The 141526-nt window shown below is 47.0% G+C and overlaps 6 protein-coding genes and 1 long non-coding RNA gene across 12 annotated transcripts; 3 read left to right on the top strand and 4 right to left on the bottom strand.

The window, feature by feature from the left end:
• Positions 1 to 30285: 30285 nt before the first annotated feature.
• Positions 30286 to 31254, bottom strand: LOC104971855 (basic salivary proline-rich protein 4). The gene is made up of 2 exons (XM_010803840.1): positions 31186 to 31254; positions 30286 to 31134 (listed from the first exon to the last, which is right to left on the bottom strand). Exons 1-2 carry the CDS (start codon positions 31252 to 31254, stop codon positions 30286 to 30288), a joined length of 918 nt encoding a protein of 305 aa, XP_010802142.1.
• Positions 30540 to 39923, top strand: ZC3H12A (zinc finger CCCH-type containing 12A). The gene is made up of 6 exons (NM_001102187.1): positions 30540 to 30574; positions 31419 to 31893; positions 36003 to 36142; positions 37088 to 37322; positions 37822 to 37928; positions 38304 to 39923. The coding sequence occupies exons 2-6, from the start codon at positions 31499 to 31501 to the stop codon at positions 39176 to 39178; spliced, it is 1752 nt and encodes a 583-aa protein (NP_001095657.1). The 5' UTR covers positions 30540 to 30574; positions 31419 to 31498; the 3' UTR covers positions 39179 to 39923.
• Positions 39924 to 48348: 8425 nt separating this feature from the next.
• MEAF6 (MYST/Esa1 associated factor 6) lies at positions 48349 to 74832 on the bottom strand. 4 transcript variants are annotated; one of them, NM_001024572.3, is made up of 8 exons: positions 74717 to 74832; positions 73417 to 73532; positions 69888 to 69975; positions 69655 to 69700; positions 55146 to 55338; positions 51279 to 51308; positions 50459 to 50492; positions 48349 to 49960 (listed from the first exon to the last, which is right to left on the bottom strand). In NM_001024572.3, exons 1-8 carry the CDS (start codon positions 74804 to 74806, stop codon positions 49952 to 49954), a joined length of 606 nt encoding a protein of 201 aa, NP_001019743.2. In that variant the 5' UTR covers positions 74807 to 74832; the 3' UTR covers positions 48349 to 49951. The 4 variants fall into 4 exon arrangements, with proteins under 4 accessions (NP_001019743.2, XP_024845411.1, XP_005204893.1 ...); XM_024989643.2 differs by lacking the exon at positions 74717 to 74832 and adding an exon at positions 74277 to 74397; XM_005204836.5 differs by lacking the exon at positions 51279 to 51308 and having other exon boundaries at positions 74717 to 74826.
• LOC132344943 (uncharacterized) lies at positions 73560 to 90075 on the top strand. Its single transcript, XR_009494030.1, has 3 exons — positions 73560 to 73991; positions 89567 to 89615; positions 89990 to 90075. It is a non-coding gene; the product is annotated as an uncharacterized lncRNA (long non-coding RNA).
• Positions 87382 to 104786, bottom strand: SNIP1 (Smad nuclear interacting protein 1). 2 transcript variants are annotated; one of them, XM_059884592.1, is made up of 5 exons: positions 104572 to 104786; positions 103539 to 103775; positions 101452 to 101554; positions 90002 to 90606; positions 87382 to 88867 (listed from the first exon to the last, which is right to left on the bottom strand). In XM_059884592.1, exons 2-5 carry the CDS (start codon positions 103763 to 103765, stop codon positions 88603 to 88605), a joined length of 1200 nt encoding a protein of 399 aa, XP_059740575.1. In that variant the 5' UTR covers positions 103766 to 103775; positions 104572 to 104786; the 3' UTR covers positions 87382 to 88602. The 2 variants fall into 2 exon arrangements, with proteins under 2 accessions (XP_059740575.1, NP_001192853.1); NM_001205924.1 differs by lacking the exon at positions 104572 to 104786 and having other exon boundaries at positions 88417 to 88867; positions 103539 to 103765.
• A 137-nt stretch (positions 104787 to 104923) lies between these two features.
• Positions 104924 to 112393, top strand: DNALI1 (dynein axonemal light intermediate chain 1). Its single transcript, NM_001191299.2, has 6 exons — positions 104924 to 105043; positions 105561 to 105706; positions 107925 to 108094; positions 109206 to 109384; positions 109722 to 109886; positions 111789 to 112393. Exons 1-6 carry the CDS (start codon positions 104963 to 104965, stop codon positions 111822 to 111824), a joined length of 777 nt encoding a protein of 258 aa, NP_001178228.2. The 5' UTR covers positions 104924 to 104962; the 3' UTR covers positions 111825 to 112393.
• A 1164-nt stretch (positions 112394 to 113557) lies between these two features.
• On the bottom strand, positions 113558 to 137800 carry GNL2 (G protein nucleolar 2). Of its 2 annotated transcripts, NM_001045967.2 has the most exon segments (16): positions 113558 to 113749; positions 114429 to 114514; positions 115644 to 115729; positions 116059 to 116516; positions 119427 to 119540; positions 119758 to 119916; positions 120693 to 120797; positions 121544 to 121672; positions 124863 to 124976; positions 125512 to 125670; positions 126581 to 126647; positions 129690 to 129874; positions 132900 to 133039; positions 134613 to 134707; positions 135887 to 135971; positions 137661 to 137800. In NM_001045967.2, coding segments are annotated over 16 exon segments (2199 nt in total). In that variant the 5' UTR covers positions 137725 to 137800; the 3' UTR covers positions 113558 to 113596.
• Between the last annotated feature and the right edge of the window lie 3726 nt (positions 137801 to 141526).

Raw genomic sequence — 141526 nt, 5'->3', positions numbered from 1 at the left:
CAGCCCCTCCTAATTACCATGATTAGCACTAAGCAAGCTGCCACATTTTATGATTCTCCAAAACAAAAAAATAATTAAAGCAATTACTGTCATTAACATGCTGCCCTCTTCACCACCTTCTCCGAGAGTGAGCAGTGAACAAGCCCCAGGGAATCATGATTGGGTGCCTTTCCCCCACTATTTTGCATCCCCCACCACCACCTGCCCCCTCCAGAAGCACCAGCCTGGACAGCTCCAATCCCCAGTAAGGCTGGAAGGCCTCAAGGAAGGGAACCCCCAGCATGACCAGGGAAGCTGGAGCCAGGCCTCCAGGAAACTGCAGAGAGGGTGACACCCCGGGTCAGGAGCGCACCAGGCCCAGTCACCCAGGACCTGCCCCTCTGCCACTCCTCAGTGCTGGGCCGCCCCCTCACCACCCTACAGGCAGTACTTCCCCCAAGCCCTGGTGTCTCTCTGGCTCCCAAAACTCCCATCACAGCCCAGGCCGATGTTCCACCACTCCCCAGCTGAGTGACGTGGTCACCCAAACCCCAGAGCTTCCATTTCCTTGTCTGCAAAACAGACTACCTTGGGGACTTCCCTAGTGGTCCAGTAGTTGGGAATCTCCCTCGCAACATAGGGGACGCAGTTCAATCCCTGGTTGGGAAACGAACATCCCACAAGTCATGGAGCAACTGGGCCCACAAGCCACAACCAGAGAGTCCATGTACCCCAACAAAAGATCCTGCATGATGCAATGAAGATCCCATGTGCTGCAACTAAGACCTGACACAGCCAAATAAATAAATACATTCTTTTAAAAATGGGCTGTCTTCGCTTGCATGCTAAGTAGCTTCAGTCGTGTCTGATTCTTTATGACTCCATGTAGCCTACCAGGCTCCTCTGTCCATGGGATTCTCCAAGCAAGAATATTGGAATGGATTGCCATTTGCTTCTCCTGGAGATCTTCCTGACCCAGGGATAGAACCCAGGTTTCTTATGTCTCCTACGTTGGCAGGTGAGTTCTTTATCACTAGCACCCCCTGGGAAGTCCTACTCAGCTTGGACTTCTATAACAAAATACCACAGACTGGTAGATTCAATAACAGACAGGACTAGAGGATGGAAGTCCAAGATCAGGATGCTGACAGACTCAACTCCCAGTGAGAGGCCTCTTCCTGATTGTCACCTCTCACAAGTGCTCACATGCCTTTTCTTGGTTCATAAACAAGGGGTTGGGGGAAGGAGGGAGAGGGAAAGAGAAAGGAAGCAAATTCTCTTTTATATCTGCTTACAAGGGCACGAATCCTACCCTTGGGGCCCCACCCTCACATCCTCAGCCAAACCTAATTACCTCCCAAAGGCCCCATTCCAAATACCACCACACTGGGGGTGAAAGCTTCAACATGTGGGTTTGGGGTGGGGAAGACACAATTCAATTGACAACATGAGCTTTGAAATGTCTGTGGAGCAATCACTTCCTTATGGATGCGTTTGAAGATTGACTGATCAACAGGAAGCACCTTGAGCCAAGCCTGGCACACAGTAGGTCCTCAGTCACTGGTGGCTCTCTTCAGTGCTCCCCTGAAGCAAAGCATGATGGAGGTAGGGCAGAAGGATTTGCTGAGGAGGCTGGGAGGGGGCCAGGCTCCAGGCTACGATGATTTTGTAAACCACAATGCCTATGACCCAGGATTATGGCCATGGCCTCCTAGCTGTCTCCCTGCTCCTGACCCTTCCCCTTCCCCTTCAATTCATTCTCAACACATAAACCAAAGCAAATCTTTTAAAATACGCCAGGATTTTCCTGGTAGTCCAGTGGCTAAGACTCTGAGGAGGGGACCCAGGTTCGATCCTTGGTCAAGGAACTAGATCCCACATGCTGCAACTAAAAAAAAAAAAATCCCACCTGCCACAACTAAAACCCAAAGCAGCAAAATTAAATAAAAATGAATTTTTTAAAAAAGAGAATCCAATGCTAAAACAGGCTAGCTGACTCTAGTTCACTGTGCTCTAATTTATTTTCCCTGTAATAGATTACAGAACTGGCTACCAGTTCCTCCCACCCCTGTCCACATGCTCCTCTGCAGCCTGACTGTGCTGATCCTTCCACTGAGAAGTTTGGTCTTTCTCACTCTTCCTTGAAGCTGGCCTTAACCATGTGACTTGCTTTGGCCAATGGGCCAATAGTAAGCATGGTACAAGCAGAGATTTGGGAAGTGCTGGTGCACAGGGGCCCTGTCTTCCTCCTGCCAGGAATGCTTCCACTTCCATAGGAAAAACCCTGAGCCAGCCTCCTGGAGGACGAGAGCACATGGACACAGGCCCCAGGCATGGCAGCTGAGGCCCCAGACAAACAAGCAAGGCTGTTCTAGCCCACTCAGCCCTACCTAGGCTGACCACACCAGAACTGTCCAGCCAATTCACAGAATTATAAAAACTGATGTCATTAAAAAAAAAGAAGAGTAAACTCTAATGTAAACTATGGTCTCTGGGTGATAATGGCATGTCACTGTAGGCTCAATGATTGTAACCAATGTCGCACTCCATTGGAGGATGTTGAAAATGCGGGATGCTTACATGTGTGGGGACAGGAGATAAAAGAGAAATTTCTGTACCTTCCTCTCAATTTTGCTGAGAACCTAAAACTGCTCCAAAAAATAAAGTCTTTACATTGCCAAAGTAATAAATACTTGGGAAAAAAAACAGGGACTGTCCTGGTGGTCCAGTGGCTAAGAATGCGCCTTCCAGTGCAGGGGACATAGGTTCAACCCCTGGTCAGAGAACTAAGATCCCACCTGTCATGGGACAGCTAAGCCCACAAGCCACAACTAGAGAAACACACGCACTGCGACCGCCGAGCCCACGCGATCTAGAGCCTGTGCTTCGTAACGAGAGGAGCCTGCACACTGCAACAAAGAGCCGAGCCAGTGCGGTCAAAAAAGTAAGCAAGAAAACACACAAGTCAGATCAAGTCACTTCTCTGCTCAGAATCCTGCAGTGAATCTCCATCTCACTAAGGGTAAAAAGCAAAGTCCTCATGATGGTCTCCAAGGCCACTCCTGCTCCCATGCCCCTCACTCACTCTGACCTCAGACATATCCTAAATGCTTCTGCCGCAGGGCTGGGCCATCTACCTGGAACTCTTCCTCCAGGGACAACTCACCTCCTTCAAGACTTGACTCAACGTCTGCCCAGTGAGGCGGCTCTCACTCAGCACCCCACCACCACTCCCAATCCCCTTATCCCATTTTATTCTTTCATCCTCCCATCATGCTTAACAACATACTTTGTGACTTACTGATTTACTGTGGCCGTTGTTTAGCCCCCAGAAGGGCAAGGATTGTTGTCTATCTTGTTTTGATGTTTTCCCAGGACCTAGCTCAATGCCTGGCACATGGTAGGCACTCAGTAAATATTTGTCTAATTTAATTGAGGAATTGTCATCCTAGTCAAAGCTTATTATTTCCTCTGGACGAACTAGTGGCACCCATGGCGGAATCTGAACCAACAGAGACACTGGCATAGCCACAGAGGAGCAAGGTCCTTCACACTGTGCAGAACAAATCTTCAACAGTGACACCATGTGGTAGGAATGAGAAACAGCAGAAGGGGGCCTTGTTTCTTCTGGGAGGGGTCCTGGAGGCAGAACTGACCTCATTTTGACTGCATCAGCCACAGAGACTCCTGGGCACTTGAAACACAGGAGAGAATCTCAATCAGATCTTCTTCTAATACCCAGTGACAGTCAAGCAATTATTTTAAAACTGAAAGTTTTCACTGTACATCTATTAGGAGGGCTATTACATAAATCAGCAACAAAATTTAAGTGTTGGCAAGGATGTAGAGAAATTGAAATCCTTGTGCATTGCTAGTGGGAAGGTACAGTGCAGCTGCTGTGGAAGACGGTGTAGTGGTTCCTCAAAAATTTAAACACGGAATTATGATGTGATCCAACCATCCCTTCCCTAGGAATGTACCCCAAAGAATTGATAGCAGGGATTTAAACAGATATTTAGGTACCCATGTTCACAGCAATACTATTCACAATAGCCAAAAGGTATAAGGAACCCAACTGTCCATTGATGGATGAAAGAATAAGCAAAATATGGTATATACAGCCTTAAAAAGTAACAAAGTCCTGATATATTGCTACAATAGGGATGAACTTTGAACTTAACCCAAGTGAAATAAATTAGTCACTAAAGATCTTTAGCGCATTGTTCCACTTATATAAGGTATCTGGAGTTTTCGAATTCAGAGAGACGTAAAGTAGAATGGTTGTGGCCAGGAAGTAGAAGGAAGGGGTAATGGGGCTCTGGGGTTTACTGGGTACAGAGTTTGAGTTTGGGATGATGAAAAAGTTTTAGAGGTGGAAAGTGTTGATGGTTGTACAACAGTGTGAATGTACTTAATGCCACTGGCCTATACACTTTAAAAATACAGAAATGGTCACTTTTATTTTATGTATATGTGTATTTTACCACAATAAAAAAAATTTTTTTAAGCAGGAAGAAGACTCCAGAAAATAAAAAGGTTGGTGTAACTCTGAGCCCAAGTAGAGGTGCTTCAAAGTGTGGCACAGGGATGGGCACAGACAATCTTCCTGACCCCACATGGAGCCCACCAAGCCATTTGCAACATCTGACCTTTCTCTTATTTGTCCCCCTTCACCATATTGAAAGTTGGGTTCATATTTCTTTTCAGGGTCCTTCTATAATGACTCTGAGCCCTGAACACTCAAACTCAATTATGCAAAGTATATTCTTCTATGAGATTCCCTTCCGCTAATCCTATTCAAAACTTGGAAATTGGTGAAAAGATAGCTGAGTTCTCGCCCCATCCTGTGATTTGGCCAACAAGCTGGTCTAGAGTCAGCTGACTCTCTGGGGCCTGCAGCTTTGTTTGACATTCTAATTACTATTGATCAGGGCACACACTCTGTAAAGTTAGATGCTCACTTGTAGAAAACCGATAAGGTGCAAATGATTTCCATCCAGAAGAGAAAATAACCCCAAAGGTTATGGTTGTGTTCCCTTACAGGAATTTAACCAATTTTGTATCTAGTCATCATATTCCATCATCACTTTTCATATCCTCCTTTGAATATGAGTTTCTCATATCCTCCTTTGAATCAGCTTTGCTCAATTCTCATTGAGTTAAATAATATTTTGATTGTGTTCACTATATATTGCCTGAGAATTATATTTATGACATTTTAAGTGTACCTAGACACCTGGGGAAGGTAGATAGGTGCTGAGGTGTTCCACGCACACTCCTGGGGGGTTGCTTGTCACCTCACCTTTTCCTGGCTCCCCCCCTCTTTTTTCTCCCCTTCTTCTCCTCCTCCCCCTTTTTTCTCTGTCTGTCTCTCTCCCTCTCTCTCCCCATCCCTTTCTCGCCTCCTCCCTCTCCCTCTCCCTCTCTCTACCTGAAAATCCCTGTTCCCCTCTGCTCCTATCCCAGGCAATAAAATCAAGTCACCTCTAGAGCAAACTGCTTAAATGCAGTCATTACAGAACAGAATATTTACCATCTCAGTTTGCCTTCCTGCACCTAGATTTCCTTCTTCCAGGCCTCTTTCTAGAAAAACCGGTGGTTACTTGCCTTACTTGTATAATGGACCCATCCTAGTGATGTTCTTTAAAAGGATGGGGGGAGGGGTCTAGTTCAAGGTCAAGTGTGTCTCCACCTCTAGAAACCAACGTTATTTCCAGAAACCAACTATCCCCAAGTGAGCTTCCTCATGAAATTACAAAAAAGTAAAAACCCTCTTCTCCAGATAATCTGCTACATTATTTTTAAACTGTTATCGTTGTTATAGAAAAGAGCTTGCTTCTTATTTTTCTTATTTTGATTCCAATATCTCACAAAACTCTTTTATTTGCCATAGTTAATTGTTTTGCGTTAATTTTACTGGGTTTTCTAGCGATCAAATTGGGTCTTTGGCAAATGATGTTAATTTTCCCATAGCTGAATTTTGTAATCATGCTTCCTGTCTCATCACATTGGCTGTAACATGTGTTCTTTGCTATGATTAAAGGTTTTGAGCAGCTATCAAGAAAAATGTACTGGCAAGCAAAAAGGCTAGTGACTAACTGGCTAAACAACAACAAAAACCACAGTGGCAGGAATTTAAATGTGAGGTGATGGGACAAGGCCTGGACGAGTATCATGCCTGCAAAAGGGAGAGAATTTAGATGCTGAGACAGAAATGAAGGCAGAAACTGAACACGACTCCAGGTCTGCATGCCTGAAGCCCAGGGGTCCACCTGAGTGACCAGGTATGGTGGGTGCCCATTCCACCTTCTCATGTCCCACAGTGATTGTTTTAAGGATGGACACTTGATCCAAACCTCTGCCAAAGAGGCCCTGGCATTCCCTGCCCCCATGACCCAAGTTAGTCCAAACAGACATGATGCTCAGGAAATTTGTTGGATGGTTGGCCAAAAGGATGCCTCTCTCTCTCCCAAGATTTGGAGGAAGAGACCTAGAAACTACCAGTACCCAACACGGAAAAACAGGCCTCAGCATCAGGATTAAAAAACCCTGAATCAAACTCATCTTGAGGTTCATGATACCTTTGGACTTTCACATCACATAAAAAATTACCCATTCCTTTCACTGGGTGAACTGGTTTGCTCTGGGTCTTCTGTTGTTGTTTAGTCATTAAGTTGCATCCAACTCTTTTGCAACCCCTTGGAATGTAGCCTGCCAGGCTCCTCTGTCCTAGGGATTCTCCGACAAGAATACTGGAGTGGGTTGCCATTTCCTTCTCCAGAGGATCTTCCTGACCCAGGGATCAAACCTGCATCTCCTGACTTGACAGGCAGATTCTTTACCACTGAGCCATCAGGGAAGCCTTGCTTGTTAACTTGCAAGAGTTACAAAGAGTTACATTGTTAACTCTGAGTATAAAGAGTTATACTCTGTTAACTTGTTAATATAAAGAGTTCCAACTGATCTACCAGGAAATTGACAATATTTTTAATAGCTACTATAACTCTCTTACAGTGTATTCATCTGAAAAGAGGTGTGAGGGAGAAAAGTAATTAGAGTTCTCAGTTTACAAACATTGCCTAAAATGTGAATTCAAGAGAGAAATTAGCAGATACTTTAATTGTCTACTCCATCTCCACATTCTCACACTTAATCTACCTACTCTCTAAATATATTAATTAACATTTTCACAAATACTTTCCAGTTTACCATGCAACTTCACACACTCCGAGTCATTTGGTTCCCATGATAAAGAAGAAAGCTGGGTGGTAACGACAAGGCCTCATTTTGTGTAGCATTCGATAGTTTGCAAGGCCCTCTCTCTTACTTTAGGGTTTCTCTGGTGGCTCAGATGGTAAAGAATCTGCCTGCAATGCAGGAGACCCAGGTTCCACCCCTGGAAGGTTACCTGGAGAAGGGATAGGCTACCTGCTAGAACAGAGGAGACTGGCAAGCTATAGTCCACAGGGTTGCAAAGAGTTGGACACAGCTGAACGACGAACACTTTCACTTTCTCTCTTACTTTATTTTGTTTGATACTTGTGTGCCTAGCTCTTGCAAGTTCTTGACTCCGGGGAAACTGGTATATTTGTAGTTCTCTTAGCCCACAGAAAACTGTTCCACATTTCTATGTCTTCCCCAGTGTCACTCAGTCAATTCGATCCTTCCCACCTTGTTCAGTAGGTGAACTCCTATTCATACCTAAAAGCCCATTTCAGATAGGGCACACAGCCTCACTCTCCCCAGGAAGACGGCAGGTGCTGTGGCCCTCAAGAAGTGTGTTGCCTTTGCCAGATTGGTCAAGATCAGCCAGCTGCTAATTGGGATAGAATGGGGGTTCTGGTCAACTGCTTTGTGGTTTGCGATAAACTTCATCCATCCCCAAAGGAAAGGCATCAGCCTCTCCCCCAGCCCCTGGGCCATAGGAACTCCCTGCAGTCTTGGCCAGATTTACTCTCTTTGTTTTATGGAGGGAAAAGGGTCAGTGTCACCCTTAGCCTCAGGCTGTTTGTATTGGCTTTACACGACTGACCTTCAGGCCAACCCAGTCTTTAGGCCTTCAGACAGCCTTCAAAGAGACTTACAAATAAACCTCAGACTTCTCAGATTGGTCTCAAAGGGACCCTCACCTGGATCCTCAGACTGGCCTTAGCGGGACCCTTCAATGGGCACAGATCAGAACAACACAGACCTGCATAAGGAAGCCACTTCCTCCAACCTCAGTGCTTAGTTGCCCAGTCATGTCCAAGTCTTTGTGACCCCATGGACTGTAGCCCACCAGGCTCCTCTGTCCATGGGAATTCTCCAGGCAAGAATACTGGAGTGGGTCGCCATGCCCTCCTCCAGGGGCTCTTCCCAACCCAGGGATTGAACCCAGGTCTCCACACTACAAACAGATTCTTTACCATCTGAGCCACCAGGAAAGAAAGAAAATGAAGTCGCTCACTTTGCGACTCTTTGCGACCCCATGGACTCTAGCCTACCAGGCTTCTCTGTCCATGGGATTTTCCAGGCAAGAATACTGGAGTGGGTTGCCATTTCCACCAGGAAAGTCCATGAATACTAGAGTGGATAGCCTATCCCTTCTTCAGGGGAATCTTCTGACCCAGGAATTGAACTAGGGTCTCCTGCCTTGCAGGAGGAGAGGTTCCTTCAAAGACACTCTCCCAAGAGCCAACACCCAGCCCCCACTGTCCACATGCCTGCTGGAAGTCTGTCTGGGACCTGCAGAACTCTGTCTGGGAGAGCATTTGTGGGTCCAAAGGCCTAATTGGGGAAGACTAAGGATGCTGGTGGTAGCCATAGCAACCAGCTACATGTCCTGGCTCAGAGCAGGTGGGACAGTCAGCTTTCCCCACCTTATCACCACTCTGGGGATTCTAGTAACCAGAATGACTCTATCCACAGAATTGGGGATCAGAGGGCAGAAAGGGTGGGGAGAAAGATGTCCTAGGGTAGGACAGAAGGAGTCTCTGGGGAGGAGGGGGATGGGGGGGCAGGAAATGGAAATGAAGGGAACAGGAGAGGTGGCCCAGGCCCTTTCTCTGAAGCTATGAGGCTGGTTTTCCCCAGGGGCCCCTGGGGGCTATGGCATCAAGGCCAGGAATTTACAGAATTGGGTTGTAAATGTCAGTGTGAAATCTACCTCTTGTGTCTGCAGCACAGTCAGGTCCATGCCTGGGGGGTGGGCTGGCAATGCCACACTGAATACCCCCAGTTTCTCCACCTGTTCCTCTCCCAGGGCTCCCCAGTTCAGAGGAGGGCCCCACCAGCCCCTTGACTCCCCAGCCTGAGGTCCTCAGCTCAACCTGAACCAACGCCAACCCAACCAGCCTGGACTTTTCCTTTCCCTCCCATCAGCCTCCGGAATCAGTCTCCCAGAAACCACCTCTGAGCTTTTGGAACCTGCAAGGGTTCCCCACTGCCCACGAGGTAAAGTCAAAGCTCCAACTCTTCACACCCTGGCTGCCTGTGACCTCCCCAGAGTCCTCTGCTTGCACACACCTTACTTTCTGGCCAGATTCAGCCGTGCCCAGCTCTCACTCCCAGACCTTTGGTCCTGCCACACCCCCAGCCTGCTGTCTTTGGTCTGGAGCGATTCATTCCATTCATGCCTTTGCTGGTATCATAAAGCCATTCTCCCTTGGTAGTGCCATCACAACGCCCCCTCCTGCCTAGGATCCCGTGGCATTTTCACCATTTCTAACAACAACAACAACAAAAAGAGTCCTGTGCGGGGCGATAAGGACTCTGAGTGATTCACTGTTGAGTTCCATTAATAGTGTTTGCCCGAATGAAGTCATCCATGCCGTCATTGTGTGTTCCTGGAGCGCCTACACCACTCCTGGCAGTCTGGGCCCTGGGGCACAGCTGTGGATGAAGACAGGACTGGACTCATGCTGTCCCCAGGGCGTTAATTCTCGAGTGGCCTTTTCGGACACCTTAACTACTTTCAAGGACACCTGTCCAGACTTGGTGTCCAAGACGCCAGGAACCCAAAGCAGCCATTCCCCAGTCCCGTCTGCTCATCCGCACACTCGCCGGCCATGTGAATGTACAGAGCAGGTGTGCACACAGGCACGCAGGTGTGGGGTGCCGGGGGCAGGGGCTGGGGGCTGGGGGCTGCACGTAGACGTGTGCAGGGCCATCCAGGGAGCACAGGGGTCCTGGGGGGCCACCGCCCTCCATGCGGCCTCTCAGCACGTCTCCCCCAGCCCCCACCCCCATGGTTCCCAGCACACCGTGCTCCTGCTGCTTAATTTTGCTGAACACCGAGTCCCAACCCCGTGTTAATTGGTTTTACTCCAGCCTTTTGTGCCTCTCATTAAGTGAGGAAATGCCACCCATAAAATTTTAATTTTAAAAGCCAACTTGTTTGTTTTATATTGAAATTCCCCAGGCAGCTCCAGCAGAGGGAAACAGACACATTTTCATTTCATTAAAGCAACTTGAGTGAAGATAAAAAAGAAGCTGAAAAATTAGATTTAAAAACAGAGCAAGAAACATTTAAAGAAAATGAATGAAAATGAGCCACGGCGGAGGGCGGTGGAGATCAGGCTCCACCTCTGCCCACCTTCTCCCTCTGCAGGGAGAAGGGGGAGCAGAAGGAAGAATCAGTGAACACCTTTTTGCTGACACCCCCAGAAGGCTGGACCATGGACTCTCCCCCTCCTGAAAATTGTAAAGTGTTGCTCCCTGTCTGATGAGTACCATTAGGAGGTCAGTGACATCTGCTTCAGCCACCAACACAGAATTTCCAAGTTCTAAACCTAGAGGAAGCAGGCTGGAGGGACTCCACCACTGGGCCAGCAGCTTCCTCTTCCTCAGGGACAAACTGCATAATGATTAAGCCAACTGGGTGGCCCTGGCACACCAACTATGCAATGGAGGGCAAGTGGCCTCAGTTTTCTCATCTGTAAAATGGGAATCATACTTAGTTCATAGGGTGGTTGTGAGGATTAAACAGGCTCATACACTGAGAACACTTGAAACAGAGTCTGGGTATGCAGTAAGTGCTTATTTAATGTTAGCTGTGGGACTTCCCTGATGGTCCAGTAGTTAAAACTCCATGCTTGCACTGCAGAGGGCACAGGTTCAAACCCTGTTTGGGGAAATAGGATCCTGCCTGCCATGAGATGCAGCCAAAAAATGTCAGCTTTTACTATACCCATCCTGCCACGATGCTTCCATTCCCAGTGGACCGTCCTTGTCTACACATCCCCCCATCACTCAAAGGTCCTTTTAATGATGTCCTTGAGCTAAAGACAGCTTAGGGAGATGGGGGGTGGTGGGAGAGCTCTGATGAAAGATGGACGAACACCCATTCCCTGCCAATTCTTGTGGGCCAAATCAATTCATTAAAATGTTATTATCAATAGAATCTTCTCAAAGTAAGCCAGACTCCTCGGGTTCAAATCCCAGCTCCACCACTTACCAGTTGTTTGTTTGGGGGCAAGAGTCTTCTGGGCCTCAGTCTCTCAATTAATAAAATGGGAACAATAAGTGGATCAGCCACATGTTTTCATGGAGATCTAATAAAATAAGCTCTAAGGAGCACCCAGGGAATGGTCGCTGTTCTGCTTCAGGTCTAGAGGTCTGAGGCTGTGAAGACGAAGAAGAGGCTGGGCAGGTGGTACCATAGTGACCTCAGGTCCCTGTTCAACGTTGTTGCCATGAAATCTCTATTAACAGCACTCCCGTTCATTCTCAAAAGTGTTCTAATCTGGATGACTAATTATGTGATCATCCTACTCCAAACCCCCCACTCCAGTGAGGGGGCCTTGGAGCTTGCCCCCGGGGTTTTGGGAAACAGGTCATGATTCTTGACCTGTTTTCTGCCTGACCACAGAATCCTACCCCTAAGCCCTAACCTCACGCTTGGCTCAGGCTGCTGCTGCTGCTGCTAAATCGCTTCAGTCGTGTCCTGAAGAAGCTCATTACCTCAATAAGTGTGATAAAGAGACGGGGTGGGGAGAGGCCTGGGAAAGGCCAACAGTGCCCGGAAGGTACTGGGAATGGAGTCTGGGATTCCAGGCCTCCTCTCTGCCGCTGGGGCAATTTACGCAACTCCTGATCCTCAACTTCCTCTTCTCTCCGGGGAAGGTGGGGGAGGAGGGATTAGCCACAGCACTATCTCTACCAACGGCTGCAGAGATCAGATCAAACCCAGGACTGGATGTGAAACCGTTTTGCAAACGGTAAAGTATTGCTCACGGTGTGATGAGAACCATCGGGAGGTCACTGACATCTGATTAAGCCACCGAAGTAGAGTCTCCTGGTTCTCTTCCTGGAGGTGACCAGAGATGGGGACACAGAGGGTCACAGAGGGGCACAGGCAGGGAAGGGGGTGGTCAGGCCGGTGCCTCCACACACAGAGGTGCTGTAACTCACAGCCCCTGCCCTGCAGACCCTGATCCACCTCCCACAGGCCCCCAACACCTGCACAGGGCCCTCCAGCCCCCTCAGAGACCCACTCCCCAGGCAGCAGCAACGGCTGGCCCCCAAGCTCCATCTTCCCATCAGCAGAAGTCACTTTCTCAGAAAAGCTCAGAGAGAACATCTAAGTGGCTGCAAAGCAACATCCTTTTTATTCTAGGCAGAATTGTTCCAGTATTTCCCAAATTGTACACCAAGAAACACTCTCCCCACCTCAGGATTTAATGACAGTTCCGAGAGTGCGACCAAGTGGGTGAGGCTCCAGAGCAGCTCTATTTTATATTTTCTTTCCAAGGTTTTGCTTGCACAAGAATTTCCATTGTTAAAATACTTTTTCTGCTCCTGCTCTTCTCTTCTGTCCTTCCTGAACCTTTAGGTCCTAAAACCATCAGCGGCAGCAGAGCAGGGCAGACTCCAGCGTAAGGATGGGGAAACATGGTGGACGAGAAGGGGTGTCACAGCAGAGTGAGGAGGGGTCCATGTAGGAGGGGCAGCTTCAGAGCCTCAACTGGTGGGGGAGAGCATCTGTCACAGAGGGACAGCCTGGCCTTGAGTGTTGAGGGTGTCAGAGGCTAAGCAGGGTGAGGAAGGGAGGGGTCAGTCATGTGGAGGGGATGGGCCCAGGGTGGGAAATGAGAGGCCAAGCTGGATGAGGAGGGGGCCAGGCTGGGCGCCTAAGGTGACGTGAGGACGGGCTCTAATGGAGGGAGAGGGTAACCCTGCCTGGGAAATCAGACTCTGAAACAGGGCCCTTCAGAAAGAGAACGGACCTTCAGAAAGATCACTACCTCTCAAGCCTCTTCTTCTGCCTGCTCAAATCTAGTCTAAAGCCAAGGAGGAACTGGGGCCCTTCCCAAATCAAATATTCACTGAGCACCAGCCATGCGCTGGGCAGCATGCTGGGTGCTGGGGAGAGAGCCGGGATGGAGCACAACAGCCCAGGGGGGAGGACAGCCTGGAGCCGCCATCGCCATCGTAGGAGAGGAGTGATGGGAGCACGAGGGGGACTGGGGTGGGGGTCAGGAGCGGGCAGTGGGACCTCTCCTGGAACTGTCTGGGGAAGAGGCAAGTTGAGTGGTGAAGGAAGATAACTTTGTCAAGTGGGGTGACTCTAAACCTTGATTTCTCCCCCAGCCCATTCTCACCTACCCAGGTCCATCCTATCCCCAAGGCTGAGAATCACCAAGGACCTCATTAGAGGCCTTTCTACTCTGGGCCCCCAAGGACTTCACCCTAGGCACAGGCCCCTCAGACAGACAGGGAGCTTCAGGGGCGCCACCTACTTTTGTCTGGACCCCACTTCACCTGGGGGCTTGCCTCCATGGTAAGGTCCACCCCACCCACTCCTGCTTCTAATTCTGACGTTCAACATCTCTCATCATTGTGACATTCTGCCTGGGGTTTAACGAGCCCCTCTTGCTTTCTTTATGAAGAAAAATGCCTCACTGAAGACCTTCCCCAATACCGCTGAGGCACTGATAAAATCTGTCCCGGGAGACAGGGGAGAAGCGGACCAGGTCAGTGAGTTGGGGGCTGCACCAAATCCCTCCCTCAGGCACAGGCTCCCTTCCTAGTCCTTTTTTTTTTTTCTTTTTCTCAGAAGCCCTAAGCTACAATCCTTCCTTTGGGGTCCCTCCGTCCTTCCCACAGCCCAGCTGAGATCTTCACTCATGCACCGCCCCCTCACCATCCGCCCCCAATACCCCCACCCCTCGTACCCACCCCCGCACCTTCGCACCCGCCCAGCACGGTAGTCCTTAGCCTGACTCCCCAAAAGTCTTTTTCAGCAGAGACATGCTGGCAGGGTCCTACTCCAGGTGGTTCCTTCCATTTGGGCCTCAAGGTGGTGTCCAGCCTAGCCGGCAACAGGACTATTGAGCTCCCTATGACCTTTCTTCCTGCAAACGGCCCCCGCGGGAGAAGTCGAGGCTGGACCCCAGAAAGGACTTCCTTTGATTAAAATGTGGCAATGACGTCTTCCGTGCACCGCCCCCCGGCCGTTACCGGGAGGGGGCGCCACAGCCCGGCCCACGGGCCTTCTAATTAGAAATCCGGCTGTGTTAGCCGAGGAGCCCCGAGGGTCTGGCGGGCCCCGGGGGGCTCTGGGGCGCGCGGACCTAGAGAAAGCTGCTGTAGGAGCCAGAACCACCTGGTCGGAGGCGACACACCCGCGCAGAGCGGCCGGGACGCGGGAAAGGGAGTGGCGACGGGTTCTGCCTAGTCATCGCCTGCGAAGGCTCGCGTCACCTCTGATGTCAGGGCTTCCAGGGGCTTCTTTCCAGTTCTAGGCTCCAGGAAAGAGCGTCGCAGGGCGCAGAGGTTACACAACTTCTCCCCAGGTCGCGTCGGAAGGACCCGCAGAGCCGGGATTCAAACCCACATCGGCGGGCATGTGTCCGCCTGGGTGGTCCATAGGTGACCCGGCCCCGCCTAGCATCCTTCCCAAACTTACAGCACAGCCCGCGCCGGCCTTGACCTGACTTCCTTCTTTCTAGCCTCTCAAATGATCTTTCATGGTAATATATCCTTGGCAGATTTTTTTTTTTTTTTTTTAAAGAGAGCCTCCTGAAATCACAAATGTTTTTAAATGAATTCAGGTCCCAAATTCCCGGAGTAGGGTGGGGAGGTAGAAGATGATGGAGAGGCTTTCAGTGTGAAAGTTAGTCAAGGGCGCGGGGGCCCTCCTGGACCTCCCGAGCTGGCGCTGCGGAGACACGAGGGCTCCCCGCGCGCCTCCGCAAGTGTCTCCTTTTGAAAAAGCACCGATCCTTATGCTCTGAGTGTTTTGAGTCCGATCCATTATGAGAAAAATCTCCTTTTGAGGATGGACATATTCAAATCCAGATGTTGTCCTCGCAGAACAAAAAGCTCCCTCCAAACTCTCTTTATGATGAAATAGTTTCTCATCCTTTGAAGGGATAACATCTCTTGATAAGTGGAATTTTTTTTCCCCTAGCCAAGAACCTTCTGTTTCTGAATATGTTAAAAGCCGATTTAATAGCCTGTCTCGCTTCCGTTTCTGATGCCAAGATGGCAGCAACAGGGTAGACTGTCACCTGCTGCTGGATTCAATACTTTTGAGTATGGCTTCACTAAGAAAGCTGGATTTTTTTTTTGTACACATCATTTATTTAGATAGATTTCTGTAAAGTCAAGACATGCATTCTAATAGGGCAAATGTAAGATGAAATACAGATTGTCAGAACAACTTCCCAAAGTGTACACTTCATTTTGCTGATTCAAAAAAGCTTGAATAACAACTTTTCAGAAAGAAGGATGCATTATGCATGAAGCGTACACACTGATTTAAGACAGTCCCAGTTTCTGAAATATTCATTTCATAAAGTACACCTTAAAATAGGGGAAATATGGATTACATATTTGTTGACTATAATATGTGTGTATATAGCCAACAAAGGGTGGTTTTATCAGTACGGCCTAGTATTTTTGCTGAAACTGGGAGCTTGAAGCAGGAATCCTTTCCTCACTCCACTTGCATACTACCAGTGGTGGGGTGCTCACTACCTCAAAACACAATCATTTTCACTGAGGGACAGTTCTGTCAGAGTTGGTTCTCAGTGCTTTGTCATCTCCACGTTCTGCCCTTGGAGCCAGGCAGGGTTACTATTGCTCCCACCTCTGCCCCTCCGAGTCTCTTCTTCAAAGTCATTATCTCCCATTCCTCACTATCCTTTGCTCTTGCTGTCCAGTCGCTAAGTCATGTCCAGCACTTTTGTGACTCCATGGACTGTAGCCCACCAGGCTCTTCTGTCCATGGGATTTCCCAGGCAAGAATATTGGGATGGGTTGCCATTTCCTTCTCCATGGGCTTTTCCCGACACAGGGATCGAATCCATGTCTCCTGCACTCCCAGGCAGACTCTTTACCACTGAGCTACCTGGCAGTTCAGTTCAGTTCAGTTCAGTCGCTCAGTCGTGTCCGACTCTTTGCGACCCCATGAATCGCAGCACGCCAGGCCTCCCTGTCCATCACCAACTCTTGGAGTTCACTCAGACTCACGTCCATCGAGTCGGTGATGCCATCCAGCCATCTCATCCTCTGTCATCCCCTTCTCCTCCTGCCCCCAATCCCTCCCAGCATCAGAGTCTTTTCCAATGAGTCAACTCTTCGCATGAGGTGGCCAAAGTACTGGAGTTTCAGCTTTAGCATCATTCCTTCCAAAGAAATCCCAGGCTGAGCTACCTGGCAAGCCCCTCGCTATCTTTGCCCCTCCACAAACTGGACTCTGGTCTCTCCTGTACCCTCAAAAGTACAGCAACCAGAATTGAACCCAACCTTCCAGTTGTCACCTTTCTCATCCTCAATCTATACCACCAGAGATGCTGCCTGAGATCACATTAGATCGGGGGCAGCCATCTTAACATGGGATTGTGCTGAAACTTCAGCCAAAACCTTTTCATGCACAATCTTTTCATTTTACATCCGCCCCTATTCCATTTTACTTCAGGGGGTTTAGTCTATCCTTTCACCTGCTTTAGGTGCTTTTGAACCCCGCTGCTGCTGCTGCTGTCGCTTCAGTCATGTCTGACTCTGTGCGACCCCATAGACGGCAGCCCACCAGGCTCCCCCGTCCCTGGGATTCTCCAGGCAAGAACACTGGAGTGGGTTGCCATTTCCTTCTCCAATGCATGAAAGTGAAAAGTGAAAGTGAAGTCGCTCAGTCGTGTCCGACTCTTCTCCACCCCATGGACTGCAGCCCACCAGGCTCCTCCGTCCATGGGATTTTCCAGACAAGAGTACTGAAGTGGGGTGCCATTGCCTTCTCCATTTGAACCCTAGTATGGGTCATTTAAAATACCAGCCACTGGAACTTCTTTGGTGATCCAGTGGCTAAGACTCTGCACTCCCAATACAGGGGGCCCACTTTCTATCTTTGTCGGGGAACTGGATCCCATGTGCCACAACTAAGATCCAGTGCAGTCAAATAAATAATGTTAAAAAACAAACAAACAAACAAACCCAGCTCCCGGACCTAGTTTTAAGGCATTTGCAAATCAAATAAGCATGCTTTCTGCACCATCACCCCCACTGTTTACAGAATGCTGCACGGTGACCTCACCCAGCCAGCCAGTGGCTCTGGGACTCAGTTGCCTCGTCTACTAAAGAAAAGTGAAGAGGCGATCCTAGCACTAGAGTCTCTGTACAGTGTGGGAGACGCTATGCCAAGCCTTTCACCTTAATTAACCTCAATGTTGATGACTCACCAATTCTGTGAGGGAAACATAATCATCCTCCCCATTCTGCAGATGAGAAAAACAAGGCTTTTCCGGATTTGAACCTGGTTTTGTCTGGGACCCAGTCCAGTGCTTTCAGCCCCAGTGGTTCATTGCCTCTTCAGAGAGCTGCATCTTTGATATGGTGCAGAATAGACCCATTTCGGCCCCCAACAGCAGTCCTCTTATATGTTATTAAACAGCACTCCTAGGGCACCCCTCCAAGATCCCCACGTCCCGTGCATGGATCAGAAGCAATATAGAGTTGAAAGTTGAAGGGGAATTCAGCAAGGAATAGCAGATGCTTCAGTTAGGACATGTGTGTGTGTCTATGAGTCTGTAAGGGTGTCTGTGGAGGTATCTGTGTGGGTACCGATGATCAAAGACAAATGATGGTTACAGAAAAATAGGCCCCTGCCCCCTCTCTTTCAATATGCCTTCAGAGTGAGGTGGAGTAAAAGCTTCAAGAATGACTGAAATGAAGGTGTTTGCCAGCTTGGTGGAATCGGGATGCTTGGTGTCAGAACTTCAGGCAGGTTTTTGTAAGTAAATAAAGCGATGCTTCTTACACACCTGAGTTAGTCTGGGAGTCAGGCCCACCATGCCCCAGAACCAGAGCCACATGGCCTCATTCCATATTCCCAACAGCCCTTGAAAAAGATGCTATTTTCAGAGGTCTGCTGTGAAGCTAAAAGGTTTTAACCTGCAAGTGAGAGGCTCCCCCCAGAACCTACAGGGACAGTGCTTCACTTCACATTTGTAGTTTTTAAGAGGCGCCCCTGCCTAAACTGCAGGAACTTCAGGCCCTACCGAACCTTCTCTTTTTGTTTTCCCCATTTTGTAGATGAAGAAAAATGTGGCACAGAGATGTCAAGCAAGTTACCCAAGGTGTCAGGGCCGGAAGTCAGTGCAGTGAGTCAGGATTTAAACTCTTAACCCCCTCAGATGAATCAACGAGGGCTTGAGTTTTCCCAGGGGATTCATGTCTTTAAAGGCAATACTAGGTTCTGTTTCAATCTTTGTATTTTAATCAACTAAGGAATAGTTTTTAAGGACTTCCATGGTGACTCAGGGGCTAAGACATCATGCTTCTAATGCAGGGGTCCAGGTTCAACCTCTGGTCAGGGAACTAGATCCTGCATGCTGAAACTAAGGCGCGGTGCAGCCAAATAAACATTAAAAGAAAGAAAGAAACAGTTTGTATTGTTTAAAGGGAATGGCTTGAGAGACAAGAGGGCTTGTCAAATAGTGATTTGCAGTTATTCAGTCCTCTTACCACTTGGCTGAACACAGACAGCTCCTCATGTAGCTTTGCCTATGAAACAATTTTAAATTGTTTTTATTACAATAAAAAATTTATAGACTATACCCATGAGAGAAATCACTGTTTAAAGACAAAAATCCTAATACAAGTTAATACGGGAAAAATATTAATGAAAATATTTCTGGGACCAGTGGTTAACATTCCAAGCTCCCAATAGGGAGCATGGGTTCCCTGGTCAGGGAACTAGATCCCACATGCCTGCAACTAAAGATCTCGCATGCCACAACTAAAGACCCTGGCATAAAAGATAAATAAATGAAAAAGAAAATATTTCTGCAAATTCCTCCTATGTACACAATGCTTACATCTGATCACAATTCTCATCTGTTATTTGATAAATACTGTTGGGACCACTAAGTATCCATCATGATAACTAAATTGGGCCCCTACCTTACACCTGCACCAAAACTAATTCCAAAACATTTTTTTAAACTATATATGTGGGAATTTCCTGGCAGTCTAGTGGGTAGAACTACACACTTCTTCTGATGGAGGTCCGAGTTCGATCTCTGGTTAGGGAAATAAGATCCTGCAAGATGCACCACTTGGCTAAAATAAATTTAAAAAAATAAAAATTTTAAATAAAAGTATATATATATATATATATATATATATATATATATATATATATATATAAATGTGTTACAAAAATGGGCAAATTTGTGTCATAATCCTAGAGTGGAAAACGCCTTCTTAGGTATCACAGAAAACCCCTAAACCATAAAAGAAAATGATCTGTTTCTCTACATAAAATTGAAAAAGTTTTCCTGAGTTAAGGAAAAAAGAGCCACATATACAAAGTCAAATGATAATTGACTAATAGGAAAGGAAAATATTTGAAATCTATTACAAAGAGCTAATTTTCCTTATCTATAAAGCGCTCCTACGAATCAATAAGGATAAAAGACCAATAATTCAAGAGAAAAATGGGCAAAGGATGTAAACGACTGGGCACCCCTCAAAGTGCAAATCCGCCTTAAATGTAAGAAAAGAGAACCTTCGTCTTCACTTACAAATAAGTGAAACACCAGGAGGTACTATTTGGCATCTACTCGGCTAGCAAAGATCAAATGTCTGGTGACCACGGTGGGGCAAGGATATGGTGACGCGGGCCATTTTCATCCTTGCCGGCGGGAGGGTAATGGTACAGTATATATGAAGAGCAACTTCGCAGTATTTCTCTAAAGGTCAGTGCTCACACACCCTTTGTTATGGGCTGAGTTGTGTCCCCCACCGCCATATTTACATGCTGAAGTCCTAATCCTCAGTACCTCAGAATATGACACTGTTTGGAAACTGGGACACTACAGATGGAATTAAGATGAGATCATACCAGGTGGAGGAGGCTTCTCATCCAATATGACTGTTGCTGCTGCTGCTAAGTCACTTCAGTCGTGTCTGACTCTGTGCGACCCCATAGACGGCAGCCCACCAGGCTCCCCCGTCCCTGGGATTCTCCAGGCAAGAACACTGGAGTGGGTTGCCATTTCCTTCTCCAATGCATGAAAGTGAAAAGTGAAAGTGAAGTCGCTCAGTCGTGTCCGACTCTTCGCGACCCCATGCACTGCAGCCTACCAGGCTCCTCCGTCCATGGGATTTTCTAGGCAAGAATACGGAGTGGGGTGTAAAAAGGAGAGATTTGGACACAGACATACGCACACAAGAAGAATGCCATGTGAACATCAAGGCAGAAGTGAGGTGATGCAGCTACAAGCCAAGGGACACCAAAAAGTGTCAGCAAACCACCAGGAACCACAGGAGAGACCTGGAACAGACGTTCCCCGACAGCTCTCAGAAGGAGTCACCCCGGCCCTACCTGATCTCAAACATCCTGCCTCCCGAACTGTGAAATAATAAATTTCTCCTGCTTAACTACTCAGTTTGTAGTACTTTGTTACAGGAGCCTAGCAAACTAAAGCACTCATTTTATTATTTTATTTTATTTTCTCTACTTATTTTTGGCTCCCCTGGGTCTTCGTTGCTGTATGCGGGCTTTCTCTAGTTGCGGAAAGTGGAGGCTGCACTCTAGTTTCAGTGCTCCAGCTTCTCATTGCGGTGGCTTCTCTTCTTGAGCATAGTTCTTGGGCAGGCGGGCTTCGGTAGTTGGCATCTCTTGGGCTTAGTTGTCCTGAGGCATTTGGGAGCTTCCCAGTGAAAGTGAAAATGAAGTTGCTCAGTCATGTCCGACTCTCTGTGACCCATGAACTGTAGCCTACCAGGCTCCGCCGTCCATAGAATTTTCCAGGCAAAAGGACTGGAGTGGGTTGCCATTTCCTTCTCCAGGGGATCTTCCCGACCCAGGGATCGAACCCGGGTCTCTCTCATTGCAGGTGGGCGCTTTACCGTCTGAGCTACCAGGTAGCTGGGAGCCGTCCAGACCAGAGGTCAAACCCGTGTACCCGGCACTCGCAGGCAGATTCTTAGCCACTGGGCCACCAGGGAAGTCCCTAAGACAGTCTTTGACCCAGTCAGATGAATTCATCCTGCTTTATATTTGCACAGTTGCAAAGTGGTAAGCAGATGACGGTCTACCTGCAGTGCTGTTTGTATAGCTAAAGGTCGGAAACAACTTAAATGTCTATCAGTCACATATAGTCAAATAAAGGACGGCACATTCTTACAATGGAAGGTTCTTCAGCTGAAAATTTTTTAGTAATGAGGTGGCATAACACATACTGATTGGAATTATCTCAAGTAAAAAAAAAAAACAAAAAAAAACAAGGTGCAGTTGGTTATAGAGAGGGCCTCCTCTGTATAAAAATAAAGAGAAAGTAGAAGGTGTGTGAGCAAATATATGCTTGTAGCTGCACAGATTCTATCTGGAAAGATACATAAGGAATTGCTACCTTCAGTTGTTCCTAGAGAATGGAATCACTTTAAGGACCATGGAAAGGAGATTTGGGTTCTACTCAAAACACGCCTGTACCAGGACTTCCCTGGTGCTCCAGCTGCAAAGACTCCAAATTCTCAATGCAGGGGGGGAGGGTTTGATCCCTGGCTGGGAACTAGGTCCCACATGCCGCAACTAAAGATCCCGCATGAGCAACGAGAGATTCTGCATGCCTCAACTAAGACCCAGCACAACCAAAATAAATAAACATGTTATTTTAAAAAAGTAAATGTCTCATTAAAAAAAAAGCACACCTGTACGTTTTGAATCTTTTACACTGTTTGTGTAACACCTGTTCAAACAAACAAAATAATCTATGTACAACATCAAGATGCCTCTAGTACTTCAAAAACCACAGGAAAAAGAGAAAATATAGCCATTTTAGCTTTTCATCTTTCAAAATAACAGCTATTCGTACCTGAAATGGTTTATTTGAGGAGATGATATTTTCTCTCTTATCTCTTCATTTGGAAACAATGCATAAAATGTGTTTTGAAAATAACCAGATAGATCACAAAAAATAAAGCACAAGATGCAAAAATTTTAAATTCCTCTGTATTGAAAACAAATATATTTTTTAATTCATAGCATGTAGTTAAATTTCAATATATAATGACAATTTCAGCATACATTCAGTCTCCAAACCAAGGCTAACAAGATATTTTCAATTCATTTGTCTGTAAATCTCAATTTTTCCCCATAAAATTAATTTAAATTCTATTAAACTGTTGGCATCATTTATGAAATAGGAAAGGATCCAAAGTAGCCTTTAAAATAACAAATCTTGTTAAATATCAACTTTCTAATACAATCTTTGGAATCAGATTGATCTAAAATAAATTTTCTCAAAATATCTTTTCATATTGCAGAAAAATGAAATTATCTTCTTTATTCAAAAAAGGGTTTGTGAGGTCATTGATCACTATGAAAACAATTTGAGTTCAAAAATGTTGAGAAGTGTAACCTGGGCTCATTGTGTATGGTTGTGTAAGCTGCGAACTGTACAACACCAGGGGATGCCATTCAGATCATAATTCAAATTGTGCAGTGCACTGCTTGCGTAACTGGGCATATCAATCCTGTGGCTACTGAAAATGATGGGGACCATGGAAGGCTTTTGAGGAAGGAGTTGTAGGTGTCAGAGCTGTGGTCACATAGATTGGGAGGCCAGAAACTCATGCATGCAACCTTGCATCTCTCCAGACTAGCCTCCCCTTTGGAAGCTCTGGCAACAGAAATAACCGAAGTTTTCTCTGAGCCTCAGAGGCTTGGTTTTCCTAAGGTTGGGCGGGGAGGACCATCTGCCTGGGTTGAGAATCACCTCCTTCAAATATACAACTCAAAGTCCTCTTTAATCACTTTGCAGCTTAGAAGTAAGGCCAGAAGAAGGGGCCCCTCCATGCCCTTCATTTTACTCCTACCCTAAAGGAGGCAGAGGTGACTAGCACAAGGGGACAGGTGGAAGCAGCTGAACCTGAGTGACATTCAGGACATTTGGCTTCTGGGACTAGTTCTACCCCTGCCTTTCTGTGTGATCTTGGCAAATCTTTAAGCTTCTGGGCTTCTGCCTCCTTATTTACAAAATGAAGAGGATTGCTGCCATTCTTTCTCTGCCTTTTGGAAAAACAGAAAAAAAAGGAAAAACATAAAGTCATGATTTCACAGGAAATGCACAGAAATTCAAGCATTCCAATTATTATCATTAAACATCAAGAATGAGTCTGGAGGCTCTACCGAGCAGCTATAAAACCTCAAGCAAATCTCATGACCTCCCTGGGCCTTCGTTTTACCATGTGCCAAGGAAATCAACCCTGAATATTCATTGGAAGGACTGATGCTGAAGCTGAAGTTCCAACACTTTGGCCACCTGACTCAAAGGGCCGACTCATTGGAAAAGACCCTGATGGTGGGAAAGATTAATGGTAAGATGAGAAGGGGATAACAAAGGATGAGATGGTTGGATGGCATCACTGATTCAATAGACATGAGTTTGAGCAAACTCCAGGAGATGGTGAAGGACAGGGAAGCCTGGCACACGTGCCACAGTTCATGGGGTCACAAAGTCTCAGACACAACTGAGCAACTGAACAACAAATGGCAGAGCTTGAATTAGATCAGCAGTTTGCTGACCTTTTCACCAGTGTTTTATTATTTCCAAACCACCCCCACAGACCTCATACTTAGTAAGATTTTATCCCCTAAGCTGTATTTGAAGTGAAGTGAAGTGAGCCACACAGTCCTGTCCAATTCTTTGCAATCCCATTGACTATACAGTCCATGGATGGAATACTGGAGTGGATAGCCTTTCCCTTCTCCAGGGGATCTTCCCAACCCAGGGATCGAACCCAAGTCTCCCGCATTGCAGGAGGATTCTTTACCAGCTGAGCCATAAGGAAAGCCCAAGAATACTGGAGTGGGTAGCCTATTCCTTCTCCAGCAGATCTTCCCGACTCAAGAATCGAACCAAGGTCTCCTGCATTCCAGGCAGATTCTTTGCCAACTGAGCTATCAGGGAAATCCCAAGCTGTATTTAGATAATTATTACATACTTAAGGGCTATTAGGCAATTATTGTTATCATCATAAAGGATATTTTTGGTTGTGATTGACAGAATTTATGGACTTACACAGATGAAAAGTCTAGAACTTGTAATAGCTTCAGGCAAGGCTTGATCCAGCAGCTATTACTAAGGACCAATGTTCTTGCAGTCTCTTGTCTCTGCCTCCTCTGAAGTGTCACAAGGTGGCTTCCAGAAACTCTTGGGACTACTTGCTTTTATCATGTGTGACTGGTAAGAAACAGAGCTTGCTGCCCAGTTAACACGAAGAAAAGACACAGGATTGAGACTCATTATCCTGTCAAATTGGCCTGATTTGGGTCACGTAACCTTTCCTGACCAATTACCATAGTCTGGAGGATAAGATACATTGATTTGCTTAAGCCAGTTAGGACCTGCTGCTGGAATGGGGCCTTTTATTTGTTTTTAATCATTTTTTATTAAGCTTTTTATTTTGTTTTGGAGTATGGTCAATTAACAATGTTGTGATAGTTTTAGGTGGACAGCAAAAGGATTCAGCCACACATGTACATGTCTCCATTCTCTCCCAAACTCTCCTCCCATCTAGGCTGCCACATAACATTGATCAGAGTTTGCTGTGTTATATAGTAGGTCTTTGTTAGTTATCTGGAATGGGGTCATTTCTAACCAGATCACATGGCTGGGAAATTCCCAGCACTATTAGGAAGGGGGAATTGGGCAAAGTGTGCTGGAGAGACAGCAGCCAGTTTCCTGTGGCATGTTTATAAACCAGCGATATCTCAAACCGCCCATCAGAACCTCTGACCAGCATGTGACCTGCACATTAGTGACCTCCAGGGCCTTATGAACTGGTCTCAATGACAACCCCATAAGTGGGTGCCCACACTGGCCACGTGAACAGACGTCAACCTAACTGTGGTTAGACCTGGCCCAAATGCAAATTCATCTCTGAAACTTCTAGTTCTCTACTCCCACCCAGACCTTCAGAGATGGCTCAGCTGGAGGCCCAGGCGAACGCCGGACTCCCCAGTTCCCAGCCTATGCCTGCTCTTTTCAGACACAAGGGGACATCCGTGACCTGGACTTGACAAAGAGGATGAAACAGTGATGCCCACAGCATCATGCCCGGAAGTACCCCGGTTGCCTGGCTCACTGACTCACTCCAGGTTTACCAACATCTGTGCCAGGACCTGTCCCAGGGACCTGTCAGCGGGGTGGGAGGCAGTGGCGCCCCAGAGTATTACAGTTCGGTGTACAAACCCAGTGAGGTGGACAGCAAAGGACAGGAACAGGCCCTCCCCAGCCCAGGCCTCAGGGCATTAATGTCCACCCAGCAGGGTAAGCACCAGGACCCCTCAGACTAGCCAGGACTCTGCTCTGGTAGCTTCAAGGATACCACCAAGGTTGTGCCCCCCAGGAAAGACTCGGGAGGGTTCAACCACAGGACTGGAGACCCAAGCCTCTGCACACCGTCAGGGCCTTACAGGATTCTCTCTGGCCCCTTCCCTGCAGTGGCTCTGGTGTCGGGGAGGAGTGGGCAGCGGGGAGGGGTGACAAGCCAGATCACGATTTTTGCCCACCTTCAGCTCGGTCTCTTTCTGGAACTTCAAAACCAGGGGGGATTCACTGGCTAAGGGAGCACATGTTGAGGCCAAAGGGGTCCCCTGCAACAGCTCTCTCCAACAGACACCTGAACAAGACCACTCCTTTGAACAAGACATTGCCCTTATCGGGTCCTTAAGTCACCAGGACTTCTGAGCACCTGTATAGGTCTGACCTCCACTGTGTCTGGCAAAGGGGCCCAGGGATGCCTGGAATGGAGAAAGCCTGGCTAGTGCCTTTCTCAGCTTTGCCGAAATTAACCTGCCATGTGGCCAGATGCAAATCTCTTTCCTGCTTTGTCTTTCCATCTATAAAACCAAGATTCTGGGCTAACCAGTCTCTTTGGGGCTTTCCAGCTCTAACAGTCCAGAATGTGAGCATTCAAGGTTCAGAAAAGAGGGAGCAGGGGTGGCTGAAGTGGGGGAAGAGGGGTGGCAGGGGAACCACCACCCCTGGAGGTCTGGCCAGGGCCTCATAGACTTTGGAGGCTATCTCCAAATAATAATATTCAACCACAGGAGAGACAGACAGACAGACAGACACCAAAGGAAGTGAACAAAGCCTTCTGAACTTCTTACCAAAACAGACCACCTACAGTATCCATGAAATTAGGGGGTTTTTTTTAATAAATTTTTAATTTGAGATTTAATTTTCAATTTACAGAAGAACTGCAAAGATAGTACACAGAGTTCCCTCATCTCACACCATTGTGGTACATTTGTCAAAGCCAGAAAAAAAAAAAACCAACATCAGTACATCTCTAAAATCCAGACCCTGGGACTTCCCTTGTAGTCCAGTGGTTGACACTCCGCACTTCCAGTGCAAGGGCTATGAGTTCAATCCCTAGTCAGGAAAATGAGATGCTGCATGCCAGGTGGCACAGACAAAACAAAAATGTCCAGACCTTATTTGGATTCTACCAGCTTTTCCACTACTGCACTCCTTGTTCCAGGATCTGACCAGGAGCCATACTGCATCCATCTGGTGTGTCTCCTTGTGTTCTCTGGTCTGTGCCTGTTTCTGTCTCTCCGTGCTTTTTGAGATCTTTTTCAGTTTTGAGGAGTCCTGGTCAAGTATTTTGCATAATGTCCTTCAATCAGCGTTTGAGGACTTCCTTGGTGGTACACTGGTTAAGAATCTGCCTGCCAGTGCAGGAGACGTAAGAGACACAGGTTCAATCCCTGGATTGGGAAGATCCCCTGGAGAAGGGCATGACAACCCACTCCAGTATTCTTGCTTGGAGAATCCCATGGACAGAGGAGCCTGGCAGGCTACAGTCCATAGAGTTGCCAAGAGTGGGACATGACTGAAGCAACTGAGCTCGCACGCACCTCATCACGTACTGATGGGGGCACATGATAGGGTGGTAACTTCGATCACTCGGTCAAGGTGGTATCTGCCAGGTGTCTCCACTGTAAACTTACTATTGTTTCCTTTCCCTGCTCTATTATTTAGAAGTCACTAAGTCCAGTGTGGGGCTTCCCAGGTGGAGCTAGTGGTAAAGAACCCTCCTGTCAATGCAAGAGACATAAGAGATGCAGGTTGGATCCCTGCGTTGGGAAGATTCCCTGGAGGAGGGCATGACAACCCACTCCAGTATTCTAGCCTGGAGAATCCCTTGGACAGAGGAACCCAGTGGGCTACAGTCCATAGGGTCACCAAGAGTCAGACATGACTGAATCGACTTAGCACACACGCGTGCAAGCCCAGTGTACATTCAAGCGAAGAGGAAGGGATAATTAACGAGGAGGAGTGAGAACCTCCACATGTTATTTGGAAGAGTTGTCTCTCCTCCTCCAGCTAGTTATTTATCCAATAATTTATTTCTATCAGTGCCAGCTCAGGGACATGGATTTTTATACTCTGGGTTACAACCAAACACTCAGTTACCCATTTTATTGCTCTAATTGTTGCAGCTTTGGCCATTGGGAGCTTCAGGCTCCTGAGGCCCTGTGACACACCCCTATCCTTTTGAGTTTGGACCACTTCCTAACTCTGGCACCACAGGACGCTCCAAGCTCACTTTTTTCCCTGTCCCAGCCCCAAAATCAGCCATTTCTCCAAGGAAATAATACATTTTTAAAAACAAATCCTCCAAATGTCTTGTCAGTAGTTCAAATACATTGCACTGAATTTGAATAGGTGATGAAAGAGTTAATTTGTTCAATTAAATGTTAAAACATACTTCAATTTTTATAGCTCTAGTGTGACAAGTCTTTTTAAAGTATATTAGGAGCCTCAAAACACTGGCTCTTTCTGCATTTCCAGGAGGCCCTGTGGAACTGAACCTCTGCAGCCCATGGCCAAGGCTTGGGGGCAGCCTGCCCACCCTTCCTAGAGCAGTGATCTAGCTCCTGTGTCATTCCCAGACTGAGCTGCCCAGTGAGCTTCCAAGAAAAAAAAAAAAAAAAAAAATTTGGTCCAGTCTCTCTTCTTCATCTCGGGTGGGCTCAGTTGCTCAGTCGTGTCCGACTCCTTGTGACCTCATGGACTGTAGCCCACCAGGCTCCTCTGTCCGTGGGATTTCCCTGGCAAGAATATTGGAGTGGGTTGCCATTTCCTCCTTCAGGGGATCTCCCAAAACCAGGGATCCAAACCTCAGACTCCTGTGTCTCCCGCATTGCAGGCAGGTTCTTTACCCGCTGAGCCATTGTGGGGGAAAGTTTCCAAAGGCCAAAGTAATTCCTGGGACCTTTCCCTCTCCAGCCTCTCCTCGTCCCCTACCCATGGGTGACCAGTCCTGAACCTCTGCAGACCCCACCCAGGCTGGCCAGGTGGCAGGAGAGCAGGAAGGCTCCAGGAAGGAAGTTGGCAAACAGGTGTGCAAAGAATGGTTGGGGGAGGGAGAAAGGCTGGGCACATTAGATCCAGAGGGCTCCTGGGGATTGAGGCCATTCCAGCTACAATTGGAGCAGGGTTTCCCCAGGAGCAGTCCTGGGTTCTGCAGAACAGATTCAGCTTCTTGGGAAAGAGCTGCCTTCATGAGCCGGAAGAGAGCGAGACTGCGGCTCACTCTGGGAGGACACAGAGCTGTGTGACTCATCGCCGCCCAGTGCTGCCGGCTCCCTCTGGCACAGTGCTGAGGAGCACGGGGCCCAGGAGTACAGGCGGAGTCCCATCTCAGTCCTGGCCCGGAAGGCGGTCCCTGGCCAGCGATTGCAATCCAACACGTAGGGACACAGGCAGGGTGCTGTGGGGGCACCGAGGAGGAAGCAACTCAGCACCAAAGGAGTCTGGGCAGGCCTCACAGAGGAGGTGACATCATCAAAAAGAGGAATTGAATTGGTCAGGCAGCAGCAGGGAGGGAAGAAGGGGAGGGCGCTGCTGGCCGAGATAGGAGATGCAAAGGCACGGAAGTGTCTGCACAGCGTTGGCACAGTGCCCACCACCCAGTGAGTACTCCATAAATGCCAAGCATTATCGCTGTGGTTGGCTTATCTTCATTATGGTTATTAACCTGGACTCATTACTTAATATTTTTACTACCATAAAGGAGTTACTACAATGAATAAATGTCTAACTATACTGCACTTTTCCCTGAAGTTTTCTCAACTATAAAAGGGGCTGTTGTGAAGATCAGGTCTATAGCACACAGAGCACTGGGCAGGAGTGGTGGTGAGCAACATCGGAGGCGGCTGCATTTTCTCCCTCTCCTGGAGGCCAGCCCCTGGGGTTGCTGTGCCTGGGAGGCACAGAAGAAGAGGTATTTGGGGGGGTTTTAAAGATGACCAGTCAACAAAGCAGGGACTTGGCTAGGTGGAGTCACTGGGGGTTTCAAAAGTGACAAAGGTGGCTGGAATAGGAGCTCCTGGCCCTGGATGCAAGTCTTTCCAGCTGGGACAAGGCAGGTTGTACCTGCCTTTCTATTCTGACAAGGTCCTGATTTCAGAAAAAAAACTGTACCTGGCCCTGGGTGGGGCCCCCGTTGTGCGTGTACCTGTTCCAGTCACGCTGTACCTGTTGAGTGTTCCTGATTCTCAATGTGAAAAGTTACTTGCCTGGGTGTACCCTGTCTTGATAACTATGGCTCTGCCTCCAACCGTGTGTGAACCAAACTGTATACCTAATTCACTCGATCGTCCCGGACTGTACCTTCTGCACACTTGGACGCGGACCTGTGCCTGTGTAGCAGTACAGTTGGTCCGCCGATGACTGACTCGATGTGCGTATCTGCTTTAGCCTGGGCTTACCTCCCGCCTTGCGAGCCGTGCACTCCTGCCCTACAGATCTCCCCACCGCCAGGGCCCAGAGGTTCAGAGGATGGGGCTGCTGCCCGCGCCCCCTACCCCCATTCCAGGCCGGGCCGGCTACTCTGGGGCAGCGGGGGCGGGGCCGGAGGCCAGGACGGGGCGGGGCGGCGCGGCGCGGGGGCGGAGCAGGAAGGGGCGGTGGCCGCTCCGCCCCTCGCCGCCCAAGCCGGCTCTCGGCTCTCGCCTCCCCTGCCAGGCTTCCGCGTCACGGTCCCGGGCGCCACCTGCCCGCCCACTCGCCCCGTATAAAGTCGCCGGCGGCCTGGCCCCCGGGACTCGGCCCCATGGAGACGCCGCCGGCCGCTGCTGGCGTACGGCAGGGTGAGGCGCTCGCGGCTGGGAAGGGGAGCAGGCCTCCGGGGCGGGAGGAGGAGGGGGTGGGAAGGGCTGGAGCTGAGACCGACCGGAGCGGGAGGGACGTGGGGCCAGTCCACTCCGGCCTTGCCGATCCCCGGGGCCTCCTCTAACTTTGCCCAAGTCGGAGGATCCTGGGAGACCGAGGTCCGGAGTGGGAATCGGGCGAGAGCGAGGTTCTGGGCCGGGACACCCTCCGCGTCACCGAGCCCGGAGGCCAACCAGAGTTTCCCAGCAACTTTTCTCGCCGGTGGGTCTCCCTGGAAACTTCCCCTCCCCCGGTCCGGGAGTCCGGCCACGGGCCCCGCGCCTCCCGGCCTGGGCTTCGAGCAGTGGGCAGACGGACGCGAGGAGGCGATGGCTTCAACGGGGAAGCCCCCGCCACCCGCTTCCAGCGCACTTCCAACCCAGTGGGTTTCCACCTGAGAGCCCCGCCCCGTTTGCTGTGGGGGCGCGGCCGGGTCCTCGGAGGCCTCCCACGATTTCTGGATCCCCTGGTTGGCGGGTGGGGGGGTGAGGGGTGGTTGCTGGGGATGGGGTGGGAGGAGGAGTAAGACTGCCCAAGTTCAAATCCTTGCGTCACCAGCTAACAGCTGGATGACCTTGGGCAAGTTCTTAATGTCTGTAGCTGAACTTTCCTCCTTCATAAGATGGGAGTGATGCTCTCTAGCTGGGAAGGAGGATAATAGAGGGAACAGGCCAAGATGGCTTTGGATACTGCCACCCATATTGTTGGATGGAGAGGGAGGGACAGGAGATGGGGTGAGCAGGAAATCCAGTCCCATCCCTAACCCTCCTGGTTGTCCTACAGGAGCTATGAAAAGTGCCTTCCACCAATCTGAGCTGTGAGTGGCCAGTGAAGAGAGGCCCAGGCAGGAAGCCAGTCCCACCATGAGCCTGTGGGAACTTGAAGACCGCCGAAGCTGCCAGGGGACCCCCAGGCCGGCCCAGGAGCCCACGGCCGAGGAGGCAACGACTGCAGAGTTGCAGATGAAGGTTGACTTCTTCCGGAAGCTGGGCTACTCATCTGCTGAGATCCACAGTGTCCTGCAGAAGCTGGGCATCCAGGCAGACACCAACACAGTGCTGGGGGAGCTGGTTAAACATGGGTCAGCGGCCGAGCGGGAGCGCCAGGCATCGCCGGACCCCTGCCCTCAGCTGCCTCTGGTCCCCCGGGGTGGGGGCACCCCCAAGGCTCCCACCGTGGAGACTTATCCACCCGAGGAAGACAAGGAGGGCAGTGACCTGAGACCCATAGTCATCGATGGGAGCAACGTGGCCATGAGGTACATGTCGCTTTTGTGTTCAAGACCCTGGCCTCTGGCTGGGATTGGTGGCCACGTCTCTACACCTCTTGTAGAGAGGACTTCAGGAAGGAGTTTGGTCTCTTCTCTAGACTGGTCTAGAGGAAGGGAAAGCCCTCTATGGAGGTCCTACTGTGTGCCAGGAGTCTCCCTTAATCCTCGCAGCTTCTTGGAAGTGGGTTTTAGGGCTGTTTGAGGGGGCTCAAAGAAGTACTCTGGGGCCCACTTCTCGTAAATGCCAGAGCAAGGATTCGAACTCAGGTCCCTCTGACTCTAAAGCTGCCTTATGCTCTCCATGAGGGATCAGACTGTGGGCTCCAGCTTATTCACATAGGAGCCTTCTTCCTCCTCTTTGAGATGGGGCTCACCACCCTTGAGGTGGTGCTTGTGAGGAATGAATGCCTGGAACCTGGAGAGAAGGGCTTGTTCATCATTGGTGGTGGTTGTTATCATTACTGTTATTCAGAGTCTGGGACTGCTGGGGCCTTGTTGTCTCAGACCTGGGCTCGCGTGGAAGCCGGCTCAGCTACTGAGGCCTTTGCAGCTGTGACCAAGAGTAACCTTGAGGACCTGGCGACATCAGGGGTGTGGGCGGGTAGCTTGATGCTTTGGCTCCAGGGGCTCAATGACTTGGGTTGCCTCTGCTTCTGCTGAAGCCACCTAGGCTAGACTGGGCTCTCAGGGCCCCCCAGGGACCAGAGCTAGGCCTGGGCCCCAGTAACCATCCCCACCTCTCCCCTATGCAGGCTCCCATGGCGGGGCTGGGGGGTAGCTGCTGCTGACTCCAGAGAACCCAGACCTCCCTTCCATTCAGCCCTGCCCTCTGGCCTCGCTTTCTCCCTGTCCTTTCAAGGCAGGCTGGTGAGTCAGGGCTGGGTGGCTAGTTCACAAAGAAAAGTTCCTGCGGGTGTGGATGCGGAGACCCCAGACATGGGTGTGGAGTGGGAAGGACTCCTTCCCCCGCCTCCCCGAGGGCTCTCCCAGGTGGGCTTCTTGAGGCCTCTATACCTCTGCCCACCCCCCGCCACCCCCCGTCTGCCCCTCCCATACCTGGCCGAGCTCAACTGTCTGCCTGGTCCCGGCCCAGCTCAGTAGATGTGCAGGTGGCCCTCCTCCAGCCACTTTTGGGTCCGTCATCCCGTCTCTGAAATGGTTTGAGCCTAGGTGGAAACTGAGGCAAGCTGGCATCCACAAGCCCGCGGCAGCTGGTCACCCTACGTGCTTTGAGAGTTGGGGGACCCCTCTCGGGCTGCAGTAGCAGTTGACTGGGTCAGGAGCTGGGATCCCTTAGCGACTCCCTCCTCTGGGGGGCGTGGGCCCGAGGGCTGAGCCCCGGGGGCAGCCATGTGCAGTGTGTGTTTGTATCCTGGCCGGAGGAGGAGGAGCCGGGCAGGAGGAGGGGCAGGTGGTGGAGGGCCTGGCCAGAGGCCTAGCTGCTCGGGGTTTTCTGAGCTGGGGCAGTAGCAAAAGGGGAATTCCAGCCTCTAGCTTCCTGTCTCAGCTGCTGCTGGGTTCGTACCCTCCTGCCCCCTCCCGCCCCAGGGCAGGCGGGCCAGCCCCTACCATATGCAAATCGTGGGGAAATTCACCTCTTGTTTCCTTCTAAGGGAATTTTTCTCCACTTGCTGGGCCGAGCCCAGGCAGATCTTTTCACCTGGGTAGCCTGCCTTGGCCCTGCCCTCTACCCAAGGCGGGCATCTGGAGTCTCCAGCAGAAGCACACGTCTTCCAATGTCTCGTTAGGCTGAGGGCCCCTGACTTTCTGGGCCAGCACGACTGCGGTGAGGGTGAGAGGATGTCTGGTTTTCCTCTGCCAGCAGAGCTTCCTCCAGGGCAGTGAGAAGGACTGAGGTTAGCTGCAGACAGGCGCTCCTGGCTTGGGGGGGCAGGATCTGGGCTTGACTCGAGGGACGGCCACACGTGCTTGACTTCTGCCAAGAGTAAGGCTCTGGCTGCCTGCTTAAGGAATATTCTGGGGGCTGGGACGACTGAGAGCAGACTTGTCCCCAGCTAAGGTTTCTGATTCCCAGAAGCAGTGCTCTGTCCCGGAAGCCCCAGTGGACCCCGAAGTCCCAGGGCCTGCGAGTGCTGGCCTGGGAGGGGGCATGTGCAGGTCCACACATGTGCACAGGAGGAGGCAGGGAGATGAGGAGCTGTCAGGACACCCCACCTGGGGTCCTGACAGAGGAGCAGGAGTTTGCCAGATGCATGATTTTCCCTGTTCCCAGCCTGCCCCACCCACTGAACCCTTTTGTTCAAACTCAAGCTTGGGAGTTATTGGGTTTTTTTTTTTTCCTCTCCTAAAGAAACCTTAGCTCTCCTGTTAGGGGTCAGAAGGCAGTCTGACGTGGGTTCAAGTTCAACCTCTTACCAGTAGCCAGGGAGCTTTAGAAGGATCTCAGAGCCTTGTAAGGATGAAGCCAAGGAGGTATGCAGTGCACCTGGGCTCCGGTAGGGGCTGGGTACCCATCCATTCAGGCCTGCTGTGAGGGCTGTCGCTTGCCTTTGTACCATCCGGTCATCAGCACCTGTAGGGGTTAGGAGCACAGCCTCTGGGTATGCATCTCTGTTTGACCATCGCTACTTGTGATGCTGGCAACTGGTTGCCCTCTGTGGACCAGTTTCCTCACCTGAATAAAAGAGCAAAGTTCCTCTCATGACAGTCCCCTCCTCAGAGGCTTACTGATGATTCAGTACTGAGCACGGAGATCAGGGCCTGGCTCACAGCTCTCAGTAAATGTTAACTTTTATTATAAGCGGGCCAGCGGATGGCAGCAAGGAGGCCCCACCTGGCAGGGATGAGCTCTGCCTTCAGGTTGGACTTTGCCTCACCTACAATTTACAGAGACCTTTAGCCCTGGGAGTCCCAGCCTCACTCCTCGACAGCCTCCACGCCCGCCCTCCCTCCCTTTCTATCTTTCTTGGGGCTCTAGCTATCGCCCGCCCCCCCACCCAAACCCACCCACAGGATGTGGTCGGCCATGGAGTTGCCTCTTTTGCGTAATGCTTATTCTGTTTTATTTGCCAAATATGAGTCTGAGTTGTTCACTGAGGGGTAGGGGCTGTTGGGGAGGGAGGCCCATCTGGCTCCTTCCCATGCCCTCGCCTGGTCCTGGAGCCCTGTCATGACACCCGGTATTACCTGGGAGACCCCGTCCCCCCCGTGAAGCCAGATGGAACCTCCACTTTGTTGGACTGTCTTTGGCCTCCAGCAGACAGGACCATTGTCCCACTGACAGGGGGCCCTTCTGAAGGAGGCTGCGGTCCCTCAGGCCCATTTATCAGATAGAGAAACTGAGCCAGGGCCACCTCAGGGCTTGCTTCTGGATCCAGCCGCGTTTGGATGGGCTGAGGTCTGGTCCACAGCCCACAGCAGTAGGGGTGTCCCCTCTCCCAGCTCGGCTGCTGGCAGAGTCCCCAGAGGCTTCCAGACCCATCTTTTCACCTCGGGTCACGCCCTCCTGGGAGGGGTGAGGCGGTCCAGGCGTTCGCTCTAGGGAATCAGGGCAGTGGGAGGAAAAGCAGTCTTCTTTCACTTTCACACTGAAGGGCCCTGTGGCCGCCTCCTGCCCCGAAATGAGGGTTGACTCGAGGCTCCCCCCTCACCCTCCTCAGTCCCACTCCCTGCAGTTTGAACAGGCCTGAACTCTAATCCAACTTTAATCCAGAGCAATCTGGTTTCTCCTCCCCAGCCCCCACCCACAGCCCTGCCGAGCCGGCAAGGGAGGGGTGGTGACTCAGTTCGCCTGTGGACATCTGTGTCCCTGTGGTCCCAGCGCCTTTCCCCCACCCCCAGGTGTGTTGTAAGCGGCCTGACCCTGCCCCACATGGGGAGCAGGTGCTGCCAGATTCCTGGGCGTCTCCTTGCTGTCTGTTGGGAGATGGAACCTCAGGAAAAAAAAAGCCCCAGGTCTGGTCATCACAGCCTGTGTGGGAACCAGCAGTGAATACAGGCACAGGACCCCCAGCCAGAGGGCGGGGGGCCGAGCCCAGTGGCTCTACCAGCCAGGGCAGGGGCTGGAGGGCAGCCCGCCTCCCTCCTGTGCAGGCCAAGGCGACAGCAGGCTGACCCTGCCCTCCTCTCCTCCCCAGCCATGGGAACAAGGACGTCTTCTCCTGCCGGGGGATCCTCCTGGCAGTGAATTGGTTCCTGGAGCGGGGCCACACAGACATCACCGTGTTTGTGCCGTCCTGGAGGAAAGAGCAGCCTCGCCCAGATGTGCCCATCACTGGTGAGTGGCACCTCGGACGGGGCGTGGTCTCTCTGCTGCGGTTCTCCTCCAGAGAGACCCTTTGGGTGTGAGCAACAGCTTCCAGGCCCCAAGCAGGAACCAGCATTTCTTTCCCTGGCTTTTGCTGTCTTCAGCATCCCTGCTCTGAACAGTGGTCCTTGGAGGTCACCCTGGGCAGCCTCTACCTCCGGGTAGTGGGCACCTCCCTTACCTAATGGTGGCAGGCTCTTGCCATATACCCTGCGGCACAGGGGCAGGGTGACATAGCAGCTAAGTCCCTGGGCTCTGTAATCCTGGCTCAGTCCCTTCTGGCTAGGCCACTTGCCCCTCATCTGAGACACGGGTCGGGTGAGAGCTTGATAACTTTGCGGGGTGGGTGTCAGCATCACAGCAGTTAATCGACCTAAGTACTCAGCAGAACGCCTGGCACATAGCGGATGCCAGCTGCTGGCACGTAACGGGTTCCGGCCGCTACCATTGCTCTTACATGAGCTCCTGACCTTTGTAGGGAGAGCCCAGGTTTGTTTCTCTGGACGTCTTGATGTGGGGGCAGGCTGGCTAGCATCGCCCGTTCCAGGAAAAGAGGCCCCTTCTGGGTGGGTCCGTCTGTCCTGGCTGAGACACTCATCTGGCCTCAGCTCAAGCCGGAACTCATTGCCAGATCCCCCCAGGACAGGCTGGGTGCGACCAGGCCTGGCGTCCACGGGGGAGATGGAGGCAGCCCAGCCTTCTCTGGCCAGCCTGTTCTCGGGGGTTCTTGGTATCTGGGCAGGAAACGAGGTGCCAGGTCCAGCAAGGCGCAGGGGTCCTTGGCCTCCACAGAGCCCCTTCCTGTTCCCGTGACCCTGGAGTTGAGAGCCTGGCTACCAGGGGTCAGGGAGCCATGCGGGCTGGCTGCGAGTCCAGGCTGGGCCCTGACCTGCATGCGCCCTTGCTGCCTCCCAGATCAGCACATCCTGCGGGACCTGGAGAAGAAGAAGATCTTGGTGTTCACACCGTCGCGGCGGGTGGGTGGCAAGCGGGTAGTCTGCTATGACGACCGCTTCATCGTGAAGCTGGCCTTTGAGTCGGACGGCATCGTGGTCTCCAATGACACGTACCGGGACCTGCAGGGCGAGCGGCAGGAGTGGAAGCGTTTCATCGAGGAGCGGCTGCTCATGTACTCCTTTGTCAATGACAAGTATGTCCCCACCACTGCCGGAGCGGCTCGGGAGGGACTGGGCTGGGGTGGCTCTGTGGCTGAGCCGTGTGGTCTTGGGCCTGGGCAGCTCTGAGCTCAAGACGGACAGGACCCCACAGGGGAGCGGCCAGGCTGGGAGAGGGCTGGGCTCTCTGGTTTAGGGGCTGGGTCAGGAGCTTTTGGGACAGGATGTGGTCAGTGCTTCAGGATAGTCTCTCCAGTTCCCAGCCCCAAGGCTCTGACCAGAGGCCAGCAGATGCAGCCTTAGATCCAGACTTCAGGCCTCAGCGAGCTCCCAGCAGGAGAGTCACCCCTGACTGTAGCCCTCTGGACTGGGACCTCCTCCCTGCCTCAGGACAATCCCCCCAGCACCTGGGGGTATCCTACTGGGTGGACATTAGTTTTAGGAGCTGCCCCCTCTTCGTCCTAGTGAGGTTCCCTATCCAGCCCCTCCCCAGCACTGGGAAGTCCCCCATCACCTCTTCCCTGTCTTCTGCAGGTTCATGCCCCCCGATGACCCTTTGGGCCGTCATGGGCCGAGCCTGGACAACTTCCTGCGTAAGAAGCCGCTCACATCAGAGCACAAGAAGCAGCCGTGTCCCTATGGTAAGAGCCTGGGCCCCAGCCTCCTGGGCCATCCTCACAGCATCCCCTGATCGCTCGCCCAAATCAGCCTGCACCCACCCCATGTTTCTTGGACTGGCCCTTCCGTCTCCCACTCCCTGGTTCTAGGTAAAGGTGAAGCTGAAGTCACTCAGTCGTGTCCGACTCTTTGCTACCCCATGGACTGTAGCCTACTAGGCTCCTCAGTCCATGGGATTTTTCAGGCAAGAGTACTAGAGTGGGGCCATTTCCTTCTCCGGGGGGTCTTCCTGACCCAGGGACTGAACCCGGGTCTCCTGCATTGCAGGTAGACGCTTTACCGTCTGAGCCACCAGGGAAGCCCTGGTTCTATATCCACCCCCCTGAATTCTCTCCCAGGGAGGAAATGCACCTACGGGATCAAGTGCCGATTCTTGCACCCCGAGCGGCCGAGCCGGCCCCAGCGCTCCGTGGCCGACGAGCTCCGCGCCAACGCCCTGCTGCCACCCTCCAGGGCCGCGAGCAAAGACAAAAACAGCCGGCGGCCTTCACCCTCCTCTCAGCCCGGCTCTCTGCCAACAGAGCACGAGCAGTGCAGCCCGGACAGGAAGAAGCTGGGGGCCCAGGCGTCTCCAGGAACCCCCCGGGAGGGCCTGATGCAGACCTTTGCCCCGACAGGCAGGAGCCTCCCTCCTAGTGGGAGCAGTGGCGGCAGCTTCGGGCCCTCAGAGTGGTTCCCGCAGACCCTGGACTCTCTCCCCTACGCCTCCCAGGACTGCCTGGACTCGGGCATCGGCTCCCTGGAGAGCCAGATGTCAGAACTCTGGGGGGTTCGAGGAGGGGGCCCTGGCGAGCCGGGCCCACCTCGGGGCCCTTATGCCGGCTACTGCACCTACGGGGCAGAGCTCCCTGCCACCCCGGCCTTCTCGGCCTTCAGCCGGGCCCTGGGTGCCGGCCACTTCAGCGTCCCCGCTGACTATGCACCCCCGCCGGCCGCCTTTCCACCTCGGGAATACTGGTCTGAGCCATACCAGCTGCCCCCGCCCACCCAACGCCTGCAGGAGCCCCAGGCACCTGGCCCAGGAGCTGACAGGGGCCCCTGGGGTGGGGCAGGCAGGCTGGCGAAGGAGCGAGCCAGCGTGTACACTAAGCTGTGTGGAGTCTTCCCCCCACACCTGGTGGAGGCCGTGATGTCGCGCTTCCCGCAGCTCCTGGACCCCCAGCAGCTGGCCGCCGAGATCCTCTCCTACAAGTCCCAGCACCTCAGTGAATAAAGCCGGCCCAGCCGCCCCGGGGGCAGCACCTCCGAGAGCTGCCAGGCTGGGCCGTGGGCCCTTGAGCAGCCCGGCCCCGAGGCCCACCACAAGAGGCTGGACAGAGGGAGGACTCAAGTAGGGAAGGGAACCCCAAACCAAAGATCCTGTAGGATTGCTTCTGGCCCCTCCAGCCGCCCCCGGCCCGAGGGCTCAGGAGTGATCAGCCTGTTGATGCACATTGTATCTGTAGTTTCAGGAGACGCTGCCAGTAACGGCTGTCAGTCCGTGGCTAAGGCCCAAACCCTCCTTTCTCTCAGAGGGCGGGGAGGGAGGCAGGGGGGTGCAGAGGCCTGGGCTGGGGGCCCTGTGCACAGCCCCCCCACCTCCACCCCGCCGCTGGGACGCCGGCCCTGGCTGGCTCGTTGGGCACCGTGTGCCCGCCCTCTGTGGGCTCTCCTCTTAAGCCAATGAGGCCTCATCCGCGCTCTCCATGCGGTACGTGGCTTCATGTTAGTAAGCAAGATGCTTCTTAATAACCCACCTCCGTCCCACTCTGTGCGCCTGTCCCCCATGCCTGCAGGGGTCCAGGGCAGTCTGTCTTACCCTTTCCGCCCCGCCCTCCTCTGTATTCAGAGCCGTCTAGCCCTTCCCCAAGGCGGGGATACATATATGTCTGTGTACAGGTGTAAACATTAAATATTTTACACGGAAAGCCCTTGCCTCTCTTCACACTTCAATAAAGTACAATGTGAGTGCTCTAAAAGGTGATGGTCTTTGTTGCTTGGGGGTGGAGCTGGCTTCTGGGTGACGGAAGGTCAGTAGGTGGGCACCCCAGGTCTGCCTCCACACTCGCTCTCTGACCCTTCTCTGAAGGAAGGTTGCTGAGTTCCACGGAAAGCGCTCTGTCCCTTGGGGCAGAAGCATCCTTCCCGAGGCTTGGGTCAGGCCCTGGGAGGAGGTAGCTGTGGACACATGGGCAGGGAGTCAGGAAGCAGCGGTGTAGAGCTTGGAGTCCTGAGCCTACAGAGTGAGGAAGAGGTGCTATTGAGAGGACTGGGAGGTGGGCCAGGCTGTCCCCTTTTCTCTGCCCTGCAACCAGGCTGAGCGTTCAGGAGAGCCTGGGGAGTGGCTGTGGGGCTCAGCTTTGCCCCGTCCTCCCAGATGTTGCCCTGCTCCAGGCGAGGAGCCGAGTAGGAGGCCCTGGGGCGGAACCGTCCTGAAGAGGCCCTGCCAGGGTAACCCCCAAGCAGGAGGTTAGGGGTTCTGGCCCCAAACCCAAGAATAGGCTCTGCCACCACGTCTGTCCCCTGGGTCTCAGTTTCCACGTCTGTGAAGCAGGGATGATGATGCCTGCCTTCCAGTGTTGTGCCTTACATTCACGTTGGCGCTCACTAACAGGCTTCACATGGTGCTCACCTCCTGCTATCATCTCAACCTTCCCTTCTGCCCCTGCGAGGGAGGAGGCCCGGCAGGAGTTTGTTCTTCTTTTTGGTTTTGGGGGTTTTGTTTGTTAGTTTGTTTTTCCAGATAAATGAGGTATAGGGACTTCGCTGGTGGTCCCGTGGCTAAGACGCCACGCTCCCAAGTGCAGGAGGCCCAGGTTCTATCCCTGGGCAGGGAACTAGATCCCACGTGCCACATCTAAGAGCTCACACGCCACAGCTAAAGATCCCGCATGCCGAAATGAAGATCAAAGATCAAGCATGCCACAACTAAGACCCAGCACGGCCAAATACACAAAACGTGTTTCAAAAAGGAGGTATAAATGTTAAATATTTTAAGTGAAAAGCTAGACTTGTCAGATGAGCCCTAAACACGATCAGCAATTGGTAATTATATCTTTGAACGTCTCACAAATTTGTACTTAGAATTTGTGAAACTTTCTTTTTTTTCAGAGAAGATTTGTTTATTTATTTTGGCTGTGCTGGGTCTTCGTGCTGTGTGCAGGCTTTGTCCACTTGCAGCCAGCGGGGGCTGCTCTTTGTTGCCGGGCATGAGCTTCTGGTTGCAGTGGCTTCTCTTGTTGGGGGGAAGAGCTCTGGGTGCACAGGCCCCAGTAGCTGCAGCGCCGTGGACTCAGGAGTTGTGGCTCACAGGTGTAGTCGCTCCTTGGTGTGCGGGATCTTCCTGGACCAGGGATCAAACCCGTGTCCCCTTGCTTTGGCAGGCTTAATCACGACCACCAGAGAAGCCCTGTGAAGCTTTTATACTACTTTTTTTTTTCTTCCCTAGAAATAGCTTTCCCACACAACAACCATGCAGCCTGTTGTAGGAAAGGCGACGCTGGCCATCTCTCTGCTTGTTAGCCCTCCCACCCCACCCCGTTGTTCTTGGCCCTGAACACCCTGTAGAAGCCTGCACTTGAGGCGAGAATCCAGGCATGACATGGGAGTGACTTCAGCAAACATGACTTCCAAGCCCCCACAGAGTGCTCGTCCAGGTAGGTGCCCTGTGCCTGCGATGTCCAGCCACCTCGGGAGGCTGTATCTGCAACCAAGAAAGGTCGTTGCCCTATTTATAAAATAGCTTTCCCAGTCAGGAACTGTATTCCAGATTAAAGGCCCTTTATGAGCCTTTGTGTTTATAGATGGGAAGCTAAAATACCGGACTGTCCAGTTCATTATCAGCCACTGACAAAGCTGTGACTTGCCCAAGGTCCCATGGAGGAAGACAAACCGGGGCAGGGCCTCAGCTTGGGCTCCCCTGGCCCCACAAACCTGAGGAAGGGAGGGAGCTCCAGACGCTAGTTCGCAGTGACTCTCAGGCCCCAAGAGAGACGGAGGTGGCGGGGGTGCCCTCAGCCCTGTGCCTCACAGTCACGCAGGTTTACACCTGCGTGTGCTGGGCTCAGTCGCTCAGTCGTGTCCACCTCTTTGCGACCCCATGGACTGTATGTAGCCCCCCAAGCTCCTCTGTCCACGGGGATTCTCCGAGCAAGAATGCTAGAGTGGGTTGCCATGCCCTCCTCCAGGGGATCTTCCCAACTCAGGGATCAAACCCAGGTCTCCCATATTGCAGGTGGATTCTTGACTGTCTGAGCCACCAGGGAAGCTCAAGAATGCTGTAGTGGATAGTCTATCCTTTCTCCAGGGGATCTTCCCAACCTGAGAATCAACCCAGGGTCTCCTGAATTGCAGATTCTTTACCAGCTGAGCTATGAGGGAAGCCCTTACATCTACATGGTAACTTCTAACGCAAGAGCTGACCTGACACCCTCCCTGCCCAGCAGCTCCACCCAGGCAGCACCCCCAAGCCCGCTGCATACCACAGGGTGGGGTGGGGTGGGGGGTGTGAAGGCCCTGAGGCCCCAAGGGAGGTCTGGAAGGAGAAGTAGGTTGCCTTCACCCCTCTGCCAATCCCACCAGCCTGCATCCATAGACTTGAAGGCGCACACTGGGTGCTTGGCACAGAGCTGAACTCTGGTCATTCACGCCTTCTGCTCTGTAAGGAGCAGGCGGGGGAAGCAGATCTCACAGGCACGTGGGCAGAGGGCAGCAGGTCTGGGTGCTAGTTGACTGTCTAGGGGCCGTATCTGGGGAAGCAGATCTTACAGGCAGGTGGGCAGGGGGCAGGGGACAACAGGTCTGGGTGCTGGCGGACCAACTAGGGGCCATGTCTGGCTTTGCTGTCTCTTTGGCAGGCACAGACAAGGGCAGCAGAGCCCGAGCAGCCAGTGCCAGCTGGGGCCAGCTCTCTGAGGACTGAGTCAGTTCAGTGCCCTGTCATCTGTACTTCCCCAGCAGCCTCGACCTGGCTGGGGCTGTCCAGGGCTTGGAGCCTCCCCTCCAGGCCTCTTTCTCAATCTGGCTTCCAGTCAGAGCTGCTTAGAGGCTGCCAGACCCAATGCCCGGCATGTTTCTTTCCCACGAGTCGGATTTTTAACTGTGAAGTTCTCCCCACCAACTCCCGCCCCACCCGCTGAAACATCTTTGTTCACAAGGCTTCAGCGTCCCCTCCCATGGCAGGGACGCAATGGTCCCTGCTTCTCCCTGGAATTGGCAAGAGGACACCTCAGTCTGAGTGGTAGCAGCTCGGAATAAAGTAGCCCTGGGTCCAGGTCCCCGCCACTGGCTATATGGCTCTGGCCACCTCACTCAGCTTTCTCACAGCCTGGCTTTTCTGGGGCACACACTACAGGGTTGTGAAGTGCGAAAGGAAGACAAAGATCATATGATGTCACTTGCATGCGGAATCTAAAAAAGGGTACAAACGAACTTATTTAGAAAACACAAGTATGAGTCACAGATGTAGACAACAAGCTTAATGGTGAGCCAGGGGAAAGGGGTGGTGGGGAGGGGTAAATTGGGAGGCTAGGGTGACATAGACACTATTATATATAAAACAGATAACTAGTAAGGAGCTACTGTAGAGCGCAGGCAGCACTGCTCAATACTCTGAATGACCTGGATGGGAAGAGAATCTAAAAAAGAGTGTGTGTATGTATAACTGAATCATTTTGCTGTACACCTGAAACCACCACATTGTAAATCAACTATACTCCAATAAAAATTTAAAAAAATAAACACTTGGGGGGAAAAGGTGTGAAGTGCAGGGCGGGAGGGCCAGAACGTGACCCTGAGACAGGAGCTCAAGTCGCTGAGGTGTTGGAGGGATCAAGCTTCGGGCACTGCCCAGCCTCCTCTTTCCTCCTTTTGTTTTCCTGGTTCCAGAGACTGAAAGCCAATGGGGAAAACAGAGCATATGCAAATCCCTGCATTGGGAAATGATCCTGGGGCACTCAAGGAGGAGGGCCTCCTGCCAGCCCTTCCCAGAACCCTACAGGCCCCCCACCCCACCCCACCCGACCCTGGGGCTCTCACCGGCTGGGGCCTGACCCTGAGTCTTCCTGCAAGTTCTGTCCCGTGCACAGGTTAACCACACTCCAGGAGCGCAGGATGACTACGGAAAGCTCGGCCACCCCCTGGCAGAGAACTGGATGAAATTCCCTGCCCACTCTTGTCCCCATTCCACTGAGCCCGCCTGAGAATCCAGCAGTCCCTAAAGACCTGGGGACCTAAACTAGGTACAAATGCCGTCCCCAGCCCCCAGGCTGTGAACCCCCCCAGCAACCCTGGTCTCCTGCAAGGTGGCGTGGGCCGTGGCTGGGAGAGGCCACCAGCCGCCATCGCAGCTGCCCGCCCTCCCCTCCCACCGGTGCTGTTCCGTGCCCTCCCTTCTCCCCTCAAGCCTCCTGAAAAGCCAGGGTTGGGGTCTCCCTTGCCCGCCCCGAAGGAGGCGCTGGGCGGGCCTCTATCTCAGACAGAGAAGCTGGGATTCAGTGAGTCACAAATCTAGAGTTGGGAGGAGGGGGAGGGCCATCAGCCCAAGCTCTGGGCCCAGACGGTCGCCGGGGCCCCACCCCGCAGGAAAGCAGTCCCGGGGTCCCAGCACTTCTGCCTTTGGGGTGCTCCAACCTCTGGTTTATTCATTAATCTATTTTTCCCTATATACATAGTAGAGTGGGTAAAGGGTGGTGAGTAAGAACCTGTTCTGGGGACCTCCTAGTTCATGGAAGGGCGTGGGAGATTTGGCTAAAAGGGACAGGAAGTAGAGCCCTACAATTAAGGAAACTGGAGCCCTGCCAGGCCACGGTATGTAAATCCTTCCGGCTAGTTCCTGGAGCGGGAGGAGGACCCGGCTGTCATTTTAGGGTGCGGCCTCAAAGCCCAGCTCAAGGTCGCTGCTGGTGATCTCAAACGGCTCACTCATTTAAGAAACGGCTGTAAAACTAGGTGGGGGGCGGGGGAGAATTGGGCAACCCACCCACCACACAGAGTTAGGCTTGCTGCTGGGAGGCAGGTCACTGGGACGGGTCTAAAGGCTCCTATCCTGGCTCCTCTCCAGGGAAGAGCCTCGCTAAGGCCAGGGGCGCTGGGGTGCTCCGCCTGCCACCTTCCGGCGCCTCCCGGTATGACAGTCTGGGGAGCAAGGGGCCCCCAGCTAGAGAAAGCCCACAGGCAGCCACGAAGACCCAGCACAGCCAAAAATAAATAATTTGTTTAATTTTTAAAAGAGTATGCTACCCACTTCTGTTACACACGTGAATGTTGCTCATATAAGTACAAGGTTCTTCTGGAAGGACAACTGGGAGCAGAGAGCAGGTGGCCCAACTTTCCATTGACTTCAGTACCATTTGAATACATGTCATTTGAATGTATTACTTATTCAAATTACATATTTTAAAGTATCCTTGGGTAAGGGGCTTCCCTTATAGCTCAGATGGTAAAGAATCCACCTGCAATGTGGGAAACCTGGGTTCAATCCCTCTGTTGGGAAGATCCCCTGGAGGAGGGCATGGCAACCCACTCCAATATTTTTGCCTGGAGAATCCCCACGGACAGAGGAGCCTGGTGGGCTACTGTCCAAGGAGTCACAGAGTAAGACACAACTGAGTGACTAAGTACATCCTTGGGTAGAGAAATAAGTCATGGGGGGTGGGGATGGGAGTCTGAGGAGAGCTGTATTGGCCAGGGGTCTCTCTTTTTTTTTTCTTCCTGTCACTGCATAGCTCATTGGATCTTAGTTCCTCAATCAGGGATTGAACCCAGGTCCACAGCAATGAAAGCTCAAAGTCTTAACCAATGGACCGCCAGGGAATTCCCAGCTATTGTTTATTTTTGTGCATAATCGGTAAAAACCTGGTGCACACTTACCCCCAACACATGTATGTTGTTAAATCATGATAACTGCCATTTTGGAAGATCAAAATGGTTGATTGCTTGTGGTTCAACCCTAATACTTATAAATTATCTTCCAAGTACTAATAAATGAATATTTCCGTATATTCTATAACACAAAGTGAAGAACTAAATAAGACTGAGCCTGAAAGTAACATAAACCAAAGGCTCCCCTGTTCTTCCCAGCCCCCATCACCCTCCTTGGGGACCACACCTTTTGAAATGGGGATCAGAATCAACTTTGTTACAGCTCCTCTCAAGTGGGAGAAAATAGTTACTCCACAGAGGTAGTTTTTCAAAGGGAAAATTGTTTCAAATTATGGAGCTTGCCACTTAATAATTAATTCAGGCTTGATAACATTAATTTAGATTAACACAGGAATAAGGACCCCAACCCCTTCTTCTTATCTCTGCATCTCTAATGCACATGGCCCCTGCAGGCACTGAACAGGAGCCAGCCCAGGAGAAGTAAATGCGTACAAAGTACAATCCAACTCCCTCTCCACACCACGGCCAAACCAGAGCAGCGCCCCGAGTCAGGCTTCCGATGCAAGGCCTTAGTTTTTGTTTATGTAATTGTCCGCACTGGGTCTTAGCTGCAGCGTGCAGTATCTTTAATTGTGGCGTGCGGGATCTAGTTCCCTGACCAGGGATTGAACCTGGGCCCCTGCATTGGGAGCTCGGAGTGTTAGCCACTAGACCACCAGGAAAGTCCCCCTGATGTGAGTTTTTAAGTGTAATGATGCCTTAGTAATTTGGAGTAAGGCTAAGGGGCAGAGGAGTCAGCATAAAAGCAAAAACTAAGTCACAGTGTTTCAAAACAGCATCCTTACTGCTCTCAAGCTTGGGCCCTGTAATCCCGGTTTCAGTTCCCTTACTTACCACATAGCTCAAGACGTCAACATTGCCCTCTTTAGAACACACACTTAGAGGGTGCCCAGATCATCCCAGCACCCAAAGACCACTCTGGGAATCAGAAGTAATGCTAATGCCTGCTTCCTCCTCTTCCATAGTAAGGGATTTTCTTCTAAGTAAAGAGAATAAACTCCATTATCATGAAAACATTTCACCTATTTCCAGATCAATTTCCTACAGCACTCCGAAGGCCCCCAAGATGGGGACAGCAGCTTGGACAGGCAGGGTGCTCCACCCTCACTGGCCCTCGTGACACGTCCCTCGGTCTCTCCCTAGGCCCCCAAATAGCTTCTCAGCTTCTACTCTGTGGATTGTTCCCACTCTCCGTGTTCACCTTTGAGGGTCTGATGGTATTTTTAACACTGAGCTAGTCCTTAGCTCCTGAAAGACAGGCATTTGAGACTCCCTCGAAAGCTTTGTACAGGCACCATCCTCCCAGAATGAGGCATGAAGTGCTTGTGCTTCTCCACGTTTTATTAACTACTGTAAGGAGCAAAGGACATCCTACCCCCATCTTAGAGATGAGAAGGGTAATGACAGGAAACCAAGTACTACTCCAAACACACCAACCTGGTGAAGGCAGCACTTTTTCGGTGGTCCTAGCAGCCATTCCAGGGCAGGGGTCGCCAGTGGGAGTTGCCAGGATGGGAGGATGCAGGCCACCCAGCAGACCAGCTCACCAAGTGTTACACAGGGGAGCTTTGAAGGCAACGGCCACCTCAGTAAACATGTTCCTCCACTCGCATGGTCGCTAAGATCAAAGTCATGACCTTATCCTCTTTTTATATAAAGTCAAGCAAACTTAAACTTAGCCAATAACCAAAGTTACAAATATCACAGGCACAGTAGACAGAGACTTCCTGATGGTTTTTTTTTTTTTTTTTTCCCTAAACCAGGGAGCCTAGACAAACTCTCAGGCTCTTGTATCTTCAGTACGCCTGGCCAACTTACAGAAAAGTTCGGAGGTCTCCTAATCAATGATGAAACTTCACAGAGAAAATATGTATAAAGCTACCCATGTCTCTAATCATGACTTTATATATATACAGAGGTATTCCTATACATAGATATGCTCCTAATAATACACCTTTTTAAAAGTAGGCATTCTATCTCTGGCTCCCCTGGTGGCTCAGATGGTAAAGAATCTGCCTGCAACGTGGGAGAGCTGGAGTGGGAAGATCCTCTGGAGAAGGGAACAGCTACCCACTCCAGTATTCGGGCCTGGAGAATTCCATGGACAGAGGAGCCTGGCAGGCTCCAGTCCATGGTGTTCCAAAGTGTCGGACAGGATTGAGTGACTCACTTATTCTGTCTCTAGCAAATGTAAAGTCATGAGAGTCAAAACTATCTTCAGGCTTGCTGCGTGCTGTCCTCCGGGTTAAGGAAACCACAGAGATCCCATCTTTTCCTCCTAGGAAAGGAGAAACAGGAGAAAAAAAAAAAGGATACAGAAAGTTTCTGGTTTCCATTGTCTTTAGCTTAGTGGGGTTTATCTGTGTCTTTTGGAAAATCTATACATAAGAAACTATTTCCTAAAAAAATCCCTGAAGTTCTACTACCAAAGACATAAGCAAAGACATCTAAATAGCCACAGAGTCAAAAAAGGAAAGTTTATTTGAGAACAAGAGTGAAAGCTTCCGCACACATTTGACAAGGTAGATGTGTCTTGATAATAGCCGCCATCCACATTTTAACTCTACCAATATTACCACAAATGGGACGTATTTTTTCTAACAAAGATTTAGACGTATGTAAAGGGCTATGACTAAATAGAGTCAAAGGAAAGTTGAGGCCCCACAGCTTATCCCTTAGACATAGGACTTAAATCAAACAATCCAGTCTCCTAATGCAGTGGCTCTCAACTTGACTTCTTATCAGAATGCCAGGGACTCTTGAAAAGAATATCTCCACTATTAGACTATACCCAAGCAAGAGTCTTTACGGGGCGGGTAGGACCCAGGCATTAGCGTTTTTTTAAGCATGCCAGGTGATTCCAACGTGCAGCCAAGGTGGGCGGCCGCTGCTCCAGAGGCAGATAGCAGCCATCAGCAGGTTCCTCGGCCCATCCACTCCGTTAGGGAGGGGCATCTGCTGGTGTTGTGGCCTCTCCACAAACCTGTCATTTACTCTGCTCTTGAACTCCAGGCGTTACCAGTTTTGGGTACAATTTGGAGCCCTTCCATTTGCCTTAGTGATTTTTACAGCAATATTTAACCAGGCAAATATCATCAAAGAGAGAAAAGTTGGAAAGAGAAATTTCCATAAGGCATGATATGAATAAATAAGTGAAAAAACAAAAAACAATCTCAGGTTTAAAAGTAAAGCATGACACAAAATTCTGTAAAGCAATTATCCTTCAATTAAAATTTTTTTTAAAAAAGTAAAGCATGAGAAGTCAAAGCCTGTGAAATTTTATTTATACAAAAGAATAAAAATATTTTAAAAGGGTTGATTTAAACTTATGTTTTTCAGTTTTTCTTGTTCCTTGAACATGAAACTGCTTTCAACTCAGAAAGATTTAAGGTAGGTAATTATTAAATAAACACCCTTTACCTTCCCTCGGCAGAAAAACAAAAAGCCAAGCCCCATTCTATTTATGGTAAACCAGATTATATTCAGTTAAGAATATTGGCAACTGCACAAAACAGATTATCAGATATGTCAGCAGGAAGGTATGAGCTGTACAATGGCATTACAAAAAGTCCCCAAAGAAAATAAGATGGTAAAAACAATAATAGAAAAATGGTAAAACACAAACAAAATAAGAAAACGTCAGATATTTACAGCCTCCCTCTGAAATGTGACCTGTGTTCTACATTCAGCATAAAACAAACCCAGAGAACATTTCTCCATGCGCATGACAGATGAAGCTGGTGCCAGCCAGTTCGGGGCTGGGGGGAGACATTCCTTCCGAGAAGGGAGGAATGAACAGTTAGCAACTTGGGAGTATAACTGTGTCGTGTGGTTTCCTGCAGTTCTGTTACTAAAAATGACACAAAGTAAATGACCCAATGCGGTCTTATGGAAATGACTTGTTTGTCACCACATTTCAGAACAAACAACTCAGAGTCACAGGCACTGGGGCCTGGGAAAGCAGAGGTGGATGGCCACACACGCAGGTGAAGGATGCTCATCTTCGTGAGGTCGGAGGAGGGAAGCAGGGCTCTACAGCCTGGAAGCATCTGCACTAATGAGTCTTCTAATAGTCCTGAAGAGAGAAAAACAAAAGTCCCAATTTACCCTCAGCAGAACATTGATAAATTCTCATCAACAACCCTGCCAGGAGACTGTTCTGTAATCAAGATTCTGTTTCAAATGCAATGGACATTTCACATCTGAAAGTGGCCTGTCTTCTGAGTCCCACAAAGGGACAGAAGTATCAACTCTTCCTTATCAGACCTGAGAACTCACCAGGCAGAGGCATGGCGGGGGGTGGGGTGGATGAGGATATGAGAAAGAGTAGTATGAACAGTTGATTATTTAATCAAATGTAGTTTTTCTTCACTTAAAAATATGTGACCCTTTCTCTCTCCAAAACATAACAGAAGAACATCAATCTAAAAGTTGAACTGTGTCCAGATGGACACCCCAGACTTTAAAACAAGAACTGTGACCCCAGATTAGGAACATTCAAGAAGGCAAATACATCTTTCTAACCATTTTCAAAATTTACCAGCCTCTATGAAATGGTCTGGCTGATACTTACAGCTCGTGGTTTTTTGTTTAACTTCAGATCAATCCTGTGATGGGAAAGATAAAAGAGATATTTGCATTTTAATTTACAGAAAAAGGGTCCAAGAACCAGCTACTGCATAGGGCACAAGCTATAACAAAGACTATTTGGTTAAGTAAAACCCACATTCTTCATTAGACTAAGTCACATTTAGTTGTTTACCCAGATATTACTGAGCAAGTATTGATTAAAAACATGAGCAGATACTCTTGCCACAAGGTAAACTTAGATGACTCAAAAAGAAACAGACAACAGCCATTATGAAAGCCATACAATTTTTAGAAATTATTCCAAAATGACACGTTAAAGGGCTTGGATTAAGAGGACATGCTCTACGTTAATATACTAGTTCTGCAACTACATCGCTGTCTGAGACACAGAGTAATTCAGAACAGAAAAGAGACTAGGAGTTTGTATTTCTGGATGTGAAACACAAAAGCAATTAAACACATTTCAATTTTTAAATCTTCCCACAGCAAAATATCAAGATCTTAAACTATTAACCTCCTTATGAAGCAAAGCCGGGACATCAATTTAAATATGATTAAAGTAAAGGTTATCTTATTTTTCAAGAAATCGAAATGCATAAAAGTGAAGTTTACTTAACTTTGCTTAACTTATTAAAAAATGTTACCTCCATCACGTTTTTGTTTTTAAAAAAACTTCCCAGCCTAACCTAATATACATACCTATAATCAAACAGATAAACTAGGGGTTAGAAAGGTCTCAAAAAGGCATACTGGTCTCTACACACTAGACACACAGCACAAAGACTAGTTCAAATCAAACTTACTCAAAGTCATAATCAAACATGCCAGACGGGCTGAGGGCAGCATTTGAAAGGAAGAAAGCAATAGACGTTAATAATGTACTAACTGAATAAATTAGTTGATTAGCCACCCTAGCAAGTTTGTAGAAACAATATCAGTTTTAAGAATCTTAAGCCACAAAGTTTAAAACATCAAAGCACCAAAGATTCTGGGGTTGGGAGACTCCCTTCCTTCAGTGGATTTCATATCAGAAGAAAAGACTATAATAAGAAAAGTTATTTCATTAGAAAACTATAGATACCTACAGGCCTTCTATTAGCTGCTAGATTGAGAGTTAGAAATTTTTAAATATTTAATTGTAATGAAAAATAAACAGGGGATTAGAAGAAACAGAGAAAGAAGGGTTTAGTCACATAATGAAAGGTGCTTTGAAGACAGTACCAACAACTCAGTATAATGTACTTTCGCTAAAATGAAAGATTAAAACATCATAAATTTCTGGAGATAAAAAACATTTTGTAATTTCTAACTCAGGTTTTATATTTGTGTCCAAACACAGTATTACTTTTCCCAGCATTCATGCTAGAAGCCAAGGGTCGAATCAGAGTCTTATTCCGTAAATCATAGAGCCACATTACCCTGCCCCTGAAACGGTGGAAGGCAAGTGAACTGTTTACATCAGCACTACTATTACGGAACACCAAAGTCTGCAGGGAAGCCGCCATCTACAAGCACCCAGGCCACAGGAGTCTAGCTGGGAGAAGCCCACAGGAGCCACTCTGGGCCATCTCTGCTACAGGACCATGGGCTGGGGCAGACCTCCAAAGAAGACATTAATCAGGGGCACGACACCCGTCCTTAGCTGGCTCCAGAACCTTGCAGGCTGTAGACAGATGGTAAAGCAATATGCAAAACGGCTGTTATTTCCTCCTAGCTAATGTTTGCAGGAACAAAGCTAGAATAAAGCTTAACTTCAACATCCTTTATGCAACAGTTTCACTTAAGACATTTGGGAAAAGTATACAGTAAGTGTACACACCAGGAACTGTCAGAAATTTAACTTTCAGTCTAACTTTGATCAGAAACTAAAGAAGTAGACTGTACCTACTTAATGAAAACTTCATAAACTACTAGAATTCTAGAGCTTGGTACAGTAGTAAAAACCTGTCAGAGCAGCTAGAGGTTGTAATTTCAACTTTCTTCTTTAAACACACTGGGATTTACTGTTCCGATATCATGTAAAGCATAAGAATTTAGAATCCTGTGATCAATTTATGAATGCTAAAGATTATTCGATAGATTTTCATATTCTTGAAAAGGTCGAATAAAAGTTATTTCTTTTGCTAAGGTACCTATTTATTTCCACTTTGTTTACTCATCACTAAATAAAGCCTTGCACATGGCGGGTATTCATACCTTTATTGAAGTAATTTACCATTGACTTTTATCGGACAATATGGAGCGTGGAACACTGGAGGAGAAACAATACTGCACTGGGAGCAGAATCACAAACGTGTAGACAAAGCGCTCCCCACCCCCACCCCCATCTGTGGGACCAGCGAAGACACTGGTCAGGGGTGAGGGGGTTGGGCCAGACACAATTCCACACTAAAGATGGCAGGAATCTGAGAAGGTGTGCTAAATGTGTTTTCTCCAGAAAGAAGGGAAATCAATTCCATTCTCTTCCCTTGGGGCAGGTGAGTCGTCCCTAAGGCCCACAGAGAAATCCAGCCAGATACTAAACCAGGGGGATGACAAAAGGATTCTGCTTTCGAAACAAAAAGCCCCACTGTGAAGGCAATAACTACCACCGAAGATCTTTTTAAATCCTAGTATTTTTCTGGAAGGAGTTAGCTCCTAAGGCCAGGAGAAGAAAGGCAGGAAAAGCTATTCCTATGGAAATCTACTAGCAATCCACAAGGAGAAAGTTAAGTTCGATGTCTAATTCCTTTTTATCAGCTGTTTGTATCATTAAGGAAAATAAGGTATAACCTGAAATACACAACAGCTATAGAGAGTCTTATCATATACCAGGAATGGAAAAAGAAATGTCCCAGAAACTTTCAAGGAATTTATCCCCTCCTCTAGATACTCTGAAATAGGAAAATAAATTGTTACATTTAAAATGACACTGAAGTAAACTTAGCGAAAGCAACACAGAGCATAACCTTTTTATCTTGACAATTAAAAAAAAAATACTTTAAAGAGTATGGCTCTCTGCTATTCATGATAAACTGGCATCGGTCCTGTCATAGTAATCAAATAACCTGTAGCCTTACTTAAGAAAAAAAAGGGGGAGACAACACGATGCAATTTTTGCTCTCTCTTACTATGCTTACAAGACTGGCCTGGTGATGTTTGGTTTGCATAAAAATGCTCAGTTGCAGTCCTCAGTCACTATCTGGATACTCCTGCATCTAAAACCACCACCAATGACAAGAAAGACTCTTCAAAGAATTAAAGCCTCAGCTGATGCCAAGGAGGCTTAAACCTGGTAAGAGTTAATTCTGTATCATCCCTGCTTGCCACATCCATTGAGCTAACGACTGTAATGCCCTGGGTGCGTGAGGGCATGTTCTACAGGAGAGCTCAGACCAGAGGCAAGCTGAAAGGCAGGGGACCCCACCCATTCCTTGCACATCCCCTCGCATCTCCTCAGCATGCAGGCTCCTAAGAGGAGCAGGACAAAAGCCAGCCTGTTGGATGTCTGGTTTTCATACCTCCCAGAAGAAGGTTTGAGGCCAGGACAAGATTCCTTCCTGGAAAAACTAAGAATTTCCCTGACTGCAACTGGACGGCTTCAGATTACCTGAGCTAAGAGACCCCGGCACTATCATACAACCCCAAGCAGAGTGAACGCTGAAATCCTCTCTGGGTAACACCTGACCTCTCTGTCCACTGGTGTGATTCCTAGCTCATTAGGCACTACAAAAAAGCACGGTGAACAAACATTATCTAGGAAGGCGCTCTTGTGAATTACAGCCTTTATATTGTTCTCTGGCACTCAAATCAGCAATTTGTGAAGATAAGCAATCACAAACCTTGTATTTAAAAAGTAAAAAGGCACATCAGCTCATTCTCTCCATCCTCCAGGGAATAAGGGTAGGCAGGATCAGGACTAGGAGGCAAAAGACTTAGCTCATCCTGCAGCTCCCCACAGGCTTCCCAGGTGGCGGCAGCGGTAAAGAACCCGTCTACCGATGCAGGAGACACAAGAGACACAGGTTCAATCCCTGGGCCAGGAAGACGCCCTGGAGGAGGGCATGGCAACCCACTCCAGTATTCTTGCCTAGAGAATTCCACGGACAGAGGAGCCTGGGGGGCTGCAGTCCACAGGGTCCCAAAGAGTTGGACATGACTGAAGCGACTGAGCACGCGTGCACACAGCTTGCCACAAGCGAGTGGCACTTTGCCAGTACACAGATTCCGCTTCTAGTTCCCTTTACCTCCTCTGAAAGGATTTCAAATTCATCTGACTAAACAAAAGTTTTATGGTCTGGAAGATCCCCTAGAGAAGGGAATGGCAACCCACTCCAGTATTCTTGCCTGGAGAATTCCATGGACAGAGCAGCCTGGCAGGCTACAGTCCATGGAGTTGCAAAGAGTCAGATACAACTGAGCAACTTTCACTTTTCACACTAGAAGCAGTAAGCAGGATGTCTCCCTTCACAGTTACTCTAATGCCCACCAACTCCTTCCTTAGAGAAAAATTAGCCTGCTTCATTAAGACCAAATGAGTTTCTTCCCATCAGCAACAGAAAGACCACACCAATCCTGAAGAACGTTTATTCCAGTAAAGACCCTTCACGGCAATGGTCAGTGGAAGCTCTAAGTGGCTGGGGACAGGGCAGAAGTGCAGGGGTTGGGGAAGGGTGGTCCCTGCCACTGACCTGTGCCGGTTTTTATTCTTTCGCTTTTTATGGCTGCTGTGATGACTCCCTGTGGAGGTGGAAGAAGCAGCCTTCTGTGGTTTCACTCCCTGCACAGATCCATCCAGATCCTCAGGGTCCTCCTGGTTGGGCTCGTTTTCCTGATTGTGGAAGTCTGGAGAAGTGTCACTTTCCGTCCCACTTCCTGGCTCCCCTGGAGGGAAGAAACACAAGGCCCCCAAAGCATCATCAGTACTGATGGACTGATGGACAGGCAGTTTGTCCATCAGTCCAGAAAAGAATTTTCGAGCACTAAAATATATAGTACTACCCTCAAGGACCATATATTCCAACTGACAGGAAGATCAGTTCAGTTCAGTTCAGTTCAGTCACTCAGTTGTGTCCAACTCTTTGCGACCCCATGAATCGCAGCACGCCAGGCCACCCTGTCCATCACAAACTCCCGGAGTTCATCCAAACTCACGTCCATCGAGTCGGTGATGCCATCCAGCCATCTCATCCTCTTTTGGGCCCCTTTTCCTCCTGCCCCCAATCCCTCCCAGCATCAGAGTCTTTTCCAATGAGTCAACTCTTCACATGAGGTGGCAAAAGATACATACAGTCAAAGCATCAAAGTTACCAGAGTGCTGAAAAACTTGTAATCTGAAACAGTGTAACCAGAGGCAGCAGATTTAAGGACAGCTGAGAGACTGTACCACACAAGATAACCTCGCTACATAGCAGTTACTGAAACACAGAATACACTAATGGGAGTAATAATTACACAAGAAGCATTATCAAAAACAGTATATAAGTCTTCAGGAGGTGAGAGATGACCTTGGGAAAAGATCCTACAGCTGGCCCTGGTTCCTTGCCAAACTACACAGGAATCTTGACTTTCCGTGAAGAAAAAGGGTCAAGGAGGAGAAGAGCTCCACCACCGAAGTTACTCTGAGACGCCTTAAGAATATTATTTTAAAAGTGGTAATAATACCCTTCAGTTGACACATATTCCCAATTTTAAAATATCCCTCAGATACATTAAATAAGCAAATCAAGAACAATTTGTATAAATACATGTTTTTAAGAAAAACTACACATACTTTGGTAAAGGTACACTTTTTCTTCCTGAAAGGAACTCCTTGAAACTTAATATAAAAGGACAGAGGAGGAGAAGACTATCACTTCACTGAACTGAGGAAGAATCCCAAATATGTGTACATTACCTGTTTTTAAAAATTTTCAAAAGGAGTTAGGTGAACAGCAGAACGAAGGATTAGCTTTCTTCTTGTTACGTCTTTGTAATATAAACTTCTAGGAAGAGATTTCAAATTGAGTAGCACAAGGATATTAGAGCTAAAACAAAGAGGTAGTCCCCAAAAAGCAGAAGGGAGAAATCGAAGCAGATCTCAGCAGTGACGAATCCCTGCCTTTGAACACTTTATGAAAACAGAAGAGGGAGCTCTAACACCATTAAGCTAGAAAAAGTATACTAACCAATCCTGTCCTGAAATCAAAGTGGAATTTATAAAAAATCAGCACAAGAACTTCAAAACTTACTACACAAAGCTACAGTAACCAAGACTGTGTGGTATTGGCCTAAGACCAGACATACAGGTCAAGAGAACAGAATTCAGAGTCCAGATATAAATCCTTACATTTGTGGTCAACTGATTTTCAACGAATGACAAGACAATTCAATGAAAAAAGAACAGTCTTTCTGACAAATGGTGTTGAGATAACTGGATATCCACACACAAAAGAATGATGTTGGAACAGTATCTCACACCATATATAAAAATTAACTCAGACTGGACCAGAGACTCAAATGTAGAAGCTGTAAAACTCTTAGAACTCACTGGATTAGGCAATGGTTTCTTAGATAAGACCACAAAACCAAGCATAACAAAAGAAAAAATAAGTAAAGTGAACTATATCATTTATATACAACTCTTGAACTGAAAATCACACCCCAAAAGTAAAAACACAGCCCACAGCAGTGGGGCAGGGGCAAAGTGGGCACACGGGGCCAAGCACATGGTCACACATGGAAACGAAACTGGTAGTGAGCACGCTGCAGTGCACACACACGTCAGAATATGGTGTGTTCATACCATGCTTATAAACCAGTGCCACCTAAACACACACACACACAACCCACAGAACAGGAGAAAATGTATTTGCAAATCATATATCTGATAAAGACTTGTATCTAGAATATATATTAAAGAATTCTTAGAACTCAGGAAGACAAACAAAATTTTAAACATCAGCAATGGATTTGGATAGTTCTCAAAAGAAGATATACAAATGGCCAAGGTGCACAGGAAAGGACGCTCAACATCATCAGTCATTAGGGAAATGCAAAACTAAACTACAAGGAGGTAACCCTTCCGAACACTAGGGTGGCTATAGCAGAAAACAGTAACAGGTGCTGGTGAGCATGTGGAGAAACTGGAACCTTCCAATGGGGCTGATGGGAATGTAAACTTGCACCCTCACCTTGGAAAACACCTCAAAAGGTTAAACACTGAGTTAACAAACCACCAGCAACTTTACACCTGAGAACACATTCAACAGAGATGGTAACACGTTCACACAAAACTGGTCATAAATGTTCGCAGAAGCACGATTCACCGTGGGCGTCCCTGATGGCTCAGTGGGTAAAGAACCCACCTGCAGTGCAGGAGACACAGGAGACATGGGTTCAATCCCTGGGTTGGGAAGATCCTCTGGAGAAGGAAATGGCAACCCACTCCAGTATTCTTGCCTGGGAAATTCCATGGACAGAGGAGCCTGGTGGGCTACAGTCAGTGGGATGATGGACACGACCGAGCAACTAAGCATGCAAAAGTCCGTCAACTGATAAATGCATAAATAAATAAAAATGGTATATCCATACATTTCCAGCAAATTTGGAAAACTCAGCAGTGGTCACAGGACTGGAAAAGGTCAGTTTTCATTCCAATCCCAAAGAAAGGCAATGCCAAAGAATGCTCAAACTACTGCACAATTGCACTCATCTCACACACTAGTAAAGTAATGCTCAAAATTCTCCAAGCCAGGCTTCAGCAATATGTGAACCGTGAACTTCCTGATGTTCAAGCTGGTTTTAGAAAAGGCAGAAAACCAGAGATCAAATTGCCAACATCCGCTGGATCATGGAAAAAGCAAGAGAGTTCCAGAAAAGCATCTATTTCTGCTTTATTGACTATGCCAAAGCCTTTGACTGTGTGGACCACAAGAAACTGTGGAAAATTCTGAAAGAGATGGGAATACCAGACCACCTGATCTGCCTCTTGAGAAATTTGTATGCAGGTCAGGAAGCAACAGTTAGAATTGGACATGGAACAACAGACTGGTTCCAAATAGGAAAAGGAGTTCGTCAAGGCTGTATATGTCACCCTGTTTATTTAATTTATATGCAGAGTACATCATGAGAAACGCTGGGCTGGAAGAAACACAAGATGGAATCAAGATTGCCAGGAGAAATATCAATAACCTCAGATATGCAGATGACACCACGCTTATGGCAGAAAGTGAAGAGGAACTAAAAAGCCTCTTGATGAAAGTGAAAGTGGAGAGTGAAAAAGTTGGCTTAAAGCTCAACATTCAGAAAATGAAGACCATGGCATCCAGTCCCATCACTTCATGGGAAATAGATGGGGAAACAGTGGAAACAGTGTCAGACTTATTTTTCTGGGCTCCAAAATCACTACAGATGGTGATTGCACCCATGAAATTAAAAGACGCTTACTCCGTGGAAGGAAAGTTATGACCAACCTAGACAGCATATTCAAAAGCAGAGACATTACTTTGCCAACAAAGGTTCATCTAGTCAAGACTATGGTTTTTCCTGTGGTCATGTATGGATGTGAGAGTTGGACTGTGAAGAAGGCCGAGCGCCGAAGAATTGATGCTTTTGAACTGTGGTGTTAGAGAAGACTCTTGAGAGTTCCTTGGACTGCAAGGAGATCCAACCAGTCCATTCTGAAGGAGATCAGCCATGGGATTTCTTTGGAAGGAATGATGCTAAAGCTGAAACTCCAGTACTTTGGCCATCTCATGCGAAGAGTTGACTCATTGGAAAAGACTCTGATGCTGGGAGGGATTGGGGGCAGGAGGAGAAGGGGACGACAGAGGATGAGATGGCTGGATGGCATCACTGACTCGATGGCCTTGAGTCTGAGTGAACTCTGGGAGTTGGTGATGGACAGGGAGGCCTGGCGTGCTGCGATTCATGGGGTCGTAAAGAGTCGGACACGACTGAGCGACTGATGTGATCTGATCTGATCTGATCTGATATCCATACAATGGAATACAGGCATACCTTGTGGATTTGGTTCCAGACCACCACAACACAGCAAGCATCAAAATAATGAGAGTTACACAAATTTCTTGGTTTCCCAGTACATGTAAGTTATATTTATACTATACTGTAGTCTATTAAGTGTGCAACAGCATTATGTCTAAAGAAATGTACATGTCTTAATTTAAAAATTAGTCCAGTTCAGTGGCTCAGTCGTGTCCAACTCTTTGCAACCCCATGAACTGCAGCATGCCAGGCTTCCCTGTCCATCACCAACTCCCAGAGCTTGCTCAAACTCATGTCCATCGAGGTGGTGATGCCATCCAACCATCTCATCCTCTGTGGTCCCCTTCTCCTCCCACCTTCAATCTTTCCCAGCATTAGGGTCTTTTCCAATGAGTCAGTTCTTCACATCAGGTGGCCAAAGTATTGGAGCTTCAGCTTCAGCATCAGTCCTTCCAATGAATATTCAGGACTGATTTCCTTTAGGATTGACTGGCTGGATCTCCTTGCAGTTCATGGGACTCTCAAGAGTCTTCTCCAACAGCACAGTTCAAAACCATCAATTCTTCGTTGCTCAGCTTTCTTTATAGTCCAGCCCTCACTGTATAGTCCAACTCCACACATGACTACTGGAAGAACCATAGCTTTGACTAGACGGACCTCTGTTGACAAAGTAATGTCTCTACTTTTTAATATGCTGTCTAGGTTGGTCATACCTTTTCTTCCAAGGAGCAAGCGTCTTTTAATTTCATGGCTGCAGTCACCATCTGTAGGGATTTTGGAGCCCAGAAAACTAGTCTGTCACTGTTTCCCCATCTATTTGCCATGAAGTGATGGGACCAGATGCCATGATCTTAGTTTTCTGAACGTTGAGCTTTAAGCCAACTTTTTCACTCTCCTCTTTCACTTTCAACAAGAGGCTCTTTAGTTCTTCTTCGCTTTCTGCCGTAAGGGTGGTGTCATTTGTGTATCTGAGGTTATTGATATTTCTCCCAGCAATCCTGATTCCAGCTTGTGCTTCATCCAGCCCAGCATTTCTCATGATGTACTCTGCATATAAGTTAAATAAGCAGGGTGACAGTACACAGCCTTGACATACTCCTTTCCTGATTTGGAACCAGTCTGTTTTTCCATGTCCAGTTCTAGCTGTTGCTTCCTGACCTGCATAAAGATTTCTCAGGAGGCAGGTCAGGTGGTCTGGTATTTCCAACTCTTGAAGAATTTTCCACAGTTTGCTGTGATCCACACAGTCCAAGGCTTTGGCGTAGTCAATAAAGCAAAAGTAGATGTTTTTCTGGAACTCTCTTGCTTTTTCCATGATCCAGCAGATGTTGCCAATTTGATATTTTACTACTAAACAATGTTAAACCATCATCTGACCACACAGGGTGGCCACAAATGTTCAACGTGTAAAAAGTGCAGTATCTGCAAAGTGCAATAAAACAAAGTATGCCTGTACTATTCAGCATTAAAGAGATGCAGGACTTCTCTGGTTGATTAAGAATCCACCTGCCAATGCAGGGGGGCACAGGTTGGACCCCTGGTCCGGGAAGATTCCACATGCCATAGGACAACTAAGCCCATGCCGGTACCAAACTACTGAACCCGAGAATCTAGAGCCAGCGTTCCGCAACAAGAGAAGACACCCCAGTGAGAAACCTGTGCACAGCAATGAAGAGTAGCCCCTGCTCACTGCAACTAGAGGAAGCGCGTGCAAACAACAAAGACCCAATGCAGCCCAAACTAAACAAATAAACAAATGCAGTACGAGCAAAGTTATGACCAACCTAGACAGCATACTGAAAAGCAGAGATATTACTTTGCCAACAAAGGTCCATCTAATCAAGGCTATGGTTTTTCCTGTGGTCATATATGGATGTGAGAGTTGGACTGTGAAGAAAGCTGAACGCTGAAGAATTGATGCTTTTGAACTGTGGTGTTGGAGAAGACTGTTGAGAGTCCCTTGGACTGCAAGGAGATCCAACCAGTCTAGTCTAAAGCATATCAGTCCTGGGTGTTCATTGGAAGGACTGATGCTGAAGCTGAAACTCCAGTACTTTGGCCACCTCATGCGAAGAGTTGACTCACTGGAAAAGACCCTGATGCTTGGAGGGATTGGGAGCAGGAGGAGAAGGGGATGACAGAGGGTGAGATGGCTGGATGGCATCACCGACTCGATGGACATGAGTTTGAGTGAACTCCAAGAGTTGGTGATGGACAGGGAGGCCTGGCATGCTGTGATTCATGAGTCGCAAAGAGTCAGACACGACTGAGCGACTGGACTGAACTGAACTGAATACATGCTGTGTTTAGGGGTTTTAAAGTGTAATTACAGTAGAAACGGTCTACCGTTTATATAAGTACCATATGATCCAGTAATCCTACTTATGAGTATTTATCCAAAAGAACTGAATCAGGATCTTGAAGAGGTATCTGTGCTCCCGTGTTCACTGTGGTTCAGTTCAGTCACTCAGTTGTGTCCGACTCTTTGCGACACCATGGACTGCAGCACACCAGGCTTCCCTGTCTATCACCAACTCCTGGAGCTTGCTCATACTCATGTCCATCGAGTCCGTGATGCCATCCAACCATCTCTTCCTCTGTTGTCCCCTTCTTCTCCCACCTTCAATCTTTCCCAGCATCAGGGTCTTTTCCAATGAGTCAGTTCTTCACATCAGGTAGAAAAAGTACTGGAGTTTCAGCTTCAGCATCAGTCCTTCCAATGAATATTCAGGACTGATTTCCTTTAGGATTGACTGGTTGGATCTCCTTGCAGTCCAAGCGACTCTCAAGAGTCTTCTCCAACACCACCGTTCAAAAGCATCAATTCTTTGGTGCTCAGCTTTCTTCATAGTCCAACTCTCACATCCATACATGACTAGTGGAAAAACGATAGGCCTTTGTTGGCAAAGTAATATCTTTGCTTTTTAATATGCCATCTAGGTTGGTCATAGCTTTTCTTCCAAGGAGCAAGTGTCTTTTAATTTCATGGCTGTAGTCACCATCTGCAGTGATTTTGGAGCCCCCAAAAATAAAGTCTGTCACTGTTTCCATTGTTTCCCCATCTATTTGCCATGAAGTAATGGAACCAGGTGCCATGATCTTAGTTTTCTGAATGTTGAGTTTTACAGCTTTTTCACTCTCATTGTGTTCACTGCAGCATCATTCAATAGCCCAGACGTGGATACAACTTAAATGTCCATCAACAGATGACTGGGTAAAGTCAAAACAATGGAATACAGTATTCAGCCTTAAAAAGAAGGAATCCTGTCATATGCCACAACATGGATGAACCTGGAGGAATCACGCTAAATGAAATAAGCCAGTCACAGGAAAGCGAATACTGCATGATTCACTTTTATGAGGAATCCAAAACAGTCAAACCCACAGAGGCAGAGAGCAGAACGGTGGGCACTGGTGGCTGGGGGAGGCGGTGAGTGGGGTGTCCTTCTTTGATGAGAGATCGGCAGTGCGACCCTGCACAGTTAACGACACCACGCTGTGCACTTAAAACATCTGTGGATCTTATGTTTAGTGTTCTCACCACAATTTAAAAATGATCATTAGGAGATACATGGTGAAGGGTACACAAGAAACAGGCGTAGATTTCTGAGACTTTCAGCATGATACAGGGGGTGGAGCTGAGGGCAGGCAGGGTGTGGATGAGACAGGACGAGCCATGGTGTGATGGTCGGGAGGCAGTGTGACAGGTACACAGGCATTCATTATTTTGTCTCTATTTGTGTAGATTGAAAATTTACTCTAATAAAGAGTAATAATAAAATGATCTTTTTCTCTTTTATTTTATCCCAGTGATTTCTCCCAAGGTATGCCTTTAAGAATGGGAATGACAAGATTCTTTTTGGTAAGTCCAGGGTTGTTTCCCAACACCAACAACCAACTCTTTGATTCCCTAGATACCAACAATTCAACTTAATTCTGACCCTAACTACTGAAGTCAGGGCAGACCCGACAGTTTAAGGGTTCAGTCCCATAAGAGTGCTCCCTACTTTGGACACAAGTCCTGGGCCTCCCATTCCTCCAACAGACCAGCTATAAATCCGAGGTCAATGATTCACTAGAATAGCTCACAAAACTCAGGAACACTACTTCCTGTCACTGGTTAATTATAAAGGATACAAGTCAGAAACAGGCCAAAGGACGAGGCACACAGGACCAGGCATGGGAAGGGGCGCAGAGTTCCTTGCCTTGTCTGGGTTGGGAACCTGTCCAGTGTCGCATCGTGTTCACCAACGGTAACTCCATTGTTTAGGGGTTTTCACAAAGGTTTCACTATGCATGGTCAGTCGCTCAGCCATGTCCAATTCTTTGTGACCCCATAGACTGCAGCCCATCAGCCTCCTCTGTTCATGGGATTTTCTAGGCTAGAATACTGGAGTGGGTTGCCATTTCCTTTTCCATTCACTATGCAGGTATGATTAATTAACTCAATCTCCAGTCTCAAACTCAGCCCTCCCTGGAGGTTTCAGGGATAAGGTTCAAAGTTCCAAGCTTCTGATCAAGGATTGGTCTTTCAGGGAATCAGCCCCATCTGAAGCTCTCTGACTGCTCTTTTGCATACTAGTCATTCTTTATATTCTGGAGCATCCAAGAGTTTTAGGAGCTCGGTGCCAGGAAAGGGGACAAAGACCACATACACCTTGCCCCTTATGCCACGGACAGTAACTGTACTATATTTATGAATATCACTCTGACACAGTAATGCCACTTCTGGGATACTGTCAGACAGAAATTAAAACTGCATTATAAAAAAGTATATGGGTACAAGGATGTTTACTGTGACACCATTCACAGTGGGGAAAACAGAGATGATGGGAATATTCATCAACAGAGGAGGCACCACCAGACTAGCAGGTATTTTTCAGCTTTTAAAAAGAATGCAAGATGCTAGGACCTCCCTGGTGGTCCAGTGGTTAAGACTCCATGCTTACACTGCAGAGGGCATGGGTTCCATCTCTGGTTGGGTAAGTTCCACATGTCGAGCAGTACAGCCAAAAAAAAAGAAATCTTATGGGACTTCCCTAGATCCCACATGCCACATGGCATGGCCAAAAAAAAAAAAAGACAATATAAGACACGAACAACAGCTGACATGACGGTCCGTACTGTAAGCCAGGTCCTGTTGCACACACTTTAAATATATTAACACACGGAACCCTCGCAAAAGCTCTATGGTTACGATGTCCATTTTACAGAGAGAGGGATGGAAGGCTGGAGAGGGCAAGGAATCTGCCCAGAGTCACACAGCTCAGAAGCTGTAGAGCTGGGATTCAAACCAGATGGCTTGAGTCCAAATCACACTCTTTAATCACAACTCAACACTGTTCTCAGTGTGTGCATTGAACTGGCAGGGCCATGTGTGACAAAACAGTAAAAAGCAGACAGTATGCACCAATCCACTATCTCTATTAAAAAAAAAAAAACAACCTCCAGCTCTGTGTGTGTGTGATCATGTCCAGAAATATATGTTAGATTAAAACCAAGCTGTTAATGCTGGCTACCTCAGGAAATAAATAACCTTTTTCACATTCACCTCTGAACAGCCTGACTTATAATGAGAACGTGTTATTTTTCCAGCTCAGTTGCATCTGACTCTTTGCGACCCCACTGTAACCCGCCAGACTCCTCTGTCCACAGAATTCTCCAGGCAAGAATACTGGAGTGGGTGGCCATTCCCTTCTTCAGGGGATCTTCCCGACCCAGGGATCAAACCCAGGTCTTGTGCTTTGTAGGCAGATTCCTTACCGTCTGAGCCACCAGGGAGGTCCAAAAAAAAAATCTAATGAAATATAAAAAGATGAGTGTAAGATGGAGAAGTGTGGTCAGGACAGTCTTTCTCTCCATTACCCAATTCTATTTATCCAAGTAAAAATTTATCATCTCCCGGGACTTCCCTGGAGGTCTAGTGGTTAAGAATCCACACTTGTCTATGCAGTGGGTCAACTAAGCCAGCACGCCGCAACTAGAAAAGCCCGCACACCACAACTACTGAGCCCACGCCCTCGAGAGCCTGAGTGCCAGAACGAGAGAAGCCCACTCTCCAAAGCGAGAGACAGCCTGTGCACCACAGCAAAGACCCAGCACAGCCACAAGTAGGAACAGCAAAACCATCATCACAGAACACGCACGTGGTAGAGGGCTGGCTGCGGAGACGACAGGCTGACAGGCCATGCGGTCGCAGAAACACTTTGGATCCAGTGCCCTGCGATAACCTAGAGGGGAGGGATGGGGAGGGAGCTGAGTGGGAGAGGATGTGGTGCACCTACGGCTGATGCACGGTGATGTATGGCAGAAACCATCGCAACAGTGTAAAATAATTATCCTCCAATTAAAAATAAAATTAAAAAAAAAAAAAGAAAACTTGGGATCCCAGTATGAAAGAAGGGATAAGGGATTAGTGGAGGAGGGGCTGGGCATAGGGGAGAGAAAGTTTAACTAAAAAGGTGGGAGACAAGTAAGAAAAAGGCAAATTAGATATGGCAAATTTTATCTATGTTGCAGTTCTATTCAAATGCATTCGGGAGCAAAATCAACTGCTGACTCATTTGGGAGTATAGCATAGTATAGCAGTTGCTATGGGAGTTCTGAGTCAATGGATGCATGAGTTGGTCATATTCTATAAAGCCGGTACACATGTACCCCCACACACGTGCAAACACATACAGAGCTGCCTTCATCAAATCAAAGCCCTAAGAACTGAGAACCCAGGCACTAAGTGATGTTCTAAATGGTTGATATGGATACTAAGTATTATGGGAGTCAGAGAAGAAAGAGTGGATTATTCTGGAAAAGCTTCACTGCAGGTATGGGATTGACACTGGACCTTGATAGAAATGAGAGGCCAAAATAAGTACGAAACAGAGCACAAGCCAAAGCACAGAGGTGAGAAGACACAAGGTGTACTCGAAACAAATAAATCAAACACCACCTCTTAAACCGAGAGCCTGGGAAGTGACGAGAGAAGTCATAACTATCAGACTGGGAGATCTAATCTAAGGGGACGATACAAGCTGATGTTAAGAGAACTGATTTGTTGCTTAACCTTTCTGAACCTGTTTTCTCGTCTGTAAAACAGGAATTCTATCTCTCATGCGTTGAGTATCTCTTATGATTAAGATATTGAGCTAGACACTGGGGGCTACAGCCATGTTCCCTACTTTCAAGGAACTGATAATCTATGCGTATCCTCAAGGAGTAGCTTTAGATTAAATGAGATAATGCAAAGTAAAGTGTTTCGTTTCCTTCGTCAACACAAGTAAGTGTTCAAATCTCAACATGTTTGAGATCTACAAACACACAAGTCAAACTCCAAACAATCAGTCAAGGTTATGTGCAGTAAAAGAGCTGCTAGAAGGAGATAAGAGAGGAAGTCATCCTGAATTTTACAACAGGGAAGTAACACCAAACAACTAATATGCACTGCATTCTCTGTGCCAACCTATGTCTTAGGATTTTTAGGCTAGAAGCAGCTTATAAGAGGGACGGGAGCTAGGGAGACTAGATTAATCACGGTTCCACCCTTATGGCAGAAAGTGAAGAGGAACTAAAAAGCCTCTTGATGAAAGTGAAAGTGGAGAGTGAAAAAGTTGGCTTAAAGCTCAACATTCAGAAAATGAAGATCATGGCATCCGGTCCCACCACTTCATGGGAAATAGATGGGGAAACAGTGGAAACGGTGTCAGACTTTATTTTTCTGGGCTCCAAAATCACTACAGATGGTGACTGCAGCCATGAAATTAAAAGACGCTTACTCCTTGGAAGGAAAAGTTATGACCAACCTAGATAGCATATTCAAAAGCAGAGACGTTACTTTGCCAACAAAGGTTCGTCTAGTCAAGGCTATGGTTTTTCCTGTGGTCATGTATGGATGTGAGAGTTGGACTGTGAAGAAGGCTGAGCGCCGAAGAATTGATGCTTTTGAACTGTGATGTTGGAGAAGACTCTTGAGAGTCCCTTGGACTGCAAGGAGATCCAACCAGTCCATTCTGAAGGAGATCAGCCCTGGGATTTCTTTGGAAGGAATGATGCTAAAGCTGAAACTCCAGTACTTTGGCCACCTCATGCGAAGAGTTGACTCATTGGAAAAGACTCTGATGCTGGGAGGGATTGGGGGCAGGAGGAGAAGGGGATGACAGAGGATGAGATGGCTGGATGGCATCACTGACTCGATGGCCGTGAGTCTGAGTGAACTCCGGGAGTTGGTGATGGACAGGGAGGCCTGGCGTGCTGCGATTCATGGGGTCGCAAAGAATCGGACACGACTGAGCGACTGATCTGATCTGATCTGAAAGTACAAAATGAGACCACAAAGTAATAATCGTTTTCTTCCTCAGCTCATGGAAGCAGAAGGCAAGGGACAGCAAGAGAACTGGGTTACAATATCTCAGGGCACAACAGTAAGGCGTCAGTCGACTAATGCTGCCACCATGAAAAGACACACGCGTTTGCCTCTCACTGACATAAAACTGAGCAACTCATTCTTAGAGCAAGTAACATCAGACTTTAAGTTTAATAAATCTACAAATGAGACACTCTACTTAACGGACTAGCTATTGAACAGTCTGAGGCAGTGGCTTCAGAACAACATGAAACGTTAAAAGGCAGAAAGGAAGACACGGAGAACCGTGCTCAAGCATCACTTACCTGCGCAATGACGTGGATGCCGGAGGGGTTTGCTGTGATGAAAGCTTCAGAGAAGCCCAGGAAAACAGACAAGGGAGACTGCTGATCCTTTTACAGGAGAACTAGATAAAATCTGCCTGTTTTGTTTTTCATTATTGTTTTACTTTATTCTTTTAACAAAAATATACAATGCTTCACTAATTAGGACACAATTCCCCTTTGGGACTATGCTAATCCATTCTCTTCCTAGTGCAGGTACATAAGAAGCCAAAGGAAACAAAAGCAATGCATGCTTGAGGAAAAATTTCAAAACAGTTTAAAAACAAATGCCCAAAATATAAAACTCCAAAATCCTTGAGATATGAAGACATAAAAGTACAAATTCTAAGAGAAAAGGTTGTTTCCTCCATTGACCAAAGATCAAGAACACAGGAGTCATTCCACAGAATCTGTTATACAAAAATTTGGGGACAAGGGAGAGATTTTATACCATGGAAAAAAAGACTGAAGGGCAAAGCAAACCATTCTGACAGTCATAGTAAAGGGAAAAGAAAAAAAAGGACTTAGTCCAACTGATGACGTTGGTAGAAAGGAGTCAAAGCCACATACCAAGTTTTGAAGGCGGGAGAACAGAATACTCTAACAAAATAATTGGGCAGACACACTTTGAAGAAAACGGCACAGCTCAGTTTTAGACAAAATGAATCTGACTGTGTGGAAATATCTAGAAGACATTTTCTAGAATTTTCTAGAAATGCAAGACTAAAGCTCAGGGAAATGAGTTAGGGACGAGGCTAAAAACTCAGAAATCTGTATACAGAAATAATAACAGAAGTCACTGAGTAGTTCTAATTCCCAAACTACCAAAATCCATTTTCCTCAAACCACTGCCCTAATGCAAACAAAACAACTGGATCCCACAACAAGACATGCCATGGCAAAGTACCCAGCCCCAGTACAGAAAGCAGGGTGAGTTTCAGAGTGACCCGACCCACAGGGAGAGCATCCAGTCCAGCTACCTAGAGTCTGGTGCAGAAAGGCAAACCTGCAGCTCCTAGTCTCATTACGAGAAATTAGAAAGGGGTCAGACTGTATGGCTTAAGTACACAGAACGATACATTTCTCTACAAAGTAAATACAATCTGCTCTCCATTTTAAATTTAAGAACACACAGGTACATTCCTGTCATAGTATCAGAATTTCCTAAGAATGATTAAATTGGGTACATGGGGATTTATTAGATATGTCTGAAATGTTGGATGATAAAAGGGTTATTTTTAACTAAGAAAAAAAATTTCCTAAAACTTAACAGGAGTGAAAACACATTTCTGTGTCTTTGAGCAGCTAAAGTCAATCTTCATGTGACTGAAAAGGCAGGAAGGATACGGTAGTTTCTTCCACCAGAGAAAGACATGATTAAGGATATCCAAAAGGGCTCCTAACTTCCAGAAAGAGGCAAGAGAAAGACATGCAGTCTTCAGATACACAGTTGGACAGAAGTTAAATATAGGAGTGATGGAGGCTCAAATATAAATTGATGAAAAAGTAAAAAAATAAATAAATAAATAAACTTACTCTTTTCAATGAGCTGGTCCTGAACTCCTGCCAAAGCACTCACTGCCTAAAAGAAAAAACTACCAGTTACCAAAAAAATTATTACAGGTCTCAGGAGAGCACTCACAGACAGAAAGGAAAGAGACACCCTACTCACAGACGGACGGGAAAGGGAAAACTCACAGAAATTTAACTGAGGGCTCCCTTAACAATGGGCCACAGAAAGATCCTTCCCCCTACCCCACCTCACTTACAGCTGCTGAAGTAACTGAGGATTTACTGAAGAGCCGCTCTGCTTCCTTAAACTTCCGGTTCCTTCTATCGTTCTTGCTATTGGAGTTTCTAAAACACACACAAGAAACTCATTGTAAGCACCAAGCTACTCCTATGGCTCAAGCTGAGGACGCCCCAGGACAAATACAAGGAAGTCTTTTTTTGTTTTAATTATGGAGTTCATTACGGAAACACCTCCACACCACTTGGATTGACCAAAATGACATTCATTCTGAATGCCTACATACATAGCAGTGTTTTCCAATGTATGATATGTGATCCACTGTGACACATGGGATTACTTTAGCTTTAGGTTCAGAGTCATTTTCACGTATTTAATATGTATTTATTTTAATGCCTATTATTAAAAACATCTAGCACAGACTAGTGCTATGAAGTATCTCTGTTTAATAACCTGAATTTAAAAAATTTAAGGAAAGAACCAGGGGTCCTCAGAGAAATGACTGATGCCAGGCCTGGGACAAGAAGAGTACAAAGGGACAGCAAACAACCAAGTGCTCAGAACGCAGGGTCATGTCAAAGCAATCAGCTGGGGGGCTCCCTCCGGCCACTTCTGGGACAATTTAAGCTTTCCTGGTGGCTCGGCTGGTAAAGAATCTACCTGCAATGTGGGAGACCGGGGTTCGATCCCTGGGTCGGGAAGATCCCCTGGAGAAGGGAATGGCCACCCACTCTAGCACTGCTGCCTGGAGAATCCCATGGACAGAGGCGCCTGGCAGGCGACAGTCCATAGAGTCGCAGAGTTGAACACCACTGAGTGACTAACAAGCATCAAAAACAACGATGATGGGTGTGCTGGGGTGTGAGGTCAGTGGGTTGTAAATTCATGATTTATGTACTTCTTTGTATAGATTTCAATAAATGAATTTATACTAAATAACAAAATAAACCTCTGGCGTAAAAAAGTGACAGTTACTAGACCCCAATACACTGGGGGTTTTTTGGGTTTTGTTTTGTTTTTAAATCCATGCATCTACAAGGATTCTAAACAGAGAGAGACAGAATGAAAGGGAAAGAAGATAAAAAGGGACAACTCTTCTTTCGGAATGCTAGCAACAAATGTAAAAGGAACAGTAAAATTAGAATCATCATTTTGCAATCTCCATTATAATAACTGGTTAGATAAGAATCAACAATGGACATTAAAACCAGTGACAAAAATCGGGGGAGTAGCATATTCACACTTCTAAAAAAGTACAACCTCTGAAATTGTTAATTATGAGGAGAAAAAAATTACTGCAATTGTGAAATTACAGAATCAAACTTAGCAGCACCAACAATGGGGCAATCTGTCGTTTTGAGCTGTCTGATAACACAAAGGTAAGCAAGGACTCCCTTGGTGGTCCAGTGGTTAAAACTCCACGCTTCCACTGCAGGGGCCCAGGTTCGATCCCTGGTCAGGGAACTAAGATCCGACATATGCCATGGGGCAGTCAAAAAAAGAAAAAACAACTTGGAGGTAAACAAGAGGTACACAATCAGTAATGCAACACTTTTGCCAAAAATATTTAAAGGATCCCTCATGAAGGCACAACAAGAAAAACCTAGAATTTGTACGTTCTACAAGATAATGTCATAAACAAGCTCACCAATGAAAATGTTGCTGCTGGTGCTGTTAAGTCGCTTCAGTCGTGTCCAACTCTGTGCGACCCCACAGATGGCAGCCCACCAGGCTCCCCCATCCCTGGGATTCTCCAGGCAAGAACACTGGAGTGGGTTGCCATTTCCTTCTCCAATGCATGAAAGTGAAAAGTGAAAGTGAAGTCGCTCAGTCGTGTCTGACCCTCAGCGACCCCATGGCTGCAGCCCACCAGGCTCCTCCGTCCACGGGATTTTCCAGGCACGAGTACTGGAGTGGGGTGCCATCGCCTTCTCCGTGAAAAGGTTGGGAAGATCTTAAATTAAGAGACTAAAGACACATAACAGCCAAATGCAATGCACAAGCACCACCTGGTTGAAAACAAGCTAGCAGTGCATTTTGGGGGCCATTAGGGGAAGTATGAGTAAAGACTGTATATTAGATAATACTATTAACATAGCGCTAATTTTCTAGGCCTAATTGTGGTTAAGAAAGATGTTCTTATTCTTAGGAGGTATCTGCTGACACAATTAGGGACAAAGTGTCCAAGATCTGCTTTTAACTTTTGAATGGTTTAGCAAAAAGTATATATACACCTATGTGGAAGAAAGGGGAGATACAATTACAGAGGGGTGGCGTGAGGGAGATCTTTGTGGTGACAGAACAGTTCTGTATCTTGACTGCAGTGGTGGTTACAGGAAGCGACCCACGTGATAAAACGACAGAACTAAACATACACATTGTACCAATGTCAGTTTCCTGGCTTTACCATCGTACTATATGGTTACATAAAACCCAACCACTGGGGAAAACTGAGTGAAGGCTATATGGAACCTCTGTGTATTGTTTTTTGCCTATGTATCTATAATTGTTTCAAAAAAAAAATTTTTTTTTTAATTTTAAGTATAGATATGGGGATGTATGGGCTTCCCTTTTGGCTCAGATGGTAAAGAATCTGCCTGCAATTCAGGAGACCCGGGTTTGATCCCTGGGTCAGGAAGATCCCCTGGAGAAGGTAATGACTACCTATTCTAGTATTCTTGCCTGAAGAATCCCGTGGACAGAGGAGTCTGGCAGGCTATAGTCCATGGGGTCACAAAGAGTTGGACACCACTGAGCGACTAACAGGCATGCCTGCATAGAGGTGTGTGCTTATAAATTACAGAAAGAGGAGAGAAAGCAAATGTGGCAGCAAGCTAACAACTGGTGATCGGTGAAGGGTATCAAGAGATCATGAACTAGTCTTTCAATTTTTCTCTAAATTTGAAAATTTTCAAAAAAAATTAGAACATTTTTAAGAATAACATTACTAAATAAACCATGGCACAGTTGGCATATAGGTAGGGCAAATCCTGTGAAGGTGGAACTCTTGACTGATTAAAATATACAAAATAGCAAGAGGCATGCTGGTATATAAAATATTATATGCTGTATTCCATTTAAGCCTCACACAACCCTGTACCATCGGCCAGACTTCCCCTACTGTGTAGGATTTGTCCAGGGTTACTCAGTGAGGCAGGGGCTGAACCAGAGACCAAGCTCAAATGCAGACCTCTGTCCCCCGCCACCTTACTACTGCTTCCCTCCAAAGCTACTACCAAGGACATCATAGTCCCAATCACAAATATAGTTGTTGTTGTTTAGTCGCAAGTCGTGTCAGATACTTTGAGACCCCATGGACTGCAGCCCACCAGGCTCCTCTGTCCATGGGATTTTCCAGGCAAGAATACTAGAGTGGGTTGGCATTTCCTTCTGCAGGGAATCCTCCTGCAGGGAATCCTCCTGACCCAGGGAAGAAACCCACATCTCCTGCACTGGCAGGCAGGGTCTTTACCATTGAGCCACCAGGGAAGCCCCATATGCAAACATTACTAGGGCACAAAGCAACACTACAGGCCTCTGTCACTCACTTTTGGTTGGTCAGATACCGATCCCAGCCACGAATAATGTTGCCATACATCTGCGTGTCTTCTAGGTAGCTTCCTTCAAAAGCATAGATCTGTCTCTCCAAGTTTGCCAGTGTTTCCTGGGGTGAAAGACAAGGAAGCAGTTGATGCCTTTTACATGCAAGCATTAAGTCGGACCAACCTGACATCCTGGTAACAGGCTTAGAAATTCAAGTTAAACGACACCACGTCAGCCTTCTGGAGAGAGGGATGACATGAGCAGGGGCAGGCTGTTTCAGACAAGACGGTCTAGACCTGTCTTGCTGGGTGCCTTTAAGAATAAAATGAAATAGACTCTGTCCCCAGAAAAATGTACACCCAGGCAAAAGTCTGCATATACTCAGAGGCTTCGTGGAAACCCAGCTGTCAAGAAACTCCGCGGAGAAAGAGGGTAAGCAGTCGCCACTCCCACGCATAGAAGATACCGCTACGGGAGAGGGAAGGGTGAGCAGCCTTCCAGCTTCCCCTCCCTGTAAGCTCCGAAAGGCTGCCTGCACTGGGCTGCCGGTTGCTATGGAAACCTGGAAGGGCAGCTTCAGGTAAGATGCGCCTCCCGGTGCTCAAGCCAAAAACGCAAGGGGAGGGAGGGCTTAGCCACCAGAAAGCAAGGGGCCCCAGGCGCGTGTCACAATTCCTAATTTCCTAGACTGAGTCTGCTCCCCCTCACCTGTCATCTAAGAAGTCCCCGAATACATCCCACGCCTGCCTATCAAAAGCCCCATCCAACTGATCTACTCCTATTCCCCGCAAAGACATTAACGCCCCTCCATCCTCGAAAGGTCAGAATGGATGTGTGGGTCTCCCCTCCCACATCCGTCTCCTACCCAACCTCCCCAGAGCCCACAGCCAAGCCCGAGCCGATCTCCTCCACCCTGCCGGCACGCTTGCTGCCCAATCGCTCCGAAAGCCCGGAGCCGCCGGCCCTCATCCAGCCCGCAGAGCTCGCGGACCCTCGCCGCCGCAGGGCTCCCACACGGAAGCCCCCACCCGCGGCGCCACCCTCCCTCCACGCCTCCGCCGGCCTAGCCTCCCTCCCCCTCCCCCGCTCCGCGCCCCGCCCCCGGCTCCCGGCTCCAGATCCGCCCGACCGGGAAGCCGAGGCGCCGGCGGGCCGCGCAACGCGCAGCCGTCCTCAGGCCGGCGGACTCCCAGCCGCCGCGCTGCGCCCGGGGAGTAACGAACGGCCCGAAGCGGCTGGGCCGGACCCGGAGACGGGGGCAAGAGCGGGGGCCCCCACCCCGGCACCCCCTGTGCCGGCCCTCACCGCCAGCTCCTGCTTCCGCTTCACAAGCTCCGCCAGCTCCCGCCGGGTGTCGGGGATCTGTGGCGGCGCCGCCTTGTTGTGCATCGCCATGTTGGGCTGAGGCGGTCGGCGGCGGCAGCAGCGCTAGGCTGGGGGCGGTCCCTTCGCGCCACCGCCCGCCAGGGGGCGCCCGCCGCCACACTGCGCCTGCGCGCGCGGCTTCCGGAGGCGCGCTGGGCAACCCCTAGAGCTCCCGCCAGTGGGCTCAGCGCGCCCCTGCCAGCAGGCTCAGCGCGCCCCTGCCAGCAGGACCCGAGGGCTGGCCTCTGCCCTAGGTGCCGGCCGCATTTCTGCACTGCAGATTCACCGTGTCCAAAATAAGACTTCTCAGAAGTCTTATCAGTGAATGACTTTTAGTGTCCGCGGAATTACTCGAGTCAGAAACCTTTGTACCGGCCTCACCCTTCTTCACCCCCTTAATCCGATCCAAAACCAAGTCCTGTGGACTTGACTCAAGCAGAGCTCTCAAATCTGTTTTCTTTTGTCTGCCACCTCCCTCATTCATCCAGGCTCTCATTTTTGGAGACATTCCAACAGCCTCCTGTTTCTATCCTTAGCTCCATTTAATCCATTATCCAAGGTGGTGCCAGGATGATTTGTTTTTAGAAAACAAATGTGTCACCTTCTGGGTAAAAACCTTTCAGTGGCTCCCTATTGCCCTTTAGACAGATAAGCATTAAGGGCACAAACGAGCCAGAACAGACACCTGGCTGGCGGTAGAAACGGAGGAGGAGGAACAAAGCTGAGGTCTGGAAGATGATTATTCTGTGTTTTCAGACACAGAAAACAAATTTACGATTACCAAAGGGAGCAGAGGGCAAGGAATAAACTAGGAGTCTAGGATTAATATACAGGCACTACTATATATAATATAAATAACCAATGAGGAACCTACTCTATAGCACAGGAAACTATACTCATTATATTGTAATAACTTATAAAGGAAAAGAATCTGAAAAAAGATTCTCTATATGTGAATCGCTTTTCTGTACACTTGAAAGTAATACAACATTGTGAATCAACAATACTTCAATAAAAAATTAAAATTTAAAAAATCCTACCTCTACCATTGATGAGGCTGTGCCACCTTGAGCAGGTAGCTAAATTTCACTTGTCTCAATTTCCTCATCTGTATAATGGAGGTAACAGTGCATACCTAACACAATGGCTGTAAGTCTAATGTTATGGAAAGCTTGGCCTCTCCGTACACTAATGCCAAATCCAATCTTGGAGACAGAGTTTTGAGGGAAGTAGAAAAGGACAGCTCTATCACTTTGCCAGCCAAAGGGAGACAAACTGGGCTTCTGTCTCAAAAAACTATGTGTTCCACCCTGGGAGGATGTGATGAAGGGTTTTATAACAATAATTCAAAACTGCTCTCTAACTGCGGTGCTAAGGCTTCTCCTTGTGGTGGCTCCTCTTGCTGCGGAGCACAGGCTCTAGAGAGTTCAAGTTTCAGTAGTTATTGCACGTGGGCTCAGAAGCTGTGGCTGCTGCGCTCTAGAACACAGGCTCAGCAGAACACGGACTTAGTTGTCCTGCAGCATGTGAAATCTTCATGGACCAGGGATCGAACCCATATCTCCTGCATGTTGAGCAGTTTGAGCATAGGTTGGTAAAGAATTTCCAGACACACAGCATTCCAGCAGGGAGCGAGTATATTAAGAACAAAGAGCAGAGATAAAGTAGGCACCGAGAGCGCAGTGGGCCAACCTCCTGACAGACCAGAGAGAGTTGACAGTTTTTGTGGGTTAATGGCCAATTTTTATAGCCTCAAGCCAAAGAAAATGCCTGCTGGAAGGTTGGTGTTAGGTGATTGGTTGGGGTGCTATAGGGTGTTTGCTGAAGTGGGCATCTTTGCCTGATTGGGAGTCACGAAGTCAGGGGGGCTTTTGGAAACAAAAGGGGCTCAGTTACAAAGGGGCTCAGTCTGCTTCAGAGGTGACCTTGGTTCTGCGCTCCGCTAATGTGGCCTTGTGGGCAGGACTCAACACTGCATTGGCAGGCAGGTTCTTTATCACTGAGCCACCAGGGAAGCCTCTATTTATTTCTTTTTGGTTGCACTGGGTCTTTTGTTGCTGCAGAGGGTTTTCTCTAGTTGCAGTGAGTGGGAGCTACTCTCGCAGTACACAGACTTCTCATTGCAGTGGCTTCTCTTTGTTGCCGAGCACGGGCTTCATAGTTTGGGCTCACAGGCTGTAGAGCACGGGCTCAGTAGTTGTGGCACACGGGCTTAGTTGCTCTGCAGCAGTGTTCAAATCCTTCATTGGGACTTTTTTAAATAGACAATCATTTTATCTGCAAATAGGGAAGTTTGTTTTCTTTTTTCCCTTTCCAATCTATGTGCTTTCTATTTCCTTTTCTTGTCTTACTGCGTTGGCTAGATTTTCAGTACTCTGTTGAATAAGAATGGCCAGAGCAGATATCCTTGACTTTTTCCTTAAGAGGAAGGTATTCAGTCTTATCAAGTTGAGGAAGTTCCCCTGTATTTCTGGTTTACTGATAGTTTTTTATCATAAATGGGTGTTGAGGTACTTTTCTGGTGGTCCAGTAGCTAAGAATCCACCTACCAATGCAGGGAACACAGGTTTGATCTCTGGTCCGGGATGATTCCAAGAAGACTCTTGAGAGTCCCCTGGACTGCTGCAAGGAGATCCAACCAGTCCATTCTGAAGGAGATCAGCCCTGGGATTTCTTTGGAAGGAATGATGCTAAAGCTGAAACTCCAGTACTTTGGCCAACTCATGCGAAGAGTTGACTCATTGGAAAAGACTCTGATGCTGGGAGGGATTGGGGGCAGGAGGAGAAGGGGATGACAGAGGATGAGATGGCTGGATGGCATCACTGACTCGATGGACATGAGTCTAAGTGAACTCCAGGAGTTGGTGATGGACAGGGAGGCCTGGCGTGCTGCGATTCAGGGGGTCGCAAAGAGTCGGACATGACTGAGCGACTGAACTGAACTGAACTGAACTAAGCCCATGCCCCACAACTACTGAGCCTGCATACTCTAGAACCCATGCCACACACAAGAGAAACCCTTGTTCCACAACAAAACAGCCCATGCACAGCAATGAAAACCCAGGGCAGCCAAAGAATGGATGTTGAATTTTGTTACTCAAAAATAATTGACATGATTATATGATTTTTATTTATCTTTAGCTTCTTGATACAGTGGATTACTACATCAATATATTTTCAAATGTTAAATCAATTCACTTCCACATGTTGAACCAGCCTTACATATTGGAATAAACCCTGTGGCCATCTTGCATAATTCTTATTATGTACTGCTAGATTCAATTGGCTAATATTTTACTGAAGATTTTAGTAGCTAAGTTCATGGGATATTGGCTGTAGCTTTTTGTTTTGTACTGTCCAGTCTGGTTTTCATATCAAAATAATAATGGCATTATAAAGTGAAAACAGTAGTGGCATTATAAAGTGAGCTGAGAGGTATTCCCTACTTTTCTAATTTCTGGAGATTGTACAGAATGGTGCTAATTCCTCTTGTAATGACTGGTAGAATACTTCAATGAAACTATCACCAACTGGGCCTGGATATTATTTTTTTAAAGTTTTTAATTACAAATTCAATTTTAAAAATAGTTACAGGATTATTCAGATGATCTATTTCATATCAGGTGAATTTTGGTATTTTATGGGTTTTGAGGAATTGATACATTTTCTCTAAGGTGTTAAATTTATGTGTTAATAAATAATTGTTAAATAATTTCTTTTGACCTATCTTCCAGTTCACTAATTCTCCCTGAAGCTTCTGTTAAAGGAGTTCATTGATGGATTTAGTTACTATATTTTTCATTTCTAAAAAGGTTCTGGTTGGTCTTTTGAATAACTCTCATTTCACTCATTGCCATTTCTTGTTCTCTGTGGCTATTTTTAAGTTTGTCATGTATTTCTTGGAAAACAGCAACCATGAACATTTTATATATATTACCTTGAGTTCAAGTATCTGAAGCCTTTGACAATCAGTTTATTTTATCCATTATTTCTGTTGGCAATAATCTTTACTTGTATACTTTAAAAAATAATTGGTTCTTTGCAGAATAAGATGTGGAAATACTGGAGGGGAGATAAAATGTTTCTTCCTCCAAAGACTAATTTCATTTATTTATTTGTATCAGACGTCTGGAGGCACGAATAGTACAGGGTTGTTTTCTTTTCTTCTTTTTTTCCTTTGTATTTAGTACAGCGTCATCTTAAACCAAGTTCAAGACTTGAGGTTTTCTGAGCTCCCAGCCTGCAAATCCCTGGGAGGATTCAATTTCTGACCCACTCTTTTATTCTGAAAGATATAGCCCTTGGTGTGCCAAGCTTTTTGTTGGAAAGATGTTCTGTTAGACTCATTGTATGTGTGCTTTGGGTTTTGATTTTTGTCCCATTCAATCCAGTATATTTGATATGCTAGAACCAAATATGGTTTGCCTTTATATTGGAAGTGGTTTCCAGGTATCTGTGCTCCATTTCTCTCTGGATTATCTTCAGTTTGGGCTTGATAACTCTACTTGTCAGTTCCTGGATGCCTTAAGAAATTTTTTTTAAGTTTTATTGTTATTTATTCATTTTTTAAATTTTTATTGTTTTTTTTTTTGTTTTTTTTTTTAATTTTTGGCTGCACTGGGTCTTTGGCTGTGCACAGGATTCCTCTAGTTGTGAGTAGGGCATACGCTCTACCTGCAGTTCATGGGCTTCTAATTGTGGTGGCTTCTCTTGTCACAGAGCACAGGCTCTAGAGCGCTGACTCAGTAGTTATGTCCTCGGGCGTAGTCACACCTTGGTACGTTGGATCTTCCCAGACCAGGGGTTGAACCTATGTCCCCTGCATTGGCTGGCGGATTCCTAACTGCTAGACTACAAGGGAAGCCCAAGAGATTTTTTAAATTTATCTTTTATTCAGAAATTTTAGCTGTTTTCAGCAGGAGGATTCATAAAAATAACTTCAGTTCAGTTCAGTCGCTCAGTCATGTCCAACTCTTTGCAACCCCATGAACCGCAGCAGCACGCCAGGCCTCCCTGTCCATCACCAACTCCCAGAGTCCACCCCAACCCATGTCCATTGAGTCGGTGATGCCATCCAACCATCTCATCCTCTATTGTCCCCTTTTCCTCCTGCCCTCAATCTTTCCCAGCATCAGGGTCTCTTCAAATGAGTCAGCTCTTCTCATCAGGTGGCCAAAATATTGGAGTTTCAGCTTCAACATCAGTCCTTCCAATGAACACCCAGGACTGATCTCCTTTAGGATGGACCGGTTGGATCTCCTTGCAGTCCAAGGGACTCTCAAGAGTCTTCTCCAACACCACAGTTCAAAAGCATCAATTCTTTGGCAGTCATTAATAGAAGCCAGAAGTCTCAATCACCTTCTTTCCCCTACTGAACTTCAAGTGCTTCCAAAGCCTCATTGAACACCTTAGGCATTTCTGAGTGCTAGTCTCTGTCTAGAAATTGTTGGTGTTGTTCAGTCATGTCCGGCACTTTGCATCCCCATGGACTGAAGTATGCCAGGCTTCCCTGTCCTTCACTATCTCCCAGAGTTTGCTCAAACTCATGCCCATTGAGTCAATGATGCCATCCAACCATCTCATCCTCTGTTGCCCCCTTCGCCTCCTGCCTTCAGTCTTTCCCATAAGAGTCTTTTCCAGTGAGTCAGCTCTTCACATCAAGTCTAGAAATTATTTTCCTGTTTTGGCGTCTGCAAAATGTAATGATAATAGAAGCCCCACTCATAAGGTTATGTGGATGAAATGAGTTAATGTATGTGCTTGTTGTGCACATGTTAAATGCTCCATCTAGTCAACGCTCTGGTTTTTCCAGTAGTCATGTATAGATGTGAGAACTGGACTATAAAGAAGGCTGAGCACTGAAGAACTAATGATTTTGAACTGTGGTGTTGGAGAAGATTTTTGAGAGTCCCTTGGACAGCAAGGAGATCAAACCAGTCAATCCGAAAGGAAATCAACCCTGAATATTCACTGGAGGGACTGATGCTAGAGCTGAAGCTTCAATACTTTGGCCACCTGATGCAAAGAGCCAACTCATTGGAAAAGACCCTGATGCTGGGAAAGATTGAAGGCAGGAGAAGGCAGCAACAGAGGATAAGGTGGTTGGATGGCATCATCGGCTCAATGGACCTGAATTTGGACAAACTCCAGGAGATTGTGAAGGACAGGGATGCTTGGCATGTTGTAGTCCATGGGGTAGCAAAGAGTTGGACACAACTGAGAGACTGAACAGCAACAACACACACACAAATATATATATATACACACACACAAGTATATACATAATCTTTTTCAGATTATTTTCTCTTATAAGGTATTACAAAATATTGGAGTATAGTTCCCTGTGCTATACAGTAGGTCCCTGTTGGTTACCTATTTTATATGTGTGTGTACAATTGAATCACTGTGCTGTACACCTGAAACTAACATTGTAAATCAAATACACTTCAACCAAATAAAAACTAAAAACAAATACCATCTCTTGTACAAGGTGCAGGGCACCTCCAAATTACTGCTCCATTTCTAATTCAGCTGTACACCAATTACTAGCATAGTAATTTTATGCAATCATTGATTGGATTAATTCACTTTAATGTGTAAGTGTGAAAGTGTTAGTCACTTAGTAGTGTCCAACTCTTTTTGACCCCATAGACTGTAGCCCACCAGGCTCCTCTATGCATGGAATTCTCCAGGCAAGAATACTATAGTGGGTAGCCATTGCCTTCTCCATGGGATTTTCCCAGTCCAGGAATCAAACCCACGTTTCCTGCACTGCAGCCGCCAGGGAAGCCCCAACTTTAGAGTAATATAAACAAATCAACTGTCTTTTAAAATTGTCTCCCACTTGATAAATATACTAGAAAGTTGACCCAGGAGACTGAATGAAGCTTTAAATTCCAAACCTTTGATTTAAATCAAGTAGCCCTTTTACCTGATATAAACTCACACATCCAGGAAACTTGAGGGTCCAGAACATTCTCTCACAAGTAGGCATTACTGGTGTGTTATGTGCATGTCACACTTAGATTCTGATTAATGTAGCATCATTTTATTCCTTTCATCAACTACTAATTTCCACAAATGGAAGGGTATTAACAAATATAACCATGTGTGTTATACTAAAATAAACTCAAAATGGATTAAAGATCTAAACATAAGACCAGAAACTATAAAACTCCTAGAGGAAAACATAGGCAAAACACTCTCCAACACAAATCACAGCAGGATCCTCTATGACCCACCTCCCAGAGTAATGGAAATAAAAGCAAAAATAAACAAATGGGACCTAATTAAACTTAAAAGCTTTTGCGCAACAAAGGAAACTCTAAGCAAAGTAAAAAGACAGCCTTCAGAGTGGGAGAAAATAATAGCAAATGAAGCAACTGACAAAGAACTAATCTCAAAAATATACAAGCAGCTCCTGCAGTTCAATTCCAGAAAAATAAACAACCCAATCAAAAAATGGGCCAAAGAACTAAACAGACATTTCTCCAAAGAAGACATACAGATGGCTAACAAACACATGAGAAGATGCTCAACATCACTCATTATCAGAGAAATGCAAATCAAAACCACAATGAGGTACCATTTCACGTCAGTCAGAATGGCTACTATCCAAAAGTCTACAAGCAATAAATGCTGGAGAGGGTGCAGAGAAAAGGGAACCCTCTTACACTGTTGGTGGGAATGCAAACTAGTACAGCCACTATGGAGAACAGTGTGGAGATTCCTTAAAAAACTGGAAATAGAACTGCCATATGACCCACCAATCCCACTGCTGGGCATACACACCAAGGAAACCAGAATTAAAAGAGAGACGTGTACCCCAATGTTCATCACAGCACTGTTTACAATAGCCAGGACATGGAAGCAACCTAGATGTCCATCGGCAGATGAATGGATAAGAAAGCTGTGGTACATATACACAATGGAATATTACTCGGCCATTAAAAAGAATACATTTGAATCAGTGCTAATGAGGTGGATGAAACTGGAGCCTACAGAGTGAGGTAAGTCAGAAAGAAAAGCACCAATACAGTATATTCATCCATACATATGGAATTTAGAAAGATGGTAATGATGACCCTATATGCAAGACAGCAAAAGAGACACAGATGTAAAGAACAGACTTTTGGACTCCGTGGGAGAAGGCAAGGGTGGGATGATTTGAGAGAATAGCATGACATGTATATTATCATATGTGAAACAGATCGCCAGTCCAGGTTTGATGCATGAGACAGGGTGCTCAGGGCTGGTGCACTGGGATGACCCTGAGGGATGGGATGCGGAGGGAGGTGGGAGAGGGGTTCAGGATGGGGGACACATGTACACCCATGACTGATTCATGTCAAAGTATGGCAAAAACCACTATAATATTGTAAAGTAATTAGCCTCCAAATAAAATAAATTAATTAAAAATAAGTAAATAAAATACTAAAAAAAATAACCATGTGTGTACCATATAAAATCATAATTATATATAAGAACATATATATAACTTCTAAGCCTTTAAAAACCAAGCTATACTGTGGCACCTCAGTACAATAATACAAAAAAAAATTTTTTTAATTTTTTTAGATACACGCAATGTGTCACTGAATCATTTTGCTGTACATCTGAAATGATCACAACATTATTAATCATCTATACTCCAAAATAAAGTAAAAAGTTAAAAAAATGTTTCCCAGTTATCTGAATTGATTACTCTGTTTTCCCTTATCATCAGGATACAATAAGAGTATTTAAAATTTAAATACTTTTAAACTTTTAAATAAGTAAAAAAGTATCTAAAAATACAATATGAGAATTCCCTGGCAGTCCAGTGGTTAGGACTCTGCCCTTCCAATGTAGGGGGCACAGGTTCTATCTCTGGTCAGGGAACTAAGATCCCCCATGCTGTGCTGCACGGTGGGGGGAAAAAGTTCTATTACTGGTTACACTTAATGAGCTATCCTTTATCGGCGGTCAGAAAGAGGAAACTAGAAGATGACTGGAATGGGGCTTATGGGGGAAATCTGAAGATTCTGTCCCGTACCTTGACAGAACTATGAACCACAGAGGATTTGAGGGAGGGGCTCAGAAGCACAGAGCTGTTCTGCAGATGGCTCGATTTTGACAGCTATGACTTGCAGACAAGTCAGCCAGGGTCGAGAAAGGGTGGGGAGTAAAGCAATTGTAAACAGCTAAAATGAACATGAGTCTCTAAGCAATGAATTAATTCAAGACGAAAGCTTCAGAATTGGGACCTCCCTGGTGGTCCATCCTCCAGTGTGGGGGTGACGGTCCATCCCTGGTCGGGGAACTAAGATCCCACAATGCTACACCTCAGTTACTGAGCTCACACTAGAAACCTGGCACTGCAGTGAAAATCCCATGTGCCAAAACTAAGACCCAGCCAAGACCAAGTTGTCTGTTTTTTTCTTTTTTTAAAGAAACCTTTAGGATTAACTCATCAACTTCAGATAAGTCTACTTGGTGATACCTGGCCTGGCCTCAGAGATGAGTAGTTTTTGTCTTTGACTCTCTTAAAAAAACGTGAGTGTGGGCGGGAAACACTGTCCCATACATTTGGCATGAAAAATCTCTTAATCCAGGAAGCAAAAGTTAACTATGTAACTGGCACCTCTAATTGAAAAATATAGGAAAAGTGGTCATCTATCAGTGTCCACCACAATGGTGCATGAAGTCAAGCCAAAAGCTGCCAGGAAGCAGGAGTAGCTGCATAAACTCAACAAGGAGGCCCTGGAATGAGATGCCAGGTAAGTATCTAATTCCAGGAAGAGAAAACCATGTGTCTGGATCAAGAGAAAAACTCATCCAAACATAACCTTTTAGACATGCACGTATATAATATGCACATCCACGGGCCAAATTAGAGCACTTTGCGTGAGGATGCTAATTGCTTACATTGTTTCTTCCCTCAGGTAAGCTTCTACCTAATTAACCCTTAAGTATTCACTCTTCAAAGGGGATTTTTTTTTTTCTAGTTTTTGCCCCAAGGCATGTGAGATCTTTATTGTGCCCATCTTTGCATGAAATGTTGCTTTGAGATCTCCAATTTTCTTGGAGATCTCTAGATTTCATGCAAAGATGGGCACTTATAAAGGACAGAAATGGTGAAAATCTAATAGAAGCAGAAGAGATCAAGAAGAGATAGCAAGAATACACAGAGGAACTGTACAAAAAAGATCTTAATGACCCTGATAACGACAGTGGTGTGGTCACTCACCTAGAGTCAGACATCCAGGAGTGTGAAGTCAAGTGGCCTTAGGAAGTACTGCTGCCAATAAAGCTAATGGAGGCAATGAAATTCTAGCAGAGCTATTTAAAATCCTCAAAGATGATTCTGTTAAAGTGCTGCACTCAAGGTCAGCAAATTTAGACTGGAAATTTGGAGACTGCAGTGGCCACAGGAAAAGGTCAATCTTCATCCCAATTCCCAGGAAGGGCAGTACTAAAGAATGTTCAAACTACTGGACAGTTGCAGTCACTTCCCATTCTAGTAAGGTGATGCTCAAAATCCTTAAGCTAGGTTTTAGCAGTATGTGAACCGAGAACTTCTAGACGTCCAAGCTGGGTTTAGAAAAGGCAGAGAAACCAGAGATCAAATTGCCAACATTCACTGGATCATACGGAAAGCAAGGGAATTCCAGAAAAACATCTGTTTCATTGACTACGCTAAAGTCTTTGACTGTGTGGATCATAACAAACTGTGGAAAACTCTTAAAGAGATGGGAATACCAGATCATCTTACCTGTCTCCTGAGAAACCTGTATGCGGGTCAAGAAGCAACAGTTAGAACCTTATACGGAACAACCGACTGTTTCAAAATTGAGAAAGAAGAACAAGGTTTATTTGTCACCCTGTTTATTTAACTTATATGCAGACTGCGTCATGCAAAATGCCAGGCTGGATGAGTTACAAGCTAGAATCAAGGTTTCTGGGAGAAATATCAACCACCTGATATGCAGATACACTTTAAGGGCAGAAAGTGAAGAGGAACTAAAGAGTCTCTTGACGAGGGTGAAAGAGAAGAGTGAAAAAGCGGGCTTAAAACTCAATATTAAAAAAACTAAGATCACAGCATTCAATCCCATGACTTCATGGCAATTAAAAGGGGAAAAGGTGGAAGCAGTGACAGATTTTATTTTCTTGAGCTCTAAAATCACTGCCGATGGTGACTGCAGCCATGAAATTAGAAGATGATTGGTTCTCAGAAGAAAAGTTATGACAAACCTAGACAGCATATTTAAAAAGCAAAGACATCACTTTGCTGACAAAGGTCCATATAGTCAAGGCTATGGTCTTTCCAGTAGTCATGTATGGATGTGAAAGTTGGACCATAAAGAAGGCAGTGTGCCAAAGAATTGAGGCTTTTGAACTGTGGTGCTGGAGAAGACTCTCGAGAGTCCCTTGGGCTACAAGGAGATCAAACCAATCTGAAAGAAAATCAATTCTGAATATTAATAGGAGGGACTGATGGCAGAGGCTGAAGCTCCAATACTTTGTCCACCTGATGTGAAGAGCCGACTCATTGGGAAAGACCCTGATGCTGAGAAAGACTGAAGGCAGAAGAGGGAGACACAGGATGAAATGATTGGACGGCATCACCAATTCAATGGGCATGAACTTGGGCAAACTCCGGGAGATGCTGAGGGACAGGGAAGCCTGCAGTGCTGCACTCCATGGGGTTGCAAATAATTGGACACGACTTGGTGACTGAACAATGCAGGATCTTAGTTCCCCCACCAGGGATAGAACACATACTCCCTGTAGTGGACAGGAGAGTCCTAACCACTGGACTGCCAGAGAAGTCCCCAGAGGGGATCTTTTCATTTCTTTTGAATAAAATTAGTCAGCTGCTCCTCCCCACACTAGGTACTAGTCAACATTTAATGTCGAGTACATACAGATATGAGACCTCAATGGAAATACAATGGTAAGCAAGATCAGCTAACGTTAATGTTGTCTAGTCACTAAGTCACTTGTGTCCCGACTCTTTTGCAACCCCATGGACTTGATAGCCTGCCAGGCTCCTCTATCCATGGGATTTTCTAGGCAAGAATACTTGAGTGGGTTGCCATGTCCTTCTACAGGTGATCTTCCCAACCCAGGGATGGAATCTGAGTTTCCTGCATTGGCAGTTGGATTCTTTTACCACTGAGCCACCAGAGAAGCCCAATAATCTCATTAGTTTCCACCCAAGGGGACCAGCTAGTGGCAGCACTGACTGACTTGCATCATCTCTCCTTCCCATCTCACACCCCATCACCACCTGAGGGTGAGGAGGCAGGGACAGGTGTCAGCTGGTATGAGGCCCACGACGGATAACCTGCCCCAACTCTGACTCTTCTGGGAAGAAAAACCCCCCCACTGCCAACTCAGAAAGCACTGCTGCTTCATCAGGACCACCACTCAAGTCACTGAGATGTGAAGATCTGGTTCCAGGGCAGGTGTGGGCCCTATCACTCCCATTCCCTCGACACCCTCCACAACTGTCGACTTCTACTCCCGCAATACTGATTCAAAGATTTCCTTAGCACCAAAATATACCTGTGAACACAAGGTCTTCTGTGCTAGCAAAGAAGTACATTTTGAAAGGGGGCTATATTTACAAATTTTATTATTTTTTATTCCAAAAATACATATAAATGAAAACCTGCTCCTCAAATGCAGGGAGGCCTTTGCCTATGATATTGTATTACATTTACGTCACAAAACATTCTCATAGGAAACTCAGTATGCGGCTCTTTCACACACAATTTTTTAAATATGTACATATATACATACACACAACAGATGTAAGCAGTTGTGACTTTTCTACTTCCACATAATCCTCTGGTGGAAAATTAGAAAATCGGGCAATTCCCATACTTTTCAGCCTTGGGAAGGTAAATACAACTTTTCTGAACGTTGTTTTAAAAAGATGAAACATGTAAACCACACAACCGTCTTCTGACATGTATATGTTGTTAGGATAAAGCAAAGACCCTGCTACATAAATGACTGTTTCTCTCAAGGAAGAAAGAATGGAGAAAACCTCTAAATAAAAATGTGAAGTTGAAGAACAGCTACGATGATCAAAATTGTTCATGTTCCGTGGAGAAATTAGAGTTCTCTCCCAGGAAACAGATCCACGACCCATGTCGGCCTCCTGTGACATGCAGTCAGCACACGCTGGCAGCGGCCATGGTCCTCCTGTACAGTCGTGAGCTGAAGCAGGCTCCAAAAAGCATCTGTTTGAGTCCAACAGTCAATAATGAGGTCATGTGGTAAATCCCACCCACCCACCCAAACCAACCAAGTGCAAAATCAATTTCTATGACTCAAGAGCTCAACCAGGTCAAAGCTTTGGTATATTCTGGAGGCTATTTTGGTGATAACCAAAGCTTAGTAAGATTCTCTGTTCAGGGGTTTGCCCCCCGAGATAAAAACAAACCCGGTCCACAAAGCTTAACAACTATATAAATAGGGTAACTGTACAAAGAAAACAAGCCACAACTCCCCGTTAACCAAGGGTTTATAGTTTCCTAGGCAGCAGTTCTGAAAGCACCAACTCAAGCCATGATGCTTCCACTAAAACATGATGTGTCAGTGAGACTGTTAGGAAAATAAATGCCCACAGGCATGTGGCCAACGTGTCACAGAAAGAAGTTGAACCAAACGTAAGTCATTTTTTTTACACTGGACATAAGCTGGTCAGCAACAGAAGAAAGACTTAAGGCAGTAGGAGGCATTACAGAGAGCACCGTGGTGCCCCATGAGTCAGTCCCAAAGCCTTCGCACAAAGAAAAGGTCTCTCGAGAGCCTGGGCTATTTTCAGTTTGCTAGCTGTCAGACACCTCTTCCTCTTCCTCGTCGTCCTCGTCTTCTTTCCTGTCTACTTCAGAGGTGTCAGAGGACTCATGGAGCAGAACATACTCTCTACTGCTGAACCCAAACTTAAGGACATCCTTTTCCTTCAGTTCATAGTATCTCTGTGGCTCAATTCGCTTGTTGTTCAGGAATGTCCCGTTGCCGGAGCCAAGGTCAATGATGTAGGGCTTCACCCTGCGGCCAACTGTCCCATCAGCGCGGGTATACTCCACAAGCCTAGCGGAGTAAAGGAGAGAAAGCTGTGAGCGAGATCCAGCCTCAGAGCCTCCAGCTCTTTGCTAACAGTCTGGACAATGTAAATACCTGGCTGAGACTCAGTTCAAGTTCAAACTGTAGAACTCAATGGGAAGGCACAGTCATGGATTTCGAAATTGGGAGCAAGTTCAATCAGTGAGAACTGGTCACTGGGAAAGAGGAATTCATGGTAGATCATAGCTTAAAATGCAGAATCCAAGGCCTCTTGCCATGGTTAAGAAATACTTTTTTTTTTTTTTTTGTATTTTTAAAAATTTGACACTTTTTGTATTGTTAATAATCAACATAATGCTTCTTTTACCTATATTTCAACATATTTTAGATGCTGTCCCGATAAGAATAAACCAGTATATATGGACTTCAGAGTCAAGGGAACAGATAAGATGACCAAAATTATTCAAATCAAAACCAATTTGAGGCAGTATGCTACCTCAGTGATTATTTATTAGGCAGGCCACCTGGCTTTGCTGAGCTTCATCGGCTCATCTGTTAAATGGGGTATTAAGACTAGTCCTCACCTCCCCACAGGATTGTTGTGAGCATCCAACAACAACAGATGTACTACAGAAATTGCCAAGATACAGATTCGGCTAACATATGCCAGGCTTTCTCAGCTTTATTTTCATTCTCGGCTTTACTTCCATTTACCTATCATAACAGCCCTGCGAGGGACGTAGAAACTGAGGCCCAGAAGAGCGGCTGGCCCCAGGTAAGTGGCATTGGCAGGATTCAAAATCTGGATTTCAGACACCAACATCTATCCTCTTACACAAGTGTTGGCAATTATTCATATAAAGTGATTATACATTAGAGGAATAATACTCCTTAAATTAGAAGGAATTCCCTGACGGTCCAGGAGTTAGGACTCCACGCTCTCACGGACAAGGACTTGGGTTTGATCCCAGGATGGGGAACTAAAATCCCATAAACCATGCAGGTTCAGCCAAAAAAATAAAAATTAAAAAAAATTACTATTAGGTATGAGGGATATGGGCTTCCTGTGCACACACACATACACAGATCTCAGTAATCCTAACTGGCCGAGACGTCGGGCTTCTGCTGGCACCGTGGTTTCCTCCGCAGATGGACACTTACCGGTACTGAAAGACGGCATGCTGCTTTGAACAGGAGGGGTGATCGATGGGAATGTCTGCGATGCGGCGGTGCCGGCCCAGGAGGTAAGCGCTCTGCCGGTGGATGTACATCACTGGAAGCACTTCATCGTTTTTAAAGGGGTAGAGACGCCACCGTTTTTTGGGGATACGTGCTTCCGGGGGCTCGCTGTATTTAATAACTACACCCCGAAAGGTGTTAGTGTCCTCAAGAAGTGCCCCAGAAAGTTCGAAGCTGGGCTTCTCTTTAACAGGCACCTCTCTGTCCTTGTTGTTGCCTCCAGGTCCAGGCCGAGGCAGCGCGTCCTGAGACGCGTTACTGCCGGCGCTAACTTCGTTCTTCTGGCGGTGCTCGCGGCGCCGGGTGTTGTGGAACTCCCGCTCGGCTTCCTGAGCCTGAAGGTTCTGAGCATCTCGATCACGTCCCTGAGGCTGCCCGCTGCCAGGCCTCTCGCCTGAGCTTCTCCTCTGGTGGGAATGGCCGCGGTGCCTGTCTCGGTCACTGTTCCGAGCTCGCTTGTGTTCCTGTCCTGAGGGTTCTCGGTGTGGCCGATCTTCCCGGCCTCTCCGAGGATGGTCCTCACGTTCCTGAAATTCAAACAGATTCAGGAAAGTAAAGCCAGTTCATGGTCTCTAAACAGAGCTGCATTCGAGAAGTCATTTCTGATTTGGCGTTCAGAGCAAAATGTCCCACAGAAATAAGGTTACCAGTGGTGGTCATGTTCGCTTGCAAGGCTACCACCCAGTGAAAGTGTTAGCCGCTCAGTTGTGTTTGACTCTTTGCGACCCCACAGACTGTAGCCTGCCAGGCTCCTCTGTCCATGAGATTTCCCAGCCAAGAATACTGGAGTGGGTTGCCATCTCCTTCTCCAAGGTATCCCAGGCTGCTGCCCAAATATAGCTCTAACAGCACACGCCCAGGTTCAGAGCCTGAGAAACAAGAATACCTACAGGCAAACTTAGGGAAAAAACAACTCACAGAGAGAATTAAGTAGTCACATACAAGATAATGCAGTTCAGTTCGGTCACTTAGTCGTGTCCAACTCTTTGCGACCCCTTGGACTGCAGCACGCCAGGCCTCCCTGTCCATCACCAACTCCCGGAGTTTACTCAAACTCATGTCCATTGAGTCAGTGATGCCATCCAACCATCTCATCCTCTGTTGTCCCCTTCTTCTCTTGCCTTCAATCTTTCCCAGCATCACGGTCTTTTCAAATGAGTCTGCTCTTTGCATCAGGTGACCAAAGTATTGGAGTTTCAGCTTCAACATCAGTCCTTCCAATGAACATTCAGGACTGATTTCCTTTAGGATGGACCGGCTGGATCTCCTTGCAGTCCAAGATAATTACATAAAGAAAAAAGCTACCTTTCTCTTATGCCAGAAATGAAAATGTATTAATAGTAATTTTGAAAGATCTTATTTCAACAGTAACAAATATTACTCAATACCTAGGAATAAAATTAAAAATTATATAAGAAGAAACCTGTAAAAATTTACTGCAGCTGACCCTTGAACAATGAGGGGGCTGGGGCACAGGGGAACCAATCCTCCAGGCAGCTGCAGTCAGCCCTCTGTATATACGGTTTCCCTATACGTGGTCCCTCTGTATTTGAGGGTCTACACCTGCAAATTCAACCAACTCAGGACACGGTGTACTGCAGCCTCCACTACTGAAAACAATCTGCATATACGTGGACCAGTGCAACTCAAACCCATGTTGTCCAAGGGTCAATTGTAACAGATATATTTTTTAAAGATTTGAAGAAATGAAGAAACATACCAAGGCTTCTTTAAAAAAGTACTGAAAATCAGCCTAGTAGGATAATGGGCAAATGATAGTAATAAGCAATTTTCAAAAGAAGTATTAATAAATACCTAATGAACACATGAAAATAGGTTTATAGCTAAAGTATCAGAGTTCAAGAGGGGGACCTGCCACTATGAAGTGAGGCTCCCCTCCTGGGAAGGGGTAGAGAGGAAATCCCAAGCATCAGGACTGGGACCTTGCCCCGAATTCCTCGCCAACCCTCATCCCTAGCCCTTGCCTCAAGGCCTTCTCCCTACCATCCATAGAGGTCAAGTAGGGGTCTGTTTGCTCAGAGCAGACCCAGTTTTCCTAGACCTCCTAACCTCCAAAGACAAGTACCAAGGGGGAGGGAGCCTCAGACACCCATCCCTCCTACCCCAAGACATTCACAAGCTTGCCACCACCGTCTGCCTTGAGTTCACCAGAATTAATCTCATTATCCCCTTTCAGTTCAGTTCCGTTCAGTCCCTCAGTCATGTCCGACTCTTTGCGACCCCATGAATCACAAAGGCCTCCTTGTCCATCAACTCCCGGAGTTTACTCAAACTCATGTCCATGGAGTCGGTGATGCCATCCAGCCATCTCATCCTCTGTTATCGTCTTCTCCTGCCCCCAATCCCCCCCAGCATCAGGGTCTTTTCCAATGAGTCAACTCTTCGCATGAGGTGGCCAAAGTATTGGAGTTTCAGCTTCAGCATCAGTCCTTCCAATGAATACCCAGGACTGATCTCCTTTAGAATGGACTGGTTGGATCTTCTTGCAGTCCAATAGACTCTCAAGAGTCTTCTCCAACAGTTCAAAAACATCAATTCTTCGGTGCTCAGCTTTCTTCACAGTCCAACTTTCACATCCATACATGACCACTGGAAAAACCATAGCCTTGACTAGATGGACCTTTGTTGACAAAATAATGGCTCTGCTTTTCATTTATTTTTTTATTTTTTGGCTCTGCTTTTTAATACGCTATCTAGGTTGGTCATAACTTTCCTTCTAAGGAGTAAGCGTGTTTTAATTTCATGGCTGCAGTCACCATCTGCAGTGATTTGGGAGCCCAGAAAAATAAAGTCTGACACTGTTTCCATTGTTTCCCCATCTATTTCCCATGAAGTGGTGGGACCAGATGCCATGATCTTCGTTTTCTGAATGTTGAGCTTTAGGCCAACTTTTTCACTCTCCACTTTCACTTTCATCAAGAGGCTTTTTAGTTCCTCTTCACTTTCTGCCATAAGGGCATATCTGAGGTGATTGATGTTTCTCCCGGCAATCTCGATTCCAGCTTGTGCTTCTTCCAGCCCAGCGTTTCTCATGATGTACTCTGCATAGAAGTTAAATAAGCAGGGTGACAATATACAGCCTTGACATACTCCTTTTCCTATTTGGAACCAGTCTGTTGTTCCATGTCCACTTCTAACTGTTGCTTCCTGACCTGCATATAGGTTTCTCAAGAGGCAGGTCAGGTGGTCTGGTATTCCCATCTCTTGAAGAATTTTCCACAGTTTATTGTGATCCACACAAAGGCTTTGGCATAGTCAATAAAACAGAAATAGATGTTTTTCTGGAACTCTCTTGCTTTTTCGATGATCCAGTGGATGTTGGCAATTTGATCTCTGGTTCCTCTGCCTTTTCTAAAATCAGCTTGAACATCTGGATATACACAGTTCACGTATTGCTGAAGCCTGGCTTGGAGAATTTTAAGCATTACTTTACTAGCGTGTGAGATGAGTGCAATTGTGCGGTAGTTTGAGCATTCTTTGGCATTGCCTTTCTTTGGGACTGGAATGAAAGCTGATCTTTTCCAGTCCTGTGGCCACTGCTGAGTTTTCCAAATTTGCTGGCATACTGAGTGCAGCACTTGCACAGCATCATCTTTTAGGATTTGAAATAGCTCAACTGGAATTCCATCACCTCCACTAGCTTTGTTCATAGTGATGCTTTCTAAGGCCCACTTGACTTCACATTCCAGGATGTCTGGCTCTGGGTGAGTAATCACACCATCGTGATTATCTTGGTCATGAAGATCTTTTTTGTACAGTTCTTCTGTGTATTCTTGCCACCTCTTCTTAATATCTTCTGCTTCTGTTAGGTCCATATCATTTCTGTCCTTTATCGAGCCCATCTTTGCATGAAATGTTCCCTTGGTATCTCTAATTTTCTTGAAGAGATCTCTAGTCTTCCCCATTCTGTTGTTTTCCTCCACTTCTTTGCACTGATCTCTGAGGAAGGCCTTCTTATCTCTCCTTGCTATTCTTTGGAACTCTGCATTCAGATGCTAATATCTTTCCTGTCCTCCTTTGCTTTTTGCTTCTCTTCTTTTCACAGCTATTTGTAAGGCCTCCTCAGACAGCCATTTTGCTTTTTTGCATTTCTTTTCCATGGGGATGGTCTTGATCCCTGTCTCCTGTACAATGTCATGAACCTCCATCCATAGTTCATCAGGCACTCTATCAGATCTAGTCCCTTAAATCTATTTCTCACTTCCACTGTCTAATCATAAGGGATTTGATTTAGGTCATACCTGAATGGCCTAGTGGTTTTCCCTACTTTCTTCAATTTAAGTCTGAATTTGACAATAAGGAGTTCATGGTCTGAGCCACAGTCGGCTCCTGGTCTTGTTTTTGCTGACTGTATAGAGCTTCTCCACCTTTGGCTGCAAAGAATATAATCAATCTGACTTCAGTGTTGACCATCTGGTGATGTCCATGTGTAGAGTCTTCTCTTGTGTTGTTGGAAGAGGGTGTTTGCTATGACCAGTGCGTTCTCTTGGCAAAACCATGTTAGCCTTTGCCCTGCTTCATTCCGTATTCCAAGGCCAAATTTGCCTGTTACCCCAGGTGTTTCTTGACTTCCTACTTTTGCATTCCGGTCCCCTATAATGAAAAGGACTTCTTTTCTGGGTGTTAGTTCTAAAAGGTCTTGTAGGTCTTCATAGAACCATTCAACTTCAGCTTCTTCAGTGTTACTGGTTGGGGCACAGGCTTGGATTACCGTGATATTGAATGGTTTGCCTTGGAAACGAACAGAGATCATTCTGTCGTTTTTGAGACTGCATCCAAGTACTGCGTTTCAGACTCTTTTGTTGACCATGATGGCTACTCCATTTCTTCTGAGGGATTCCTGCCTACAGTAGTAGATATAATGGTCATCTGACTTCCAACTTGCCTTGATTCATGGAATTACCCCTTTTATCCCTGATTAAATGAGTCACCGTAAGAAGTCACAGACTCCGGGCCATCACTTCCATCTCCCTTGTACTCTAATTCCCATAAGGCTCTGTATATGATGGATTCTGCCCCCAAATTCCACCCTTTTTCAACTCCTAAAGCCACTGTACTTTCTATTTCTTCTGGAAATGGGAAGCTTGGCAAAACCAACCTACATCCTCCACGTCTTCTCAGACAGTTCCTGTCTCTGTTCACTCTGCCTGAGCACTGTTCCCCCACAGCTCTCTCAAAGGAGCTGGTTTTCTCCTTCTGACCTCCCCTCAGCTCCCGCCATCTTCAGGCCTGGACATATGGCAGGCATTGCCCTTTCTTCTCACTGCCAATTCTAAAACATTCCCCACCTTTTTCTTTTTCCCTAAAAAGATGCGGCAGCAAAAAAAAAAAAAAAGATGCGGCAGCGAATCTCATGTAAGACTACTGTCACCCATTACTCTCACTGTTGCTGTCATTTACTAATCCTAAATCATGTCCCTTCACTTTATACCAGTTTTACTTCTAGCTCAAGTCATTCTCTCCAGCGTTACCCTTGCTGATATCAGTACCATGCTGACCTCTCCATTCTTCGCGTTTCTCTCTTCCCATTATCTTACCTGTCACCTCCTTTCTCCTCAGCCACTCACCTCATTGTTACACAGACCTTTTCACTTCTAATAACTGTAGCCCCTCCATTATTTCACTTTCAAGCAGTCCTCTTTCTGCCCATCTTCCCAGCTCACATTTTACCCAACTCTAACAATCATCCCAGTAAGACTCATCCCAGCCTTTGATACTCTCGCCTCTGCAAAGTCCCTCACTCTCTTGATGCGCTCTCTTCCCTTCCCCTCTAACTGAAATTCCAGGGTCAAGCAGTATGATCACTCCCTCAATCCCCTGTCCCATGCCATTCATGCTGCACTGTCCTGGCAAAACCACAGCCAGCATCAAGCACACTGAAGTGGCAAGAGAAAAGCACAAGCCATCTTGACGGGTCCCACCTTGGTCCTACCTCAGAAGCATGACCCAAGGCTCCTTAATGATGCCCAGCAAACATCCTACATTTTCTTCAACTATTCCTCCTCCCAGATGACTGTTTCAGCCCTTCCCTCTCTCCCTGCATAGCCCTCTACATCTCTTATTTACTCAGAAGGGCTTTTCTATGTCTGCCCACCTACCAGTATCTACACCCATTTACTGTTTTCCCTTCCTGTGCCTGTAAGGAAACTATCTGTGCTTCTATCTAAAGCTGATTCCCACACCTGGGAGTCTCCCTCTCATCCAGAATATCTCTGCAGTGATTCCTGCCTCTCCTGTACACAATCTACTTCCCTGATCTGCACTGAACCACTCCTGTCAGCACAGGCGTCTGCTCTTTTCCAAAGCCCATTTCCCATGTTGGCTTCCACTCTATTTCTTCACTCTCTGAGTAAAATTCCTTAGAAGAGTTTGGTGTTAATCAGTCCCCAATTCTTTTTCCATCTTTTTTTTAATTCTCCAATTAGGCTTCATCCTTACTACTCCACTAAAATTGCTGGTCAAGGTCACCAATGACCTACATGTTGCTAAATCCAATGGGCGATTCTGTCTTCATTTCTAGTACATGTATGTATACTAGGCAAAATCAGTAGAAACTTTGGAGAGAATACGACAAATTACATAACCAGACAACACAAAATAATTAACATTTCAACATACACTCTCAACTATTGATAAATCAAGTAGGATAACAGATACAATATGATTCTTTTTGTTAATTAACATCTTTGCACAGAATACACACACACACCAAAATATAAAGGAAAAGAAGAGAACATAAGCATTATAGAACGTTGAAGTATAAATACCAAACTATTAAAATGGTGACCTCTGGGGATTGAGGAGGTTTTTTTTGTTCATGGGGAGGGGTGTGATTCTGGGGCTAATGACAGAAGTAACCATATACTATGTAAACCATACTCTCACTTTTTATTTTACAGACTTCCATGTTATGATGATGAATAAGCAATTGACAAATTTTTTCCTCAGGTTTCCACAATCCTGTCCCCCACCTCCTTTAAAAAAAAAAAAAAAATACAGTTGATTTACAATGTTGTATTCATTTCAGGCATATGCAAAGTATTCTGTTACACACATAGACACATTCTTTTTCAAATTCTTTTCCATATTAGGTTATTAAATTATATTGAATATAACTCTGTGTTGAACTTTTTTTTTTTTAATGGTGGCTGAGTAGTGCAGAAAAGAATATCTCTAAGTACAAGTCAGAGGCCGTATGTGCTCTTACAATCCAGGTGAAAGTCACTGATTTTCAACTGCCTATCAAGTCCTCAATTCCCTCTGTTGAGAACCATTTCCAAGTTTCTAGCTGATACAAACAAAGTCAGCTTTTTAAGAGATTATTTGAGGTCAGAAGGGGAGTTAGCATAGATAAGCAAACTAAGACACTCCAAAGTAACATTAATCACAAAACAGTTCCATGTGGTAGGCCCCAGGATTTACTATAAGTTGCTGATTTAGAAACCAGAGGTAAAAAACCACAAGCTGAAAAAAGTGTAACACACACACCTTTCTCCAGGGGATCTTCCTGACCCAGGGATAAAACCTAGGTCGCCTACACTGCAGGCATATGTTTGCTGTCTGAGCCACCAGGGAAGCTCCTTTATGTGTGTGTATATATACATATATATATATATATAAAAATAAAACAATCAGGGAGTAAAATGGTGGTCACTAGGAGATGGGAGGTAGGAGGACAAGACTGATGGTATTTAAGGATACTAACTAACGAATAGTAAATAAGCCATAGATAGAGATCTAATGCCCAGAAAAATGAATATAGACAGTAACACTACTCTATAATGATGTAACTTGGTAAATACTGCTTCCATAGCAATCATATTACAATTTATAAATGTATCCAACTAACAGGCTACGTACTGTACCTTTTAAATCTACAAATGTTAACAGGCCAAAATTATTAAATCATAACCGTGGCAAGTTGTACAAACACACACACAAAGCTACAAGTGGTTTGAGAGGTTTGATCTGGGTATTGTGGTTCCAGTGGCTGAATTCTGAGATAATGAAGGTGATGGCTGACCAACTCATACAACAGATCATCAGGACTGGCTTTGAATCTTTTTAGGTAGCAGGAAGTTGGCTCAAATTCACAGGCAAATCCATTTTGTTAATGCCAGTGTCTCTATTTGCACTTTGTAACCCAGAGGTTCTTTAAAGAGAAGACTGAGGACTTCCCTGGTGGTCCAGTGGTTAAGAATCTGCCTGCCAATGCAGGGAACATGGGTTTGATCCCTGGTCCGGGAAGACTCCACATGCCACAGGGCAACTAAGCCTGCATACCACAACAAGAGTGTAGCCTCTGCTCACTACAACTAGAGAAAGTCCACACACAGCAATGAAGACCCACAGCAATGAAGACCCAGCACTGTCAAAAATTTAATAAAACTTATAGGAAAGAGCACAAGACATGACTGAACGCCTGTCCCTGGGGACTAAGGACAGGGCAGGAGTGCCTGCTCTGACTGTTCTTGCTCAACTCAGTGCCAGAGTCCCAGCCATGCAGCAAGGGGAAATAAAATGAACATGCTTTGTAAAGGAAGACAGACAGAACTGCCCCTGTGCAGACATGACTATCTATGTAGAAAATCCCAAGTTTTAGGTTGGGATTTATTTAGGCAAAATAAATGAGTTCAGTAAGGTCACAGGATATAAGATAAACATACAAAAATTGATCATATTTCTATGTGTTAGCAATGAACAAGTAAATACTGAAATTCAAAATATCACTTAATGGTAACTTAAAAAAATTACTTAAGTGCAAATCTAACAAAACGCATACAGGACTTGTACACTGAAACACTGATAAAAGAAATCAAAGATCTAAATAAACAGAGACACATCTATATTCAAAGACTGGAAGACTCTATAATTTTTTAAAAATTCTCAAAAAGTACAAGTTTAATACAATTTCAATCAAAATCCTAGCAAGTTTTCTTTATAGATATAAACAAGATTGTTCTAAAATGTATATATGGAAAGACAAAGGAACGAGAATTCCTAAACAATTATTTATTTATTTGGCCATGTCCTGCGGCATGTGCCGTCTTAGTTCTGCCCAGCCAGGGGTCAAACCTATGCCTCAGAGTCTTAACCACTGGCCTACCAGGGAAGCCCCAACAATTTTTAAAAAGAAGAAAGTGAAAGAATCAGTCTGTCCGATTTTAAGACTTCTTATATAGCTACAGTAATCAAGACTGTGGTACTGGCAGAATGACAGACCAATGGCACAGAACAGAGGACCCAGAGATAAAGGCACACACACACTTTCGATTTTTGACAAAGCAAAAGCCATTAAAGGGAGGGGAATCGCCTTTCAACACCTAGCGCTGGAGTAAATGGAGACCCATGGGTGGAAAGGAAGTTTGGTTTAAGGCTCCTGCCTTACATTCAAACAAACTCAAGACAGATCATGGACTTTAAATGAACATTAAAGAAAAAACATATCTTCAGGTTCTAGGGTCAGGGAAGTTCTTAGACATAACACCAAAAGTATAATCTGTAAAAGGAAAAACAGACAAGCTGAACTCCAAACAAATCAAAAACTTTTGCTCTGAGGAAAACTCTTTTAAGAGAATGAACAGACAAGATACAGACGGAAAGAAAATATTGGAAAACCTCTCACTCCAAAAAGGCCTGGTACCTAAGAATATATTACCAAAAAAAAAAAAAAAAAACAACTCTTAAAATTCGATAGTAAAAAAACCCAAAACAATCCAACTAGAAAATAGGCCAAAGATCTGAAGAGACATTTTACCTAAAAGGAAATACAGATGGCAAATAAACACATGAAAACATGCTCAACATTGTTAGCCACCAGGGACACGCAAATTAAAAATCACAGTATCACTATCACTTGTCAGAATGGTCAAAATGGTCACAATACCAAATGCTGGATCACTCACATTATAAAAAGGGATAGCCACTGTAGGGACTGAATTGTGCCCCCTCCAAATTTATATACTGAAGTCTCAACCCCCACACCTCAGACTGTAACCAGATTTTTTGCAGGTAAGGTCTTTGAAGAACTGATTGAGTTAAAATGAGTAAGGCCCCAATCCAATATGGCTGATGTGGTTAAAGAAGATGTGAGTCAGAGATGGGAGCGCACAGAGGGAAAGACTGTGAGGACCCAACAGAGAAGGCAAGCCAAGGAGAAAGGCCTCAGGAGAAACCAAACTGCTGAAACTTTGATCTCTGACTTCTAGCCTCTAGAACTGTGTGAAAATTAATAGTTTCCATTGTTTAAGGCAATCAGTCTATGGTATTTTGTTATGGAAGACCTGGCAAACTAACATAGCATTCTGGAAAACAACTGATTTCTTAGGGGAAAAAACGGAGAAGGCAATGGCACCCCACTCCAGTACTCTTGCCTGGAAAATCCCATGAACAGAGGAGCCTGGTAGGCTGCAGTCCATGGGGTCGTGAAGAGTTCGACACGACTGAGCGACTTCACTTTCACTTTTCACCTTCATGCATTGGAGAAGAAAATGGCAACCTACTCCATTGTTCTTGCCTGGAGAATCCCAGGGACGGCGGAGCCTAGTGGGCTGCTGTCTATGGGATCACAAAGAGTTGGACACGACTGAAGTGACTTAGCAGCAGCAGGGGGAAAAAAAAAAAAAACACGCGACTACCACACCATCTAGAAACTGCACTCCTGGGCATCTATCCCAGAGAAACGAAAACTTATGTTCACACAAAAACCTGTACAGAAATGTGTACACAGCAGTCTTATGTCTAATAGCCAAAAACTGCTAACAACCCAGATATACTTTAATGGGCAAATGGTTAAATCCATACCACTGAATACCATTCAGCAATAAAAAGGAAGCAACTACAGACAAAAGCAACAATATAAATGAATTCCAAAAGAATTTAGCCAAGTGGAAAAAGCTAATCCAGAAAGGCTACATACTGTGTGATTCTATTTATATAGCATTCTTGAAGAAACAAAATTACAGAAATGGAGAAGTGATTAGAAGCTGCCAGGAGTTGGAGGGGTAAGGGTGGGAGGGAACTGGGTGTGATATAAAAGAACTACTTGAGGAATCCTGTGGTGATGGAAATGTTTTTGTATCTTGACAGAACTGATGTCAACATTTTGGGTGGGATACTGTTCTATAATTCTGTAAGATGTTACTATTGGGACAAACTGTTGCTTTACAACTGCATGTGAATCAACAATTATCTCAAAATAAAAAGTTTAACAAAGAAAGAAGAAAAAAGAAAGAAAGAAAGCCCAGTTTTTGGAGAAGCCCACTGCAGGTACAGGACACATCCACAGCACTTGAGCTAGGATGGAGAGGCGCTAGGTTTGGAGCCAGTGGCAAACATCTCAGTCCACTTACCTGCTTTACTTTGATTGCTGAGTGGTGAGGACTTCGGCTTCTCTTACTCCGGGGAGACTTGCTTCTTCTCCCTGAGGATTTGTTTTTCTTTTTGGCTGGGGACCTGTTCAGAAAATGGTACACACATTTATCTCAACTTTCATTCCCTCATACAAAACAGCTCCAAGTGTCAGGCGTACCCAACTAACACAAACACCATGTCTTTGCTGATCACGCTAAAAGAATCAGGAGCTTCACTTTTCTGGTCCTATGTCTTCCACATACGTAACTGCCTACTGGAACTTCTCACTTAGATATCTGACAACTCTGGATTCCCAACCACCCAAGACACTTTTCCTGTTTTCTGCCAGCTGGGTAATTAGTGCCACCATCCACCTTGTTCCTCAGGCAAAAAACCTAGAAGTCACCCCGATTCTTTTTCTCCCCTGGACAAACAGCCCCCCATGCTCCTTCCCTACACAATCACAATTTATCAGCAAAGTCTCTGGCTCTATCTCCTGGCTCTCCAAAGTCATTCCTACCACTCTCCTTGATTACTACACTGGATTTCTCCTCCCACCCCCATTTCTAGAAGAACACAATTAATTCCACTTCAGGTTCTGTGTATGGGTTGTTCCCTCTGCCTAGATCTTCAACAAGGCAGATTATTCCTATCATTCAGGTCTTAGGTCAAATAGCAGACTTTTCAGACAGCAGCTCAGGGAAAACCACCTCCCTCCACTCTCTCACTACCACATTAACCTACCCTCAAATACTTGTTACTAACTGAGACTACTTTTCCAAATTTGCTTGTTACTTTGTCTCAGGGCTAGAGCACCATCTAGGAGCACCATCTAGAGGCAGACCATCTAAGTTCACCCTTGCAGCCCCAGAACCTAGGACGTTCTTCTTCCCCAACCCTTCACTATTTTCAATTTTATCTGCGTATAATTCTACACTATTTTAAGTCAAATTCCACATATTACACGTTTGTATGTATTTTTTTTTAATGTTTCATATTTTCCCACATTATTTTATAACCTAGAATGGTCTTTAGCACATAATAGGTACTCAGTCCAAAATCACTGCAGATGGCAATTGCAGCAATGAAATTAAAAGACGCTTACTCCTTGGAAGTAAAATTATGACCAACCTAGATAGCATATTAAAAAGCAGAGACATTACTTTGCCAACAAAGGCCTGTCTAGTCAAGGCTATGGTTTTTCCAGCGGTCATGATTGGATGTGAGAGTTGGACTATAAACAAAGCTGAGCACCAAAGAATTGATGCTTTTGAACTGTGGTGTTGAGAGTCCCTTGGACTGTAGGGAAATCCAACCAGTCCATCCTAAAGGAGATCAATCCTGGGTGTTCATTGAAAGGACTGATGTTTAGTCTGAAACTCCAATACTTTGGCCACCTGATGCGAAGAGCGGACTCATTGGAAAAGACCCTGATGCTGAGAAAGATTGAGCGCGGGAAGAGAAGGGGACGACAGAGGATGAGATGATTGGATGGCATCATCGACTCGATGGACATGGGTTTGGGTGGACTCCAGGAGTTGGTGACAGACAGGGAGGCCTGGCATGCTGCGGTTCATGGGGTCGCAAAGAGTCGGACAAGACTGAGCGACTGAACTGAACTGAAAACTACGTCGAATGAATGAATAAATGAAGGTGTCTATCAAGAGACATTCTCTCCCCGCAAGAATATCAGGTAGATTGCCTAGGCCCTCGATATGTAAACTTCTTGGGACAGATAATTGAAAAGATAACGCCTGCACTCCATTTGCAGGCAGATGGGGAAAATCTTAAATTTAAATTATCACTGCTATCAACTGGACTATATTCGGTGAAATGCTGGGTACACAGAAATGAAGGGGCGAGAGACTGCGCAACAGGCATTGAGCGCTTAACATCCAGCTGCAACCCAAGTGTTAGGTACCGGAGTAAACATTCTTCCACACAAGCACAACTGGTCACTTCCATCGCTTTAGGATTAAGTCCAAGCTGTCGCGTTCCTCGTTCAAGGTGCGTTTCTGGCGCTAGCCCTGTCCTCCCTTCTCAACGAGCCCTATCTAAGACCCACCCCGGGATGCTTCCCACCTACCGGCTACCTCCTCGGGCTCGGTTCCCGCGGTGACTTGGGCGGCCCGACTCGCCGGCCGGTGGGGACGGGCTACCGCCGGAGGAATCCGGACGGCGGTGGACCGGAGGCGCGGACTCCGGGCTGAGTCGCTCCTGCTTCACCACTACCGCCGGCGCTATCCCCACCATGTCCCCGTCCCTGTGCCTTCGCCGGCTCCCCCGCTCCCGCTCGCTCTTCACCTCCTTCATGCCGAGAGGTCTGCGGAGCCAAGGAAAATAGGTCCGTTGCCCTCCTGTCCCAAAGGAAATGACGGACTTGCCTCCGGGACTTCCGCTTCCGGCTGCGCGCTCTCCCAGAAGCCCTTGCAGCGGAGATAACGTGACAAGATTCCGAAGTGGGCGGGGCCTTAGTGACCCGACTCGAGAGGCGGGAGATTCAAGTTTCAAAAGCAAACTTAGGGAAAAGCTCCTATCAAGGATGGCTTCCCTGGTGGCTCAGACGGTAAAGAATCCACCTGCAATGCGGAAGGCCTGGGTTGGGAAGATCCTCTGGAGAAGGGATCGGCTACCCACTCCAGTATTCTGGATACTCCAGTTAGTATCCTGGAGAATTCCATGGACAGAGGAGCCTGGCCCGGATACACGACTCAGCAACTTTCACTTCACTCACTTTCAAGGATGTTTAACTAGTAATTACTAAACAGAGACAACCTGCACTCCCAGCGGTAGGAAAGATGTTCTGTCGCCATTCGCAATGCTATTTATAAGAAAAGTGAAAGTGTCCGACATGGCAGGAAGATTCTTTACCGCCACCAGGGAAGCCCATTTGAATTACAGTTTGCTATTTACAAACTATATGACAAATGGAAAAAAAACCTGACTTGTTAAACGAAATTGTACACGGATTGTGATTACATTTACGTTTGGAGACACCAAGGAAAAAGGAAGAAAATGCAATCACAGATGGCAGCCCGTGGGCAAATCATTAGCATTTCCCCTCTGTTCCTCCACTATCTGATACGTTGTCATTTCTCCATTTAATTAAAAACAAATACCTTTTAAAACGTGGGAACTTCAGATGCCTTCCACTGAGAATCTTTCCCAACCCTTCGCTAAGGAGTCAGAAGACTCCCCATTTTGCAGATGACAAAATGGAGGGTCAACGAAGATGGCAAGCATCTAATTCAAATTGCGAGCTAGACGCAGCACAGGGATTCAGAACTGATGTTTTTCTCCCTGCTTCCAAGAGTACCGAGGCGACCTGTTGAGCGGTGGTCTGATAAGCACTGGAAAACTTCCTGCGAAGGCTGAGTTTGAACTCGCGCGCTGCTGGCCTCACCCCGAAGCCCCGCCCAGGCCATGAGGGCGGAGCGGAGGTTTCCATGGCGACGGCAAACAAGGCCCTGACTGGAGGGCGTCTGCTGGGTTGCCTCTCCCGCCGCCACCATGATTCCCCCAGCGGACTCTCTGCTTAAGTATGACACCCCGGTGTTGGTGAGCCGGAACACTGAGAAACGGAGCCCCAAAGTAAGGACGAGTCTCAGAGGGTGGGGGAGCACGAAGCTCCGCTGGGGTAAGACAGGGGCTGCCCTGAAGGTCGGGAGTCCCCAAGGGCAGAGGCTGAAGTCACTGGGAGTAAAGGACTGGGACCTGAGGAGAGAGAGAGAAGACCAAATGCTGGGTGATCCCAAAGAGCAGATCAGTATGGGGAAGAAAGTCACAGGGCGATGTGACAAGTCTTTTTAGGGTCCCAGGGTCCCAGAATAGATCTGATAGTGATGCCCCATCACTAGAGTAGAGGCCTGAGCAGCTGGGCCAGAAACATCTGTTCAAGGAGATGCAAGCATTGGGTTGGGTGGAACCAGAGATGCTACATGGCCTCCTTCAGTTCTGAAACATAACTTCTGCTGAGGGGACAGATGGGGAAAAGTGAGTTGGGGATAGGGGAGGGATGTGCGGGAAACCTGGAGCAATCCAGGGGCCCAGGGAGTGTGGAGCTGAGTGTCTGAGTCGCCTCCTGCCCCAACTTGTCCCTCCCTCTCAGGCTCGGCCGCTGAAAGTCAGCCCCCAGCAGCCTGGACCCTCAGGTCCCGTCCCACAGCCACCCAAGACCAAGCTCCCCTCAACTTCCTGTGTCCCAGATCCTACAAAGCAAGCAGAAGAAATCTTGAATGCCATCCTGCCCCCAAGGTAAACAAGCAGTGGCTAGGAGGAGGCCCAGGCTTTTGCTTCCCGGAACTTGGGAATGTGAGAGGAGGCACCCTGACTCTGTTTCTGACTGAGATTTCTTCCCAGCATCCCAGAGTTTCTCTAGAACTTGCAGAGGCTAGATCCTGGGAGGGTCCAGGGAGACCTGTTCTCTATTCGCCATCATTTCCTGAGTGCTCTCTCACCCAGGCTCCTTCGTGGCTTTAAATATCTGTATACTAATGGTTGCCATGGGTCTTTTTGCACCCCTGTCCTCTCCCCTAAACTCCAAAGGTATATATTCTACTACTTACTCATTACCTTCATGAAGATGTCCAAGAAACATCTCAAACTCAACATGTTCAAATTAAATCACAATGTCTTTCTTCCCCTAACCAGCTCATTCTCAGTCTTCTTTCCACTAGGGTCTCAGGCCACTTTTCATTCCCTTTGATCTCTCCCATCACATGTCTGGGAATGCTCACATTCTCTTGTCTCCATTGTTCTTGTTTTCAGTCACTAAGTCGTATCTGATTCTTTGTAACCTCATGGACTGTAGCACACCAGGCTCCTCTGTCCTCCACTGTCTCCCAGAGTTTGCTCAGATTCATGTCCATTGAGTCAGTGATGCCATCTAACCATCTTATCTTCTGCCACCCCTTTCTCCTTTTGCCTCAGCCTTCAAATTACTTTCCAAATCTCACCGCTTTTCACTCTGCTCCCACTGTCTTATTCCTAGTGACTGTCACCGCACTACTGTGATGGCCTCCCAGCTGAAAACTCTGCTTCCGCTCTCTGCTCCTACAATCTATTCCCCACACAACCCCCAAATCAAAGTCAGATTGTGCGAGTCTTCTTACAGAAACTCTAATGGCATCCCATCTCGCTCAGACTAAAATTCAAAGTCCTTACAACAACCCAGAAGACGTGGCAGGACCTGGCCCCTGAGGTATCCGGGATCTTCTCTCTGGTTATTCTCTTCCTAGTTCACGGGGCTAATGCCACGAGGGCCTCTGCTTGCTGTATCTGAAGCACATCAGTGACTTTGCCACCATAGGACCTTCTCACCACCAGGGATCCTCTTCCCCTGATATCCTCCCGATTCCCTTGTTCCTTCACTCAGTTCAGTTCAATCACTCAGTCATGTCTGACTCTTTGCAACCCCATGAGCTGCAGCACGCCAGACCTCCCTGTCCATCACCAACTCCCGGAGCCCACCCAAACTCATGTCCATCGAGTCGGTGATGCCATCCAGACATCTCATCCTCTGTCGTCCCCTTCTCCTCCTGCCCCCAATCCCTCCCAGCATCAGCATCTTTTCCAGTGAGTCAACTCTTCTTGTGAGGTGGCCAAAGTATTGGAGTTTCAGCTTCAACATCAGACCTTCCAGTGAACACCCAGGACTCATCTCCTTTAGGATGGACTGGTTGGATTTCCCTGCAGTCCAAGGGACTCTTAAGAATCTTCTCCAACACCACAGTCAAATCTTGCTCAAATGTCCTCTCCTCAAGGAAACTTCTGCAGACTCCTTTAGAAAAGGAGAGCTCCCTTCTTCTTACCCTGATGCTTTCTTCCACAGCCACATTGATCACTAACATCCTTTTCAACTATTTTTATGTAATAAGGTGATAGAAGTTTTGAGGGTGATTTTCACTTGCTTCCCTCTCAACAACGCATGGAATCCTCTCCGTCAAGGTGGCTCTGCCCTCAGACTGCCCCTTGTGATTCCAGAACCTCGTTGTGTCTCTGAAACAAGGTTCACTATGGGCATCCATATAGGTACACTCCCCCGCCGCCAATACATATCTTCACCTCTTTCTGTTGACACAAGGCTTATGGTCTCCTGTGTCTCCTACCCTCCAAGTCAGTGGGTATTGCCGCTGGGCCTCCCATTCAGATCAAGCAACATCCACCATAAATCTGTGCTCAGCATGTTAGGAGTGGGTGATCTGGAATGTGGGTGATGACTTCACAGAGGATCGTGGGAGAATGAAGACTGCCCAGCCCCAAGGTAGGGGCCCTATGGAGGTGGCACCGTGGGTGTGGCTTTGCAGCCACACACTCTTCAAGGAAGAGAGAGATGGGGGATTCTGGTGGGTCGGGGACAGAGCTGCTCCTCCCTCCTCTCAGGCAGAGAGTGCCAAGGGCCACCTCTGCTCAGGTCCTGAGGACCTTGTGTGGTGGATGGGGCTGGCTCAGCCTGGCTGTGTCCGTCCCACAGGGAGTGGGTGGAGGACACGCAGCTATGGATCCAGCAGGTGTCCAGCACGCCCAGCACCAGGATGGACGTGGTGCACCTCCAGGAGCAGCTGGACCTGAAGCTGCAGCAGCGGCAGGCCCGGGAGACCGGCATCTGCCCAGTGCGCCGGGAGCTGTACTCGCAGTGTTTCGGTGAGTGGTCAGAGAGGGAGGCTACTGCCTCCTCTACTGCCTCCTTCCCCTTCCCTTCAGTAGAACCCAGGCCCTGAGTCCCCCTGAGCTGAGCCCATCCCATCCTGGAACGCCTGTCTCCCCCCACCTACCCCACCCAGGAACTGCTAACTGTGTCTTCCCCTCCGCCCGTCTCTCCTACCAGTCCCCACCTTGTCAGTCACCGTGTTCCTGATGACTTGGTTCCTCACCCCTCAGCAGCTGCTTAGAGTAAGATGAGAACTTCCCACCTCCATGGGACCCCTTCCATTTGGTTTTTTTCAAAGGTTTCTATAATAAATATAGATTAATTTTTCAATCTGAAAAACTTCATGTTCTATATTTATATCCATCTATCAACATCAGGCCTTGGTCCAGAAAAGTATTTCAGGGTGATTTGTTGTGACTCAACAGACACAGGGCCTTTTTGTTTTTATAGCCCATACCTGTGGCATGTGGGATCTTAGTTCCCCAACCAAGGATCGAACCCAGGCTCTCTGCATTGGGAGCATGGAGTCTTAACCACTGGACCACCAGGGAAGTCCCCAGACCCAGGGATTTGAGATCTCCCTCCTTGGATGCTGGTGTCAGATGACTGGCCCTCAGTCCAGTCTCACTGGCCCACGTGAGTGGGCCCACTGGCTGCTGCCCAGGGGCTGGCAGGTTCCCTTCAGTTTGAGGGTGATTCTGGCTTGTGCTCCCTGTCAGCATTTATGGAGGAGATGTTTCCAGCCCCAAACCAGTCCAGCCAAGGGGGCACAGAGGATTTCCCAGCTGCTTTAAAACAGCCACCATCTTTATATTGAAAAAGTCAGATTGCTTTGAATAGCACCCAGTTTCTGCCTAACAGTGGACCAGAAGGGCCCCCAGGCTGTAGACACACCAAGCTCTTGTCTCCATTTGCCCTGGCTAAGCCAGGCTTGCTGATGGCCTGTACTCCCAAGTGCCGAGTTCAGAGAAGTCCTGACAGGGCCCCTGAGACCTGCCTGCCTTCAAGTGAGGAGGACACACCCTACTGCCCTTCCTGGTAGGAAAGCGGTTTCCCTCCCGCCTGCTTTCTCTGACCTCGACCTCGCTGTGTGCACCTTGGCAGATGAGCTGATCCGCGAGGTCACCATCAACTGTGCAGAGCGGGGGCTGCTGCTGCTGCGGGTGCGGGACGAGATCCGCATGACCATCGCCGCCTACCAGACCCTGTATGAGAGCAGCGTGGCGTTCGGCATGAGGAAGGCACTGCAGGCCGAGCAGGGGAAGTCAGACATGGAGAGGAAAGTGAGTGGGTTCACCAGGAGCCTCCAAGCCTCTGCGAGTCTTCTGTCCACCTCAGGGCCACAGCCTGTCACGCCAGCACCCAACTGTGGCCTTCGAGGGTGCTCTCCCATCACCTCAGCGAGGACTGTTTAGTTCAGTGTCATGGCCGGTCCTGGGGTGACGGAACTGTCTCTCCTTGGACAAGCCCTGCCAGTCACTGGCCTCCCACTGGGTGGCAGTACATACCCTGGCAATGCCTTGGGTCGGGCAGCTGAGTCCCAAGTCCCCTCCACCCAGGGACTCACACCGCCCCATCCGCTTGGCGACGTCGCAGGATGACTGGGGTTTCTGTCCGCAGATTGCAGAGTTAGAAACGGAAAAGCGAGATCTGGAGAGGCAAGTGAACGAGCAGAAGGCAAAATGTGAGGCCGTTGAGAAGCGGGAGAGCGAGAGGAGACAGGTGGAGGAGAAGAAGCACAACGAGGAGATACAGTTCCTGAAGCGGACGAATCAGCAGCTCAAGGTAATCGCTGCGCCGGCCCAGGTGGGCACCCCCAGCCCCAGCCCCAGCCCCAGGCCCTGCCAGCCAAGCAGAGCAGCCCAAGCATTTTGTCCTACACTGACTTTCAGTACTGCTAAGGAGTCAAGGAAGCTGACTCTTTCGGGGGGAGGTGAGGGATCAGATTCTCTGTCCTGGTTTTGGAGACAGGTTCTGTTCTCAACTCTGAACCCCCATGACTCCTCAGCCTGGCTCTCCAGTGGATTTTTGTTTCCCTTTGGGTAAAAGTTGCCTATCTTCTGGGAGAGGTTGGTGCGTCAAAGGTGGGACTTCTGTTCTGTGGCAGCTGGCATTTCGGAGCCTCCTCAGAGGGGTCCAGGTCTCTCCAGTGGGCTTTCGGGGTGTGCTTTCCTATTGCAGTTGCCTAGAAAGAGGCACTGCATTTGTGGGGGCGGGGGGTAAGGGAAGGCCCTTTAAGAGGGAAGAACCAATTCAAATGAGGAAACTTCTTCTGGTGCATGATCAGAGGAACTCAGCTGTAGGTGTTTTTCATCAAAGCCCTTTTGCTGACAGTATACTTTAGTCCGACTGAGCTGAAGGGAGGGAGGGGGACTTAGTAAAAAGGGCTGGGCAGGGGGCCAGGCCTCTCAAACTCCAGGCCGTCTGTCTGGTCCAGAGGTTCTCAGAAGTTGGGCTCCAGACAGCATCATCCTCATCACCACAGCTTTTAGAAATACAAATCGCTGGGCCCGGTCCAGAGCTGCCCAATCAGAAACTTTGGGGTTGGGGGCCAGCAAGCCAGTCTAACCGGGTCTCCAGGCGATTCTGATCCTCGCTCAAGTTTGAGAACCACTGCTCTAGACATACGGCCTATTGGTGTACAGTGTCCGTCTCCCATGGCCCTGGCTCGGAGGGGCCCCTGGATGTATCTCCCTCTCCTCCCTAGTTTCACAGAAGCTTACATTCTTATGATTGGCAGGCTTGTGGGTGCTACAAGCCAAGAAGGCCAAGCCTTTGAGATAAAGAAGGGCTTGTGTTAATTGCTAGTGGAGGATGACAGATTTTCTCCTTGGCAAGTTGAACAAAACAAACTTTCGCAGCCAGATGTGAATCTGTTTACTTAGCAGTCTCTGGGGCTGCCTCCCTTATCTGCCATATTCTTTCATCATAAGCCCAAGTTCCCCAGTGCCTCCTATGGTATTGGCGGCAAGAGCAAAGCAGCATACCTTGGCATCTTTCTAACATTTACAAGCAACCTTGTTATCCCTCGGGCGAAGGACTCTTTAGAAGTGAGTTATTTTTATTGGCTCAAAGCTGCACTCCAAATAAAGCATTGTTTGCAGTCCCCAGGACAGACCTACTTAAAGGTCTGTCCACACACCATGATAGTGAATTATTTTACCGGCTGCCACAGGAGCAGAGTAAGTAACTCCCAAGTGTCTAACGCTTTACATACAAGATGGACAGCTCCCTACTCACCAGTAGCAATTTTCTCTAATTGGGTGTCAAGTTGTCTCAGTGGCTGAAAATTTGCTGTTTCCCAAACCTCTTGTCCCAGCACAGAGCTCCCAGGCTCCCAAATGAGAGAGCCAAATGTTTAACTTAGCAGAAGTATTCAGGCCTGAAATGTGAGCCGTGAAAAAACCACTATTTCAACAACTTTTATTCAATTTCCTTTTCAATGCCTTATACACTGAGCAGCTATTGTATGGAAAGCAGGCCAGCTCTGATTTCTCCTAATGCAGCAAGACTGAATGCCAAGCCAGAAACCAGCTAATCTAGAAAACATGGAGTTGGGAATGAAGGGAAAAAATCATTGGAGTGGCAGCATCTGGATCATTCTTCCAGGAGACTTTTGTCACCTCTCAGCTGTTTGTGTTAGGCTGCATGTTTCAAATATTAATGGAGTTTGTTTCTGGTTTTCAGGCCCAACTGGAAGGCATTATTGCGCCAAAGAAGTGATAATTTCCACGTGGGTCTCGGCAAGCACTAACGACCCCATCATAAGCCCTTTGTAATAAAAAGCTAGTTTCCTGAGTGAAGGAAGCCACACCCCCGCCCCTTAGCACCACCTACTTATCTGTCAGAAGTCACACCACTGCCCCCGTGTTGTGCAGCACCTCAGGTCTGACAGCCAGGCTCCAGGCTGGACAATGAAGGCAGTACAGCCCAGGTGGCCTCTGCACGTGGCCAACCTTGGCACTTGCCTACTCCGACAGTGAGACTTAGAACTCAGCCCTCTTGGCCGTACCCGTCTCAGGTGGAGCGGCGGCTTTCTCGTCGTCTCTCCACTCCATCACTGATTTCCGGTCACAGGAAGCTGCTTCTCTGTTTCTGGTCCACAGCTCACCTTGTCCCTTAACCTTGTCCTTATTTGAAGTCTTTTCATCGTCCATACTCCAGTGAAGTTCTAACACCTCATTTTGGAGTTTTCCGTTGATACCGTTTCATCTTATCCCTGCTCACCAAGTCACTGGGCCCTTTCCTCCCTGCCACTGCGTACTGCTGGGTAAGAGGCAATGGCAGGGAGTCACACCCACGAGTTTCAAAAAAGTGAGTGTCTGCTGGAAAGAAATACAGGTCGAGGTGTCCACTGTGAGCTGCGTGGACCTTGCTCCTCCCCCACTGATTGGATCTTTTCACCTTACTCTGCAGAAAATCAAACTTCAGCCCTACAACTCTGACTAGCCCACACCTCACATGCAGTTCTCATTATTATTAGTGACCAGGCCATGGCGAGGAGACAACTGCATTTTACTCTTCCTCATAAGCTAGACTCAAAGTTTGGAGGCTCAGAACTCTTCTCGTTTTACAGACCCCGAAGACTAAATTAGCAACATAAATCTGATTCAGGGTAGACTAGCAAAATGACTAAGTTCCATCATTCAAACTTCCCAAGTAGCATAACTAAGAAGGCACTAACATCTCCCCTCGCTGGAAGGTGCTAGGTGCTCAGTGCTCCCATGAAGAGGTGCTCGGACCTGACGCCTGTCTGGCGAGGGCTTCCAGGCTCCCTCAGAGAACGGCAGGCCAACAAGAAGAGCTGTGTTCCACTGAGTCCAACAAGCCCCCTATACTTTCATCTCAAATCTGAAGTCACAGCTTTTGCCCTCATCCAGGTGTCCTGAGGCACCAGCCCCCAGATTCCACTGAAACAGCCTGTCTGTGCTCCGTCATCTTCATGGGAAGAGCTGTGGTCACAGAGATGTTCCAGACCCACAACTCCGTGACTGTAAAGCAGCCATGTCCTAACGGGTTCTCCTAACAGACCCAGTGAGGAAACGGGTTCTCCTAACAGACCCAGTGAGGAGCACTGCGAACTGCTGAGGCTTTTGCTTCGTATTTTAAAGTCTAGGCTCTGACACAACATCCATAATATTAAAACAAAAACAGTTCTATTCCAAACTAAACTGCTCATTGCTAGTACAAAATAAATACCACACTCCGTATTTTCTAGACCTCGGCCCTGTTTCTGTCAGACACTTTCATGCCAGGGTTATACTCTTAGGAACTCAGAGGACTAACTCATTTGTCAGGAGTTCGAGGGGACTCCATCACTGAAATCCTTGGGGGTGAGGAGTTCTCTTTACTTTCACTAGTACTGGTGGGTGGTTTCAACTGTCCAATCTCAGAACAGATGCATCATGGCCTTTGAAATGCCAACTGGTCATGAAGAAAATGAACAGTTTCTAGTTGCATATTTTTGTATAATTTAATAGACAACTTTTAACACATTACTGCTTATGTTTGGCTTTCTTGTGTCTGTGTTTCTGCCCTTCTGAGTCGGTGGTCTTCTTTTTGTTCCTGTTCCTATTCTTCACATTGTGTGTTTCATAGTAGCGTATGCCGACTTTTCTAGATCGCTGCTGCCGTGCTTCTCGCCTCCTCTGTAAAAAATGGCACACACACCAAGAGGGGAAAAAACCAATCAAACGCTGGAAGTCATAAAGAGGCCCCTGTTTCTCTGTGCTCCATTCCCACGCGGCTCCCATGAGTACTGGCGGCAGAACTGACGAGGGAGGCTTCACCTCTCAGACTCAAGTGTGTACCTCCTCTGTAGCTTGTGACACTCCGAGTGACAGGCTGTGATGTGGCCCAACCCTCAGCCAATGCCCGAATCTTTTCTCTGCACTCCTGCCAAGTGGTCCTCTGCTCTAAGGCTGGACACTCATTACAAGCTCGCCACCTCCCAAAGGGGACCCTCTAGCTCTCGAGAGCCTGGTTACAGAGCTGAGCTTCACAGACAGCAGCAATCTGTCTGCCTACACAACTCAGCTCGTCATGTGTCATTTCCCTGAGGCCACATAAACCCAGCATTCTTTCCAATAGCAGTCCTCAAGTTTGAGGACAGCGATTGGCATTCTTGAAACAAGACATACATTCAGCTGACCTTCATGCAGTCAAGGTCAACTCTTGATCCTATTTCACTGACCCCAACCAGGTCACTTAGGACTGGGGTTCCTTGACTTTAACTCTAGAGCATTAATTTCATCAAGTGTGAGTTGTAAGAAATGGACTTCCCCGCCCTACTCTAAACTGGGTGATGCTGAGGACCAGAACACATGCCTCCTTAGACGTAAGCGTCCTGCGGGTTTTGTCTGGCTGCTCCTCTTCCCTCTGGGCCTTCCTCTTCTTTCCCTTTTTGGGAGGTGCTGGAAACGAAACACGAACACACACAGAAAAGAAATGGGAATTTTTAATTTAAAATGTGCCCGTGAATCCTAAGGTGGGAATGAGCTTGATATGCTGGAGGAGGAAGGCAGAAGGCCGGTGTGAACACAGAGTGGTGTGAAACACAGATAAAATCAGGACGAGGCCAGGAGGCTGCCAGATCGGGGGCAGGGGTGGGGGTGTGCTCCCAGGCCTCCAGTTTATCTTGAAAACATACCCGATGTAGAAGTTATTAGAATGACTGCATAAAGAATAAATATATGAACCATCTGCCCGCCCGAAGAAAATCTGTCTTTGGATCCACCCTTAGATTCCAAGTTTAATAATGTATTCTTTTTAGAGAAAGTTTCTTGAATTACCAATTTAACCCCAAGAAATGTGCAGAATAAAAACACGATAAGGAAAAAAAAAAACAAAAAAAAACACGATAAGGACTCCCCTGAGAGCTCAGTTGGTAAAGAATCCGCCTGCAATGACAAGACCCGTTGGATTCCTAGGTCAGGAAGATCCACTGGAGAAGGGATAAGCTACCCACTCCAGTACTGTTGGGCTTCCCTTGTGGTTCAGCTGGTAAAGAATCTGCCTGCAATGCGGGAGACCTGAGTATGATCCCTGGGTTGGGAAGATCACCTGGAGAAGGGAAAGGCTACCCTCTCCAGTATTCTGTCCTGGAGAATTCCATGGACGGTATAGTCCATGGGTTCACAGAGTTGGACACGACTGGGTTGAAGGGTTCAATCCCTGATCTGGGAGGATCCCACCGGCCACGCGGCAATTAAGCCTTGCCCCACAACTACTGAGCTGGAGCTCCGCAACAACAGAAACCAGCAAAATGAGAACCTGCGCATTGCGACGTGAGGAGCCACCACTCGCCACAACTAGAGAGAGCCCAAGAGCAGCAACGAAGACCCAGGGCAGCCATAAAAGATGTTTTTAAAAGAAGATAAAGACAATTTGTGTGATAAATAGTAAGTGGAACCAAGGTAATTTGCCAAATATGATAAATATCAGGATGACAGTACAAGAGATAATTCCCGAGATGAAACTTAAATTTCCCAAAGTTTTGAAAATGCATATCGCATCTACCTGATTTCAGTAATTTAACTGTACCTGTATCATCTACATCTTCTTCAGCTTTTCCTTTTTTTCGTCCTTCGGATTTTGCAAAAACCATTTCACTCAGTCCCTTGGATATCCTAAAAGGGAAGAGTCAGATAATGAAACCATCTGACATTCCCCTCCACTGCCCACAGCCCACACAAACGTGAGGATGGTGACAAGCTCCCAGATGAAAGAAACCTGCTCCTCTTTATGTGGTTAATGCCACTGGTAGAAGCCAACACCATTTCTGCAGCCCCTGGACATTTGTAAAAGACCCAACCACTACGCTTCTCAAGGTTCAGGCAGCTGTACATTTTAAAAATGTATAGCAACACCTTCCCCTACCCTATAAAAAACTCCTTATGGCAAGTTTCTGGGAAAATGAATAAGCACACAGCAATCTGTGAGATCAAGAGGACACTACCTGATTGCTGAAAACTTCTTAGCTTTGGCTTTGTTTAAAAACCTCTGGTACTTGGCGATCTTTTCATCCAGGGCTTGAATAACGGCCTTAGTGGTGCGTCCCGCATGTTCCTCCTGGGACTCTGCATAAGACTCGTCCTCATCGTCTCCTGGGTACTCCTGTTCCTCCTCCTCCTCATTCTCCGCAGAAAGGCTCTCCAGCTCGTCATCGATATCGGACATCTCCAGAGGAACCAGGTCATCCCCAGAAAACTGAGGTGCAACGTTGATCTTGCCAAAGTTCTGCCGGACCCGCGCCAGAATCTGCTGCATTTCTGAATCGATGCCACAGTGCCGGGGCTCCTCTTTTTCCTTCTCGAGGATGGATTCCGACTCCTCACCTACTGTTTCCGTGACTTTCTCTCCTGGGTTGTTCTGGGTTGTTTCTGCGGCAACTTCCAAAGATGAGGAGGATGGAAGCTAATCAGGACAGAAGGGTGGGGGTGGAAGAGAAATGGAATCAGAAAATGAAAACTCAATTTCTTTATTTTGTTACATTGGAGTATAGTTGATTAATGGTGTTGTGTTAGTTTCAGGTATAAAACCGAGTGATTCAGTTACACATATACTTGTATCTCTTCTTTTTCAAAAAAAATTTCCCAATTTATAATACTGCACAGAAATCCCTGCTGAATTTCTGAACTTACATATCATGCTCTTAAACAAGGCAGGCCTCTTCTCAGGACCAAGGGAAAGTGTCAAAAACACGCACGTCTCAGTCATGTTGTTAATGTAGCGTTTAGTCAATATGCACTAAGCCCTGAACCCAGCATGGAGGATGAGAGGAATACAGCTACGCGCCAACTCAGAGTACTCAGCCATCAAAACCAAAACCACTAGACACTGTAGACACAGGAGGCTGCCTACACCATCCCTGAGGACTGAAGGATCAGGGGCTGCTGAGGAAGCACGTCCCCAGGGAGCACACACCCGGGGGAAGAATGGAGGCCCAGCAGAATGCAGAGGGCCAAGGAGGCGCTGGTTCAGAAAGTGCTGAGGTGGAGGAGAGGCACCGAGGAAGTGCTGCGCGAGAAGAGCGGGAGGAAACGGAATGTTCAGAACCAGCCCTGAGGTGGTGGACACTCAGGTGCCAGGCATGTTCTGGGGAAGGGGCAGAGGGAAATGTGGGCTGGCAGTGTGAGGCCTCATGTAGTGCCACTGGGCACTCAGAGCTGAGGCTGGAAGAACCCGTGCAATTTTCCAAAGGCGAGGTGGCTGCACAAAGCACTAAATACATCAGGAATCCATAAAATTCAGGAAACAGTATACAAAATTCCTACATATGTTTTCATATGTTTTTCTGTTGAGGTAGATTTTTAGTTTTGGGATTCTCAAGGGAGTTTCTGCCACCACCAAAAGGAGAGAAGGGCAAGTCACAGAGTGGGGAAAACTGACTGTCTCAACTTAACAGCTAGACATGGAGGAAGAGTTACAGAAAACCCCACCGTTTCCACACAGGGTCACACGGGGGCAAAGATGGTCTCCTTGGGCCAGAGGCCTCGGCCCCACCAGCCATAGTGCTGCCCACCCCGTGGCCGCCCTCCAGAACCAGGGCACATGGGGCTCCCCTTGCCTCAGGTGTTAGGGGGTACCGCTCCCGACACCTGGAACCTCTCCTGTGACATCCATGGAGCTCCTGCTTCAGGTTACCAAGGTCTCCCCTAAAAGGCCCCTTCCCCAGAGGCCATCCCTAACCACCTCACTTACAAAGCACTCCTGTCTCCCACAAACCCTCAACCTGCTTTAGTTTCCCTCACGGCAATCGGTACATCCTGACATCACGTATTTATCTGTGTACTACGTGTCTTCCAATAGTGTAATAAAAATATGCATTTGGCCTTTGACCCCCAGTTCCTGGCACAAGAGCTCCTAAAACCTTTGGTGTCTCTTGTTATTCTTAGTAAGTCCCTCTGCCCCAAATCAGTTAATGCTAGTGAGACGACTGTGCTAGGACCCAGCTTCAGACTAGGAGCTGGCCACCAAGAGCCCAAGCAACTGCTGACAAGGCTGGAAATTGAGTTCAATCACTGACGGCTAATGAGCCTGTCAACCGCACCTGTGTAAGGAAGCCTCCAGGCTGGTGAGCACCCTGACGTGCTGAGAGTGTGGCCTGCCTGGAGAGGGTGTGGACACTCCATGCCACCCTCCACCCCATAGGTGCCCTATGCACCTGACATTTGGCTATTCCTGTCTTATATCTTTTACAACAAACCAGTAATCACAAGCAAATCACTTTCCTGAGTTCTGTAAGTCCTTTCGGCATATGATCACACATGGGAAGCCCTGAATTCATAGTGAGCTGGGCAGATGTGTGGGTAGCCTTAGAATGCCATCTATCCTGGCACGTGAAGTGGGGGCAGTCTTGTGGGATTTCAGTCCTTAACCTGTGGGGTCTGCACTAACTCTGGCAGTTACCCAGCTGGTGTCCGGAGCTTGCATAACAGGTACAGAAAGATGAAGCCTATCTGGGATCAGAAAACACCAGGTACTCCTCCACTGGCACATGGACATGGACATGTGTGTGCGTGCGTGTACAGGAGGGCAGGGCCTTGTCCTGCAGTACTGGTTGTCTGGTGGTTTTAGGGGGAGAGGAGAAAAGGTTGAGTAACATCAGTTTCAGGTATGTTGATTTTGAAATGCTGGAGAAAATATTCAACTGGAAATTTCTAGCTGACAATGGAAACTCTGGGACTGGAGCCAGGTGAGAGGATATCAGAGAAATATGGACCCCAAAGACTGGCATGAAGCAAAACTTAAAGCCGTCTCTTCAAGAGACTTGGCTGAGCTCTGAAGAAGACCCTAGAAATAGAAAAGCAAAGTGCCCAAGTTGGAGTCTTGTGCAGCCCACTGCCAGGAGAGAGACACAGAACGGTTGGGAAGCTTCTCAGGGTAGCTCAGAGCCCCCAGACCTAAGACTTTCCCTGAGCATCCACTGTACCACTCTCCTTTCCTGCCTGATCACGAGCTTCCTGAGGGCAAGGACCATGCTATCTAATCCCGTGCTCCCAGTGCCCAGCACCTGGCTGGGCTTGTGAAACAAAACAAACCTTGGAAATGTCTCTGTTCTTCCAGCAGAAGACGAGACACTGAAGCTGTAAGCGAGCACTCGCATGTAATGAGCTCTCCTCTTTCAAAGCCCTGAAGACTGGCATTTACACGCAGTCTCCTATCACACCTCTACTTCCAGGTAACCCCCCACAAGGTCACAGCCAGTGGCACCTGGGGAGACACCACAGTTCAAAGTTATACCCCAAAGGAAGATGGCTGCAGTCCAAAGACATGCGGGTCAGTAACCCCACTTCCAGAGAGGTGGGTCCACCCTTGTCTTACCTCGGGGGCTGCTGGGGGTTCTGCATTGGGCGGCTTGACAAAGAAAGGAATCCGGCCCCTCTGCCAGTCATTGAGGACCATCTTCCCCACAGTCCGCAGGTTGGGCTCTCCACCCTGAAACATTGCAGAAAGATGCCCGATTCAAACAACCAAGCCGCCTCCCGCTTTGGTGGCACATCGCTGTCCCAGCTGTCCGTCACCACCTTGCCAAGGTTCATACTTCACACTGCTCACACACATGTACCAAAAAAAAAAAAAAGGTCCACACCACACATTGTGCACACAGGCCTGAAGCAGGTCCCAGTCTGAATTCTCACAAACCTTGGCTCACCTTTAATAACTTCCCTGTCCGGAAAGCTAGCTTCTCCAGAAAGTCCTCAGCGTTCTCCCAAGAATTAATCTTGTACGTCTTGCTGATATACTCTGGTTTTGCTCGTTCAAGTACAGCACCAATGTGGTCTTCAGGAGTCTTAATTTTTTCAACTTGAACCTAAATGTTGATAAGAAAGCTCCTGCTTACAAACTTGACTATGGAGAGAGTGAAGCTCCGAGTGTTCTTTGTAATCGTGTCTGAAAATAGATTTCAATGCCTCAAAGCAAGCGAGCCCGGAGGTGATGAGACATGGTCGGCTGGAAGGAGCACCATGGAGAGCCAACCGCAGCCGGGAACCCAGAACCCCGCTCTAATCTGGCTCTAATTCGGCTCACCACAAACGGATGGCATGGCTCCCGCAAGCACCTTAAACTCAGAATGCTTTGTGCTACTGACTTGCAGAAATGGTTAAAAGTCTGCCGATTCCAGGACACAAAGAGAAGGGGATAAATAGTTTAAGGAAGGAGGGAGGAACCGTCCAGGATGTGTATAGCCAGAAACACTGGCAAAGGTTAAGTGGAATCATTTAAAGCTCTCGGTTGTCTTCAGGAACAAGTGAGGAAATGACCGAGTTCCAAAATGACTCAATCCATAAACCCACGAAGATGAATTATTGCTAAACATAAACAGGCCCTGCTTCCCTCTGGATCCCGTGTGTAAACGACAAACGCTCTTGTGGGATGACGTTGACCAGATATGCCCTTCAGCCTCCTCAAACAGGCTGAAGTGGAACAGAGAGGCCGCCCTGTTCAGTGTCATGTTCCTCCAGTCTGGCCAGACAGGCTGACCCCAAGCTGCCTGCTGAATGAGTAAAAAGCAGGGGTCTCCAGAGCTCCCCACAGCACGCTCCCCTCGAAGGCAAACAAAGAGCCTCCCGGGACCAAAATACTCACGACTCCCTTCAGCACAATGTCCGTCTCTGAGTCCTCGGAGGGGTAAACCACACCCGGACAGTCGATGAGGAAGATCCGACGCATCAAGGTAATGTACTGCCAGACCTAAAAGCAGAGACTTCCATTTCTGACTGCTCCGGGTCAGTCCCGGAGGGGTTTCACGAAGCCCTGATGCTCACCTAGTGAGAGAGGGGGCTGGGGCTGGGGCTGGGGGTCGGGTATGGAGGCGGTCATAGCGGAGCAGCCTACTAGGTAATGAAGCTCCAAAGCCCCTCCTCTGTATGCCATGCACGAGGCACTTCCACAAGGCATAAACTATAGTTTCCATCAGCTAAGTGTCTAACAATAATGCAGAGGCAGGCTCTCCATCTAGGATTGTGCAATGACGTCCAGTAAAGCTTTCTCTGACGTCTCTTAAAAGTGCTTCTGGAAGCTTCATGCTGCTTGGCCCCAGTTCCTTTCAGCAGAACCATGCTGCACCCCACACTCCGTGTTCCAGGGTAGGCCCCCTACCCAACACAGTCTATCTTAAACTTGAATTTTCTTTCTTAAGCCAGACACCAAATTTTCTCTAGTTTTCTTTATCAAAGCAAAAGGTTGGAGTGACAAGAAAACAGGACTCAAGTGGCACACAGCAAACCATGCCCAAAGCAGGCAGTGGCACACAGAGCACCCTCAGTCTTCTCAAAAGGGCAGAAACAGCTCCAGGACATCGCCACCTGCGACAAGGAGACCAAACTCCCAGGGGAAATCTTCATCCGAGAGAGGCAGACAGACATCTCCGTGTCCTGAATTAGCACCCTCCGTGGGAAATAAGTCAGAGTAAATAAGGCCCCTCGAGCCAGATGTACCTTTGTTTCACCTGCGATGGGGGCCACGTTGCAGACCTTCTTGGAGCGCAGTGTGTTTATCACAGAGCTCTTGCCAACGTTTGGATAGCCAATGAACCCCACGCTGATCTGCTTCTTGTCAGTGTGCAACTGTTCAAAGAAAAGAATACACACCACACACACCTGGTGTGAGTGTCTTGAGACAAACAGGTTGTGTTACTTTGCTGCCATGAAGAATACAGTACAAAACTACCGATGCGACTTGATTTAAAGCCCAGACATGCACCACCAGCCTATTCTGAGTGGGCTGCATACACATCCTCATTAATAAATCAGAGGTGAGTCAGCGCCTCAGTCACTCACGTGAGACCATTCTTGAATGTTCTAAGGTTGAAAGTATGTAGGCTGAGAAACAAAGAAAGAAACAGCTCGTCAGCCATCAGTGTAGAAGAATGCTGTCCACTGATACATGTCTTAAGGGAGGAGAACCTCAGCGGATGTACCAATCCCACGACCCACCCCTCCTCTTCTCTGCACACCACATTTTGCATTTTCACTGCCAAAGACAAACGGCAAAAGAAAAGAAAGGCAGTCTCAAAAGCTAGATAGCTGGGTGAGAGCCTCAAGGAGGCAGAGCTCAAGTAGAGTCTACAAATCAATGGGGGCTTCTGACTAGAGACAGAGGACTGAACATCCATGATTGCCTCACTCCCTCCACAAACCCCCTGGAACCACAGCAGTGAGAATTCACACACACACCCTCACACCCACAGAGCCAACAGCAGTGTGAATTCACATCCCCTCCACCCCTACGCCTGGTCCCCAGAGAGCCAAACACATAAAACGGAAGCATGAGCTAGAGATGAGACAAAACAAACTAATGTGTGATGTTAACAGAATATTACCAGTTAAAAAGCAGTATCTAACTTGACCCACTACAAAATACGAAAGCTACGTGGCTGCAAAGGTAGAAAAACTAAAAATGCATCAAATACACTGCAAAATGCAGGAATACAGGCCTTGGGAACGGGCAGTACAGTCCTCTCTAAGGCTGGGACTCAAATCCAGAGGACTGACCAGTGGACTGTCTGTACAGATAGTCACACCTCTCCTTCCCCTGCCCAGCACAGGCGTCCCAACTTCTCTGCCCCGGAGGCTTAGGAGACAATAACTGTTTTGGAACCCTGTATGTCTGAAAATATTCCTAATTTCCAGGCCTGACAAGGACCCTAGATTTAGACATGACAGTTGCTGAAAGCAAGTGTTCAACGTCTAAATACTGAATAGGGCAACTCCAGGCCCCTACTCCCACTGCACTCCTAGAATCCTGGCAACCAAGTCCACACACCCCCGAGCTGGAGACAGGAAGACTCCCTTCTAGGGAAACTCACAGGTCCAGGAGTAAGATCTACAGACGGGGACTTCCCTGATGAGTCAGTGGTTAGGGCTCAGCACTTCCACTGCAAGGGGCACAGGTCTGATCCCTGGTCAGGGATCTAAGATTCTGCATGCTGCATGGGGCAGCTAAAATAATAAGAATAGACCTACAGAGAGCAACATCTAGAGTGTCCTCCAACGAAATTCCGGTTTCTTCCCAGTCACCCTACGGTAAAGCCTCTCAACAAGCCTACCCCCTGCATAAAGCTTCTATAGCCTTTTTTTTTTGGTGGCTCACTCTTAAACATGAATGGAGAACCAAGAATAAGCAGACACTGCACGTGTGACTCTAGTAGAAAAGACAGGAAAACAGCAACCTGGAAGAGACAGCATCAATGTAGGAAAATGTGGAGGACAATTCCCCAACACCACTATACTCATCGTCCTCAGACAGAGAAGCCAGTGAACCCGTGAAACAAAAACAGGCTGTTAAAGTGGGGAGGGCAACTCGGAGTTAAATAAGAGCTTTCGGAAGTTAAACATTAAAAGTGAGAGGCAAAACATTTCATGATAGAACAGCTAAATGACCGAATCAAGGTAACTGCCCAGAAAATTGGACAAAATGTCATAAATGTACTGAAGCAAAGAAAATTCAACAATTGGGACTTCCCTGGCAGTGCAGTGGTTATAACTCTGCACGTCCACTGCAGGGGGCATGGGTTCGCTCCCTGGTCGGGGAACTAAAACCCCACAAGCCACGTGGCAAGGCCAAAAAAAAAAAAACAAAGAAGATTCAATGTGGTACCTTCAACATTCTAAGAACAAATGGTGTGAGGGTAGAATGAAGAAATTTGCAGAAGGCAAGGTCTCAAAAAAATGTTCCCCGAAGTACTCTTCCTCAGAAAGCTTTTGGAAAACACATTCCATCAAAAGGAAGGAGTAAACCAAGAAAGAAAAGAGATTCAATGAACAAGGGAGTCAACACAGGAAACAGCCATATGAATTCTGATGATGGTGAAAGACCCCAGGAAGACCCGGCAGCAGTTTGGGATGTGGCCCCACCTGGACGGGAGGTGCTGGACACTCTGAAAGTTCCCACGCTATCAAGGATTTGGTGACACGTCAGTGAGAAAGCGGAGCTACTTAACACCAGATAAAACTGAAGGTCCTATTAGAAAGGAATTATAATCATAGCATTGTGGATCAGCAGGGACTGACACTTCGGTCATAATACTGTAAACACTGAGCAAATAGTAGTTTAACCAAATGCCGTACAAGGACACAGGAAGTGGGGAGAGAGGACGGGGTAAGAAACCTTACTCTCACTTTCCATAGCAGGAGCTTAACAAACTCGTAAAACTGAGCAGGGTGGGGAATGAAGAAACAAACTCATAAGCGTGTACAAAAACATGGAAGAAAATGCCAGAAGTAACAGCCATGAATTTCTTCTGGGAAGCAGGGAAGGGTAGGACAGAGGTCATGTATCCTTGTTAGAAGCCAGATAAGATGAACTGAACTCATGAATACAGAGTCACAGGTGCAGAACAGGAAATTTCGAGAAGGTCTGCTTTCAGGGCCTCCCTGAGGAACTAGTATCTGACCAGGGATCAGAGGCTGGAGTCCAGCAGGGTCCCTTCTAGGCAGAGGGGAGAGAATGCATGGCCCAGGAGCCCAGAGTGGAGAGAGTGTTAGGAGGGGGCAGGTCATCAACCCGAGCAGAGGGTGGACCATTCGACTCCAGGGACATGGCAGAAAGCAAAGCGATGTTCGTCGGGGAAGGGGGTACAGGCTGAGCTAGAGAGCATCTGAGGATCCCCTGAGGCTCTGTGAGTGTTTACATCTCCAGAACACACCATTCTCACTACCGAGAAGATGTGGGAGGTGAGATGCACTCTGGGAAGAGAAATTCTCACACTAACCCACAGCCTTCCAACTCCAGGAGGGGCAGGCCAGGTTTCGATACCTTTCCAAACTGCCGCAGAAGCTGAATAAACGCTCCTTTGCCAAAGGGGTTAGTAAGACTCGCGTGGAAAGCAAGCGTCGGGTAATCCTGGGAGAGGACGGCAACCCATCGTTTCTAAAGGGAGACAAGAAAAGAAGCTGGTAAATTGGAAGTTGTTTATTTACAGCACAGGAAGAACCAGAGAGCGAATGGCAGGACGGTGCTTCACATACACAGCTGTCCAAGGAAAATGCTAGCTGTACTTCTTTGAAATATTTTTTCAAGTATGACAGTTGATGCTGTTTTTTGCCTTATAAACACAAAACAGTATTCCCAAAATGCCTTCACTGTTACTAAATGCAATTAACCTAACATAATGTGAAACGGGCCAGGGGCTGCAGCTGCCGCACCTTCTAAAGGGCCCACACCAGTCCTCCTGTGGGCACTGCAGCTGTGCCACTGCCAACCATCAGGGATCAAAGGTAACTGCCCATCATCAATGAAGCCCATTTGAGCTTTGCTCTCAGTGAAGACACCTCAGTGACTACCACCTCAACAGTGCAACACTTTATCTGCTGCCCCAAATCCTACTGATCACGCTGCCTACTTATTCATGGATAACGAGCCACGTGGCCTTGGTTATCTGTTCCGCATTAGCAGCTGTACTTACCGTTGCCCAGGTTGGAACAAGGTCACATTTGTTAAGAACAAAAATGAGATGTTTCCAGGGTTTCTCTTTTTTCAGGTAAGTCTCAATGTGAGGGGAACGTGTACCCACTGGATCTCTAGCATCAAGAACTTGAACCACAACATCTGATGAATCTATCACCTGCAAATTCAAAGAAGCAAAAGTGATTTGCTACAGTAGTACAAAGGCACAATGAAAGCCAGAAGGCATTTAAGGGAGCCTGGGAAAAATAAAGCAACAACACGGATAACCTCTCAACAGTCTTACGAGGAGGGCAGGTTGTAGCCAATCGCAAAACCCAGTAGTCGGTATTCTAAAAAGTGTTTTTCATCCTGTGGGTATCTGAAACTTGTCAAAATTTCAAGCAGAACTGGCTTGGATGAAACCAGTCTATTTCACGACTGCTATGCAACAGTGAGTAGAATCATTTACTTCTTAAACCTCTAAGTTTCCATGTTATAAGTGTTACGTATTTTACCAAAAAACTAAAAAATTGCGTTTGCCTTCATGGTACTAGTTTCATTATGTTACCGTTTAATTACGTGACTCTACTTGAAAGATTTTTTTACTGAGAACATTATTCAAATTCAGCTCAGCTAGTTGAACAGCACTGGACCAGGACTCAGGAGACACAAAGCCCCCTGCACTAACTACCCGGGTGAGCTGGGGAAGGTACTCAAGCTTTCCAGACCTGCGTTCTCGTCTGCAAAACAAGAGGGCTGGACTAAGGAATTTAAAAATTTTCATGCAGCTCTAACATGTATAATAAATCTCAGTAGGAATATCATTTTAGCAGGCAATCCAAAGAAATATCAATATGAACAGAGAATATATGAATCCATGTAATTTGGGCTGTTACTATTATGTTAGTAATAAAGAAAAACGCAGTTATCTAGAACAACAGTAGTATGTGCAAAGCCATATCCATCCTGGTTTCTCCATGGTGAGAGGATGGATGGATGGACAGAGCATCAGTAGGGCCAAGTCTGTTTTCTCACATAAGATCATGAAGGCCAAAGGAACCACTCAATGAGAGAAAATTTAGTCTTACCTTGTAGAGCTCACCCCATATTCTTTTAGACTGTCCCTTTTTAAATATCTCTTCTTGGGCTTCATTTCTAAATAAGAAAGCAACCAAAGTGAGCAACTGATGCACTATAACGATTAAAAGGATATTTTAAGGAAAAATCAATCATGTGCTCAGGCAATAGGGTATCAAGACTAGTTGTTATCAACATTGGTAATGACTAGAGAAATGCAAATCCTAACTACAATGAGGTATATCTCACACCAGTCAGAATGGCCATCATCAAGTTTACAAAAAATAAATGCTGGAGAGGGTTTGAGAAAAAGGACCTCTCCAACACTGTTCATGGAAATGTAAATTGATACAGCCACTATGGAGAACAGTATGTGGGTTCCGTAAAAAACTAAAAACAGAGCAAATATATGTCTAGAGAAAATCGTAATTCAAAAGGAGGGATGAACCTCAGTATTCAATGCAGCACTATCCACAATAGCCAGGATGTGGAAGCAACCTCCATGTCCACTGACAGAGAAACAGATAAAGAAGATGTAGTACATATATACAATGGACTACTACTCAGCCATAAAAAGGAACACAATAGTGCCATATGCAGAGATGTGGATGTACCCAGAGACTGTCATACAGACTGAATGAAGTAAGATAGAAAGAGATAAATATTGTGTAGTATTGCTTGTGTGTAGAATCTAGAAAAATGGTACACATGAATTTATTTGCAAAGCAGAAACAGAGTCACAGATGCAGAAAACAAACTTATGGTTACCAAGTGGGGAAAGGGGGGTGGGATGAACTGGGGGATTGGGAGAGACGTGTGTGCACTACTATGTATAAGACAGATAGCTGCACGAGGACCTCCTCCGTACAGCACAGGGGCTCTACTCAAAGCTCTGTGGTGGGGCTTCCCGGGGTCCAGTGGTTACAAATCGGCCCTGCAAAGCACGGGGTGTGAGTTTAACCCCTGATCGGGGAACTAAGATCCCATATGCTGTGGGCAACTAAGCCCAGGTGACAGTTACTGAGCCCACGAGCTGTAGCTACTGAAGCCTGCGTGCCCTAGTCCATTCTCCACAGTGAGAGAAGCCCCCAGTGAGAAGCCTGCACACCGCAGCCAGAGACACCTCCGCTCGCCACACCAGAGAAAGGCCAAGTGCAGCAACAAAGACCCCGTGCAGCAAACATAAATGATAAATATATATATATATATAAATTTAAAGAGGCAGCTACAATTTAGGCAGTCTGTCACAGAGAATTATGAAAAGGAAATCAGCAGTACGTGAAATGTAATTCACATGCCACAGCTCCAAAAGAGAGTGAAACTTTGCTGGTAAGGTTGAGAATCTGTTTACTAGCCTCAAAGATATTTACCCAGTGTCTCTGACACAAAAAAATAGTTTTATGTTTCCCCTACTGCTGACTGAGGGCTTCCCTGGTGGCTCAGATAGTAAAGAATCTGCCTGCAATGCTGGAGACCCAGGTTCAATTCCTGAGTGGGGAAGACCCCCCTGGAGAAGGGAATGGCCATCCACTCCAGTATTTTTGCCTAGAGAATTCCATGGACAGAGGAGCCTGGTGGGCTACAGTCCATGGGGTTGCAAAGAGTCGGATATGATTGAGAACTAACATTATTGCTGACTGTACCTTTTTGAGGTGGAAAAAATTCAAATCAGCAGAAACATACGAAGTTCAAAAAGCTCTAGGAAAAAATGAACTCGTTGCGTCTTCCTGCTTGGTCTCAAGTGGCTCGACTTTACCTCCAGGAGTCCAGGGTTAGCGATGGGCGGAGGACAGCACCGAGGCGGTGGCGCTGATGCAGGGACAGCACGTTTCCACCAGTGTGCCTGAGGGACGTGGGAGGGGGCACCGGGAGCACCAGACTGGAAGACCCTTTCCGGAGGGCAATGGGGCAGCCACTGATCAAAACCCTGCCTACTCTTGGACACTGTCCTTTCCCCTAAGAATTTATCCTTGGGGGGCAATTCAGGATGAGAGAGAATTAGTCACACTGACATTTTACCCTACAATCATCTACCACAGGGGAAAACTTTGAATAGTATAAATCTCCAAATGTGGAACTGGCCACAACAAAAACCTGCTCTGACGTGAAACATTATACTGCTGTTGACTAAGTACTGACATGGAAATATATTCTTAATTGAGAAAAATACATTAAAAGCAAGTTAAAATACAGTCTTAAAGTATTGCATTTATAAGTAAAAACTCCACATTAGAAACGTCTAATGTGTGTGTGTGTATGTGTATATATATGTATATATGTGTGTGTATATATATATATAAATATATATATATTTATATGCTTCCCAGGTGGCACTGCTGGTAAAGAACCTGACTGCCAGTGCTGGAGACATAAGAGACGTGGGTTCAATTCCTGAGTTGGGAAGAACCCCTGGAGAAGGGCATGGCAACCCACTCCAGTATTCTTGCCTGGAGAATCCCCGTGGACAGAGACACAACTTAGCATGCACGCATACATACACATACACACACACACACACACACACACATATCCTTGAATGATTCTTGATTTCCTTTTGGGTATGAACCCCAATGAAAGTATGATGAAAGTTATGGATCCTTTTCCTCTCCCTCCTCTTCCCTAAAAACAACAAAACTTCACTACTTTTATGTATGCATAAAAGTTCTCCATATTATCTTCAGAGGGTCACAGAAACCTCAAAGGCCATCCATGAACCCCGCTCAGTGACCCAGAGACTCTGATTAAGGAAATCCTGATAGTCACCAAAATATTAATAACAACAGAGGTGGTGGAATTAGGAGTTCTTCTTTTCTTTCTACTGCATTTCCAATTTAACTATATTTTTAAAAATTGGCTGTGACAGAATATACTGCTATTATTACGAAGAAAGTGTCACTTATTTTTATTTGGGGGGATTAAGAGGCCAATAGTAAATCATCTACCTTAAATTATCTTCCATCTGGCCCCAACCAAGTTCACTAATTTTTCTAGTATAAGGGAAGAGGCTAACTCCATCTATGAGATAAGTCACTGAGCTTCTTGCAGGTAAATAACTGTATAGAAGATGTCTGTTTTACAAAAGAGCAAATGCTGACATGTGCACCAACTTCAAAACAGTACCTCACACCAGTGTCTTCAGCTACCAAGTCACGATCCTTGCCCTGGTCATAGCTCTCAGTGGATGTTTCTGCATTTTCTATAAGTGACTGCATATCACTTGCAAATAAATTTGGCCGCTTCCTCTGCGCTTTGGGGCCAAATGTTGTTTCGAAGCTTTCAGTATCAAGGATGTGCACCTTTGCATTCTAAAGAGAAAGGAGAATTATAGGTAATGCTAAACAAAGCACAGAGAAAAAGCAAAAAGTTCAAAACCTACCCAGGAAAGGCTTTCTGCTCTCATTTTCACAAAGCTCAACCCATACCAAAATATGTAACATGAATACAGCCTGACTTCTCATCAGAAATGCTTAAATAGCAAACACACTTGTTCCCCTCTTCTTCAAGTTCTGTAAGCTTCCTTGGAGAAATACAAAATACAAATAATCAAAGCAAATATGAATAGCTGTGTGTAAGACTTGCCAAAACTCAGCTTTATTTCATTTATCATAAACTTTTAGTCAAATGTAATTAAGGCTACAATACTGAAAATTAGCTTCTCTTTTCTAACCCCCTTTTCCTCTTAAAGTTTTCAAACAAGTGCATAAAATTCGCCAAATTCACAGATTTTGTCAAGGACAATCATACTCAAATTTGTGTTTTTTTTTTAAACCAACTGTAAATGCCAACTTTTTCCTGGAAGTTAATTTCTTTCATGGCTAAAAGGAACTGCTTGTTTTGTAAGATGCGTTTTAGTTTCAGATAACATTTTCCCTAATTTAGGTAACGTTTTTATTAAATGCACATGGAAAGTCTTCAGATGAAAAAATCTAGCAAAACTCCAAAATAATAGTTTAGATGCGATAAGAGGAACCTGATCCTAACTAGAATTTGATGTGCCTATAAAGGAGCTACGAGCAGAGGAATTTTTGAAGCAGGATGAAAGTCACAGTCCGAGTTAGGATCTATCACATAACAGTATGTTGTTAATAGCCAGCAGAGAATATTCTAAGTTTAAAAAAACAAAATCACCTTCTGTCCTCAGTATAGGCTCCTCTGTAAGCACCAGCTACGAAATTCAGAAGACAGAACAACCCCATGGCTTCTAAACAGAATCCCCTCCAACTCCTAAAGATCCTTCAGATATTATCATTTTCTCAGAGTCTCTAACCCATCTCTTAGTTTACTTTTACTCACTACACTCCAACAAGGGAACATCCCCACACAAAACAGTCACATTTCACATGAAAACTAGGTTCTAAAGTCACTGGGAAAATTATGACCAAAATTATCCTTGAAAATCTCTTAGCCTATAAAATACAGTATACCTGGATCTGTGTCTGTAAACCTATACCTCAGGAAGTACAATGTAGTGATATGCAGGGTACAAGAAAATACACAAAGTACGCTGCAGTATTTTGACTGTAGTAGTGCTATAGAAACACAGTAATTATTATGCACATACAGGTGAACGTGCAAAAGTTAAAAGTACATCTGATTTGACTACGTATGTGCGTGCGGGTGTGAGCTCAGTCACGCTCAACTCTGTGCAATTCCATGGACTCCAGTCCGCCAGGCTCCCCTGTCCACGGACCTTGACCGCACTGTGCAGCACATCTCAGAATCAGATTCTATACTGAGCAGTGGACACTGTGGTGGCGCAGGGGCAAAGAAGCCACTTGCCAATGCAGGAGATGCAACAGACTTGAGTTTGATCCCTGGGCTGGGAAGATCCCCTGTAGAAGGAAATGGTAACCCACTCCAGTATTCTTGCCTGGGAAATCCCATGGACAGAGGAGCCTGGAGGGCTGTAGTCCACGGGGTCTCAGAGTCAGACATGACTGAGCGACTGAGCACACACAAACACACGCAAGGTTTGTCAAGGCCAGAGCAGGAAACTCGCCAGTTACTCTGAGTACCTGCACCAAAATGCAAGCTGGCCGCTGCAGCCACGGGCCCTCCGATCTACACCATCAGATCTTTACACACTGCATTTTAAAAACACCGAACAACTGGCATGTGCAACAAAGCAGTAAATCCACAATAGAGCTTCTCTGTTCTTCTCATGAGCAGGACTCAACAGTTTGTTAAAAGATGGCTTTAGGGAGAACAGACGGAGAGAACAAGAGAAATGGCAACTCGTCTGTGTTTCACGAATTACACCCATGTGTTTCCCTGACAGAAAACAGTCACTCCGCTAATAGGTGCCATTCTTCTAGTCCGTCACAGAACAAAGCGTAATTGACAAAACCCGAGGCAATAACCAGGCCCTGGGTTTTATTCTGTTCTGCAAGTAAACACTTCTCTTTGAACTGTTTAATTCTTGTATGTATGTCAATGTTTTCTTCCCCTCCTGATGCTGGAACCGAAGCTCTGTGCTGTAACTGATGGATATTTGGGGAAATTACTATTCAGTTCATGTAAAAACGTGCAGGCAAGCTTTAGGCCACTTCTCTGGTTCCCTGTGAAACTCACTCCACTCGAGCCAGATTCAGTCCTTACTGCACTTTGAACTTCATCGATTTTAACAACCAATCTGACAAGTACCCTTTCCTTCCGGGGACGAGACTCTTCAAGGAACTCACTGAAGCTGAAAGTACTCAACACCAAAGTCTCCTTTCCTACCAACCCAGTCCTAATTCTACATTTCCCCAAAGTTTGATGCAATTACCACTTAAACTAGTTTGCCTGCAAAAACTTTTAAAAATGGTATTGGTGATAGCCATGATCTGCTGCTGCTGCTGCTACTAAGTCACTTCAGTCGTGTCCGACTCTTCGCAACCCCATGGACTGCAGCTTACCAGGCTCCTCCATCCATGGGATTTTCCCGGCAAGAGTACTGGAGTGGGGTGCCATTGCCTTCTCCGAGCCATGATCTATTTAGCTCTAATTAAGTGGCGGCCTAAGTACTTGCTTTGTGCCAAGAGCCTTAATGGATTTTTCATCTGCATCCAATCACCTAGGGAAGTGAAAGCTCACAGAGACACCCAAGGCCACAGAAAGGGCCACAGTAAAAAGGTTAAAAGTCAGGCCTGTACTCTGGTCCACCATGCTATCGAACCTCTCTGACAGAATTCGGTTCATGCTGAAGGTGAGACCTTTAATAACAGCGAAAGCAGAAGTCTCAGAAAGCGCATCAGTACTGCATCAGGCACTATTCTCTATAGAAAAAGCAAGAGCTAAATATGGTAGAGAGGGATCTGTGTCATCTGCCAGGGACACCCTCTGTCTTACATGAGGCCGGATTCGATCATGGAGAAGAGACATGGGTAACTTGCTTTGCTTCATGACAACTTTGTATGGATCCTTCAAGACTGTGTCCATTTCCTCTTGAAATTTTTGTAATGATGACTGCTTAATCACACGTGTATTTCCTGTTTTACAAAAGAATGTTGCTGTTTAATAAATTGCTCCTTATTGCTTTTGCCTCCATCTTCCCAATGACACAGTGAAAGGCAAGATTTTTAAATTGCCCTCACTTACCCAAACGCCTGACACATCTACCCTAAAGCCATTTTCAAACTTAAAAGGAAAAAACCAAAAAACACAAAAACTGCCTCTCTTGCACTCATACACAACGAACTAAATCACCAACCCAGACACACAAAGGGTTTCAGTGGTTTTCCAAGTCCAATTTCCAGACTGGACAAAACTGAAAAATTAACATCACTGAATGGAACTGAGATTTGACAGATACCCCACTTCCGGCTAGACGTGGCAAAGAAATTTGGAGCCAATCACAGCTGATCAGGTAGTATACACAGAGAATCCCAGCACAGCACCTCCTAAGAGTCATCGCTCCTGTTTTGATTAAGAAAGCTTGAAGGAACTGTTACAATAACCAACCAAGCCCTGCAAGGAAACAAAATAAAACTATGTAACACCTCCCGGAGCACACCTTGGAAGTGAGAGACTTGGAAATGTGAGACTAAAAGGCACATTGCGGCACACATGCCAAACTCCAGGGGAAGACCACGCCAGCAGGGGTGGCGGCAGTGACAGCAGTTAATGCTTCTACTGTACGACTTACTGGGCACTATTCTAGACACTTATACATCACCTGTTAACTCACTCAATTACCACAGCAGACCTACAAAACAGGAGCTATTTCTGTCTTCATTTTGCAGATGGAAAACTGACAAGCACCCTTAAGAACTTGCTCACGGCCCCAGACAGGGTAGAACGAGGACTTGCACCAGGAGGTCTGGATCTAGAGTCACAGGACCTTGCCACCGTGCTAAAGGCCTCTTCTCTGGGACACTTCCCTGTGCTGCAGTTTTCTAGGGGATACCCGTCCCACCCAGAGATGTTATGAGATGGTCAAGGATAGTTCAAACAGCAGGCAAACAATGGGGCCTGGCCACCTGACATGTCCACACAGCTGGCAGATCTGAGGGAAAGGCTGAGAGCCCCAACGGAGATGAACGTGGGGTTTCCAAAGGAAGAAATCCTGCCTCCCCACTGCCTCTGGAGACAGCCACTCGCTCCCGGGAAGGACTAACGAGAGGTCCTTTCATTGTCACTCAGTCCAAATACAACTGCACTGAGATAAAGGGTTTCAGAGGAACTCCAGGCTAAAGGCACAAACACACCTCAAGGCACCTCTCAAACAGTCATGTCTCCAGGCGATCAGAAATTAGAAGAGGAACACAGGAGCGCTCCGAGGTCTGTGAATGCTAGTCATTAAGGACGATCTCGTCTGTCTAAGAGGTTCACTCTCAGTGAACAATGATGAGCTCTTTTCAAAAGAGGAAGCCATTTATGAAAGCCACCGGTACCACTTTTCTCTGCATTTTTCCCATGGCAGGGGCTTCTTATCTCATTGCTTTCTCACACTGTCCTTGACAGTTTCCCAAAACCCCAACACCTTTTAGACATCTGAACATTCTACCCTTTCCCACACAGTGCACATCTTCTAGGGCAAAAGTAGCAGAGGGTCACACTCACCAAACCACTTAATGTTTGGCTCCACTCTTGCCACTGTGCCAGAAGCCACTGTTGACTGATACTGCAGAGGCTTAATCACTTTACCACGGCTGTTCCTAAATGAAGGAAACAAAAGATTTGGGTTGAGGACAGAAGACAGACAAGGGCAAATTTCGGTTTACAGAATACCCTTTCCAACAAAAGGACGTCCCCCCGCCCCGCTTTCCTGGTTTGAAGTGATCATGAAATACAGATTTTGGTAAACAAAAAGTCCTTCGACATTTAAAACAGATTGCCCCAAGCCATTTAACCTCTTGCAACAGAGCACGTAATGGTTTTTGCTCGATGAATAACAACTAATGCCCGTGTTTAAAAATCTGTTTACTGTTTGCTTTTAAATAAAAAGTCACATACTTGAGCCTTTTTAGGATAATCATTTAAAGGCTGGTTTAAATGAATTTTGAGTAGAGGGTGATTTATGCTGGAACTCAAAATTCTAAAACAAACTGCAGAGTAGGTGACTAAAGCAGATTGAGTTCATTGACATTTGTGTTTTAGACACATCTTGTAGAACGGATGAAGAATCCAATCACCAAACAAATTAAGACCAGCTCACAAAATGTCAGAGTCAGCAAGTCCCTGTGGTCGAGGCTGCCTCAGCAGAACTCAGAGTTGTGATGAGTGTTCAAGTGCCACAGTGTGGTAATCTAAAGTCTGGCCTTAAAAAACAACTTTTTTGGCTGCTTTCATGACACTGCCCTATATGCTTTGTTCAAGAAAAGCAGGTTTCTATCTGATGGACATTTACCCTGAGATGTAACACACGATTTGTGGAGGCCAAAGCTGTGAGGAACAGGGCTATTGTAGGGTAAGGACTATGACATGATCACTATTTCACCACTCACTACCCATGTCTCTAACTCAAAATTCACAGTTGATCATATAAAACAGTATTTGAAAACACGCTCAGCTGAACAAATGTTGAGTGCCTGCTCCAGGCAAAGCATCAGGAAGATTCTGTATGATTCTGACACATAACTGTTCCTAATGTACCAGTTTCTTAATTTCTTAATGTTTGATCTTAGTTTAATCAACAGCAAAATAGACAGTAATTCTTGCTTTACATCTCAGAGAGAAAGAGAAAGACAAATTAGGATAGCAATGCTGGCTTGGTATCACATTTGGGGATGCCTATTTGGGGAAAGTGGGGGTGGGACTATCAAGGGCTTCACAGGTGCAGCTACAAGTCCAGGGCAGGAAGGGAAGAGGGAGGGGACAATAGTGTCCAGGCTCACCTGCGCTCCTTCTGTCTGTACATATTCAGGCGTCGAATTGTGGCCCGGTCCCTCATGTTGTGACCTCCTGCTCCCTGCACTCGATCTAGGAAACACAAGAGTAGTCTGCACACTGTTTGATAACCAACAAGTCTAACTATAGCCATTGCTTTAAGCACACCAACCAGTTCATTGCAAGTAGGCAAGCTGCCAACTCAGTGCAAAATCTCCACTTTCTCCATGTGTTGCTCCAACAGAATCATTCCTGGAAGCTACACGGTATGACAAAGCTGACCTGATCTTGAATCCTCCATAGGACTGTTTTGAAAATGATAACAGGTAATGTTTCTGAGCACTATTATGGCACTGTGCTATCCATGTTAGAGGCATCGTCTTATAATCCATACAATAATCCTATAAGGAGGGACACATTATCCCCACTGTGCAGGTTAAGAAACTGAGGCACAGTGGGCAGCCATCCTGTACAAAGACAAAGATGGCACAGACAGAATTTGAACAAAAGCACTGGATCACCATCTCTGCTCTTAACCACTAAGATGCCTACGTCTGGGTCTCAGTTGAACAAATACTGAGTACCTGCTCCAGGAAAAGCACTGTGAAGGTTCTGTACGATTCTGATACCTAAGTGTTCCCAATGTACCAGGTTCTTAATTTCTTAATGCTTGATCTTAGTTTACTCAACAGAAAAATAGACAGTAATTTTTGCCTTACACCTCAGAGAGAAAGAGAAAGACAAACTAGCATAGTAATACTAGCTTCACATTTGGGGATGCCTTCCCTGGTGGGCTACAGTCCACAGGGTTGCAGAGTCAGACGTGACTATCAACTGAGCATCAAGTCGCCTGTCTACTCCTTAAGTCATGCGGTAGAAAACAGGCTGAAACCACAGGACTGGCGGCTCTGCTGCTCACTAAGGTGTCAACTGTGAGAAGCCACTTCCCCTATTTTGGCTCAGTCTCTTCACCTATAACATCATGATCTCTAAGGGCCTTTTCAGGCTTAATACTGTAAGATGCCAGTCTACACAAACTGAATAATTTAGCAGCAGTCCAGGGAAAATATTAAACATGAATTAAAACCAAAACCTTTAAGCCATATTTTAATATGTTTGATTAACTAAACCCAAATGGCAAGGACTCTCACAAGGGCTATCTTGTTCACTCCGTGGTGGAACCTCAAAATTCATACACATCTCCAAAAACATCTTTCCTGACACAACCATATTTACTTATCTGTAACGTTTTCTATGCACTTGGACGACCCCAAGAGCTAAATCTACAGTCCTTTTCTCATTTAAACCGCCAAAGGTAAGGTGGCAGGCAAGTGTGGCCAAGTATAAAAGGCCAGTTGGACGGGTCTACATCACTTTTATCTGACTTTATCTAACTTACTTCTAGCAATTCCTTGAGCTGTACTCATTCAAGACTGACCTATACTGGGGGAGGGGCTTCAACACCCGACACACAGGAAAACAAGAAAAGGTCAAATTTAAGTGCCCCTTCCAACTCTGAGCTTCCCAGTCTCACCTTGGAGACTCCCCAAGGCTGCCAGGCCTGAGAGTTCCCTTTCCCGGCTTTAAACCTGGTGCCCGGCATCTACCCTTAACAGGAGCGCCAGACTCAGCCCTCCTCAGTGCCTCTGAACAAGAAATCACCTTCTCCCTTCTCATACCCAAAGGCCACAGTGCTTGAAGTCACTCCAAGCAAGGCCACTCGGAGTCCCTAACCCCAAGCTTCCTCAAAGCCCCACCCTCCGCAAGCCCAGCCGCCCGTACCGGGATTTGTGCTGGCATTAGAGGGGTTGATAGTGCTCCGTCCTTTGTACTTGGGCTTCACCATCTTGCCGACAGGACTGGTACCAGACCGCTGGGCCCGGCCTGCGTGGGGTACAAAAGCTCGTAACTTCCCGAACCGGACCGTGGAAACTCGCGCGAACCACGCTGGACCGCGTGTGCGGGACGACGTCACTTCCGCTCGCACCCTTCTTTCCCCGCGCGACTTCCTGCGATCGCGAGGAGCGCGCCGCCGCACTCTTAGCTCCGCCCCCACCCCGCCGCTTAGACATTTCCCAGCGTCGAGCCCCGCCCTTCTCACTCCCTAGCAACCGTCAAGCTGCCCTCCGTAGCAACCACCCAGTTACCCTAGACTTGCGGCCTAGAACTCCTAGATTTAGGAGTCCTGCCCGCAAACGTAGATGCCGCTTCCTAAGCCAATGACGCAAGCTTAAGTTTAATTATCTTCTGGATTTGTCCTCTAAGCCCTTCCAAAAGTGGCCGACTACCCAATAGCCAAATACCAATCAGAACTTGTCATCCCTCAGAAAACTCCACTATGTATCATCACTCTCAGGGTTAGAGGAGAGAAAGAGAAACTCAAACTCTTTGCTATCCCTACAGAATTTTGAGTGATCTGGTCCCTGCCTATTTATTTTACCTCATTTGTACCTTCCTCCCTCTGGTCATTTTCGCTGAATGTTCCTTCTGCCTGAATCATTATTTCCCTAAACCTTTGCATGGCTACTTCCTTCTGGTCATTCAGGTCTCAGCTCAAATGTCACCTACAAGTAAGGTTGCAAGATTTAGCAAATAAAAATACAGGATGCTTAATTAAATTTGAATTTCAGACAAGCAATGCAATAATACATTTTAGTGTAAATATGTCCCATGTAATATTTGGGACATACTGCAAGGAGATCCCAGAGAAGGCAATGGCACCCCACTCCAGTACTCTTGCCTGGAAAATCCCATGGATGGAGGAGCCTGGTGGGCTGCAGTCCATGGGGTAGCTAAGAGTCGGACAGGACTGAGCGACTTCACTTTCACTTTTCACTTTCATGCATTGGAGAAGGAAATGGCAACCCATTCCAGTGTTCTTGCCAGGAGAATCGCAGGGACGGGGGAGCCTGGTGGGCTGTCGTCTATGAGGTCGCACAGAGTCGGACACGACTGAAGCGACTTAGCAGCAGCAGCAGCAAGGAGATCCAACCAGTCCATTCCGAAGGAGATCAGCCCTGGGATTTCTTTGGAAGGAATGATGCTAAAGCTGAAACTCCAGTACTTTGGCCACCTCATGCAAAGAGTTGACTCATTGGAAAAGACTCTGATGCTGGGAGGGATTGGGGGCAGGAGGAGAAGGGGACGACAGAGGATAAGATGGCTGGATGGCATCACCGACTCGATGGACGTGGGTCTGAGTGAACTCCAGGAGTTGGTGATGGACAGGGAGGCCTGGCGTGCTGCAATTCATGGGGTCTCAAAGAGTCGGACACGACTGAGCGACTGGACTGAACTGAACTGTACTAAAAAAATTCATTCTTTATGTGAAATTCAGATGTGATTGGGAAGACTTCCTTGGTGGTCCCAGTGGTTAAGAATTCGCCTGCCAACGTAGGGGACACAGGTTCAAGCCCTGGTCTGGGAAGATTCCACATGCTATGGGGCAACTAAGCCCATATACCACAACTACTGAGCCTGCACTCTACAGTCCATGCTCCAAAAAAGCCACTGCAATGAGAAGCCTGCTCTCAGCAACTAGAGAAAGCCCACATGCAGCAATGAAGACCCTGCTGCTGCTGCTGCTAAGTCGCTTCAGTCGTGTCCGACTCTGTTCGACCCCATAGACAGCGGCCCACCAGGCTCCCCCGTCCCTGGGATTCTGCAGGCAAGAACACTGGAGTGAGTTGCCATTTCCTTCTCCAATGCATGAAAATGAAAAGTGAAAGTGAAGTCGCTGAGTCTTGTCCAACTCTTAGCGACCCCATGGACTGCAGCCCACCAGGCTCCTCCGTCCTTGGGATTTTCCAGGCAAGAGTGCTGGAGTGGGGGTGCCATTGCCTTCTCCGAATGAAGACCCAGGGCAACCAAAAATAAATTAATTAATTAAATTTAAAAAATCATTACATGATTTAATTTAAAATATGATAGGGTTGTTGTTGTTCAGTCGCTCAGTCATGTCTGACTCTTTGTGATCCCATGGACTACAGCACACCAGGCTTCCCTGTCTTTCACCATCTTCCAGAGCTTGCTCAAATTCGTGTTCATTGAGTCAGTGATGCCATCCAACCAACTCATCCTCTGTTGTCCCTTTCTCCTCCTGCCTTCAATCTTTCCCAGCATCAGGGTCTTTTTCAATGAGTTGGCTTTTTGCATCAGGTGGCCAAAGTATTGGAGCTTTAGCTTCAACATCAGTCCCCCCAGTGAATATTCAGGATTGACTTTCTTTCGGATTGATTGGTTTGATCTCCTTGCAGTCCAAGGGACTCTCAAGAGTCTTCTCCAACACCACACTTCAAAAGCATCGAAGCTGTTTAGCTTTCTTTGTGGTCCAACTCTCACATCCATACATGACTACTGGAAAAACCAGAGCTTTGACTAGACAGACCTTTTTCGGCAAAGTAATGTCTCTGCTTTTTAATATGCTGTCTGGGTTTGTCATAGCTTTTCTTCCAAAGAGAAAGCATCTTTTAATTTCATGGCTGCAGTCACCATCTGCAGTGATTCTGGAGCCCAAGAAAATAAAGTCTGTCACTGTTTCCATTGTTTCCCCATCTATTTGCCATGAGGTGATGGCGAATGATTGGGTATCCTGTATTTTATCCAGCAACTCTTCCTCCTAGGGTAAGTTTCCGGTCTAATCTGTCTAAATCACAATCTCTCACTCTTCTGCAGTTATTCTGGGGTGGCATTCTGTTTTGTTTATTTCATGGCATTTATTACTAGCTGAAATTATTTTATTTACAAGTTTATCAGTTGCTTCCCCAAAACTAGAATGTATGCATCTTGAGAGCAGGGACTTTGAAAATTTGTTCACCACTGTATCTTCAAGACTTCGAAAGGCATTTGAAACATAGCAAGGACTAAATAAATATTCACTGAAGTAAGGAATGAATAAATGGCATCTTAGCTGGGGCTGCTGTAGCAAAATACCATAGACTAAGTGACTTAAACCACAAACATTCATTTCTCACAATTCTGGCAGCTGGGAAGTCTAAGGTCAGAGTGCCAATATGGTTGCCTTCCTAGTGAGAATCTCTTCCTGGCTTATAGACAGCTGTCTTCTCACTGTGACCTCACATGCTGGGGAAAGGAGGAGGACTCTGGTGTCTTTCTCTTCTTATTTTTTGAAAAACATTTATTTATTTATCTGACTGTATGAAGTCTTAATTGAGGCATGCAGGATCTTCATTCTTCAGCTGCTGCATGCGAACTCTTAGTTGTGGCTTGCAAACCCTTAGTTGCGGCATGTGGGATCTAGTTCGCTGACCAGGGATGAAACCTGGGGCCCCCTGCATTGGGAGTGTGGAGTCTTAGCCACTGGACCCCCATCTTTCTCTTCTTGTAAGGGCACTAATTCCATCATGGGGGCTCCATCCTCATGACGTCATCTAGACATAATCATCCCCTCCTCCTCCAAATACCATCACATTGGGGATTAGAATCTCAATGACATGAGTTTTAGGAGGACACAAACATTTAGTCAATAGCAGATGGAAATGTCTCTTCATTCCTAAGGGGGTATGAGGGTAGTAAGACCCATACTAGTCAAAATAAAGTCTCTAGATGTCTGTGCAGTGACCAAGAAGCCTCCCTCTTTTTTTGGCACCACAAGTTGTCCGGAAGTGTCCATCACTCTGCCTTTACAG

The sequence above is a fragment of the Bos taurus genome, chromosome 3 (genome assembly GCF_002263795.3).
Source record: "Bos taurus isolate L1 Dominette 01449 registration number 42190680 breed Hereford chromosome 3, ARS-UCD2.0, whole genome shotgun sequence".
In the NCBI taxonomy this organism is placed as follows: Eukaryota; Metazoa; Chordata; class Mammalia; order Artiodactyla; family Bovidae; genus Bos; species Bos taurus.
The sequence above is the reverse complement of the archived record's forward strand: the minus strand, read 5'-3'. Positions and strand labels throughout refer to the sequence as shown.

What these genes read in the sequence shown, in the direction of transcription:
- DNALI1 (NM_001191299.2), top strand. Translation starts at nt 104,963, where the DNA reads ATGATTCCCCCAGCGGACTCTCTGCTTAAGTATGACACCCCGGTGTTG. An exon ending in AATGCCATCCTGCCCCCAAG is followed by an intron (nt 105,707 to 107,924) that starts GTAAACAAGCAG and finishes TCCGTCCCACAG; the next exon opens with GGAGTGGGTGGAGGACACGC. An exon ending in AGTCAGACATGGAGAGGAAA is followed by an intron (nt 109,385 to 109,721) that starts GTGAGTGGGTTC and finishes TTCTGTCCGCAG; the next exon opens with ATTGCAGAGTTAGAAACGGA.
- MEAF6 (NM_001024572.3), bottom strand. Translation starts at nt 74,806, where the DNA reads ATGGCGATGCACAACAAGGCGGCGCCGCCACAGATCCCCGACACCCGG. An exon ending in CGGTATCTGACCAACCAAAA is followed by an intron (nt 69,976 to 73,416) that starts GTGAGTGACAGA and finishes TGTGTGTTTTAG; the next exon opens with AAACTCCAATAGCAAGAACG. An exon ending in AAGAATAAAAACCGGCACAG is followed by an intron (nt 51,309 to 55,145) that starts GTCAGTGGCAGG and finishes TGCTGCCCTCAG; the next exon opens with CCCGTCTGGCATGTTTGATT.
- ZC3H12A (NM_001102187.1), top strand. Translation starts at nt 31,499, where the DNA reads ATGAGCCTGTGGGAACTTGAAGACCGCCGAAGCTGCCAGGGGACCCCC. An exon ending in CCCAGATGTGCCCATCACTG is followed by an intron (nt 36,143 to 37,087) that starts GTGAGTGGCACC and finishes GCTGCCTCCCAG; the next exon opens with ATCAGCACATCCTGCGGGAC. An exon ending in TACTCCTTTGTCAATGACAA is followed by an intron (nt 37,323 to 37,821) that starts GTATGTCCCCAC and finishes TGTCTTCTGCAG; the next exon opens with GTTCATGCCCCCCGATGACC.
- LOC104971855 (XM_010803840.1), bottom strand. Translation starts at nt 31,254, where the DNA reads ATGAAGGAGGAAAGTTCAGCTACAGACATTAAGAACTTGCCCAAGGTC. An exon ending in TCCAGCTGTTAGCTGGTGAC is followed by an intron (nt 31,135 to 31,185) that starts GCAAGGATTTGA and finishes CCCCATCCCCAG; the next exon opens with CAACCACCCCTCACCCCCCC.
- SNIP1 (XM_059884592.1), bottom strand. Translation starts at nt 103,765, where the DNA reads ATGAAGGAGGTGAAGAGCGAGCGGGAGCGGGGGAGCCGGCGAAGGCAC. An exon ending in CGAGCCCGAGGAGGTAGCCG is followed by an intron (nt 101,555 to 103,538) that starts GTAGGTGGGAAG and finishes TTTTCTGAACAG; the next exon opens with GTCCCCAGCCAAAAAGAAAA. An exon ending in CAGCAATCAAAGTAAAGCAG is followed by an intron (nt 90,607 to 101,451) that starts GTAAGTGGACTG and finishes TTTGAATTTCAG; the next exon opens with GAACGTGAGGACCATCCTCG.
- GNL2 (XM_024986789.2), bottom strand. Translation starts at nt 129,781, where the DNA reads ATGCAGTCACTTATAGAAAATGCAGAAACATCCACTGAGAGCTATGAC. An exon ending in TTCTGCGGCAGTTTGGAAAG is followed by an intron (nt 121,673 to 124,862) that starts GTATCGAAACCT and finishes TTCTTTGAACAG; the next exon opens with TTGCACACTGACAAGAAGCA. An exon ending in AACCCCCAGCAGCCCCCGAG is followed by an intron (nt 116,517 to 119,426) that starts GTAAGACAAGGG and finishes TGTCCTGATTAG; the next exon opens with CTTCCATCCTCCTCATCTTT.